This window comes from Mauremys reevesii, linkage group 10, assembly GCF_016161935.1.
Source record: "Mauremys reevesii isolate NIE-2019 linkage group 10, ASM1616193v1, whole genome shotgun sequence".
Lineage (NCBI taxonomy): Eukaryota > Metazoa > Chordata > Testudines > Geoemydidae > Mauremys > Mauremys reevesii.
In genome coordinates this window covers 72,023,935-72,168,113 of record NC_052632.1, presented here as the reverse complement: position 1 = coordinate 72,168,113, position 144,179 = coordinate 72,023,935, and the positions used below count along the sequence as shown (strand labels likewise).

General features: G+C 42.2%; 1 long non-coding RNA gene across 1 annotated transcript; it reads left to right on the top strand.

Moving 5' to 3' along the window:
* Window positions 1–27,182: 27,182 nt before the first annotated feature.
* Window positions 27,183–143,063, top strand: LOC120373839. The gene is made up of 3 exons (XR_005585751.1): window positions 27,183–27,471; window positions 29,139–29,295; window positions 140,580–143,063. It is a non-coding gene; the product is annotated as an uncharacterized LOC120373839 (long non-coding RNA).
* Window positions 143,064–144,179: the final 1,116 nt, after the last annotated feature.

The following is a 144,179-nucleotide window of genomic DNA, read 5'->3' as shown; positions in this document are numbered from 1 at the left end:
GCAATCTGTTTATTAAGCTATCAGAGGTAAGGCTAAAACGCACAAAATAACTTCTGCAAAAGCCAGGTAATACTCAAATATAGAAACAACATCCTAATGCTCCTGGTTTCAAAAGAGCAATTCATTTAATTTAAAGATATGCCTTTCTTTGTAGGATATATGCATGACTTGCATAACACTGTTAAAACTAACCGATTCAAGTGCTGTAGGGCTGGTTTTTGCACTTGAAGGCAGTGCATGTTTATTTAATTTTTGTCCTCTTGCTATTCATCATTGACTTAAATTAATGCTCTGCTCATGGATAAAACTACAATCCGATTCATTAATCATATTTCGTATTTAACCTGCAATAGTCTGTTAAGACTTGTTCTTGATAGGATTGGAAAATATTCCTTTCATCCAAATGGCTTTCTGCCTATAAACACGTCGTAATTATATTTGCTTGGAATTAATCAAGTTCATTACATTACGTTCAGGATCTGAATCTGAAATGTGTCTGAATTGTGAAGTATAACTCTCCTGTCACACTCCCTTCAGACACAAGTGATAAAAGACATACACAGGGTGGGGTTTTCAAAAACTCTCATTTTTTTTAGTTAAATCTACTAAATTTCAAAATGAAACATCCTTAGAAAATGAGCTCATCATTAGCCTAACTCTGTTCCCACTGAAGTCAATGAGAATTTTATCATGGATTTCCATAGGAGTGGAGTTAGGCCAGGTCTGGGGGGTTACGAAAAATCTCATAGTTCTGGGAAGCTTTTATTCAGCATAAAAGAAAAAGTCTACCAATCCCGTGGTGTGATTTCAATTTAACCTAAGCAGTAGCCATCCCTCTCTTGTGAAGGACAGGCTTAAAGGGCATTTGGGATGAGAAGTGATTGAACTTCAATGTAGCATGTTATTGGAGATTTGTTCTTTTGCATATGAAAATCCTTCCAACAGCTCTAGAAGCCCAGAAAGACAATGAAATTATATGAAAAAGCGAATTTATATAGAAATGAAGACAATCCTCTTCTTTGAAAAACATTTGAGAGTTTGAGCCCTATCTCATTTGTTCATCTGCTGTTGTTTTCATTTCAATTTATTCCCAAAGGCCCAGGTCTTAAGGTCCTTAATTTAGATTTTGATCAGGCCAAGAGGAGTTTTTCCTGAATAAATGCCTCAGGATTTGACTCATAACAGGTTCCTATTCCCCCTCTTTAATCTGAGTGAAAGAACACAGGAAATGCCAAAGTTCACACTTCCTGGTTTTTATAGTGAGATTTTCCAAAGGAGTCTAAGGGAGTTAGGCACTCTAATCCAGTTAAAATTCTAGGAGAGCTGGGCACTAAGGCCCAGATTTGTAAAGGTATTTATGTGCTGCTGCTCTGAGCATCACTATGCCTAACTGATTTAGGAGCTTAAATCTCATTTTTAAAAAGCATTTAGGTACTTAGAAGTCCAAATCACAGCGATGGTCTGGGTCTTACTCTCTTAGCCCTTTTGAATATCCCAACCTTATAGTCCTTGAAAAAAAGGCTAGAAGAGAATAATTAATTCCAAGTATCAAAGTATAATTTTAAAATCATTTTAGTCATTTCACAGGCAAATGCATGGATTTGTCCAAATATCCATTGTTTAGAGACCATTTCTAATAGCCCTTAAGCCCAGACCCAGGGCGTCATTTCTATGCCTGCAAACAGTGCCTTTTTGTTCCACAGAGTGATTTGGAATGCTGCAAGTCACTAATTACAGGGAGCCGAGTCTTTCCTCTTTTATTCTGGGAGCTGAATTGCTGCTGGAAAAATAAAACAGAAACATACTGTACTGAAGTGTTCAGATTGCTTAGTGATGTGGGTTGGCATAAAGAGATGGGTCTTTCTGACACGTTAAATGCGCATTTTTATTGACGGTAACAGCAAAATACAAAATTAGTCTCTGCTCTTTACTTGTATGAGCAATTAGAAAGAAAGGCCTCCAGGTATAGCTGTTACAACGTGATAAAATTGGCTGAACAACAAGCTGTTGAACTAGAGCAAAACCTTTGATTCGGAGAAGCCCATGTGGATCACTTGTTTCGAAGGGTTGGGGAGAATAAATCAGGTTGTTTCCTTTCTTTGTGGGTAATTGCAACAGTAATTATTGTAGTAATTGCAGTGTGATACTGCAATAATCCTGGAGCTGTGATCCAAGATCTTAGTTAGTCAATGGAGAAATCTTCCCAAGCGAGACATTGAAAGGAACACTGGCAAGTCATGTTGATACATTTCACGATAACTGTTTGCCAAACGTTCCCTTTGTTCTCAGCCCAGGTTTCTGCAAAGTAAGTCGGATCCAAAGTCCATTGAAGTCAACGGGAAGACTACTATTTAAAGTCAATTGGATTTAAGTGGGTTCTTAAGTGCTTTCCTGAATTCAGTGGCATGGTGACCTGGAGTTAAGTGGTTTGCTCAACATCTAACAGGGATTCAGTGGAGGAACAGAGAATGGCATGCAGGAGTCTTGATCCCAAATCAACCTCTCTGACTACTAAACAGTATCACTTTCTAAGTTGATTTTTATTGTGTATTTACAGTATTTCAAACCCCAAGAATTCAAATATCATGGGTCAAGCCTCAAAAATCATGACAGGAGCTTAAAAATACTGGGATTTAAACAAACATCTTAACTTTTAGGCTCATGTGATTGGCTTTCTTGTTTCTGAGCCTTTATGAGACACTTGGGTCACCTTTTTAAGCTTTTTCCACAACCATGAGGGCTAGAAACTTACTATTTTTGAAACAAAATCTGAGATTCACACCTAATCAGAAGGCTCCAGGAGCTGGGGCTTTAAGAAAAACATCCATTGTCGTGAGACTTCCCATAAAATCTCAAGAGCAGGCAACACTATTTATGTATTGCACATGTTGTTATTTTTGGAATTTAATTTTAATTTTAATTCACTCTAAGGGCCTTGGGTAGAGAATGGTACTATATGAATAATTTTACTTTTTAAGCACTACCACCTTGCTGTATGCACCAGAAGAATTCAGGGTGCTGTACAACAATTAAAATGTAATATTTATATATGTTTAAGTACAATGTAAAACATCCTTTCTAAAGTAAAAAGAGAGCCTATAGTGCAAAAAGAAAAAACGTGTTAATATTATGAAGGTGATTCCATATCAGACTTGGTAAAGGTGACTTGGAATTTCTTCCTGTGCAGGGTTGTGAATGTCCTTTTAAATATGCTGTTTGAGTTTTCTTCACAAATAAATCATCTCTGTTTCCCTGTCTGCACTCTCTCTTGGACCAAGACAGCTAAAATCTCCAGACACTGGTGGCTTTTAGGCTTTCTTCCCATTTGGAGTCTCCTGGGCAAACCGCACTAACACTCAGAGCTTTTCTGAGAGAAAGTTGAAGGGTTTATTCCTCAGAGTTTAGATTTCTGCAGCTCTAGTACTGTTCAAGCAGCTCATGCATCTGAGAGTTGGGATTTGACACGTGGCAGTCCCTTTTCCACACCTCGTCTGTTGCGGTTTTTAGTTGTCATGGTCTCTCATACGCTGATACCTGCCAGACATTCAGATCACACTATATCAGAAGAGCGTGGTTATAAAACAAGACTCCAGTTTAAATGAATCATATGCCCACTGTTCTATTGGGGTTGTAATCCCTTTGTTGGGAGGCGTGATTTATAAGTATCACACTGTTTCCACTGTAGAGTCTATGCTCAGATTTGAGTTTCTCTCAGCTGTCTGCATCCACAAATGTGTCCTCTCAGCTAAGGAATCCTTCTCAGAGGAGTCGCTTTCTAGCCATCTTTTGGCTCCTTCAAATCCCACTTATTTCAGTTGGCCTATATTTGTCTCCCTTCACTGAATTTCTCATCTGCCCCTTTTCTTTCTCCAACTAACTACCTAGGACTGTTCTCTCAGTCCCAGCTCCGGCTGTACATGCTTAGGAAAGGGTGATGAAAAGTGTGAAGGGACTTTAAAGAGACAGTCCTCACAGAAAGACACAGATTCATCATACTGGAGTGTGTGTTCTGGGGTGGTAGGGCTGTGTATTGTATTTGGCCCATTGGTCTTACTTGAGAAAATTAGGCCAAACTCTTCAAACTTGGGTTTCTAAAGTTAGACACCTAACTCCTTATTTAGGCACCAGACTAAGAGACTTGACTTTTAGCAGTGTTGAGTCCCACAGAGCTCTCATTAGTTTCATTGGGATCTCAAGGTGCTCAGCACCTTTGAAATTCAAATGCTTTTTAGGTGCCTAAATATGGTTCTAGGTCTCAATATTTAGATCCCCCAAACTTGAAAGATTTATCACAGGAACATAGGAATAGCTAGACCGGATCAGACCCAACGTCCATCTAGTCCAGGATCTGTCTCCCTCATTAGATCTCATCCTGATCTCTGGTAGTTAGAAATTGGCTTAAGACCTGAAGCATGAGATTTAATATCTTCTCCACAATATTTTGTTGTCATTACTTATGATACCTGTGGATATTCCTGTAAGCCATATAAATAGCTAATCCCTTTCTGAATCCTGTTAAATTCTTGGCATAATGACTTCCTGTGGCAATGAGGTCCTCAGGTTAATTACATGTTGTGTGAAAAAGTATTTCCTATTCATGGTTTAGAATTTGCCACCTTTAAATGTCACCGAATGTCCTCTTGTTCTTGTGTTACAAGACAGGGAGAATAGACATGTCTGATATTCCTTCTCTAGGTGATTCATTATTTCACAGACTTTTTATGATGTCCCCTCTTATTTGTCCCCTTTCTAAGGTTAACAATCCCAATCTTTTCAATTTCTCTTCATACGAGGGTTTTTCCATGCCCGTGATCATTCTTGTCACCTTCTCTGAACCTCTTCACATTATATTCTCAGTGCTTGTGTATTTGGTTTCCATTCTGCAGTGCTTAGATGCCTTGTTACTGGCACACTTATTCCTTAGACCTTGATGCAGCAAATCACTTAAGCACATGTTGAACTGTAAACTCAGCACATGCTTAAGGACTCTGCTTAGCAGAGATAGGATTATTGATATACTTAACGTCATTTATTTAAGTACTCTGCTGGATTAGGGCCTAAATAAATAAATTAAATTTAACCAGCTGGGACCCTCATTGAATTGTGCTATGGGAGAAACAGATTCTTCTTTAGTGTTTGGATTATGCTTTGAAATAATACTCTAGAATTTTTAATGATACATCAGAAGAGATGACAATTTTTAAGTATAGCATTTAATGCTAACTGCATTCTCTAGGGATAGGAAAACTTTTAGCACTGTATAGCTGTTAAAAAGAATGAAGGCCGATCTATAAATGTGACTTTAATGTGATCTAAACCTTTCGCTTCAGCTCTGATCTTTAAACTCAGGGCTGTTGCATAGTCAGGAATGGGATTAGATTTCTGCCGCTTCTCCTAATGGTGCAAACATAACAGCTGTCACATAGGTAGTAGCTTCTAAATGTTGTAAATATTGATCCACCAATGTGTCTAACTCAGCTGAATGGGCCGTGGCATCATTTTTATAACCTAAAAACATAAGTGATGTCGTAACCCATTTGGGGCAAATGTTATGTCTTTGTATGTCTTCTTGTGAAGTAGGTAGCATACTCTGAGTGCTGCAAAGCAACACCAGGTCAAATAATTTGGTTTTAGTTAAATGCCAAGATTTCAAGTAGCAACATCTTGGGTCTAAAATTCATATGCAAAATTGTTTTTCCACAGTCTTTGGCCATGTAGTTTTGGATGATCAAGATCAGTGTGCCCCGAAGGTCAGATCTACATGTATGAAATGTGTCTACACACACAAAACAGGAAGTCTAAATGCACAAAACTGAATATTTTGGGCATGCCAAAATTTGCTCCCCCCTAAATTTAGTGTGATTCATTGTAATCACGTAAAGTTAGAGGTTTATCCATTGTTCTAGGTCAGTGGTTTTCAAACTTTTCCCATTTACGGATCACTTTGGAAATCTTTCATATAGTCTGCAGATCCCTAGGGGTCCATGGACCACAGGTTGAAAACCACTGCTTTAGGTGCATGCATACTAAAAAACAACGATCAAACATATTCACACATAACAAGCTCCTCCTTCTTTGATCAGTCATTTAAAAATTGAATAGAATGAAACTTGCCCTTAACACTCTACTTAACCTGGGTGACTAGACAGGCCTTGAAGCAGGCCCTGAAAGCCAACCAACTTGGGCTCTCTCAGACCAAGGCAAAGGGTCGCATACTGGAAATACTCTGCCAGCAACTTCCTATCATTTTATCCAGGAGACTGCTTGAGAGCTTTAACTGATCTCAACTGTTCTGGTGGGAAAAAGGTTTCCCAGATTGCTAGATCCCCATTCTTTTTGACCCTAACTGATCTAATGTCGCTGTCACCCAGCACATTTCCCAATGAAAGAAAGAGACTAATGTTAAAGTATGAAAAATATCCCAATGAAATTTGCTCTGTCCTGCAATCCTGATCGCTTTTCTTCAGGGGTTATCTGTCTCCCCATCCCTACAGGGATACACCATAGGGCTCAATTAAATTTTCTGCTTGTGCATTCCTTGAGATATGGATTCTCACCAATTTAAATCCACAGATGTATGTGTGATCCTTTGGATGAGCAAATTGAGGCTATAGAACCAAGCAGCACTCTGGCCCTCTAAAATCACATCTTTGCAGCTGGTGAGATTGCAGTGGCTTGCTGGCACTGCAAGTTTGGTCAGCTGTGAAAAGCAGTTATTGGTAAAAGGTATTTTCTGCTGAAGGTTAACAGATGGGAAATGGCACCGATCAAGGGTGAATTCTTGGATCCATTCATAAAAACAACAAAAAAGGCAAAAGCTGCCTGAGGGATGCCCAAGATTATGATCCAGGAGAATATAAGCAATGGGAAATTTAAGCTGAATGCCAGAAGAAAATTTTCTAACAACGAGTTGAATAGTCTGCATGACTTTTAATGGAGTTATGCTGATTTGCACAAGCTAAGGATCTGGCCCTCTGTAGTGTATCTTGTATAGATTGTTAATACGGTGAGACCAACAAGAAGAGGGTGACCCTGCAATCTCATTCCACTGGGCTCAGCATTACCTTATACAGAGAAATTCCTGTGGGCTGCACTAGCAGGATTCCAGGGCACACGGCCATTAGGCTACTTCCTCCTGACTTGCAGAGAGCCAGCCCATAGTGTACCTATGGAAGGAAGAGCATGGCCCAGGCTTCTTCTCCCAGTCCAGCCACATGGACCCGGTCTACTGAGCCTGGAGTACACACATCTATCTTGTTTGCTCTTTCATTGGTCTTTTTCCACATTTTCCACCTTCCTTTTTACTTTCTGCCTTTCTCTCCCTCTCTCTTTAAGTCTCCCATGAAGTCTTCTCTTTCTCTTCATTCACCCTCCATTCTTCTCCTCTTTGTTTCCTTATTTCTCCCCAAACAATCTCCATTACCTGATCAGAAATGTTTCTGACTGCCCTGGAGCCAGCTGTGATGTGAAGCAGCACTAGAGGCATTGCTAGTCAGCCCAGATCCTACCTAATAGAAGATCCTCTCTGCTTCTTCTTCAGCTGGCCACCCAGAAACAATAGCACTTCCATCCTCTAAGACTTGAGATGGGGTTTGAATTTTTCTTAGGGAAGGGCTTAAACTAGTTCAAACGTAATTATTTGGGGGGAAGTCCTATGGCCTGTGTTATACAGGAAGTCAGACAAAATGATCACAGTGGTTTCTTCTGGCCCTGGAATCTATGTCTACGAAAAGCTCCTGTGCCACAGACAAATACTGTCCCTATTTCATAATGCCTAGCATTCCCTGGCTATAATAGTGAGCACCTGAGTGGAAATACTTTGTGTATAATAGTTCCTTTAAAAATAAAGCCAAAAACTCGTGTTTCTCAGAGCCCACACATTATGCTGTTGGATCCTCACACATTGAGCCGTGAAAAGGGAGTTAAGTGAGGTCTCTTTTGGGCTGCGGATGCTTAGTGGAAGTTTTTCAGGATTCTTCTAGACAGAATGGGCTGTTTTTTACAATACCCAATCACACCACTCAGTTTCTACCCCCTGAAAACAGAGCTAGCTGTGCATTTGAGTATCAAAGTCAGACTGGGCAGCTGAGAATACATGTTGGTGATAAATTGTGCAAAGATCCACCAGACACTGAGAATTGGGTGTGAGGATGACTCAGATGGAAAAAAAAATCAGCAGGGGAAAAAAACTTTAAAAAAAGCACCAACAAAAACCCAAACTGAAAACACTTTTTATCTGTGCCTCTGTAGTGCTACTTTGCTTTTGGCACTTCCCCCCTTTATCTAAACCTCTCAAGCAAGCCATAATGACAAGTTGCATGTTATTTCATGTCCTGCATTGCAAGGCACTGGAATTCCTCAGGTGTCTAAAATTATGGGGTTTCTCAACTGAGATCCCTTATATTCTGCCTAATATTTACTAATATACAATGGACAAACTCATATCATGGACTGTGGCCATTTTATTACTGCATAGATTGCATATATACAGATTCTTTATATATATATATATATATATAAACATTTAACAGTCCAATGAATATTCAGACTAGATACATTAAAGACACTTTGTAGTTACTGATCTATATGTAAGAGAAAATAGACAAAATAGCTTAGATAAAATAAGAAGGAACTCAAATCTTATCCATTACTAAAATCCAAACCTGATGTTTAGTTTTTTTTTTTAATTTGCTTTCATTGTTGTGTTTGGATCTCTGCTTCTTGCTTTGCTGGAAAAGTACAAGAAAACCTTTTTTGCTGGGGTATTTTTGACTAGATTAGAACCAGGATATACCAGAAACCCTTCTATAAAAGCATTTTTAGTCAAATTTCTTGATCACAAAGGGTTTGGTGAGTTTTTTGTTAAACATCTGCCTTTATGCCTGATTCTCTCCTAGACTGTAATTTTTGTTGTCATTTTCACCTATGCCTAGTGGGTATACAAGACCACTATCCTTATCTGGTAGAATTTTGCACCTATTTTGCACAAGTGTAAATGACCACACAAGCTGCAAAGCAATGAAGACTTCTGCGGATGGACCCTTAGCAGAACTGAACCTCTACCCTTTTTGTGGTCTCTCCCTAGTTATTGTTAGACTGAGGAATGGATACTCTTGATAGATTTTGTTCCTTGTTAGTACAGAAATCCTTAGCATAAATCCAATACTTTTATTATGGACATTTGTTAATAATACAATTTTTGGTGCCCTTCCCATGAGTTTAACCAAATCATTTTCTTTATGACCACAACACTTCCAGGATCAATTGCATTACTAATATGCTTAAAACAGTAAAATAGTATATAGGGTCAATATTAAAATTCTGTAGTTGTTGTAGACACATACACCACCTAGTACAATGGGATTCTGGTCCATGGGTAGGGCTCTTAGGAGCTATGGATGGTAATACAAATAAATAATTTGGAGAGAGAGAGAGAGAAAGATCACACATTTAACATTTTCACAGATACGAAGCCAAATTCTTCTCTCATTCACACAGTGCAAACTGGAGTAACTCCATTGACATGAGTGGAACTATTCCAGATTTACATGGTGTAAATGAAAAAATAATTTGGTCCACCTAAATTGAAATATCTATAAGAAGTAGGCAATGTTTGCAAGTCTGAGTGTTTGCACCTCTCTTCTCAAGTATGGTCCTGATTCAGCAAGGTACCTGAGCATGATCTTAACTTCAAGCATATATGAGAGGTGTTTAAGTACCTTGAAGATCTGGAGTCATGAATAGTCCTATTTTCTATAATGGGACTACATACGTTCTCAAAGTAAGGTACACGCTAAACTCCGTGAAGAACTAGGGCCTATGGAAGTCAATGAGACTTAAGCACATACTTAAACAAAGCAAGTGATTAAGTGGTATGCTGAGGCAGGGACTCAATGAAAAGAATAGGAAATCGGCATTATTGTATATCAACATTTCTATGGTATGTGTAAACCAGCTGTTATTAACAAGCCTGTCCTTCAGTAGCAGTTCATAAATCACAGTTGAAGTTACAGGCACTTTCAGAATAGATAGAAAGGCAATTGGGCACTAAAAGATTATTTGGCTATTTGTTTAGCCACTGGCTCTTTGCTTGTAACTGATAGGTTTAAGAGCTGGGAATTTAGGAATTCCCGGGATGCTTTAGTTAACTTGTTAGGGATAGTTGTTTGTGTTTGATAAATGAGAAGATGATGTTGGGCAATTAGAATAGCAAGTTGAAGGGAGGGGGGGGGCTTTATCTGTAAATAATAGAGAGAGAACTTGGAATTCCTCAAGCAGGTAAAGCCACTAGCTTATGGCAATGAGTAACTGTTTTGTCTGTGATGCAACCTGAGATCATTAGTGCTCTCTCTTCCCCTCTCATGTACACACACCCACTTAGGATGAGTTACATCTCAAAATTATGGCTTAGCCGAAGCCAAGCTGTCTCTTTTATTCACTCTGCTTGAAAGCTTCAAGGTACACAAAACTTGTGCAGATTTTGTGTGTGTGTATAAAACCCTAAAAAAAAGTTTTAGGACTTGCATTAAAATAGAAACTACACTGAAAGTCAGATGCAGTCTGATGAGCAATAACTTTTCAGTGGAGTTTAAATATAGGCTGGACAAAAGGGTTTAGTGTAAGGGTCAGAAACAAGGGCAAGATTTTCAAGCATGCATATGTGGAACTGCATGCACTTTGCTGCGGTTAATTGTGCATACAAATGTCCTAATTAGCCACGTACAGTTAGCCTCTGAGTGTGTGTGTGGAAGCAAAGAAATTGCATGGACAATTTATAGGAATGGATGCATCAATCTTGTTTAACAATCTATCCCCAAATGCAACCTACAGTGAATGTTATGAATTTCTCTATCCACCATAGTCTAAGTGCAGGAATTCTGTGAGATATCTCCACCTTCTGGACTTGCAGTTTTGTATCTATCTCCTTTCATGATGTGATCAGAAGAGATTAATTCACATTATGGAAAGGAAAACATGGAGGAATTATAATGTGAGAAAGTATCAGAGGGGTAGCCGTGTTAGTCCGGATCTGTAAAAGCAGCAAAGAGTCCTGTGGCACCTTATAGACTAACAGACGTATTGGAGCATGAGCTTTCGTGGGTGAATACCCACTTTTGCAGATGCATGAGTGTTGCATCTGTCAGTTCATGAACTTTTTACCTCCAAGCATCTTAAAGCTTGAATAAATCTGGGCAACACTGAGGAATTTTTGCTGCTAAATGTGTTTTTCCCCCTTGGCAATGGTTTATTTTTCAAAACAGTTCAAATGTGCGAGTTATTTTTCCTGTGGCTTTGTAGCATTCACAGAAATTATTTTTCACAGATGCAGACTTTAAAACATTCTAATGACTGGAAATGGACCAAAGAGTCCAGGAGTAACTTAGAGCCAGATTGGGAACACCCTGCTCATGTTGGTGAGCAGTAACCCACACAAACAATGCCAATGGAGTGAATGGGACTACGGGGCTGGCTAACAGCTCGCCAATGGCTCTCAGAAAGCAGTGAAAGTAAAGACCAGTCACTAAACTGATGGGAAGAAGGATAAGATGGAAATAGAGGTGGCCAGCAATCTAAAATCTCCTTCTATTATTATTAGTGGGACGGCTTGATTTGTGCTGATTACTTTAGACCAAATGGTGTGAAAAAATTAAAGACTATGGGTTTTTTTTTACCTTACGGTTAGAGAGAGAAAGAGAGAGTTCCCTGTGGAAAGCAGATGTTTAATTGTTCACAAACAGTAGTAAAAGATCATATGACTAGTACATCTATACAAATTACAGTTGTACGTACACAGTGTTGTTGTAGCTGTGTTGGTCCCAGGATGTAAAGGTGGGTTAGGTAACATATTTTATTGGACCAACTTCTATTGGTGAGAGAGACCATATGTTTAATCCCAGGGATGGTGGCTGTAAATCTAACTGCTCTGTCAGGTATTCAGAAGTATTTCCAACATACTCCATAGTACTTACGTGTGACCAGACAATGAAACTCACCTGCTGCCAGAACAAGTGGCAATCATATGTTCCACAGGCAAAGTATCCAGACAATTACTGCCAGGTTTCTCATTATGTTTTGTTAGGGTGACCAGACAGCAAATATGAAAAATCAGGACGGGACTAGGGGGTAATGGTAGCCTATAAAAGAAAAAGACCCAAAAATCGGGATTGTCCCTATACAATTGGGACATCTGGTCACCCTATGTTTTGTAGTTATCATGAAAGAAGACTTTACCCTGACCCTTCATATGCATGGGAACTAATGGAATGATGCTACAAAAAAAGCCCTGAAAGGAAAGATAGCTTCTTAGCCATGCCATGGATCCTTAGGGTGGGTCAAACAAATGGTTTTAGGTGTGCTGTGCACATGGAGGGGGCAGCACTGGCATACATAGTGTTGCCCCTCTTATAAGTGGTAAGAAATAGATATCTGGGGCCTTACAGATCAGCTTCCCAGTAGAGGAGAAATCACTGACATGGAGTCTGGGTATAGTCTAAGTGTATTTTTTTTATTTACCTAGATGTATCCACCAGTCCTAGAACAATGGTGGGCACAAACAGCATACAAGCAATCCCTTTTCAGGAATCTCATCCCAACACTGATGCCCAGTCTCCAGAGAGCAACTCTACCACAAGAATTGACTCCAATCCAAGATGATGACAGAGAACACACTCTCATGCTGCTCACACAGCTCCCTCTATCAAGACTTTACACTACAAAATTAGCAACACACTGCACGTCTTCTCAAAAAGGAACTTTTATTTTCATGCTAAGAAAAAGAACCTGGAAGACTATGTATACTAGCACCACCTGGTGATTCCGGCCACAGCAATACATATGTGGCATTGAGAAATTTGATTTTTACGTACAGAGTGTGAGCAGGCCATTGCCATTAATTCTTCTCCACAGTGGGCTCAGAACCATTAGTTACTTCCACAGTGATTAATAACTGGTAGTCTATAATATTCTTTGCTATTGAGTGTTATGGTCACAGCATACTAAATGAAAAGTTAGATACAAATATAAAATTCTCTTTCTAGAAGGTTGCAACATAATATGACTTTGTTTCTTAAAATCTGGAACCTTAACATACAAGAACCAAAAACAGAGAGAGAGAAAACAGGCTGCTCCCGAAGGCAGCGAGGCACAGCTCACTCCACCTCACTCTAGATTGGCTCTTTGCAGATTGACTATTGCTAGACCCAAATCACATGCTTCCCTACAGTGCTCCCTAGCCTGTTTGCAGGACCAGGAAAACCCTTGAGGATTTAAAGTGATAGCTTAAAATTTTTAACATAGTTTTCAGTGCACCACACTGTGTAACAAGTTTTTAGCTTGAATTAGACTGGTCATTTGAGGGTTGAATCTAGGGGTAATCCACTATGCTCAGACAATGCACACATACTGCTGCTGCTTTTCCTTTGGTTCTTATCTTCGTTGGAAGATTTAGCTGTGGAACAGTTATTGGTAGGTCATTTTTGTCTTTCAGTAGCATCACTGATTTTCTCATCTTGACAGGAAGCCTTTGTGGGCTTGGAGGGTAGTGCTCAACTCTCTCATAAGGCAATGGCGCTGGGACTTGTATGTTATCTGTTATAGCAGTGGACTAGAGAGAAGGAACTTCCCTGAGATATGCCACATATACAGATCTTATACATTTAAAAGAAAATTTAAGTGAAAAGCTTGTGTTAGTTTCTTGCTGTTGCGTTAGTTCTTATAGCTGGGATGTTGCAAATATATTGTGGTATGCAGTCAGATGGAACATGTGCAGTTTACCTAGAGAGAACTTTCAGAAACCACACCACATATATTTCTTCTTTGCTTCTTCTGTTTATTTCACAGTGAAGTAACTTCCCTCTCAGCACAGCTGGTGATGATATTACTGGAAGTGGAGGGACATCTGGGATGCTAGGCTCCCTTATGAGACTCCCATAGGGACCGAGCCAGATAAGGTCAACACACCTGCTTCCAACACCCATGTTCTGAAATAGGTCTGTGACTTTGCTGTCAGGGTAGCTTGTTATGTGGAAGTAAAGCACAACTGGTGTCCAATGTACCCGGATAACATGAAATATGTTTCCCCTTTAATCTGCCTTTAAGGAAAAAGGTCTGGAACACTTTGGTTGTCAGCACAGTACGTGGTTCAGTAATGAAATGGGATCTATGATTGTTGTGTCCAATGTACACAGAGCTTTCAAAACCCTTCAATTTAGAAAAATCTATTTGATGAATAAGCTGGCTATTTTTATTTTTAAATGTCTCCAGCTTGCTAGGGTCTGAAACCCTGGGAGAGCCTCAGGAAACATCAGCAGGGAGAGAAAAATGCGAGGACTGGTGGAAGCCACGAATGAGGCAAAATATGTAATATTCAATTATTTCTGGTTGCAGTGCTTATTTTTATTAATGCACAGTCCTGCAGCTGGTTGCCATGTTAGAGGTCACTTGTGAAGGGAGGAATGGAACTCAGAGGACCTTGCGGGAGAAACATGCTGTTACAGGTTCTAACCTCTAATTCTCTCTCCCCATCTTGCTCTCTCTGATGCACTTCTGGGAACTTTGGATGTGCCTCTTCTTCCATATTTATGTGCATCCCTTTGGAGAGGTTGCGAGATACCCCAGCTCCACCCCAGCTTTATAGTTCCATGGCAGCTGGCTTTATGGTTCCTTCCCACAGATGTGATCAATGTTGTCACACAGACAACATCATGCCTACAAGAGATTGACTCCTGGATAAAGAGCATCTGGCTGAGAAGGAACTCAGGCAAGATTGAAGTGATGCTGGTGGGAAGGCAGAAAGATTTCAAGCAGCTTGCCAGGACACTGCTCTCATTATCCATTGGTGGTGGCTGTATTGTTTGTGAAGGCAATATGAAGTCTTGGCATCCTACTGGACTCATCCCCTGATCTTTGAATCTCAGATAGCATTAATGGCAAGAAATGCATCCAATTCCTGCTTGCTAGAAAACTCCACCCTTTCCCCTTGCATGAGGAGCTGGCTGCAGTAATGGATAAACTCATCTCTCCTACAATGTACTATTGTAACTCATTGCCTCTGGAGCTGAAGGGGCAGGCAACATAGAAACTCCAGCATATACATAATGCAATACCTCACTTCCTTAGCAGGAAAATGCAGAAGACACACCACCCCAATGCTCCCTCCACTGGCATTTCTGGTGCCAATTCAAAGCCCTGGTCAGACTCGTTCAATGGGCTGGGGCCTGATGATATCAGAGATGGTTGCTGTATTCACGACCCACCAAGCCAGCTCTGTTTTTGTGGTGCAGGGCAGTTAGTGATGACCAAGAGGAAGCTCTCAAGAGCCACAAGCCATACTGTGCTGTGCTGAGAACCCAAGTCTATGGAATGACTCAGCCTGGCCCCAGCCATTTTCAGAGCAAGTTGCAGAAAACCCTTCCCACAGTAGGTGAAGATGGAGTTACAACAACAAAAATCGCACAGCACAGTAAGCAAAGGTGCAACATTGGAATTAACTATGGATGAGTCTGTGAATCTTTATTAAGCTATTTGACCACACAATACTGTAATGATGGGTGCCCAGAAAAACCTAAGAAAGATGATTAGATCCAAGCTTCTATTCAGAGTCCTCTTCCTAGTACCTAAAGCCCATTATCAGAGGGGTAGCTGTGTTAGTCTGGATCTGTAAAAGCAGCAAAGAATCTTGTGGCACCTTATAGACTAACAGATGTTTTGGAGCATGAGCTTTCGTGGGTGAATACCCACTACATGCATCCATAGTGATCTAGGTCTGAATGACTGAGGTAGGATGCTTTAGCTGAACCTCTTTTTTCCCCTGTTATTGGCCTTCCAAAGCAATTACAGTTGCCTCAGTTATCTGGGCTCGGTCTGTACCAGGCTAGAGATAGGACCTTGTTGGTTCAGGGATCCCATCTGTGGGCCCCCTTCCTGAGAATGTCAGTCAGGTACTTTGTTATCTGCCTGTAGGATTCAATTCATGCCACTCCCTGCTCCTATGTGATCCTTTTCCAACAGCTTTTTTTTCTTTGTTGGATTCTTTCTTTTCTTTGCCAACTCTGTATTGCCAGGCTGATGCTTGACGTATGAGGACCACTCTTTTAAATCATTGTTTTGAACTGCCCAGCAACACACGTGCATGTCAAGAATGCCAGAGATTTTCATAAAATACAATAATAAAATTAATGAAATACTCAGAACTGTGCTGGTCTATGGTGTCCCTCTCTGAGGCTCAAATCCTTTCCGTAGAAATCCTTCCCTTGCCCAGCTGGGAACTGTGATAGACAAAGGGGTTTGAAATTCTCTCCCACTAGCAACTAACTTGCTGGACTAGACTCCATGGTCATAGCATTGCCCTCTGGCAGGGAACAGAGGATCAGTCTAGTTGTTTTTCCAGTCTGCCCTGTTGTGTCTGAAAAGGGCTAGGACACTGCCGGGGTGTGTATTTCTGTGGGTTCCTGGAATCCCTTCTGAGTGTGTCCCTGGCAACCTATCACAGTTAACCCCTTCCAGTCAGAAGCCCTCTGCACCTCGGTAGAAGGGCCCTCACTTGGGGCTTAGATCTCGCAGATATTTTAAAGGAATGTAAAAGTGCTATTTATGGTCTCAATCCCATGTTTCCTCTCCTGTCTTCCTTCTTCTATCCTTTGAACACTTTGGAGGGATCCTTTAAAGGAAGTTTTGGGGTACCCAGCCCTGCTCGCTCTTCTCTAGCTTTCAGTTTTTCTGAGGCACTTAACAAGCTCCTCTGCCCCCACCAATGCAATCAGCTTCTCCGTGAAGCCATGACACAGCGATCCTAGGCGGTGAAGCCATGACACAGCTATCCTAGGCTGAACGTGATGTTTTCCCCTTTCAGTTGCTCCCTTCAGTTGGCTACCACACCTGCAAGAGTTTCAGTGACCTGCTGGCTCAGTGTAGAATTTTGAATGTGGGGTTTTTATGTAGGTTTGTGAGTCGAGTGGGTGTGTACTGGCTCATGAGGATCAACAGGACCTACCAGGCTGAAGTTCACACATTAGATGGGTTTGGTCATCTGGAACTGGTGGCAAGCAAAACAGAGCTGCAAACAAGAGGCATTTCTCCTCCTCTTCCCTCATCCCTTGATATTCAGAAGATGATCTAGGCTCTTTTGCCTATCTGCTGGTGTGGCCCATTAGGTTAAGCCCTAAGCAGTACAATTGAACAAACAGCAAAAATTAATTATTCCTTTATTTTGTGGTATGATTGTATGACTTCTTTGACATCATCTATGGAGGGGATAGTATAATAAAATCTTTGCTTAATGAACTTAATTAAGGAACCAGCTCCCCCCCGGCCCAACAGCATTTGAATGTGTTTAAATGAATTAGGTAGGGATACCAATGCTTCCATAAACTGAAGCTATGTCCATACATATACATGCACGCACACGTATATGCAAGAGCCATTGTTTTTATCATGCACTTTGTCTATTTCTAATTGAATTACAATTATCCGTTCATACAGGTTGCTTTAAAACTGAGTTCTTACAAAATAGACCTAATTCCCTGTCATATTTCTAAACGAATCATGAAATCAGACATCTTATCACATATTTTAAAACACAGCAGCTTCATTACTGTTTGATAATTATTCATTAGCAGATAAATGTTTCATACACCCACATCTTTTATTCTCCAGAAAGAGCAAAACAAACAGATTCGTAGAGGAAATCTGAGTATTGAGATGTCTGTTCTATGATAAGATCCTTTAATAACTTAAAGCCTGCATTTACTTGGCTCCCAGAGATGGTGTTTTTATGAGGCTGGAGAAATGTGAAATAGAGTTGCTGAGGAATAGGTTGATCCTATGGTTGGAATGGGGGACTGGGAATCAGAGCTCTTGGATTTCATTTGTGGGACTGCCACTGATTTGCTGATTGTCCTTAGATAAGTCATTTAACACCAATGAACCTCTGTTTACCCATCTGTAAAATGGATATATTATGTATCTACCTCACAGACTTGTCTGGGAGATCTTTGGATGAAGGCTGATATAGAAGTGCAAGTCATCATCATTATCAGGCTAAAATAGGGACTGTTAATGATACTTTACACTTACAAGGGGTATCACATAATTGTCCTTAGGTGACTAGCAATACAGGGAATCTGAGAAGTGCCTCTATCCAAAAAGGCTGGGGGAGGGGAAGAGGGACCTCTCTGGCTGTTGTTTAAACGTGATCCTGAGTCATGAACTCAGTGTGATGCACTGGAGTGTGTTAGAGATTGAAGCACATAGGTATTTAATTCTATATGGCTAGAAAACAGTCTGCTATCTGATAGAAGTCGTATTCTAGGCTTTCAGCTAGCATATATCTTGATTTTTGTATTTGTATGGAGGACATGTATTTGCTTAGCACGACTTCCTCTCCAAAGCGTCGCTATTTAAACTCTGCTGCTTACAGCAGTGCAAATTCTATTTTGGCATGATAAATCTCCTGGTATCCACATACCTCTCTTGTTCCTTCCTTCCTGTAATTAAGGCTAAATCTGCTCCAGGAGCTGTTCTTTTGTAGAAGGCATCATTTTTAGAGCAATACATCACCAACAAGTCATGACACTAACAGAACCCTCACAGCGAGCTGGTGCTCCAAGGAGGTACAGTATCACCTTGATCACTGAAAAAGCATTGCTCAAAAGAGTACTCCATCAACGGGTGAATGAGGATGCCGGAGAAGATTTATTCTAGTTACAGAGAGATAGGAGGAATCTTAGTGTTAAATCCTAGTATTAGATCAGTGGCATTAACCAAGCATTCATATTTTTAACTTTGTTCATTTCATTCCAACATTCCCAGTAGTTGTTGGAGGAGTTTACTTATTCAATTAGGTCTGGATGAATAATTAATCTTTATCCCCAGGAATAGTTTTTTGGATTTTAAATGAATTGGCTCAGCCATTTTCATATTCCCTTTGCATTTGCTTTCCATGAACATTTGTGTGATAGTGTTTTACTGGCATGAATGTTCACAGAAAGCAAACATCCAAATGAGCCACGTTTGTAAGTAGTCATGGAAACCAAGCTTTTGATTGACAAACCCAGTTTGTGGCAGGAAGTGCTTGTGTAACCCATGCTAACACAGTATCTCTTTGTCCTCCTCTAGTGGCTGGCTCACATAAAGAGTTTTAAAGAATCCTGTGGCACCTTATAGACTAACAGACGTTTTGGAGCATGAGCTTTCGTGGGTGAATACCCACTTCTTCGGATACCCGACGAAGTGGGTATTCACCCACGAAAGCTCATGCTCCAAAACATCTGTTAGTCTATAACGTGCCACAGGATTCTTTGCTGCTTTTACAGATCCAGACTAACACGGCTACCCCTCTGATACATAAAGAGTTTTATGCACTGACTGCTGCCTCCCAGCTAATAATGGACTTGGTGTTTCTAGCTCATGCAGTAGAGCCTCATGCTGTTATAGCCAGAAGTCCCACATCACTTTCCCATTACACTTGCCAAATCAGCTAATCGGAGAACAGAAACAATATAATGTGACTTATCTGACCAATCACAGCTAAATAACACAGCTCAAATTTAGAATATTCACAATCAGCCTATAGACTAAAAAATTCAAAAGCGAGTCAAATAAATATTTATTTAATATATGTGAAGAAACCAAGATCTGCTCATAATTTGACTAAACTGATTTGGAGTTTGCCCTTGACACTCTGTTGGCAAAGTTTACTCATCTTTAATTACCTGGCATTCATTTGTAGAAATGGATACTGTACAATGAAAATGGTAACCCCATTAAGATGGTATTTTTCCCCTTAAGAATAAATTGAACAAAGCCATGATGGATCTGTACAGCAGCGATAGCGACAGGATGATTTACAGCCTTTTGCATTTGTGGGCCTTCAAATGTTTACATGTAACTAGAGCTCAGGTTTCAAGACTTTAATGCTAGCCTTTCTGCAGCAAAAAATTAGGTTCAGAATCAAACAAAGCAGGTTTAGTCCAGAACTGGTATGGGACTCCTATATTTCCCTAGACAGACACTGTTTTTCCTGGGTTTGTCTCTAAGCTGATTTTTAAGGTATTTGTACAATATTTTCTGCTGTGAACTTTGCTATAGGCTCATGCTAGCAATAAAAAGCTCACCAAAGAGAACCACAAAATGCCCCCTGCTCTACAACTGGATGGGTTTGTTTCAGATGTGCATGCCCATTTTGTGGCTGTGCATGAAAAAAATCTCTTCTGATGGACGAAAGTCTGCCCTTTGCCATAGAGGAGAGGTCAAAAGAAATGCACTATTCATTATAAGTCCCCTTTCTCCTTTGTACTAAAAATGAGGATGTTTTCTGTATGGGGCTGCACACGTGTCCCTTGACCCGAGTCCTGAACAGATATATACATAAAGCTCTTTTTAATCTCCAAAAGTGCCACTGAAATAATTTACTCCATCTAATCCAGGGGTTCTCAAACTTCATTGCACCATGACCTCCTTCTGACAACAAAGTTACCACATGACCCTGGAGGGGGGCGGAGCCTGAGCCCCATCGCCCTGGGTAGGGGTGGAGCTTGGGCTTCAGCTTCAGCCCTGGGTCCCAGCAAGTATAATGCTGGGACGATGGAGTCCCGACCCACAGTTTGAGAACTGCTGACATCTAATCTCATTCCTCAAGGCAGGGGCCAGTCCTACCATCACCCAGTATAGGGGAGAACAGGCGCTCAGCTGAGCCAGAGTAAATGAGCTGTGCACTGGAGAGGAGCACAAGGGTCGGGTGAGGATAGAATTTCACACCCCAGCCCACAGAGGAGCTACACTATACTATTCCAGTCTTGCACTTCAACCCACCTTGCATCCTGTGGGTCTGCTAATCCATAGGCTACAATTCTGTGCCCCAACCAGCCAGGGGAGCAGTCCAAGCTGCACGTCCGGCACTCAAAGCATCACATTTGTTTTGTTCCCAGCTCAGCACAGACATGAGTTCCAAAGCAGGTATATCCATCATGGCAGCACATTGAGGGGCTATCCACTGAGTCACTGGGCCAGCGCCAGAAACAGAAGTTCAAGAATAGAAGCCCTCATTCCCTTTCTGGCCTAGAGAATAACGTTTCTTTTTTTAAAAAAGGCAAGTACTTCTTGTTTCTTTCACTCTGTCAGGATTAAGCTAGAGGGGCTCAGTTCAATGTTCAAACCTGACTGCATGTTCAAAAAGAAAAGAGTTACTCTCTAAGACTGTCATTTGTCCCATTCTCAGCTTGAGATGTCTGTTCTTTGGCAGGATAGGAGCACAGGTCAGAAATAAGCCCGTCTGAAAATTGTGCCCTTTGACATCACTTAGTTGGGCAAAGACATAAAGCGTTGCCAGGACTGTCACTGAGTCGGAGTGGAAGGCCCTAGAAGATGGCTGGTGTTCCAGCATCCCAGGCCAAACTAATGGGCTTGTGGTTTATTATTTTTAGTCAACACACAAAAGCGAGCCAGGCACTTACGAGAAAAATAGAAGGTTGCGGTCTCTTCACTCAGAAGCTCACAATCTACACAGATACACGGCGTGACAAAGGAAAACAAAATTGAGGGCGACTCGACAAGGTTTACCTGTGCAAGATGGTGGTTCTGAAAATCACGGAAATGGCCTGGAGGAAGAAGTGGGCAGGAAGCAGGCGTGTGTGTGGGGATCTGACTTTAACAGCACTCCGGTGTGGGGCTGTGTGTGTGTGTGTATGGGAGGGAGGTGACAGATATCATAGGCCCCTGAACCAGCAGGATGCACTGTGGATTGCGCTATAGCACCAAAATTGGCAGCAATGCAGCTCTTTTGTGGTCAGGGGCTTTCAGCCCAACAACCCTTGCGCTCCACAGGATTTGTGCCTTATTGAGTAGGGCCTTATCAGACTCCCACCGACTTCAGCTGAAGATACACTGGGCTCTTTGGTGGGATTTCCAAAGGCGCCTATGGGAGTTAGATACCCCAACTCCCATTAGATCTCAAAGGGATTTGGGCACCTAGCTCAGTTAGGTTCCTCTGAAAACCCCAGCCTCAGTGACCTAGGTGCCTGAGGACAAACACCAGGGCACAAGTGCTTTGCTCCTGTGAGATGCTAAGCAGTCTCTACCCCCCTGGCTTCCAAAGAGCTGAGAACCAAAAGCAGTTAGGAATATCGATGCAACATGCCTTAATAAACACCACCTCTAAGATTCCAAAAGGCAAGATTCAAATTAGTCTTTGTTTGGCTTCATTTTTTTCTTTCAAAAAAAGAAACTCAAGCATCTTTTCTAAAATATTTGTTGGGATTAAAAAAAGCTCACCCCCAACCCCCCCACTCCCTTCCATATAATAAGCACAATTGTTAGACAAGGCAGGTCTTTGTGCTCCGCATTTAATACATAGTTTTTGACCCACAGAGTGATAAGCTGGAAAATAAATGGCTGGATTTTCCCCAGCATTGAAGAACGCCTTTCAGATTTACTTGGGAACTTGCCCGCTCTCGTCTCCCCACCTGGCTTTCACTTTGATATCCCTAACATTATCATCACTTTTATTGTCTTTTCATGTCAGTCAAACCCACTTCACTAAATTACTTTCATTTATACATCCTCTCCTGCTATTTGGGCTGATCATCATCTAAGATTTAAGGTGAAAACGTTTCTTCTGTTTGACAGGGTGGGAGGTGGAAATGACTATGTGAACAGAAAACTACAGGTTACATAAATACTGTGTCATTGTCTATCACCCAGTGGAGCCTTAAATCAATTCATTAGTTTGCACAAAGCTTTTGTGTGCTTTTTAACTATATCATATCAAAGTTGATTGCACATTCACTTTAAGTTCCTTTTTTTTTTGTCATCAGCTTTCCAGACCCTTATATTGTTAAGATGAGTGTCTTTCTAAAGATTGTTTTTCTTTCTTTAGGTGCTTGGTTTACATTTTCCCTTCACTTCTGAACACATACGTAGCCTAAGGCCAAATTATTCATTTTGTTCGCAAAAGGTAGACATAGGGATATTCTTCACTTTTCAAGGAATGAAAGGCAAGCTGAGATATGCTGGATTAATGAAAGAGGTACTGAAAAGCAGCTGGTTGATTCAGCTCACTCACTTTCATGTTGCTTCCTAGCAAACATCTACAGACTGAACTATACTATACTGATAATTTATCCTTACGCCAAAAAGTCTGCTACCTTTTTCGTAGGCTGATTTTTTTTAAACAGGTGTGCTAGCTATGAATTTCATAGTTAGAAGGCCCGGGAGAACCCTGTTTCTCAAGGGAAGAAAGCTGGGGGGGGGGTAGTATCTTTCTGCAGTGTTTAATGAAAAGAAATCTAAGACGTTCCCCTTTTGGGGAGCTGGGGGAGAGGGAGATAATATTTTATTACATTGTCAGTAACTGAGCATATTAAAGTCCAAGTCTAGCAAGACTAAAAAGCAAATATAAAGGACAAACATACACTACTTTGATAGAATGATCTATTTTATTATTCCAGCAGAGATTTACTCCTTTACATTTTGAAGAGTTCTTTATCTCAGTAAATCAAGATTTGTACAAAGCTCTTTCACTTATGTAGTCCTTCTGTACCACAGCATTAGCCAGAACGATATCCAAATAGTCATGGATCAGCCAGGACTAATACGGCTCCATTCCTCCCTGTGCATAAGAAATTAAAACCTTTCAGATTGAGCCAGATTCTATCCAGAGGCCACTGTTGCAGTTAGAGTTACCAAAAGCCTTGACTTTGACTTGACTCTTATTTTAAGTACATGTAACATTAAATATTAATCTCGTCCAAATAACTGAAATCCCAAAGCAGATGAAATATGTACAATCAAAACAAACACATTAAATAATATAAGCCAACAATACCCAGAATGCTATTGGACAAATATGCAAATATAGATCCTGACTTGTCTGTTCACATTGAAATTCTGGGATAGTAACTATTAGAATATCACTAAATATTAATAAGGAACATGACCACTTTTAGGGACTATCTTCAGGATCTTAATTCTTAAAATGTCCCCAAACCATGGTGTGATAGGTCCCCTCCAAGGTGCCACCTGGAACTGGAGTACAGCCGAGCCCTCTGTTTTACCAATCTGGGTTGCCTCTCACACTGCAACATTGTGACAAGCTGCAAAGCCCTCCAAGCTTGCACTCACACCAACATCTACAGGCAGGGGTCATACCCAGCTGTGTTCATGAATGCTCTATGAGCCACTGCATGAACCAACAATAGAGAGGCTTCAGCCAAAATACCCCCAGCTTCCCAGCCTAGGACCCTGGAGCTATGCTTCTTTGCCCTGGTCAAAAACCTGACCAGTATATATTAGTTATTACCCAGTCCACCCCCTCCCTTGACGTGGAGAGGAATATGCACAAAGCCTTTGTTAACTGAGCTGAGATTTTTCCCCAAGCACTTCACTCAAACCATACTGTTTTAGGTAAAAAATATAAAACAGATTTATTAACTGCAGATAGATTTTAGGTGATTATAAGTGATAGCAAAAAGATCAAAGTAGCAGAGGGGTAGCCGTGTTAGTTTTGGATCTGTAAAAAGTGACAAAGAGTCCTGTGGCACCTTATAGACTAACAGAAGTACTGGAGCATAAGCTTTCGTGGGTGAATACCCGCTTTGTCAGATGCATGTAGATTACGTAGCAAATAAACAAAAACACTGTTTGAATCAAACAGTGTCTCATCCTTTTAGCTAGTACAGCAGTTTGTAGGTGATCTTCACTAGACCCACTAAATGCCCTGATGAAGCCTTCACTAGACCCACTAAATTGACCGCCGATGCATTGATCGCCGCAGCGTCGATCCTCCGGTAAGTGTAGAAAAGCCCTGAGTCTCAAGACTGAGGACCCAATTATGCTGGTATGCCCTGAATATATCATCTGGACATTGGACTATAACCTATGAACTATTTCTAAAAGAACTCTTTGCAACTACAAAGCTCACCTAAGTGAATTGAACTCGTCTGATCTTTTAATCATACTCTCTCTCTTTTATTTTTTAATACATTTTAGTTTAGTTAATAAGAATTGGCTGTAGTGCATATTTGGGTAAGATCTGGAATATTCAATAACCTGGGAGGTAATATGTCCGATCCTTTGGGATTGGTAGAACCTTTTCTTTTATATGACAAAATAAGATTTACAGAAATTTTCATGGAGGCCTGAGGCTGGATCACTTTAAGGGAACTGTGTTGTTTGGACTTCTGAGTAACCAGTAAGGTAATAAAGAAGCTGTTTCATGCTGGCTCGGTAAATCTAAGGCCTGGTCTACACTAGGGGGCGGGGTCGATGTAAGATATGCAACTTCAGCTACGTGAATAGCGTAGCAGAAGTATCTTATTTCGACTTAGCTCCCGTCCTCATGGCGCGGGATCGATGGCCGCGGCTCCCCCTGTCGACTCCACTACCGCCGCTCACTCTGGTGGAGTTCCGGAGTCGACGGGAGAGCGCGTTCAGGGATCGATATATCGCGTCTAGATGAGATGCGATATATCCCGATCCGATATCCCGATCGCCGCCCGATCCCCCCGGTAGTGTGTAGACGCCTCTCAGTATAGGAATATCCACCAGCTTTATGGGGATTGTCTGCCCCATTCTTTGCAGTTCACCCTAATTGAGTGACTACAGCTGGCTCCCCACTAGGACCCCGGTCACACTCTGAAACACAGCAAGTTTGCTATTGCAAGCTGCAGCATTTTTGCTTATTACTGTAGACACTACAAAAGAATACTGTTAGTAATAGGAAATGGCATTTGCGGTTATTGCAGAGCAGCTAATTAGATCTTAAGTGTTTGGTTTGTACATGAAAATGCAGGCTTTGCAGTTTGCAATTAATTGCACACGATTATTTACATGCACCATTTTGGGGGCTGCTTTTCAAAATTTGATCCAAACAGTCCAAAAACTACGCATTAGAGTGTCAGTGTGAAATGAGACAATCCCTTGCTGGCTTCAAACCAAGTACTCAGCTATTCCAAAGAACCTTCATTGGAGTCATAACCATCCTGCTAAATTGAAGCTGGTAATTAGAAATATGCAAAAAGGTTTGGAAAGGATGTGGATCTCTCTGAACATGGATTTGAATATGGGTGTATCTCACATGGATAAAGTGGATAATTGCCTGCCTATCCTGCCTCTATTCATTACAGATAATTGAGTTGTTGTCAAACACTTCTAACAAGGCCTATCACAATAAATATGCAAGACAGAGAGGCTCTTTGAATAATCTAATTTTCTTGCTTGAGAAGGCACTTTCCTTTGTATCCGTCATGGGGAATGGCATGGCAACAGGAAACAAGAAAGACATAAAAAGAATGGGGGAAAAAAACATGGGCTTGGCTTTATTTTTATATGACTCTCTTTCAATGCCCTATTTTATAGGGCCCTTCTTTTGGAGTAAAAACATTGGCTCACTTGGCATTTGAATGTGGAGCATTAGTCTGAGGGACTCGGGGACTGGGAGCAGGTCTGGGGGGCCAGCAATTCTCGCGTTCTCATCCAGGCTCTGCAAAGGACCTGGCGTGTGGGCTGCAAGTCACAGGCTAAGCTCTCTGTTTATCCACCTGTACATAACTAGGATATTTACCTTGCTGACAAAGAATTCAGAGCTGGCTAACGAACGAACGAATGAATGAATGCAAGCGCACCAGTTAAAGAATGCAAAGTGTTATTTATGAAACCTAAAATGAATGGTTGTATAAAGAAAAATTATTCGTTGGTGTTAATACTGGCTGGACTCCACTAAAATGAGTGAACAGGATCTCTCTAGACCAATTTCTTGTGTCCAGATGGCCATTGCCCTAGCACTAGTCACAGATCCTTTTGAACTGTGGTATGTGAAGATTCTTATGACATTTCTCACCACTGTGATTCCCAGACTTGGAGTTCCTTAATCTCTTACTATTCATCCAGTACATTCACCTATTCCTCACTCTTCTGCTCTATGGCCTCCCAGTCTCATAGCTACAGAGCGGCTTTCCTTCTATCCTGGCTCACTGTTTTTTGGTTTGATCTGAAATGTGGGAGTACCTCCAGCTGCTGTGCTATTTTCACCAGCATTTCCTAACCCCCCGTGCTTCCCAGGGCGGTCATATCTCTCGTCTTCTCATGCAGCTGCTTGTTGCATCACGTTCTTTTCTTCCTCCAGTAGGTGACTCCTCTTCACTTTTCACTCTTGTAGCCCCGGTCTTTCCTTTTTGGGCACACTCACAACAGGGAGTTACAATATGTTCCAGGGATCATAAGGACCGGATATCCTTTGCACCTCGGCCTGGATGCTGCATTGTACTACATGCAGTTGGACCTTTTGCAAAGTTGAACCGGCTACACACCAGCTTCTGGGAAATGCAGATGGGCTCCGGGTAGGGAAAGTGTTTAAAATGCAAAAGAGAAGTGACAAGAGGTTTTAAAAGGAATGTCTGTTTTTTAGCATCTGCTGGTTTGAGACTTTGTGGCAGGGAAAGTGGGTGGAAGGAGCCTTCTGTCTCAAAACCTCCACAGCAGGTAGAGTTTTCTTTTTCTTGTGTGTTCCCCTGAGGAGCACTTTATATTTCCCCCTCTTTCTGATCTTATGTTTGAATTTTAATTTTGCTCTGAATGCGTGTTCTCTGGGTTTTTTTCAATCTCTTTCATGCGGCTTTTGAAATTACAAAATGACCTTTGCTTGAGAACACAGACGGAGTTTAAAAACTCCTTTTTGCAGTTGTGTTTGTCTCATCAGATTTATATGCAGGGAAGGACTCTCTCTTTCACACATACTCAACCGTTTCTGCGCTTTTGCAATCAATATTTACTTTTTATGCTGCTGGGAATGGAGTCTTGCTATTTCTTCACCCCAGCTCCTGACCTTGAACACTGAGCAGATGTAACTTGTAGCTACTGTAACACAAAACTGTTGCGTATGCACAAACCAGAATGATTCGTTGACAATTTGGAGGGTTATCAGACTGTCATTTTCAAAGCCTCTTGTAGGAAGCTCTTCTTCAGCTGAACTGTTTGCTGCACTAATAGTGCAACATGTTGAGGGGCAAAATACAAAATTTTGTAGACGCAGCATCACCATTTTATAAAAGCACAAGGAAAAAAACCCAACTGCTTTTGTAATTGTGCATGTACATAATGATACTTATCAATTAGCTAGAGCTTTACATCTTCAGAACACCTTTGCAGACATTAGCTAATTAACCCCATATCTCTACAAGGTAAGTGTTGTTCCTCATTTTATACATGAAGAATCCGAGGCTCAGAGGTTAAGTGACTTTCAAAAGGCCACACAGCAAGCATATGGCAGTGTTAGGATTGGAATTCAAGTAATTCTGATTCAGACCATTAGATCACATTACCTGTTTACCTACATTAATTACTTTTAAATCCATGCAAGGAAATGGGCTACATAAAATACAAAAATCTCATAAACCAGAAAGCAGGTCAGCTTTTGCATTACTCTCATTTACGCTGGAGGAGTAGACAAGTTAAATATCTTTCTCCCCAAATTGCTTTCACTAAAACCACGTTGGAAAAAGTTCTATCAGGGATCAGTCAGTTTAATGGTGCTGTGCTTTTTCTGGATGACGAGGTGAATTAGAAACAGTTACCTTTAGTGTTACATTGAAATCCATTGTGCAGGTTTAAGAAAGAACCACGTCTACACTACAACTTGGCTCAAATGAACATATTTCACTTGCCTGAGGAAGGCACTGCAAACACAGCATTGCAAAAGTTACACTGTGCCAGGTAATTTCAAAGCATGCAGGGCTTGTACCCTGGACAGATACATCCGTTGGCTGAATTATGCCTCATTACTGGGTGGATGCATTAGGAGCAGGCTTAATCTGGCTCCATGTGCTAGACAGAGTGTGAGGGCTGAGGTGTTAACAACGCTAGCAGTTCATGATGGGACCTATCTGGGTGAGGCATGTATGTGACCATAGCCTGGTTTGCCTCCCATCTCCAGGCAGTGACGGTGCTGAGGAGTGCGTTATGCAGGTGTAGCAAGAGATGCTTCGCCTAGGGCCTGGGAGGTATATTGTATTTCAAAGGTGTAAGTTATCCTGCCTACTGGGGTGGTGCATCTCCCTCCTTCTTGCCAATTCCCCAGATGAGCTCAGTTTTGCAAGAGGCGCAATGTAGCCTGGGGATTTTAAATTTTGATTTGATTTGTTTCATTCCAGGTTTATCCAGTGGCAATAAAATACAATATTTAACAGAGTGAACATAATCAACCTCAGCTTAGACACTGAAGGGCTGACTTTGCTGCTTCAGAGAATTTGGCCCTGGATCTTAGAGAAAATTGAAGGGAAAGCAACAAGAAGAAGAAGCTTGCAGCAGGTAGGTAAACGTCCATTTTCCTTTCTCATTTCTGAACCCTAAAGATCCATGTTGCATTCAGTCACGTAACTACACAAATTAAAAACTTCACTTGGCAAAAATAGCCCCAGAGTCCTTTACTGGCGTCTTTCCTGGAATGCCAGCTGTTCAAGTGAAGCAGAGAGGCCAAGCTTTTGCTGATTTCTCTGCACTAGCAGATACCTGCTCCAGATTTGTTTTTAGAAGAAATAACTTAGTGTACAGGTGGTTTAAGGGTTGAAAGGCACTGGTTTTTTTTTTTGGGTAGATTATCAAGATTGATGCAATATCAGCGTTGGATCTAACTGCCAGCGCAAGAGAAGTGGAATTATATTTGAAGAAAGTATGAGGTTTGAAGTCCATCTTTGAATTCAGCTGCAGATCTTTTCAGGTGGTAATAAACCCAGTAAGGTTTTCCTCTGAACTGCATCTCAAATTAAATGAATCTCACAGCCTGAATAGCAATTAGCAGAACCGATTCTGGGAAGAAAAAAAAAGATAACAGACCTCAAAAGCATCAGTGTAAACAACAAAATCTGTGAATGCTTCCCAAGCTCTCTTCTTTGGAGGAATATTAATCAATGTTTTCTCATCCTTAATCGTTTAAAAGGTTTGCAGGTAGCTTAAGTACAGCATCCATTAAATCACTTTAAACCCACAAGGCCCCAATTCTCTGCAAATTCTGTGTAACCCCACTGACTTCGCAGCAGTTACTCCAGATTTATGCTGGCGTGACTGAGAGCTAAGGAGGCCCACTGTGAACTTTATAAATCTGTCTCCAAATGTGGTCAATTCTTACAATTTAGGGCACAAATCCTGGTATGGAGTAAGTGCATATATATACACATCCCAAATACTGATGCCAGGAGCAAATTGTGGCTCCAAGCTTAGTACCCTTACATGCCACAGAGTCCACTTTCTGTTTGTTCTCTGCTCCAGGAAGAGGCTTACAGTCATGCATTGTGTGTCTGCGGCCCATATGTTCCCTTGGGTAACCCGATTACTCATGCTGCTGGTGTGAGTTAGCTGTGCAGGTGGGCACACAGCCACTCCCAGGCTATCCTGACTAGAACCTTAGCGCAAATTCCCGCTGTCATTTTGAGGGGAAATGGAAAGATCCAGAATTTGGACCTGCTTGGGAGATGTGGTGACATCTGTTACAAAACCAAACCAATATGTGCTACTTTCCACGGAACGTGAGCTGCTGCAATTCACATAAATTTTATTCCCACTCCACAGACAGGCGTGGAGTTAACAAGAGGACAGTAAATGGCGATATAAAGACTTTGATCTAGAGCATTTTCCAGACAGTCCTGAGCATTCAGCATTGTCCAGGGGCACCTCCAACTTTTACTGTAGCCATTTCTGGGTTTTTTCCTCTTATACTAAATGTGATTCCTCTTCCAAAATATGCACCATGGAAATTAAACAGCATGTTTTGCACACTGTATGTTAAGTTTGGCATTTATAATACATCTTAAAAAGGAAAACCGGAAGATAGGCCTTGGTCTATTGGATCAGATCAGTGGTCCGTCTAGTCCAGTATCATGTTAATGACAGAGGCCAGTACCAGATGTTTCAGAGGAAGGTAAAATAAAAACTAGGCGGTTCTAGGATAAATTGCTCCCAGAGAACATTTCCTCCTAATCTACAAGAGTGAAAAGTTGGGTTATGCCTTGAATAAGGCCTTCTAAAACTCTGTTTTTTTTTTCACATTTGCCATTGTAATATAATATAATACCTTCTGGTATAACACTGGATATTCCTTTTATCCATATTAAGGTGTAGTCCCTTTTTGAATCCTGCAAAACTCTTGGTCTTGAGGATAACATTAGGAGAGAGAGTATTTCCTTATGTTGGTTTTGAATTAGTCTCCTTCAATGTCATGGACTGCTCCCTAGTTCTTGTATTATAGGAAAGGGAGAATAAGAGTTTCCAGGTTATTTCTTCTGTGTCTTATGTAAATGAACAAGAACTTCAGATCTAGAGCTTAGAAGGACCTCTCTTTCCTAAGCAGACATGTATACTAAGTTGAGCAGGCTGGAATTTTTTTCCCTCTGACTTTTCAGCAAAGTATCAGGAAACTGAAAAATTTCAGCTGACAACTTTCAGTTTAAAACAGCATATCTCTATTCAGAAATACCACCGGGGGGCCTCTTGAGAGTTGTAGTTCAGATACTTCACGATCCCATTCAGCTCTGTGAGCCTGTGTAGCAAAGGTACCGTACCCTCTCGTGGCCAGATGTACTGATGCAGCGCCTGCCTCAGTTTCCCTAATGTCTTCCTTGGCCTACTCTGGCAGCAGGAGTGACCTGGCCCTGCAGCAAAGCCTAGTACAGAGCCCAAGCCCTTATGAAACAACCAAATCTTCAGCCCAGCTGGGCTCAGCGGGCCTCACAGGTTTGCCTCAGCCTCTATCTTTCCCCATGCTAGTCCCAGGCCCTTGTGTCTCAAACAACTCCACTGTCCAGGGGCTGGCATGCTCTTCCCCTTGCTCAGGGGTGCAGGGAGGCTGAAGGTCCTCGGAATTCCTTCCTCCAGTCAGGCTCCTTGTCCACCACAGCACAGTCTGCTGGCTCTACCGTCCCACTCTCCTCCAATTGCTGCGATTGAGTGGGCTCCCGGAACCACCAGTGTTATGTAATATCACCAGTCTGCGTCTCGTGGGGAGTTAGAGTCTGTGTGGGTGCTGCACCATCTCCCCTCAGCACTCTGAGAAGCGTTGCTTTGTAGCAGTTCCAGCAGAAAGTGAAATACGCCCCCCCCCACCAATGTTCTGTTCTCCTCACTGTTTTTTCTGCCTGCCTTTTTCTTTCTAAGTGAAAAGTGCTGATGGACTGCAATTGGCAGAGAAATGGACAAGCAGGCACAGGTTATAATCAGAATATGTTTTTCTGATCACAATACCATAATTGTATTGTTCCTGTTGAATGAGGATCTGGGTAAATTCCAGCAGTGAATATCTAATCCAGCCTTGGGTTAGCCAGAGTTACTCATTTGGTTTCCAGGTGTCATCTCATCACCTAATGCTTTGTACTGTAGGTGCATGTTGATATAAGTTTTCAGTCTTTCCCTGTGAAGGAGTTGTGTAACATGCATGTAAGAGATCAGTCAACATGCACAGAGAGAAGAATACATTGAGCAGGGTGTGGCCAAGGTCTAGATTCTGGCTGCCACAGTATGGGGGAGGAGAGTGTGCAGGGGGCCTCTCTCTCTCCCTCTAATGCACTCGCACAGGATCCAACCAGAATCTAGATCATGAGGGCTAGAGTCAGCAAGCAGGTGGCCATGCTTAGCTCCAAGGGGCAGGCCACTGCCATGACCCAGCTCCTTTTAGGCAGCAGGCATTTGGGGCAGCATAGGCTGCATCTTTCTAAAGGAGAAGGTGTAATTGGCTGATTGTATTTGTTTGCTCCAGGCAGAATATCCTGGGGCCCCACTGCTTGGATACAACGGGTTCAGTTTCCTTCTCCCCACTAGGCAGCAGCCGGAATGTGACCTAAGTAATATGTACAGCACAGCAACAACGACCAAATCCCTTTTTAACCACAGTCAAAAGGTATGAAATCATACCTGCACTGCACCATTCAGTCATTCTTAAAGCAGCTGTAGACGTCTAGCTTTTCAGCATGTGGTGTTTTGAAGAGCACATTTAAGGACTAGATGTTATCCTGTGTCTTATAATGCAAAAATCCTCAGGTTGTTAAGAGACACAAAGCCTTTCTAACCTCAGCCCCATATACCTCAACTACTGGGCTCGGCCACAGCAGATGTATCAAGTCCCCTCCATTTCTTTATTTCAATTTTGATATACAAACGAAAAGAAGACCTATCCCAGGCACTCTCGATGCACCATTAAAAATATAATCCAGTAAAGACACAAACAGCAGTGACAAGCCGATAACCATTCTCCTCAGAAAGGAAGCCAGTCCCCACAGACCCCTAGTGTTCCCCCAAATAAATATCCACACCTGAGAAACCTCCAAGCCCTCAGCCCTTCCCAAGTGACTCCGCACAATTCCAGCCGGTGTCATTATCTCTGATCCCAGCTTTGCATCCCTCACTTGGCATCCAATAAGCCCTGAAAATAATTGCATTAATTGAAACCCTCTCATGCCAGCTTTGTGATCCTCTGACATGTTTGCTGCCAGCTTTCGGTGTCAGTGAGTTGGCCTATGTCGCAGAGCAGTTACATTTTTAATGCTGTGCAGTGCATGCCAAAATGGAATGACGGAGCCTCTTTTCCGTTGCCAAAATTCTTCTCTAAACTATTGATGGATTGTTGCAATCTTTCCTTTTACAGTGCCTATCGAAATGAAAAGGTGCCATTCTGTGCAATACCTCCCTTTACTAGTACCACCAACTGAGATCATCATCTTTCTCTACCACCTGCCACAATTTTAAGAAGTCATTGGAGAACTGAAGTGGCATATGGGGTGTTGCAGAACAGCAATGTGGACCCACTCTTTAAAAACAGAAAGGAGGTGATCTTGACCATTACCACACTAAAATAGAACTTCCATTCACAGTAAAATAATGGCTCAGGTATTAAGAGAAATAAGGCCCCCAATTCTCACTTCTGGTTGAGCTCTACTCTTGGTGCTGAGGGGATGTGTGGGCAACAGTGGCTTGATGCCAACCCTAGGGGTCTTTGGTGACTAGGGGTCACCAAATGAAATTAGTAGGCAGCAGGTTTAAAACAAACAAAAGAAGGATTTTTTCACACAATGCACAGTCAACCTGTGGAACCAGAGGATGTTGTGAAGGCCAAGACGATAACAGGGTTCTAAGAAGAACTAGAAAAATTCATGGAGGCTAGGTCTATCAATGGCTATTAGCCAGGATGGGCAGGGATGGTGTCCCTAGCCTATGTTTGCGAGAAGCTGGGAATGGGCGACAGGGGATGGATCACTTGGTGATTGCTTGTTCTGTTCATTCCCTCTGGGGCACCTGGCATTGGCCACTGTCGGAGGACGGGATGCTGGGCTGGATGGACCTTTGGTCTGACCCAGTTTGGCCACTTTTATGTTCTTATGCTCAACCCTGAACAGTAGTAGGTCAGCAGAGGGCAACGTGGTGAATCTGCTCTTGATGGTGACAGGGCAGCAAGCACCCATGCTGCCTGTGGTGCCCATGCTCTAGCAATATTCAGGACCCGGGGGCCAGGCTCCACCAATGTTCAGGGCTGCGCGCCTCCATCGGAAGTCCGTGCCTGTGCCCTGGGCAGCGGGCAGCTGCCCTGCCGCTCTGCGGTGTGCTCTCTCGCCGGCCGCTGCTGCTGCTGCCTACAAAAGGGAGCAGCGCCGGTGGCAGGCTGAGGTGGCAGCTGCACCACCGCTTGTGGAGGGAGGAGGCACACGTGATGGCAGCCCTCCTGGCACCCACCACAGGGGAGCACATGCAGTAACAGTGGTGCAGGGTGTGTGCAGCCGGGGCAGGGGGGAGAGAGCTGGGGGGAGTCCTTCTCTCTGGCCTCAGCCCCGGGGCAGCCTACACCACAAACTCCTCATCCCTGGCCCCACCCCAGAGCCCGCAACCCTAGCCAGAGCCCTCACCCCTTCAGACCCTAACCCTTTGCCCCAGCCCTGAGCCTGCTCCTGAACCCCTCATCCCTGGCCCCACCCCGCAGTCTCCACCCCTGCAGCCCAACCCTGTGCCCTAGACCTGAGCCCCTCCCAAAGCTCTCATCCCCAGCCCCAGCCTGACCCCTCCCCCCCAGCCAGAGCCAGCACCACCCCAACCCTCTGCCCTAGCCCCCTCCCACACCCCAAGACCCTCATCCCCAGCCCCCTCCCAGAGCCCTCATCCCCCCACACCACCCCACATTGTACAATATAGGGAAACTGCTAAATGCTTACTGTTTCCAGTCCATTTTTACATTATTTTAATAAATATATATTGGCTTACAAGGCGGGGAGTGAGGGAAGGGGAGTGTCGGGACTTGGACCCATTCTGGGCACCACCAAAAATTATACAAACCTGCTGCCCCTGGGTGAGGATTGACGAGGCAGGAGTCATGGCAACAAAAGTGACAAAAATGACAGCTGATCGTGTCTGAAAAGAACAGAACAGTATGAGGCCCTGATGGACTTCAGCGAGCAGGGAGCACTATCCAAACAAAAATCACTTTCATGCAACCGACAGGCACCTGCAGAGTAACAAAATCCATTCATCATCTGGAAAATGAAATAACATCTGTGTTTGCCTTTAGCTCAACCAGCTTCTCTGTATCTGAGTTGCCCATCACTGAATATTTTCCCAGCATGGATTTAATACTTCAGGTGGCATTTCACTGTTACAAGGGAAACAGTTAAAGGTGCACGGCTCTATTAAATTCTGGAAAATTCTTCTGACTCAGCACCTCGGATGTCCTTTGCAATGTTAACATTTTCCCACCTAGTAGCATTTCGTTTACGAATGAATGGATCAATTTTCATTTTGTCCACAGATGAAGTTTTGATATTCCCATTTTGTCCACATGTACAAAATAAAGCAAACTAATGTGTTTTTATGGACAAAATTAGTCTGGACTCTTTCTTTCTTTTGGCATTGCTTCCTGTTGACAGCATGATTTGACCAAAATTACATTCTGTTGATAAAAATGTGCTGAAATGTCTTTCAGTTTCATTGACTGAACAGTCTGAAGTGAGAGGTTTGACAAAATGCATTTTGTCAACAGAATGAACAAAGGCGGGGAGCTGAGAGAATGCACTTCAGGCATACAGGGTGGGGAATTAGAGACCAGTTTATTTTTTAAAGTTCAACTCAGAAAGAATTTTCGGAGATTCCGCGAAGAAGAGTTACTTTGGGAAGTCTCATTTTCACAGACACAGCTAATAGTGGAGAAAAGCATTAAGGAGGTTAATGGGCACAAAACTGGTCCCACCATTATTTGCAAACTCCATGTAATTTTTTAGAATTTCATTCAATAAGTTAACAGAGGTCTGCATTCAACTTTTAAGGGGGTCCTGATTGAAAACAAGCGTGACTAGAAATGGAAGTATATTAAAACTTACAAAAACATCTTTTTGAGATCTGCAAAGTTGCTTTTGTTGTAACAATTAACGTAAGATTGATAGATTTTAATCTAATTATCCTAAAGGCAAAGGATTTAAGCACATGCCTAATTTTAAGCACGTGAATAATAGTCTCGTTGACATCAATGGGCCTTCTCAAGTGCTTAAAATTAAGTTCTTAAATATCTTGCTGGATCATGATCAGACTGTAAGGGAGGGCAGTGTGTCCCAATGGCAGATGGCAGAACGTGCAATGTGGCGTTCCTTGTCATGGAGCACCTTCATAGGCTATATTGTATTAGCTATAAAAATGTGATTTGAATCTAAAATAGTAAGAACTGGAGTAGACTTTTCCAAAGAGGCTGAGATATGTATCTGCATGACTCAGAGTAAAAATGAGCTCTGAAAAACAAAGGGTAAAATTCCCTATTGGAGATGATCTGCTAATGCTAATGGGAGTCTGTATTGGGGGCAAAGTGGTTGGTTGTTAAAAATAGGCTGAAAAAGAGGAAACAATGGGTGGGACAGGTTCCTACAGACTTCTCGAGCTGGAAGGAAATGAACAGTAAGGTGGTTATAGTAGGTCTCATAAATAAAGTGGAATAATGCAGTCTGATTTGGAAGGATTTAGAACTTTTAGTTGATTAGGCTAATGCAAGGAAAATGCATTTGATGTAGTAAATGTAAAATACCTGAGTAATATAGTAAAATAAGTAGCATATACTAACTAGAATAAACATAGAGCTGGCATAGGATTTAGGGGTGATTATAGAAAACTGTATGAAGTCATAAACTCAGAGCGCGGCTATAGTATATAAAGAGAAATAGGTTAGTGTGCCAAGTCCACAGAGGCACCCAGCAATCAGATCTCAAGAAGGGACCAGACACACACAGTTAGATCTGATGAACAATCAATTTAATTCATAGGCATGATCACTATTGCACCCAAGAGGATAACATTTCAAATGACCACAGTAAGCAATAACTAAGAACACTAGGCTAGATACAAATTCTCATTTACACTGGTGTAAATACACAGTAAATCTGGCATCAATTAATTTTCAGTGTAAATAAGGCCTGCTGTATTTGTGAGAGGTTGGATCTTACTCTTGCTAAGTAAAGGATTTTGGTGTGGATCTATAAAGATATTTGTAATGTAAAACAAATCAAGGTAGATTTATTGCTGACTATTTGGATGGCATTAAATAGATTAGGACAAACACGGTGTCTGATGGGATCCATTGGGTGAATGATTCATCATGAGAGACGTTTATGAGACTGTGCACAATGTTAAGTCCTATGATAGCTTGGAGAGGATCAAAGAGCTGGAATAGCAAAAATCTGTTGTCCATCATGATACCACTTCATTTTGGCACTCTGAATTTGTCCATTATCTAGTGACTTTGTTATTTTAGTAAATCGGTTTTGTAACATGCCATTTCTAGTTGCTTTCCCACATAAAATATATTAAGTCCCATGTAGAATATCTACAATCCAACTGTTGGTCAGATAAGAGGAGATGGAACAAGAGTCAAGTTTGTGATCAGTTGCATTAGTGGTTCTGTATGTCATATGAAAAAAATCAATGAAAAAAAAATATCAATGTGCAAAAAATTTATTTTTTTTAAATTTGATTACTTTGGAATGGAATACTGTGCCCTAAGAAACCTACCTGACCAAAAGTGTTCAGATTATTATCTTATATCCTCAGGACATGGATGACATACATTTGATTCAATTTTCCATTTCCATTGTGAAGTGAAACTCAGTGAGAGACTCAGTAGAGAGAGTTCCCAGAGATTGCTTGCTGTGTGTGCTGTGTGTACAGATTATCTATTCATGTTATCTGTTGTTGCTTTTTTTTTTTTTTTTTTCAAAAAATGTGTCAAAATAATAATATAAATATGCTATTTTTTGCTTTTTTACACTATATATATATCCTTGAACTTGACCAAGTTCTGTACACCACTTTTGTACCCCTTGATCCTGAGATTGCCTTGATCCTGGTTCAGCCTCCATTTCAAACAGCCCTAAGGCTGCTCTAGTTTGTGTCTGGCTACAATGGACCCTAAAGGGCCTTTGCAGAAGTTGGGAATTTCTAGAACACAACAGTGCTCGAGTGATGCCTTCTTTCCCTTGGTCATACTCCTGACATACCTCCTACACTTCGGGTTGCTGGTGGGTTGAGGTGTACTGCTGTACATCTTCAACTGGCCTCCTAAACCAATCTTAAGTCTGCTTGGTGGGGCCAAGGTTCTGGAGCTTTTCAAATAGATGTTAGCTCCACAAGCTTATATGTTATCATGCAATAGGATTCTTGACTCATTCCTCACTGGAATGTGGTGGCTATTCACCTATCCATGATTCTAGGTGCTAAGAGTCACATGCTTTAAGTTTGGCATTATTCTCAGCCTCTTTCTTAGGGCCCAATTTGGTGAACTACTGACTAGCCTTCAACTTAAACTAATTCAGTGGACGTGAGGAATGTTTAGCACAAGCAAGATGAGGATTAGGATGTGCAGATGTTTTTCAGGTGTCATGCATACATTTCTGTTTAAATTGCATGTGATCCAGACTTGCATTAGACACTACGCAAAATGGGTTCCCATCTCAGAAGTGCAATACTTCAATAGGAACATTCTCCCTCATCACCAGTCAAACCAGATTTCCTTTTGTATGGTATTGCAGAGTGTCCATAGCTGATGTCAAACAGCCATTTCCACAAGCAAAAAATAAGTGAATTTGGGGATCGATGTACTACAGAGAATATGATCAAAACAGTTTTCTAAAAGGCAGCCTTTTAGTGGTAAGATTAATTAATTAATGTGATTTCCACAATTTTTGCAAAATGTTTTGCTAGATTCTAGGACACCACCACTGTTCAGATGCCATAAAGGGACGTTTCAGTTTAAATGGGGTTTGTACTATATTCAGCAAAGATGAGGTTTTCAAAAGCCTTGGGAATAATATAGAAGTAAGAAAGCTAAAAATAAAGAGTGAGCTGAGATCAAGTTACTCCATCAAAGCATTTAAATTGCCAATGGAAGTCCATCAAAGCCAACTGCACACTTGAGTTTAAAACACAGCTAGACATTTTTTATGGCGAGAGGGGGAATGTGAAGATACAATGACTAAGCATGGAGCGGGGATTTACATAACTTTAAAAGAGGTTAGGGTTTTCTTATTTCTGTTATCGGAGGCTAAAGTGTAGAACAAACCCGTTAGTTTGGAGTGTTGACACAATGCACTTTTATCATTTTTTGTTAACAGAATGTAATTATGCTCAGATTATTCTGTCACAGGAGAAAAGCCATAAAATCATGTTCCCCATAAAAATAAATTACATGTTCTATTTCTGGGCAGAGAAAACGGAAATAGGAAAACCTTTGTGAAGACAACCAAGTGAACAATTTTTATTCTTTGGACAGACTTCAGTTCTATGGAGCATGTCATAGAACATTATTGGCCAGGTTGGGAATGCCAAAATTTGACACCATCATCATGGTAAATCCCAAAAAGACATGTAGCCTCCTTGCATGTAGAGCCTCACCAGCCCCATTTACGTAGCTATTAGTTGCCAAGTCTTTGTATTTGTGATGTATTTGCCCCCAAACCCAAATGCTTTAATACTTCCTTCTTTCAACAATTCTCTAAACCAGATGCCAGCATCAAATAATTATCATCATGGGCAGCCTTTCAGCAACAAGCCCTTGCTTGAGCTGGATTCAGCCTCTGTAGTGACAGCACCCTGGCTTAGTCTCCACTGGCAGCAGGCCCAGAAGAGTGGGGTTGTAATCATACAAGCAGTTTGCAACCATCATTCCTCTGGGGCACTTGGAGCTGGTCAGGGCAGCTAACAAAGTAGGCAGGCTGGCATGGTGAAGGGAAAGGCCAGGAAGGCAGGAAGGTGGAGCTCTGATGCAACACTGGCTGAAATATAAAGGTATCCTCCAGAGGCGGAATCCCCAGCGGAGGGTAGCATTTAGATAGACCATCCCCTACCCTCTCCCAGGGTGAATTCCTTTGGCCAGTGCAGCTGTCCTGATGGATGCAGGGAACAATTTGCATCCTGCCCTGTGTCCGTGGCAGTGAATCTGCTGCATGCATGTAGTTGATAGAGGAAATACAATTTGAGCAGTGGAAACACATTTCAGTTCTAAGATTAAGCAAAGCGAGGGAGAGCATTTTAAAAACGATGAATGGCATTACTTAGATGGCATCCTTCTAATGTTGGAAATAACATTCTGTCCATCCACCAGCACTTCTTCTCACATTCTGTTTGAAGACAGAGGTGATGGACACCAAGAGGGCTGAGGGGTGAATAGATTTCAGGCACACAATTTCTGCAGTACCTGTGAAATCTAAAATGCTGTGGCTGCGTTGGTATACATGGTTGATGAAGGGGATTAATTAACACCGGGAGAAATCAACATCATTTCATGCTTCCTGGATGTTGGGGGAGGCTTTGTTACACAGTCCAATGCAGGTGCAACCCTTTTGATTTCCTATAGACATTAAACAATGAAACACGGAAATGCATCCAGTTTTAAAAATAGATTAAAAAACAAAAGCTGTTTTTTGGGAAAGAAACAGAAAATGTGTCCCTGCAAAAAGCTAAACCATTGCTATCTCCTCTGGCCCAAATGTTCTGCTCTCTTAAAGTCATGTCGTGTCACGTCTCACACCTTCCTGTCAGTCACTGACATGTTACTTTACCAACTAAGAGACCCGGGGGGATGAAGGGACCTTTGGAAAAACATAATTAATCTCCCATGAGGATAAAGGGCTGCTGCCTATCACTCTGCATTGTATCAAGACTCTGATGGAGTCAGGAGAGGTGGATGTGAAACAAGCTTGAGACAGAAACGGGGACTGGAATCAGATTTTTGACCTTGTAATGGTTAATAATGAAAATTAAGACGTAATTACTTGTTCCATGTTTGCTTCACTGTCTACTCAGATGTGTTAGAGGTGAGTACAGAATTCAGGAGAGACTAGCGCTTGCATCTTTTATGTTCATGAGATCACTTCCAAAGCAATTTAGGAAGTGATCCTTTAGATAATGGTGCATTGATTAGTGAAAGTGCAGCAGCCTTTATACGTTCAAGAATAATTGTACACAGCTGTGGACGCTTGAAGCTGTTTTACCGAGAAAGAAAATATATTGACTAGAAACACCTAATAATAAATAATAATAATAATAATAATAATTAATAATTGCTATTGTTATTTATGCAGTGCCACTGTGCACAGCTCCCTCCAATATGTAGCGAAAAATATAGACTTTGTCCCAAAGGGCAGTTACAATACAGATTAGACACAGAAGACCAAATCCAATCTCATTCATTTGGGATGGTGGGGGGGGGGATTATTTTTGAAAGGCTTTTGGGGGAAATGTGTTTCAAGGAGGGATTTGAATTGAGAGGATGTCATTGACTTCCATTGGCTTTGATCAGATCTCAGGTGCATAATAAGAAGGAGGTTATTCCAAGAATGCATCAGCACAGGGGCAATCCTTTCTTATTGTGTAACGTGTCATAAGATCTCTAATTCCATCTTGGAAAGCCGCCACAACCGGGCAGAAGAGAGTTTGGTTTTACTTTACGCCGGAGACATCAAGTTTGGATCCAGATAAAAATTTTCCACATTTTCTGGGCTGTTTGGATGTGGTGATTTGGTTCTGGCCCTCTCTCTAAATAGTGCACTTCACTATCAATGAGCCTAAATCCCAGTGATAAACCAAACTCAAGACCCTTTTACTCCAGAAGTAAACATGCTAATAATTAAGTCTCTTCAACACTAGTGTTATATGCAGCTGGGAATTTAATCTAGGACACAATTTTTCATTTCACCCAGATGGTTTGTTCCAATTGTACAATCAGTGAGTGCCTTCTGTCTGAAAGAAGCTCAAAGTGCTTACAAGCTGTGTGCCAAATGCTGGACCAGACAGCAAAGCCCTAGTGAAAGGAATTGGGCAAGGTAATAGAATCCACAGCCTCAACCCGTAATAGCCAGTTTATAGCCATTATGTAGTAGATTATGGGGAGGGGAGCAGACTGAAACCCTTTTCTTCTCTCTATGGGCATCATTTTGGTCCATTGGATCCTGTGTGCAGAGCCACTAGCACTGCCCAACATGCTAATTTCAGTCCAATGGTGAGAGCGACCTTAGAGCTCCACTCCCGTGTTTGCAGCCGGCTTCAGTTTGGATTTTCCACAGCATGGGTCGTCTGTGCGGCAAACATACAATTTTTTTGCTGATTTTGGATTCTGCTATATGTGCATAAATGGCTAGAAAAATTGGGCCTACACTTTCTGGTACACCCACACAGAAGATTCACTTTCCCCACACTGCCACTAGCAGTGAGAATTGGGTGACAGGAATTAAAGAGATGTTTGAAAGAGGGATTTATATGGTACCATCTTGTCACAGCTCTTAAGTAGCCCAGGAGAACAGAATCAGAGTTTTTTTCAGGTCGAGAGCAGCATGGAGGCAAAGTAATATGTTTTCATCTTTGCGGTAGGAGAGCCTTAATGAGTTTGCAGGGGAATAGCAGCAGCAGATGTTCATTCCAACCACTGTGTCAACATCTAAAAATCAGTATGACAGGTAAGTATCACACCCAGAAGTATCGTATTTGACAAAGTGACCCTGGAGCAGGTGGGTGACTTTAGTTATTTGTTTTTGCTGCATGATGGGTGAGAACTGTCACAGCTCTCTGGAGTTGCTTTTAAAGCCAGTCATCATTTGATCCTGATCAATTATGACATAGTCCTAAGACAAAGACCTTGAACTTACTCCTCTACATGAGACTGAAATGCCGTTATGTGTAAATGTACAGCAGCTCAGTGGAGACAGAGCAGATGATATTTTGATAATACGATAGCTCAAGTGATCTGAATAAAAAAAATACAAATCTTCCCTATTGGCATGCTTAGCATGAGACTGTGTCAACTCCTCCCTTTAATTCATGAATTTACAAAGGGAATAACGACATGCCTGACTTTATTTTAGGTTTAGCTGGTTAGAAATTATTAAATCAAATTTCAGTTCAGTGTAACCAACTTTTATAGATTTTTTGTTGAGTTGCCAAGTGTTAGAATCCTGAACCTTTTCACTGATATGAGACTTTTAAAAAGTAGTAATTACACTTCTCCTCCTTCCAATCTCTCTTTTGTTTTTGTGTCTCTTTTCCTCTTTCCATAATGATCCATCCTTTAAATGTGGTTTGGCTGCACCAGGCTTATTTCTACTTGGCCTGGGAGTGAAAAGAGGGCTAGCTGTCTTATCTTTGTATAGTACTTTTGAGAAATACTATGTTAGATAATAGGAAACAGACTGAAAGTAATAAATGATTCCATTTATACTATTGTCAATATGACAGGTGTCAAATGAGTCAGCTTAATTTTAAGCACATGCTTAAGTCCATCCTTATGTACATACTAAACTTTCAGTATATGTGTGACTTAAGCATATAGTTAAGTGTTTTGCCAATTTGGAGCAAAAAGCAATAAATACCATGTACTAGTTGCTCACTTAGCAATGGACAGCGGTTTCTCAAGTAAAGGTGCGTTAATTATTGAACTGTTATCAGAATTTGGTTACCAAGCTAATACCAATTTTTAAATGAAAATTTGTTCAGCTCATCAGATGCCACTGAAGGAAAAGAAGGAGCCTGTGATAAGCTACTACAGTGTTTACCTGAATGGATTTTGCTTTGCGCCCTAAACCCTCCTTAGCTTGTTTCATGGTACAAGGAAAGGAACTCCAAATCTGTTCTGTTAAAGTGTGTGAATAAGGAACATGAGTCAAGTGTCACAGACTGATGACCTCCTGAGCTGGTCAACCAAGCAGTAGTAATTATTATGGCACATAAAAGCTATAAGGAGTCAGACTGAAAGACAAATGCCTAAATATCATTCTATTGAAGCGTGGCCTTTTAGCGACATTGTTTTCAGTGAAGATGTCAAGGATCAGCATCATCCTGGCAGTGGCACCTGCATTGCCATCCTTACTGGGAACTGAGTGAAAGCACAACGTCTATCTTATACATAAGAGCTGTTGTTTCTTTTCTTCACTGGGGAATTTAAGAAGACTAGCAGATATTTTATGAAGCTGATTGGAATCCTCCAGTTTTGTTAATGACATTGTTTTGTCTGAGAAAGTCATTCCAGGCTCTGCTTTTTTCAAGTGTCTACATACCAGGCCTCAGCGTTAAGTATACAGAGGGCTTGCTGGGCAGCTGTAGGTGGTCCTCCTACTTGTTAAACATGACAGTTGAATGTATGAATGCATACTAATAGAGTTCAGTTAATCTCCATATCCTTTAGGAAGCTAATTGGTTGGTAAGCTTTTAAGGGTCAAATACATTACTGCAAACCTTAGCCTGCACTCTGAATCACAAATGGTTAGTAACAATTTGGATTAACATGCTTCATTCCTTTCCACTATTGATATATACTTACAAAGGACCCGTTGCTGCCGAGAATATCTGAGATTTGCAAAGAAAGGGACAAAGCCTGTAAATAGTTTGCAGACTGGGAGTTGGGGATTGTTGGTTAGGACAGAATGCAAAATGTCTTATTTTCAATAATAAGTGATACCCTAAAAGGCAGATCCCAAGGCTATGTCAATACTACCTGCAGGATCGGCAGGCAGCGATCAAGCCAGCAGGGGTCGATTTATCGTGTCTCGACCCCTGAGCGCTCTCCCATTGACTCCTGTACTCCACCGCCGCGAGAGGCACAGGCAGAGTCGATGGGAGAGTGGCAGCAGTTGACTCACCGCGGTGAAGACACCACGGTAAGTCGATCTAAGTACATCGACTTCAGCTACGTTATTCACGTAGCTGAAGTTGCATAACTTAGATCGATCCCCCCCAATGTAGACCAGGCTTTAGTTTGAATTGGAGCCGGATTAACTCTATATGGGGTGAAATTAGCCCCTACTTCTGTTCACATATTAACCATAAACAGACTTTAGTTTTAATATGTTCAATGTTTGGATACATGGTTTATTCAGACATAGCAAAAGGTATCTATCTATCTATCTATCTAAACAAGACACTTCACTGCATATGTTTCTCCCTCTGGAGAAAGGATGAGAGAACAAACTACACATGATATAAGGCATAGTCACATTGTTTAAAGCACCACTAGAAGGCATTCAGATACTATGGTGACGAGCAGAATAGAATAGAATAGACATATTTTTGCCTATGGGTGTCCCCAAAACTATTCACTGTGCCTATTGCTATAGCATTTGTTACTCACAATTTGCTATTCATACCGTGTGATTGGTTACCGACTATTCATATAATTTTGATGTCATCAGAAATATCTATGCCATGCGTTTTAAGATGTTCTGCTTATCAACCCATCTGTCTTAACAGGTTTTACACCGATGCCTACACCTCAGAGGCCTGCTGTTGTAGTGCCTCCTCACAAGAGGACTTGCTCGCTCAATTGCTCCTGTAGCATGGCTTCCCAAATGCTGGATTTTTCTGACAAGTTTCTTAGAGCTGTTGAAATCCCGGTGAAATACACCCACTGCCTTGAAGCCAAAGAACTTAGTCACATATATCTGGTTTTTGTAAACCTCATCCGGGGAAAGACTTAACATTCTCTAACAAAACCCCACCGGTTTATCTTGTATACATGAGTCTAAAATTGTCCCTGGAAATGAATCAGAATTAAAAATGTATAGATGCCTATTGCTTCTCTCATTTCTTTTTCTGAATAGTGGATGCAGCTTTGTCATTGTCTGTCTTCTTCCCTTTCTCCTATTGACATTCAAGTGTTAAGCAAAAATTCATGAAAACATGCCTTGGGCAATGCCAATTCCTTGCGTAACTCACATAGTAGCCTAGAATTACCCCCATCCTGTTATGGTGACTTATTCATGTTTGTTCTGTCTAGCGCATGCTGTACCATTTCCCCCCATGATCTGGAAGATGTCTTGCATGTCCTCTCTGTTTATGATCAGACTATCCTCAGATATTTCCTCTATCACATTATGATTCATCGTTTGGATTAGACATAAAACCGAGGTCCTGACCACTTGTGGTCATTAAAAATCCTCTGGCAATTTTCACAAGAGTAAGGGTGATTAAACCCCAGTGTCCTGGCCAAATTCCAACTTGAGTAATTACATTCTGCCTACCAGAAATCCCTCCTGCAGTTTCAATGGCCGTGTTGTTTTCTACTTCCTGTCCTAAACTTTTGAGCAATATTGTTGAGTGCTGTTGAATAAGTATTGCTTTTCACTCCAAGCTATGGGTAGCTACATTTCAGTGGTGGATAAAGTGATCTTTATACATACTTTGTACATTAATTTATTATGCGCTTTGGGATCTGTTGGGCTGAAAGGCAGTATATTTTGTAAAGATGCCCGCCAAATGCGTGTCCCATTCCTCTATCATCTCTTTATCCTGCCATAGAATGACACTGGATTTGTTCATAAGTGGCTCTGTTTTCTCCTTAACTTTCCCTTTGCCTAGGGTGAGCAGACAGAAAGTGTGAAAAATCGGGACGGGTGGTGGGGAGTAATAGGTGCCTATATAAGAGAAAGCCCCAAATATTGGGGCTGTTCCTATAAAATCAGGACATCTGGTCACCCTACCTTTGCCTCAGTGTAGTTACAGAATAGGTATTCTCATTTCTGGGTCTGTTTTCTTGCAAGATTCCACTATTTCCTCATAGCCGCCTCGACTCCTTCATCCTGCTCTGGTATATTTCTTGTACTACTTTTTTTACAGAAGCTATGGAATTATTGGGGTCAGACCCGCAGCTGCTGTAAGATGGCACCACTCTATTGACTGCAGCAGAGCTATGCCAATTTACACCATCTGACAATCTAGACCATGGACTTTTTACACATATGGAGGACTTTTAATTGAAATGCAGGTGTCTTGTTTTCCCATAATAATCTGAATGAAACTCTTTGTAATGATTTCTTTTCCATAGTCACTCTGGAAACATTCCATAATCCATAAATTACAGGATAATTCTTGCTTTTTTGTGGGCTCTATACTCTATTAGCACAATTTATCGTGTTTTAATTTTATTTGCATCACAGCATGACAAGGGTGTATTATGCATGAAGGATGGGTTCTTCAAAGGTGCCTAAATCCATTAGGTGCCTTTGAAAATCCCACCCTAAATTATTATAATCACAAGGAGCCTACTACTGTGAGTGTTATACAGAGGCGTTGTTATAACAGAGGTGTAAAAGAGGTTAATGTGCTCGAGTTGGGATCTAAGACAGGTAGCATTATTAGAGGAGAGAGCCAGAACTTTGGAATAGTTACCTCTCTGAATTACAGGATAGTGTGGATTTGAATTCCCACTTCTGAGCCATCCCCTACCACTATTTTGTTGACAGGCTTGGTCCACAAGTGGAAGGAATCAAGTGTTCCAGGTACCTAGCCTCCATGTTGTGAGCAAAGATCCCTGCCAGTCAAGACAGTGTAACTCTTGTAAGGTCAGCTGACTTCAGAAGACTTCCATCCTTTGGGCCCAAAAACTCATGAGAACTGCTCACAAGATTTCTGAGCCCTAATCCCAATAGGTTAGGGCTCAGAATCTTCAAACTGAACCAGATTCAAACCTTGCCCCCTAGGCTCATTTCCACTTATTGCTAGAACCTTGTTTCAAAATTGAAGTCGTGAGAAATTGTCTGGGTTTCATTTTTCCTTAAAAACTTGAAACTCAGCCCAAGATTACAGACAGGTTCTCTAAGGTTTAAAACCTTTCAAGTGCAGCTGGGCCTCTTTTGAGTCAAACTGAGCTAATTTACAGTTTTGCATTGAAAACATATGAAGTTTGTGGGTTTGCCATGGTTCCAGTGTGAAACCAGGTGAAACTCATTAGAGGGTTAAAGTATAGGACTGGGAAATGAACTTTGCCGATTCTATTCCTGGGTCTGCTTTGGAGGCTTCCTATGTGACCTGGGACAAGTCACTTCATCTCTCTTTGTGTCAGTTTCTCCATCAGTAAAATGGGTATAACATGATTTAGCTGCCTCATTGGAGAGATGTAAGCTTAACTTGGTTAGTTAAATGGTTTGTAAATGGTTTGAAACCCTCAGATGGAAGGCATTATAGGCCTTTTCCCACTGGGCTTCATTTTGAGATCCTACAGTGAAAGTTGGGGTAGGCAGAGAAAGATACAAACTGACACTGAGTGAAACCAAATCAAATATTTGTGGGCATCTCCAGGAAGCAAAACAACTGAATTTTATCCTGCTCTGTGAGTCAGACACAGACTACTTCTTGTAACAGAATGCTCTGTGGAGAACATAAAGGTTACAGTCAATTTTTATTGAAGTTGTCTTCTTCAGAGCCAGGCTTCAATTTCTGCCCTTGGACTGGTAGAGAATCTCTCCTTTTCGCGAGCTACAGTGACGAGACAGCAGCGGACTTATTCGTTAGCAGATTTCTCCAGAAAGCCATCTATTAATGCCTGGGATTGAGTTTTTCAAGATCACTAGCTCTTTAGTAACTACCATCGTCTTCTTTTAATTCGGTTTGTGAATCCTTGGCCTTCCTCCTCTCTTACATGCACTTTCCCCCTCTTTCTGTTCTGTTAAAGGCAGACATTGTAGCTTTAAGATGTTAAGACCTTTCCCAGATGGAAAAGGTCATTTGTCTTTCACTACTCAACACTTTCTTCATGAGTTCATTTAAACATTGCCAGACATCAGAGGAACAGAAATCAGCTGTACAGTTATCTTTTTCTTATTCCCTTTGTATGTAGGTGGCAAATGGGTCTGGAACAAAACTGTTTTGGTTCCCATAGCAATTCACAATGTGTGCTTACCATAATACTGTACTCTTCCCACTCCTTATCTACACCTGTTGTTTCTTTCTTTGCTTCCTATTAGTTAACAGCGGTAACACCAGCATTATTTTGGATGGCATTAGATAGACTATTCCCCAGGTTGTTTGCGGTTTCTGTCTGTTAGCCGTTAGGAAAGGATGTACCCTTAATCTAAATAGTAGAAAGCTGACACTTTATTAATCATCTACTTCCAATTGGAGCCTAATGAGAAGTTAATTAAAGGGATGATACTATACGGTATCTGCTAATCTTGGTGCATTATTTTATATGAAAGCAGTCATCAGAATTAGTCATGTGCATTATCTTGCTGTGTGTGGTCTGGACTGAAATGGTGTGTCTGATTCCATTCAGCTACAGTGGGTATACTTAAGATACATGTTTGATGAGTTACTCAGTTGGATCATATTTTGAAAGTTTGTCCTGCTCCCTATCTGTCTGTATCTCTAGGCTCAGTGTCAAGGGACCATTAAAAGCTTTCAGCTTCACTTTGTAGCATGTCTGAAATGAGTAAAGTGACAGAAGTCATCCTTTCCCATGAGTTAACAGGAGCAGCTGCTGAAATGTCCATTGGCTTAGTGTTAGCTGGCATTATGTAACCTTGTAGCATTTCATTCCATTTTGGTGTGGAGAGCGCTGGTTCTGCATCTGGCTGCTGGGGGTGTCTGCTTGAATCAGAGCTATGGCCATCAGAACATTCTGACAACGTGCAGCTCATCAAAGATAAAGAGAGCCATTGTCTTCCCATCCAGTGACAGGAGAGACACATTGCTTGCAAAAGGACTTGTGCCAAGCTAAAGAGCACTACTCAGTTAGTCAGGGAATCAGAGGATCCCCTGGCTCATGCACTGTGGCTGCTCTGATAGTCAGAAAGCTGTTGTTCACTGCAGGTATTGTATCTGGTAATGCTTCTTTAACTCTTTCCTTCTTTCTTCTGTTTCCTCTTACTCTTGTCCTAAGACATGTGCCAGGGATAGTTGAGTCTGAGAAAGTAACTTGTGGATACTTCCTTCATTCTGGGTGGCCAATAAACTCCTCCTTGTTTCATCCCCTCCTGCAGAGGAGGCAGATGCAGTCACTAATTTCAGGCAAGGAAGATGGCCTAATGATCCCTCTTTAAGGTCAATGTTGTTGCATAAATCCATCTAGTCGTGGTTGCTATGAGAGCAGTGCAGTTAACCAGAGACTGAGTGTAATGTTACAAAGCAGGGCATGCAAGTTGCCTGCTTAAATCACTGAAGCATTTTAATTGACATTCGGTGACTCTCCCTTCTTCGCCATGCTGTATGTAATTGAGTGAGTGCCGCTGGTGCTGGTCTTGGAGGTCGTTCTGTGAGCATTGCTATCACTTCTGCATTTGACTGTTGCAACATTACCGTCCTGTGGAATTTATCTGGAAACTTTATCTATTCGCTGCTAAGGGGCAAAGGGAGGAACACTGTCATTTGTTCATGCACCAGGGAGAACTGTGAGTTAGCCTCGCTCAAGCGAGAGCAGTCGGACTGTGAAATAACACTGGTGCTGCACTCACTCATGTTGGCAGTAAGACTTCTGGTGGCCCATCCCATGGTTCTTGGTGCTGCAGTAAGCTGAGCCACTGAATGAATTCTTTCCCAGTGAATTGTGGGGAAAGTTGTCTGTCCATTTTGGGCACACAGGGGGAATTGTGGGAAGGCTTCGGAGAATGTGGAGCCCTTAGATGGTGCTAGCCTGGATCCACAGTACAGAGTGGTATTGTTAGCAACTAATGGAGTTGTACTCCCTTGAATTTTAGACTATCCCTCCATTCAGGCCAGTCTAATCTAGTTAAAAGCATCACCACACATTGATTAAGGGTTGTTGTGTGTGGAAGAGGTTGAGTTAGGGACAACACTCGAGTGATAATATAAGTTAACTTTGCAGTGAAGACAAGCACATTGTGTTTATGGGATTCATGCTTCTAAACCCCTGAGGGGGTTTTGCAGATCTCTCCCTTTCCCCCAGACCCAAACATCCACCATATCTGGAAGCAAAAAAGGCATCTCTCTAAAGATGTTTCAGGCATCCCATGGTGGTTTAGTTAGCTTCAGCAATCCACTAAACTGCCAGTAGGTAAGTATTCTTTTGCTGCCCGTCACGCTATGCTGCTCGTCCCCATTCAGATAACTATTTCACAGAACTGCTTCCCTGTATGTAGTGTGCAGAGCGGTTGGAAAAAGTTGCTAAAGGAAGCCATTTGCAGTGCCCAAGACATTTTGTTGGTCCTTCAAAACAAAGGAACCATGCTGCCTGTTTTGAGCATCATCGATTGGCACCTTCTCTAGTAACTCTTTACGTGTATACAGATGTGAGCACTCCTGTAATGTGCAATATTGCTGAAGGAAACAGTGAGTCAGCGAATGAAAAGGTGCAAGACAGGAGAGCGTGAACCCAGAGCTGAAAGATAATTACTGGTGAATATCAACCCAAAGTGCACGTGTACACCTTGCATCTAGCCAGGCATTTTGTTACTAAAATTGCCAGTCATATTGAAACAAATAAACATTTATACTTGAAAGGTGCTACTCTCATGAGGGGGTGTGGTTTAAGAAGCATGGCAAAGCTTGCTTACTGTGCACTAGAGTCTGCCATGTTTGTTCATGTTAAATGGTACCTCACTCTATCAATAGGCCCATTGATTTCAGTAGTTTGCTACCTTGTCCTGAACGTTCAAATAGTGGGAACCGCCATCTTCTAGGTTGTGATTTCCATAAGCAGTGCACCTGGAAGTGAGGCCTCCAACAATGACACAATTGGATTGGAGGATACTAAATGTTCTAGAGCTCTGTTGCCATTTCTGGAAGGAAAGCGTGGTCTCTCTCTAGAACAATGTATAATCTGGATTATTTCCAGGGTTGTGGTTGCTGGTGAGGTTTTCTGGTTTTGTTTTTTGTTTAATTCCTCACTGTTCACCAGCTGTGTTGGATACGTGATGAGCTGTGGATACCAGCTGGCCTCAATTTGGTTCCCCCTAGGTACAATTTGTCCCACATTCTAGTTTGCACGTACAGAATAAGTGGACTTTCTTTTGTCCAGGTCAGGTCTGAACTGACTCTTTTCATCAGGTATTAGTGAGGCACGTAAAAAACAACCCCCATAATATATCTGATGACAGGTGTGGGAAAGGGAAGAAGTTCTCATAACCATTTAATTCCTCATGCAATAGCAACTTTTGCTAACTGATTGCAATCGAAACCATTCCGTGCCCCCTTCTTTTTTTTTGAGCTGAAGATGAATTTCAGGAGACACCAAAAGCAGTTTATGTGCTAGACTTTGCTTTCTTCACTCAGAGGAATTTCAAGGTAACCTCACAGGGTTTCATTTAAAAACAGGAGTTCAGAAAGAAAATACTGAGGTTTTAGACCACTGTCTCTGTTAGTTTATTAAAATATTAGTCTTATAGGTGTGTTGCGTTGATTTGCTTTCCATAGTGTTTAAAAATAGCTGCGAGAATAATGGGTTTCATCAAAAATCATTAGCTGGGATGTTACTTCCCTTTTTTTAAACCACAGAACAAAGTGTCACAGCCAGATTAAACAGGCCACAAAGCACTCACAGTACACACGTACAGTTAGCAATTTATATATATATATTTTAACCATGGAAAATGCTAAAAGATATCAACCATCTTTTAATGCAGATTGGTCAGAACCCTCAAGAAAGGTCAGCTTGTTCAAAGCGGCTGGAATTTGCATCAAGTGACATTAAAAGGCTCAGGTATTTATAGAGATTTGCCTGGGTCTCTACAGCGCTAGGCAATTGAATGAAATTGCACAGATGAAAGGGCATTTTAGTCTAACAGCTGCAAATAGCTGTAGTGTAGTGAAGTGCTAAATGATGTCATGTTAAGCAGGACGGTTGTCTAACTTAAGGATGGATTTTAATTGTGGAAGGGATAAGGAGATCACATGGGAAGTTTCTTCTTCTTCCTTTTTTTTTTTTTGGTTAATGATTGTAGAATGTTTTTCTCCTTATGGAGTGCAATCCAAACTGCACATCCTTCTTTTCAAAGTTTTATTTATGAGCTGTATTGTCTCCACTTGTATCAGCTGGCTACTGTGATACAGGATGGGGTTATTTTAGTTAATGAACTTGGACAGATGAATCAGAAAGCAGAAGTCATATGAGGAGACTGATGGGAATAAAAGTGATTGTGGCTAAGTCCGTGTGATTCTAATGCTGGTCCTTTTGCTGAATCTTTGGTGGGAGATCCAACCTTGATCTCAGAGGCTAGGAGGGAAAAATATGAGACTACTATGATGACAGAGAAAATGTTTATGAAATTCACAAAACAATAGTGGGGACTGTGGCCAAAAGGAGCAAAATCCTGTGTAAAATGCTACAAAATTCCAGGAAATTCTCTCTCTTCTTCCTTCAACCACATGAGCACCCTCACCTTCCAGTTTAACGTAAATAGCCAGACTGACATATGAAAGGTGCTTTCTGCTTATGGAAACTTCAGAAATCTGCACAGAGCAAAAGAAGTGGCGATGCTACTGAACGAAAACGGAGGAAAAGGGCCCTTTGCATCAGTTCTGTTTGTGTGAAAATTTTCACTTTTCAGCACTTCCCAGTGTAGTGCGACACAGAGCAGCTAAGTAGTTGTTCTTTACATCAGTTTTGCAGTTTGATACAGATGACCTGCAAATGGAGTGCCCTTAGGAGACTTGCTAACTAAGCCAAATTTGAATGGGATATTATCTTCTGAACGGCTCAGGTACTTTCCTGTGCCAATACCTTGAAAAGAAATGCAAGAAATGGACCAAATACTGAAACCCTTCCTTACTCAGATAAACTCCCTATAGCATGACTAGGCAGAGACCCAGGGGAGATTGCTGATAGTAATTTGTCTATATATATATTTAGAAAAAATATTAAATGCCTTGGAACTCTACTATTGTTCCCATAGGCCCTAAGCCTGCAAACACTTAAACACTTGCAAAAGTTTACTCATGTGAGTAGCTCCATAGAATTCAATGGTAATACTTATGTGAGTAACACTACATACCACAGATGATTGAAAATTTTCGAACAGAACAATTTGCAACAGAAAATGCTGATTCAACTGAATCAAAGCATTTCATGGGAACATACTGATTTTGTTGAAATGTTTAATGGGAAACTGTCAAAACTCTTGATTTCAATATGAGCAAACCATTTTGATAAGGTCAGCACATTTTGTTTCAACCGTATCATTTTGATTTTTCTATGATACGATATTAGTTAAAAAAAGGATGTTCCAACTATATTGAAATGAAATGTTTCACTAAGGTTGTTTTAATGTCTTTCCCATATGAAAAATTTCAGAATTGTTCTTTTTTATGGTAAATTTTGAAAATCTGGCTCTCTGTTCTGATCTGGAATGAAAACAAATTTTGGAATATTGGAATTTTCCACAGATCAGATATTCCCAGTGAATTAAGGCAATATTGTTTATTCCCAATAATAAAAAGGACTGAGTTACTGACTGCTATATCACCACCTGTGCCTTGGTTGGCATGGACAACCTTAATCCTGACATTTCCCAGCTTTTGGATGCTTGCTTTGCAACCTTAACATTCATTTAATGTAGGCTTGTGTTAATACCATATTGAAATAGGCTGAGGGCCTGTGATTTTGTTGTGTTTACACTCTACTCCGTCTACCTTGAATAGGCAGTTCTTCTTAAGTAACAACTCAAAAGCCAGCAAAGAGTCCTGTGGCACCGTATAGACTAACAGACGTATTGGAGCATGAGCTTTCATGGGTGAATACCCACTTCGTCCGGTACGTCCAGGGCCGGTGCAACCATTTAGGCGACCTAGGCGGTCGCCTAGGGCACTAGGATTTGGGGGGCGGCATTTTCTTCGGCAGCAGCCATGGCGGCCGGATCTTCGGCCACCCTGGTCGCCACCGGCATTTAGGTGGAGGGAGCTGGGGCAGGGGAGTGCAGGAAGGGCCACCTGCAGCAAGTAAGGGGGCGGCACGCAGGGGAACTCCCTGCCCCAGCTCACCCCTGCCCCGCCTCCTCCCCGAGCACACCGTCGCTGCTTCACTTCTCCTGCCTACCAGGCTTGCAGCACCTAAGCTGATTGGTACCACAAGCCTGGGAGGCGGGAGAAGTGAAGCAGCCACGGCATGCTCGGGGAGGAGACGGAGCACGGGTGAGCTGGGGTGGGGGTGTGTGTGCCTCAGGGCGGAGGGTGAAGGGTGGGGAGCTGCCGCAAGGGGGGTGCCTCATGGCGGAGGGGAGGAGCTTCCGCAGGGGGGGCACCTCAGGGCGGGGGCACGGGGAGGGCGCAAAGTGGAAGTTTCGCCTAGGGCGCAAAACATCCTTGCACCAGCCCTGGGTGGCACAAATCCAGGGGCGGCAGTCCGGCCATTCTTTCTTTTTTTTTTTTTGACTTGGGCAGTTGCGCTCTCGGAGCTTGGGGCTGCAAGAAACCTAGAGCCAGCCCTGCTTCCAAGTAGATTTCAGAGTTAACACCTCACAGACATGAAGTGGGCAGCTGACCCCTCTCAGAGTCTGTTGCTTCAGATTATTTGGTTGAAGACTCAGGCAGACAGCACGACATTGTTTTACATTAGTTTCCCATTCGCAAGCTTTTCTTCACAGCCTCAAGGTTGAAAAAAAACCCATTTTTTTTCAAACTTGAAGCTTAGATTCTAGACCTGGTCCAAGGATATCAAAACTATTGTCTAAAGCTCCAAGATGCTTAACAGCTCTGTTCCTCTGGCACAATGCAACTTTCTACCATAAAGATAAAGCTGGTCTGTGCAGGAGACAGAGCTTTCTTGGGGGCCAGCCTGAGCCTGTGGAATGAATGACCCCAGGCACTAAGGGCCATCGTATATCTCACCATCTTCCGCTCCAAGTGCAAGGCTACCTTCTTCATTCTGCCTTCTCAACTACAGCCAAATAGCAACACACACACACATAAATCCCACTCCCAACCCAACCAACGAACCCACTCCAAAACCAACCCCCCCTACCTAAACAAACACTCCTTGCACACTCTTCCCCCCTGAGGAGAGGATGAGAGAAAAAAACCACATGTGGCAGATGTTAGTCACAGTGCTTAGTGAACTATTGGAAGGTGCTCAGATATACTACTGCCTATATGGAGCATGATAGAAGATCCTATATAGAACAGAATAGACGACAATTCTACAACAGGCAGTGGATTCTGAAGCAAATTCCATAGTCATTGAATAATGAAATACAAGAGGCCCTATTTTAAAATAACACAAAGGTTTCCATTACAATTGTGTTTGCTTTTAGTTAGATGCTACTTCTAGTACATGGTCAGCTATTACTTAGGACAGTGATTACTGTATATGAATAATTGGATTGACTGTTTCATAGTAGGTCAAGTCATTTTACTGCCTTGTACCTCAGTTTTTCCATCTGTAAAATGGGGGTAATAATATTTACCCACACTGTAAAGAGATCTCTGGATAAAAAGTGAAAAGTATTTTAATAATAAAATGTATTATAATTATTGCTACTTTGATATTTAGTACAGGATAACAGCTGATTTTTAGTTTACCATAAGTCTGGTTTTCAGAGGAGCTGAGCACATCCCATTGACTTAGCAGGTGTTGCAGATTGAAAATCAAGCCCAATAGTTTACAATGCTCACTTTCAAGAAAGAACATACAGTTGCAAGAGTGTATAACCTGGATTTGACTAAAATTCTCCTAGGAAGTTCTCACAGGACAATTTATGATTGTTGGATTAAATTCCAGCTTCAATTTTAAGTTAACCAAAACTTCAGAGACATATATCAAGCTTCTTTACAAGTAGAAAAATATTTTTTCACAAGAACCTTTAAACTTATTTAAGAACCTTTAAGACTGTAAATTCCTTAGGCGCAAGGCCCTAGTTTTCTGTTATGCTGGTATAGCACCAAGCATGGTCAATACTCAGTATATTATGGCCCAGATCCTCAGCTGGTATAAATCAGCATAGTTCCATTAACTACACTGATTTACACCAACTAAGGGTATGGTCAGATATTTTGCATTTCTGCAGATCCTCAGCTATTACCTGGTCTCATCATAATTTTTGATGGAGAGAAGACATTCTAGTGGGTAATTATTTCTCTTTTGTTCTCACATCAGTGTTATCTGCTGTTTGTCCTTTTGCACCATTTTTAAAACCATATTTAAACATATTTCTGTCATTTGGGCACAGAGGATGCTAAACATACCTTCACCTACCACAAAATCCACCTTTTTTTTGGAAGACCACCTAGAGAGAAGCCTTTTACTTGCTTCCAGAGGATAGCTGTCACCACAACACAAACCCTACCACAAGTCCAGCACGGTTTGGTGTGATTGGTATTCTCCACTCACATGATGGCCAGAATGGAGGATGAATAGGAGAGGGTAGTCTCTCCATGTCAAGGATGAAATAAACGTGTGGTAGCAATGGGTTAGGCTTACACTGCCAGTAAATACATTAAGAACTTTAATTATCCAGTGCTGCTGGGCTCTGAACCTTCAGAAGGATAAATATTTATTCTCCAAATTATATATATGAAACAGAAATATCTATTACAACATATGTTGGATAGGCTGGGGAGGGAGGAGAAAAATGAGTAACAATTACATAACTCATCAAGTGCTCCATAATCAGCCTAGAAGCTTTTCTTTCCCTTTTCCTGAACCCAAGGAACTGCTATCCTGAAGGTCCAGAACCTTGTCATTCTCTAGAGCAGAGCTCTTCTGATGCACACTCAAGCAATGACAAAGATCACAAATAAGGAAGCCCATGTTGACTGGCAGTGTAGTGTGGTAAAAAGGGTCTTAGCCTACCATTTAGGAGCTGTGGGCTCAAGTCTTGGCTCAGTCACTGACCTAGTGTGTGACCATTAGCAACTCATTTCTCCTCAGTGTGTCTGTTTTCCCTCTCCTTGTCTGTCTGCTCTATTTAGATTATAAACTATTCTGGGCAGGCACTGCCTCTTATTATGAGTTTGTACATTTCCTAGCACAACAGGTGCCTCCAGGTGCTACCAGAATATAAATAATAATATCACTAATCATTTTGTAACTTGAATTTAGTTAATTTAAAAAGACTGGATCAAACTTATCCTTTTTGTGGGGCAGACCCAACTCCCCAAAGCTGTTCTGTCTATGTCTGTGATCTGACTGGACCCAGACAGCCCCAGAAAGGGGGAGCACAGAGTTGGTTTAAAGTCACCTTTGCACTCCTACATCATGAGTGATGCTGAATGTTCCTCAGCTGCAGCCCACGTCTCTTAAACAGAGCTGGTCCATTCATAATATATCAAATGGGTTGCAGAAAACACTTAGAATAGTCAATTTCAGTGCGTAGGGCACTAGTACAGATAAGACTTTATTTTTCTATGAGCATATATGAAAAATAAAATGAAAATATCCAGTTTTGACAGCAATTTTATCTTAAATAGATGGTACATTAAATGCTGTCTAACAGGGCAGAAAGTTAATTAGGCAGCCTCTTTCCATTGCATCTTGTTTATAGGAACAGCTTGAATCATAGCAGCTTGCTGTGTTTCACATCTGTTAGGACTGGCTTTTGCTTAGCCAAAACAGTTACCTCTTGCAATATTTTGATATGTATCATGTTGTTTTAGTTTGTGGAGAGATGTTATCAGAAAAACATTCTTAGGCAATCTTTGGGCCATGTGGGTTTTGGACGTTCGGTAACACACAGACATCTTTCTATTTACCATCTTCCTAAGAATAAAAGTTGTCTTAGTGGATATAAACATAAGAACATAAGAACGACCGTACCGGGTCAGACCAAAGGTCCATCTAGCCCAGTATCCTGTCTACCGACAGTGGCCAATGCCAGGTGCCCCAGAGGGAGTGGACCAGGGCCGGCTCCAGGCACCAGTGTTCCAAGCGGCAATTCGGGCGGCAATCTTCAAGGGGCGGCAGTCCCTGTTGTTTTGCCCCCAGCAGTGCGCCAAATTGCCGTCGGGGACGGCGGGGGCAGTCCGTGTGCCCTTAGGGCGGCACGTGCGTTTCCGCGGTGGCAGCAATTCGGCAGCAACTTCTATATTTAGCTGTCCGCGGTGGCTTCAGCTAAACATAGAAGCTGCCGCCAAATTGCCGCCGCCGCGGAAATGCGCCTGCCGCCCTAAGGGCACACGGACTGCCCCTGCCGTCCGCGCAGGGGCGGCTCCAGGCCCCAGCACACCAAGCACGTGCTTGGGGCGGCAAACTGCGGGGGGCGCTCTGCTGGTCTCCGTGAGGGCGGCAGGCAGGGTGCCTTCGGCGGCTTGCCTGCGGAGGGTCCGCTGGTCCCGCAGCTTTGGTGGACCTCCCGCAGGCGTGCCTGTGGAGGGTCCGCTGGTCCTGCGGCTTTGGACCTCCCACAGGCACGCCAAAGCCATGGGACCAGTGGACCCTCCGCAGGCAAGCCACCGAAGGCAGCCTGCCGTGCTTGGGGTGGCAAAATCCCTAGAGCCACCCCTGTGTCCGCGGCGGCAATTCGGTGCGCTGCTTGGGGCGGTGAAAACTGTAGAGCCAGTCCTGGAGTGGACTTAACAGGCAATGATCAAGTGATCTCTCTCCTGCCATCCATCTCCACCCTCTGACAAACAGAGGCTAGGGACACCATTCCTTACCCATCCTGGCTAACAGCCATTAATGGACTTAACCACCATGAATTTATCCAGTTCTCTTTTAAACGCTGTTCTAGTCCTAACCTTCACAACCTCCTCATCATAATTAATCATACTCAAGAAACTGCAATTTTAGCTTCACAGCCACTTCCTTAACCCCTTCACTGCTTTGGGAACCTGGGTAATCCACAAATTGCCACAATCTCATAAACAGAGAGTTATTTCAACATTCCATAATAATCCTATGGAGAACTTTTTAGAGATAGGCAAACTATATGCTGATTTTCTTGGCATAGCAAATATTATACTGTTCATTGGCATCAAAGTTTTGTTGATAAATCTGGTCATAGGATTCTAAAACTCTCTCCCACAATGTAAACAAAATGCAGTTTTTAAAAATAACGTTAAAGAAACAGAAGCCAGTACAAATATATGAAAAACATACATGTATATGCTGTTGCATTAAAACATATATATTCCTAAAATGATCACCTGAAGAATTTTCCTCAAGGAATACCAGGAATAGTAACAGAGTATGTGTATATGCACAGTGTCACACACATACTTATAGAGACCAAGATTTTGAAAAGTGCCTATTGATGCTCTACTTTTTGGTGGCCAACTTGAAACACCTTGAAGTGGCCGGATTTTCAGCAGAGGAGTGTTCAGCGTATTTACCCAAGCTTTGTACATGGATCAGAATTTGGTCCTGAATAAGTTTTTTCAATTATGCATAATAGTCTCTCACCTCAAAGATTTCCTTGCCATAATCCTGTTTGACTCAGGGGTAGAGCTGTTCTGGGGGTACAGCTGGATGGAAGAACTTTGATGGAATAATTTTCCATCAGAAAACGCAGTTCTATTGAAATAAAAAAGCTGCATGAAATTGTGTTGATATTGCCAAAATATCATTTTGGAAAAAAAAAAAATCTTCTGAGAATGTCAAAATGTCCTAATTTGTCCCCATTTTTGGAATGAAACATTTGGTTTTTCCTTTCAAAATAACCTTTCATTTCAGTTTTTAAAAAATGTTACATTATATATTACAATACAAGAGTTTAAAAAGTCAAAATTGAAACAAAACATTTTAGATTTTTTTGAAATGGTGTTTTTCCTCAGAATTTTCATGCATGGACAATTTGGAGATTTTGGGGTTTCATTTCAAATTGGAACAAAACCAAATTTCAAAATCCTCCATGAAACAGAATTTCCATTCTCTATCAAGCTCTAATCAGGAGTAAAATAATCAAAGATACTTTATCAAAAATACCGAGTAATCCACCACAAAACTTCTTCTAAGTAGTGTAATGCCGTGGGTCCCAAAACAAACCAAGCCTCATCTGCTTTATTTAATCTGAATTTTGCAACCCAGGCTGTATGGTAGCCCTTCCTCTTCCATTGGCTTGAAGACACAGTGGCTGAACTTTCAGATACCCTGATAATAGATGGGTCCATTTCCTTTTTGTCATTTGAACTTAGCTTTTGTTAATGTTTGCTCTGTGGAAGCATTCAATATCTAATCTATCAGCAGGGAACAGATGTGTTGATAGACAGACTTGTGCTGCTTTCCAGATTTTACAAAAGTAAAAGGTGTGTTGAAGATGTGACACTCCCTCCCAGGGTTAAACAGTTGTTGATAATCACAGTCAAGCCTGATTTTGTTCACATTTCCCTGCAGGAACTTGTTCTGTGATTTATATCTAATGGGAGAGGAATGGTGGGTCATAGAATATCAGGGTTGGAAGGTCATCTAGTCCAACCCCCTACTCAAAGCAGGACCAATCCCCAGACAGATTTTTGCCCCAGATCCCTAAGTGGCCCCCTCAAAGATTGAGCTCACAACCCTGAGTTTAGTAGGCCAATGCTCAAGCCACTGAGCTATCCCTCCCCCCTCATAGCTTATATTCTACAATGAACTCTGGCAATGTCAGCATTAGGATATAAAACTCCAGAACAGATTAAAATCCTAACAGGAGGCAACCAGATAACACCCCACATCTACAGATTGATCACTATCTCCCTGAAGTCTTCCCCCTAATAGTCTCCTGCCAAGTCTGGATGAATGTGCTCAGCTGATATGCCCTTTGAGATGGCACTCAGTTGGCAGCCTTCACCTGCCTGCAGTTAGTAAACTTGACAAAGATATTATGGAACCCAGTCACTAGCATGAAGTAACAGACGTGGGTCCATAATTCAGAGAGGTCCATGTTTATTTCTTCCTCACAGGAATATATTCAGGCTTCTGAGCGTCGGTTGGATAAATGAAATGTGTAACACGAAATGTGTGCAAGTTAGAGAAGGAAGGCAATGGATGTAGATGAGATAAGTTAATATGGCTGTAGTAGACTGTCACTATATCAAAAAAGGTAGAAAGGGTCCAAGTCGACAGTGTTGCCCTACAATTTACTTTTAAAGAGCTGCTCATCCCCTGACTCGTGTGGAGTAAAAAATTTCAGCTCCTTGACAACTTCCACCCTTTCCCATGTATAGTTTCAGAGCGCTCCACTTTACTGAACAGCATTCCATTTTCTTTAAGTATAACAAAAATGGCATCCTTCTGGAATAAATGAAAGAGCACAGCACACCGGTACTCCGCCCTCCACTCTGTTTGATTCCAGCTCCCTCTAATGATCCACTGCCTACTGTCAGAAGACAGGATACTGACCTAGGTGCACCATTGGTCTGACCCAGTATGGCCGTTCTTATGTTCTTATGATCCTGATCCTAACTTTCAAGTCCCTCATTGGTTTGGGACCAGACACCTCACAGACCACCTTCCCCATCCAGGATTCAACAAAGGAGCATAGGAATTGCCATAATGGGTAAGACCTACACTCCATCTAGTCTAGTATCTTGTGACAGTGGCTTCGGAGGAAGGTTTAAGACCTCTGTAGCAGGCAGATGTCGAATAATTCCCCCCCACCCAGCCATTACATCTCATCCTCATCTCTAATAGAGATTTGCTTAAGCCCTGAAGCATGAAGTTTAATATCCTGTCTAAATGTTTTGTTAATGTTAACTATTATAATTCTGGATATTCTTGTCATCGATATAAATGTCCCTTTTAGAGGCTTGCTAAGTTCTTGGCCTCAACAACTTCCTATGTCAATGAATTCCACAGTCTAATAATAGGCTGTGTGAAAAAAGCATTTCCTTTTGGTTTTGAATTTGCCACCTTTAAGTTCATTGATTGTCCCCTTGTTTTTGTATTATGAGCCAGCAAGACCAGAAGCTTCCAATCTAAGTTCTGTAGATCATTCTTAATTTTATATATTTATCACGTACTCTCAATCAAACCATTACTATTGACTAATGCAGGGGAATGGACTTGAGGTCCCTTCCAGCCCTACATTACTAAGATTTCTAAGAAATAAAACTCTTCAAGCAAAATGTTGGGGAGCCAGAGGCTGGCATTTCCAGTGCTGGGCTCTACTGCATAGAACATACCGGTGGAACTGCTTGTCTTGGTTTCTGGGTCTCTGCAAGTGTTACCAAAGCACCTTTACCACCCTGCTGCACTTGCCTTGGATACCTTGGGACTACTTTTCAAAACTTCCAGCAGAAACCTTTCTTCCAGGAGAGGAATAATAATGTTGACCTCCATTTTGACAAAAGCTGTTGGAAATGGTACTGATTCCCTGGGTCTTGTAGGAATTCGATCTCTTCTCCCATAATTTCTTTCACCTCCCAAAAGGCCTTTCAATATCTAGCACAAGCCACTGCTTCAGAGAAGCTGTGTGGGGAACTCTGGAGTACGTATTCAGAGCGAAGTGCAAGGACAATTGTGTTACAGTGCAGTACAAATGTAGATGTGATATAAAATGCCACCAAGAACAGCATGGCTAGTGTGAACATATTACACCCTGCGTACTTACACTGGTGATTCATTTATTAATGGCTCAGTTCCCAAGTGGAGATGCAGCCAGAAAGCTGGATATCATTGGCTTACTGATGACACCGCAGCATATGTCTCCTTATTAACCCCCTTAGTGGCCTCCTGTTGTACAGCAGGTAGGATACAACTCTGTCCCTGCGCACTAAGCGATGTTCCATGCAGTGTACTGCAGGCACCCAATATCAAATGTAGAATAGACATTTTTTCCCAGTCCTTCCTGTTCTGGAGTCCTACCATTGTGAACATCAATTCTTTTTATACATCCTCGGCCCTCACCCAGAATTGTGAGAGAAGGAAAATGAGGGGGGTTTAGATAAGTGAATTGAATTTTCTACTGTAGCTGAGATACCGATTTCCTCTGCCTGAAATCTTATAACAATATAAATGGGGAAAGAAAAGTAAAATTTAAACTAAAGTACGCTCCAGTGGTGTGAGAGTTGTCTCTGTATATAGCTTGCATGTATATCCCTTCCTTCCACCCTTTCCAAAATGACACAAGATGAGAATTTCAGGGGCACACAATCTGATTTCCAAATCCTAAAGGCTTGTTAGCCATAACCCTGCTGGAGTGCTCTCACTGAGCATATTAAAACATGTTCTCTTTTTTTTCCCTGTGTTTTCCCATTCAGCTTTGGCAACAGGCTTGTTTAAAAATCCAGAAATGATACTTCCAGTTGTTGTTTTTGGGCATACAATACAGGCATTGTGCATCGCTAAATGGAGCAGATCACAGTTGTTTATACTGTACCAAGCTACACTTTTCCATGCGGCATTGTTAGCCTGAAGCAATTTGTCTGCCTGGTAAGCCATATATTGAGATCTCATTTTCAGTACCTTCCATCAAACATTTGAGATCTGTACATGAAAGATATGATCCAAAACAGCTCTGTGATAAGCCACAGATCACTGGCAGCTATTTAGAGTGACAGATGGCCTTATAGAGAGTCTAGAGGGCATGATGAGCATGAGACGTTCTGTTAATCGTTGCTGTACCCTTGTGTATGAATGAATGATAAATACTAGCACAAAAGTGTGGCCATTGGCATCCAAAGAAGATCACTGAGAAGAAAGAGGTGAGAAAGACCAGCCTCTGGAATTTCTTTTTCACACCTATAAGTGCATTAGCTGAAACAGGTTTGACTGTATACCTTTAAAAAAATTAAGCCATTTCAGGAGTGTTGATGTTTGTAGCCTATATCTGACTTTGAACTCCTAATTTTGCCTCGCTTGCTGGCGGAGGACATGCTGTGAACAAGGGCAATTTGATACAGCTTTCCTTTTGGAATTGGAATTTTCCAGTTTCATCTGGGTTGGGCGTGAAGCTGTGCATATGGTCAAATTAAAAGCTCATGTGGTTGAGGTAGATACATAGCAGGAGGTTTTATCTGAAAAGGACACGTGCTGTGTTTTAACAGGATTTTTTGTTGATTAAAGAGATTTTGATTCCTCACATCCTACAAATGTTTGCACCATAGTGTTGACCTATGTGATGGCTACAACATACTTAGAAATAGATTCCTACCCTCCAACCCATCTGACTTGGGCTAGTTCTTCGTTTTTCCTGTTTATTTTTCATGAATTTGTTACTGAAATCAAAAGAAGCTGGATTCTCTAAATTCAGGTGATGCTGCAATTGCTCTTTCACGGGAAACTTTTGTCAGCATCTCCCTGATTTTCAACTGGTTGTGTAATGGCCCAGCCCTTCCCCCAGTGAGGTTAATAGGAGTTTAGTGAGATCAGGCTTTGTCCTCAAATGTGAAAGGAACTTTTCTTTTACAACCTGTGAGCGGCTGGTCTGTTTTGCCATTTTAGGAATGACAAAGAATTCTAACTTTCAGACGCTTGTCTTGCTGTTTGCACTTCAGTTTGTTTTTTATGGAAATTCTGTAGGCCATAATGGGGACTGCTACCCCTGCTGATGGTATGTGAGCTTGATGTTCCAGGCATTTACTTCACAACCATTTTTAAGAAGGTGGTACATGAATCAATGACATTTGGGAACCATTGGAGTATGTGATCTTGTGGTTAAGGCAGCAGAATGCTGCCCTAGGGAACTGGATAATCTCTGTCTCTGCCACAGAATTCCTGACTGATGCTAGGCAAGTCACTTAAACCAACTATTTGACAGATAATCACTAATGGGGTGTTCCTTGTTTTCTGGGTGCCCAATTTGAAACACTTAGATCCTGATTTGCAGATGTGCTGAGCATTCCCAGCTGCAATGAACATCAATGGGAGCTATGCTTTGAACATATGAAGTGCTATAATATTGCTGGACACTCTGTCCATCAGGCTCTGGGCATCTCATATTGGGCACTCAGAATTAGTGGACAATTTTGGTCATAATCTGTCTGTGACTCATTTCCCTATATAGGAATAATATCACCTTATCTCACAGGGGTGTTGTGAAGATCAATTCATTAATGTTTGTGAGGTACTCAGACACTGTAGTGAGAGCACCATAGAAAAGCCTATGAGGAAATTAATAATTCTGTATTCAGTTCACAGTAAAAAAGACCTGGGTCCACACTCTGGATTAAATACATACATATAGTATGTTAAAATAATATATGTGTGAAGTTTTACAGATCTATGTCATGCCATGCACTTCTGTGCCCTCTGCCAGTTGGCACCAAGTGGTGTCATGTAAGGTTTCTACTGAAAGCCTATGTCACATTGATCATCATCATAATCCCACAATGTATATATGGATAATATGTGAGGAGCTATGTATATATATTGAAAATTAGGCTCTTAAGGTCTATGAACTGGGGTTAGTTATCTACATGTCTATCTATATGTAAAATAAGTATTGTATAATATCAGAGGAGTAGCCGTGTTAGTCTGGATCTGTAAAAGTGGCAAAGAGTTCTGTGGCACCTTATAGACTAACAAACCTATTGGAGCATGAGCTTTCATGGGTGAATACCCACTTCATCGGCATCACCATAAACATATCCAAGTGCTGCAAGCTGAGTGGAGAGGCGATCCTGAGGTGCAACTGGTAAGCTGACTTGGTACGGTTCCTTTGGGAATAGTAGATCTGTGAATTCTGTGAGTGGCCAAGGAAACGGGCTGGTCACCCCAGTCGGACATTCAGAGGGCTTGAGGTTTGGATCGTGCCTATTGCTAACCTGTAGAGAGAGAGCCCAATTAGGCCTGGAGGAGAGTGCTTGTGTTGCTTGTGGCTCGGAAACTGACCCTGGCAGGCACAGACAAGTCATGCAAAGGGCCAGTGGTAGTAAGACGCCCCAGAAATCTAGGGTACACTTGAGAACCATCACAATAGCATCCAGGGTCTGATTAAGGCAAGCTGGGGCCCTCAGTAATCCCAAATGGGGTCCTTTTGATTCTCTTCCTGTGTTGTGTCATCATGTGACTCCAGGATCCAGGACTTTCATCACTGAAATGCAGCTGCTTCTGGAGTCCAACATGGCAATTCATTAACAGCACAAAGGAACAATACAAAGGCGTTTAGGACTAGGGCAAGAAAGTTATAATGGAAAATGGCACATAGGAAGAACTGGTATGATTTGAACAGGCTTTAGGAACCCAGTTTTGCAGAAAAGAGATGGAATTTAGTTTTTGTTGATAGACTGCCTCATCCTACATTTTTCATTCACCGTGAGCCAAAATAGACCAGAATACTAACCCTCAAATTATTGCCAATTTGTTCAGCTCTATAGAAAAATGCCGTCAATAAACATAAAACCAGCTAGTCAGTGGAGTATTAAATCAAACCCTAAAAGATGGAAAATGCTTCTTTTGCTGTTTTATCTGAAGCCAAAAGGGATATTGCTTTACATTTTTTAGAAATAAAAGTGCATAGCACACTGCTGCCTTCCAGCACTGAGATATGTTCTCCCCTTAAGCGCTTGTTAATTTCAGACGAGACTTGATTAGACGAGAACTGAACAAGACTGAAACCTTTCATTTCATTCTTTCAAACAAAAATAAGAAACACAAACAAAAATAAGAAACCTCCCTCAAACCCCATGTGGACCGTAGCCTGAAGTGCTCTTTTGTCATTGACATAAAATACATTACCTGGGTGAATAAAATAGCTGTTGGGTAACTCAGGTCTATGGGATACTGGTAATCCCATATAATTGCCAACTTGTGGGGTGATTGGTGAAAGAAAGCTTAAAGCCTTTTTATTTCATCTTGGTAATGATGAGGGAGTTACCTAAAACATATGAATGCACTTCTCCTCATTTAGACCATCAAAGGTTCACCAATGAATTCCTTTCTTTTAGAAAGCTGGGCTTTAGTCTGCCATGAAATTCAATCCATGGCCCTCTAATTAATTTTGCTAAATAGATTAGCCAATTGGAGATGCATCTTCAGAGAGAAGTAGCCTCTGAAACAAGTTTTTCCCCATTCTCAAGGTGAGATGTTTTGCTTCCAGGACATCCTTTCAAGTGCACTGGACTACTTTTAGACTGGATTAGTCGAGGCAAATGGATTAGCCTTTGTAGGTATTAGAACCAAGGGCCTTTAGAAAGGAAAACAAGGTGCCTAGTTTCACCAGTATGCCTCTAAAAGCTACTTAGTGCAAACATCCGTAAAACTGTCAAGAGAGAGAACTTGTAAAAGCAACTGTAAGCACATCCTCAGACTAATTGTAAGACACACATTTACACAGAAATATGAACAATGCAAACAGTGAAAACTGCTCCATAGGACTGACACACACATAGCTAATCTTAGTGAGTATAAAGCTTATTTACATATGTCTTCAAGGATGCTTGAAATTCTACGTCATCTGCCAATTTTTCCTCTGTGCTGGTTGTTTGTTTACAGCATTAATCCTCTTGCCAAAGTAACACTGAATAATACTCCCCTACCCCGGATCTCCAGATCCAGGAAGGGACCAACCATCTGAACATCTGAACAACCATCTGGAGTTGAGGTTGCTTAGCACCTTTGCAAGAGGCATTCAGCAGCTCTCAGGATCAGGTCCTAAGTCATGCGTTTTGTGTTGCTAATTAGGTCCAGTACAAACCGACCAAACAGCATAACGAGGAATGTCGGTTTGACACTCACAAAATGTCTGAAGAAGAGAGGAGTTGCCTTGGCACTTGGATTTACATTTTTAAAATACTTGCTTTTCCGAAACTTTACCGCTCCTCCCCACAAATGTGAGGGATACTGATCAGTTTTGGCTTGATGTTGTGATTTTAATAAAATCATGCTTTTATTTTCACAGGAAGTAACCCAAATTCTATAGAGATAACGAATGCAGGTGAAAATTAGATCTATCTATCTATCTAAAACATACCATAGGTGTTTGCTCTGAAGACATTTATTTTTGTGGGCAACTGACCTGCTGGGCATCAAAAGATAGATGACATTGTATTTGCCCATTATATGCCAATGGATTATTGAGATGCCAGTATCTTATACTATGAGCTAGGGGTGTCATTCCTAGCTTGCATAGACATACTTGCACTAGCTCTCTTCTGAGCAGCCAAAAATAGTAGTGTAGCTGTGGCAGCGTGGGCAGTGGCCGCGTGGGCTAGTCTCCTCAAGTACGTACCCAAGGGGTTCAGGTGGGTTTGTACTTGGGGTGGGTGCCCTGAGCCAGTGCTGCCACTGCCGGTGCTACCGTGGCAACACTACTATTTTTAGCATGCTAGCTCAGATGAGAACTAGCAGGAATATGTTTGTAGGAGGTGAGAATTACTCCCCCAGCTCATAGTGTAGATGTAGCCTGAGTGTGAACACTGAGCACTCTCCTGTAATCTGTTCTTCAGACGGACTCCTTGGACCTTATTCTGACCCTTTAGATCATTGTTCCCCTATGGTATGTAGTGAGTGACCTGTGTTTGTTCCTGGAGGGCAGGATACAGCTTCCTTTGAGGATGCTATAATTGCCACTTTGATACTTGACATGTAGTGTTCAAAGAATGGGAGATTTTACAACCTGACCCTTCTCCAGAAGCCACAGGCACTACTCTTTGCTAAATATCTAGGGTGAAATCTGCCCCCTTTAAGCCAATGGGAGTTTTGCCATTAACTTCAATAGGGAGCAGGATTTCTCCCCTCTTTTCTGCAGGAATTGGATGCAAAGGAGAGGTGTTACTCTGTCTTCTTATCTATTTTTGCAAGAGCTACTTTCCGGTCTGGTTTTCTGATGGAAATTTTTATTCTAAGAGGTGACGGCAGCCATCGACTGCACTATGGCCTAGGAACAGTAATGTATAGAAAACACTCACAACCACATCTCTACCTAATGCCATTGGCGATACCTTTTCTTCTGATATTAAAAGTTGACATCCAAGATTCAGAGCCACTTAAGGATGCCAATGGAAGAAAAAGTGGTAGCAATAGTCTTCCGAAGTGTTTAGGGTGGGTATAATTTGGACATTTATCAAATGACTGCAAGAAAAGGATTTGAAGGCTGTATTAAATATCGGAAACCTATGGAGTTACGCCCTGTCAATAGATACTACACATAACCTAACGGTGGTGTGAGGAGTTCTTAAGTGAATAACAGGTAAATAATTATCCTTTTAAAAACATCCTATCCTCTTGCCAAAGAATATAGTCGTTGTGATACAATTATGACAAATACATTGGAAAAGTGTGCTAAAAATGTCATCTTTCCCTATATAAAAGCCTGTAAATACATTAATCAAGTTAGGGATAATGAACTCCTGTTATTCTATTTTGCAGTTCTACAGTACCTGCCATTCAAGGTCTCAGTGCATTTTTCAATCCTTGGTTAAGCTTCGTAAACACCACCCCTGGGAAGTAGGTAGATATTATTTAACCAGAGTCATCCCAGGTATAACTACATGGAAGCCAATGGAGTTGCACCTGGGATGATTTAGGCCCATTATAAATGTTTGGGCTTGGGCAGGAGGCTGGGCTCTGGGACCCTGCTATGGGGGAGGGTAGCTAGCAAGCAGGGGCAAGAGGTGGCAGAGTAACTGGAGTGAAGGTAATGAAAACAGACTAGAAGCAGATTTAGAACTAACGTAATTAGAGTTAATGTTAGCATTGAAAGTAGAGATTTGGGGGCTGGCGATGCCGGAGGCTGCTGCAGGTTTATCACCCTTGCTTAACTGTCTCTCTAAGTGGGGTTTTGTATCTGGGAAGGGATTCTCATATTGTGCTCACAACTGGACCACCTGCTCACATGTCTCATCAGCTAAAAACAGCTTAGAGGCTTCTTATCACGGAGTAAGATAGGGATCAGGCATGTAAAAATATTGAGCTCTCTGAAACTTCATCTCTGGATGTACTCCTAGCCAGGGCTTTAGAAAGTGTGCTCTTATTTAGGCCTGATTCAGCATGATATTAAGCACGTGCCTAACTTGAAGCATGTGACTAGTTCCTTTGTCTTCATGTGCTTAAAATTGGGCACATGCTTAAGATGTTTGGTGAATCAGGGTCTTGCTTCCTTCTTTATCCTCTCACTGACCTTCCTACCCTTTTACTTTCCCTGTTTTTTTCCCTTAGTGAAATGCTAGCAATGGACCTAAATCAGACATTCCCAAGCTCAGCACTCCTGGACTTGGGCATTGATCAGACTTGAATCTTGAGCCTGTATTTTGCAACTGGCCCTTATTTCTGTCCTGGGTTGAACCAAAACCTTCAACCGAAACCCCCACACTTTGACAAAGTTCAGATCAAGTAGATGAAATATGTATATTTTCGACTGGTAAATGCCTGGCAGGCCTAGAAACAATCTACAAGCCAGGTGTGTGGCTCAGGCAGCTTCCAACTCCCTGTGCTCCATTGATACCGCTTTTATAAGAGAGCAGCTTCAATCCTCTCCTGGAAGAAACATTCCTGCCCCAAGGGGACAAGTGATTCATTCTTTTTATGAGGTCAGTCCTGCTGCAGATCTGCTTAACAGAAACTGCCAACGGTATTGAATTTAACTAATAGTCACAAATGATTTTGGAATGTGAGATCAAGTTTTGTGAGATGATAAAGTCATGGCCTGGGACTGAATTCGGACCTAAAAGTCGCTATCAGGACAATTAAGTACCGTTTTTAAATCACCTTGCCATCTACCCACATATTTTAAACTTGCGTAGAAAATCACTCTGCCTGTGTGAATATCTCCCAGCCTGCTGAAAACAGCAGTGGATGAATCCCCAAAGAACTAGATGTTAAGAAAAGCGTGAAGCACTCTGAAAAGGTTCTGATTGCTATCTAACCTTATGTTGACCCCAGAAGCAAAAATCAACCACTGACCCTAAATTCTTCGGGGACTCTTCTTAGCCTGGACCATTACTTTCCAAATGTATCTTCTCCTCTGTATTCAAAATAAACGCATCATTTGGCTTCTCTCACTTTACAAAAGATCTGCCCCTGGCTCAAGGGGCTGCTTCGGAGTGTGGAAAGTGAGAAGGAGCAACCACAGAAGAAAGAAGACCCGAAAGTGAGAGCAGCAGGCAGAGCTTCTCAGGAGGGCCGTGATGAAAACTGACCCCAGGGGGGAAGCACACAAGTTTCTAGAGCATGATGCATGTCACTGAAGCAAGTGTGTCAGAAGGGAAGCATGTTTAAGAGAGTCGTTATAAACCTCTGGGTCATGGACCTCAAGGGGGTAGCAGCAGTTGTCTGGAGCTATCATATGCCTTCTTACATTCCCTGTCTTCAGACTTCCAATGAAGCCTGTTTGCTTAGTTACTTGCAATTTGTCCACCTCAGTCACTCAAAGTGCTCCATAAATTCATTGAGCTGCTCCTGCACTCCTTTGAAGTGGCTGAAGATCCGGAGCTGGCTGAATGATTGATAGAAAGCATGACTGGCCTAGACTATTTGTAATGAGGGGTTCTGGTGGTGGGTGGGAAGAGAAGAGGGATTGGCTTTATGCTGCTTTTTTTCTGTTTTGTCCAAACCAGTCAATAACTTTATAGAAGTTTGGGTTGGACACTTTCAGAAGCTGTGGTTTGGGCTAGCTGCTAGAGATGACTCAAACCAGAATGCAGTTCTGCAGTGTTCCTTGGGCAGACAGACTGCAGTCATTTCCACGTAGCTTCGTGAAAAGGGAATTTCATTTTCAACAGACAGAAGAGGGAGCCCAGTCAAACTTTCCTGTCTTATGTTTTATTTAAGAAACCAGAAGCCACACTGAGAGGTGCATTGAGTGAAATTCTCAAAGCAGTGGAAGTATTGGGAAAGGCTTCAGCTAACATAAATAATAAATATTAGAAACCCTCCGAAGCACTGAGTTTCTAGAGGCAAATCTGCGCAGAACTGACAGCTCCCCTTACGAATACTGCACATTCACTAGTAACTGAGATGCCTTCATGGCAGAGAGAAAGCTGAGGATCCAAGCATCATTTCTCCATGCATTACTGCCTTAATTCATCTTCTAGCAACACTTTTGTAACTGCACCTCTTTAGAAGAATATTAAGAAATTCTACTCTTAGCATTGCTTAAGGAGCAGTAAGCTCTCATAATAAAATGGTCTAGTAAGTTTGAGCACAGGGCTGGGAATTAAGGACCCTTAAATTCTAATCCTGGCTCTGACACTGACTTCCCTTGCGACCTTGGGCTAGCACTGACACAGGGACTCAGGGGAGGTTACTTGTGTCTCCTCTGTTAAGGGCTATGAGGGCCACTTCATCCCAGGACATGAGCTAAGGTGGCCCTAAATTCCATTCCCTGATCCCATAGTCTCTATGGGGCTGGCAGTAAAGGGGAATGGGTAGGACTCAAGACCACTGTGAGACCCAAAGGATTAAATTAATGAGACTATTAGGTAAACCAGACACTTTACTTAGGTTCTCAGTGATTCTGATCCAAGTTTCTTATTGAAAGAAAAATGAGTCAATATTCTTTTAAAAAGTATATTAAAATCAATAAAACTGCACAAACAAAATCAAGAAAGCATATCAGTAGGGCTAAACAATTACCAGACTAACAAATGATTCATACAAGTCAGCTGTTGGCTAAAATCCAATTAATGAACCAGTGGATTAACAAAGGTATTGAATTAGTATCAAATCATCCATTTAGTTAGATCATTGAATTAATACGGAGAATATTCAATCCTTACAAATCCTAAGCAAAAATCCAGGGAGGTGGCTGTCTTTTCAGTTATATCTAGCCACAGAAATTTTACCCAAACCAGCATAACCAGATTTAGCTGATTAAATAATCTATTGGCCAGACAGAATAATTGATTACATCTAATTTATAATCTCAGAGCCAATCAAAACCTTCTCCTTGGGTTTTGCCTATAGAGTGGTGACTAATAGTATTCCCCATGCCCTAACAAAGATCTCAGCGAAGACTCACTGAAAAGTGAAAGCTCAGCACTCTTGCTCAATAATTTGCATATACAAATTCTCAGGGTTTCTAACACAGAATTTAAAACTCTTTTCTAGTATCTTTTAAAGAGACAGCACTAAAGGTGATTTAAACTTGGGAATATTTCTTTCTGGCGCCTTCCCTTGAGATTTTACAGGTTGCAACATACTACTACTTTATTTTATAAACTCTCGAACCCTAACACACAAACCATAAACAGAGAGAGATGTAGCAGGCTGCTCTGTAAGGTAGAGAGGCACAATTCAACCCACCTTGCTTCAGGCTGGCTCTTTGCAGACTGCCCAAAGAGGAACCCCATCACATAGCTTCCCTCAGAGCCACTTAGCTTGCAGGTAGGACCAGGAAACCCTTTACAATTTAAAGTGGTAACTTGTAATGCTAACACAGTATTCAATGTACCTTTCCCCCAAACTTCGCAGGCACGCTTTGATATCTCTGTAAATATCTGTGACAAACTGCCATATCCTTCTTCTTTTCACCCAGGAAACACTTCCGATGTGTTCCCTGATCGGTTCTGCAGAGGTGCTGTAGCTGGTTCTGTGCCCAGGGGGAATTCACTAGACTGGCTTGCAGATGCTCTGAGGCCATTTTATGCCAGTGGAGCCATAATAAAGTGTCTGCAGTGCCATGATTAGTGCCCTCTCCAGGTTTTAGAAGCAGTTTTAGAACCTAAGGCGCAGCTGCTGTATATTAAATTCTGAACAGTTGCATGTTTTTGGTGGGATAGTGAAAGTTTCTATGGACTTGACTCATTTTCCTTCCTGTGCTCACAGCAGTTACACTGGGCATGGGGAAGCAGAGCCTTGCAGGCCCTGTAGGGGTTTGCATAGGACAGGATGGTTCGGTGTGCGCAAGAAGCCACATATAGTGAGCTGCACGTTACTGTTGTCTCTGGCTAATGCATGTTGCACACTGCAGCACAATGGCTGGGGAGCTTGGGACCCAGCCATGACCTCCAGTCTGTGGATCATACCCTCTTGGGTGCTGGCAGGACATCGACTCCTTCTACCCCGCAGATGTGCTGGGTTCAGGCAGATAGTGAAAGGAGACTCCCCACAGACTTCCCCTAGAACATCAGCACAACACAGGGCTGGATTCAACCCACTGATTTGAACCCGAAAGTTCAAGGCACACAAAGAAGTCACAAAGCTGAAAAATCGCCATCTTCTTGTCAAGTTCATTGCCTCACTTGAGGTCACATAGCCATTTCATTAGACACATGCACAGCAGTGGTCCATCTCACCCTGAAAATAAATTACATTGTCTGTCCCTGACATCCCCCAATATACTTCTCGTAGTGCTTTCACTCTTCATCCAGTAATCCTGTCAGCCCAGCCATTGGAGAGAATTCACATTGATGAATAAATGTTGAAAATATTGATTTGGTGTGTTGGATCCAGAATGAAATTAGACACGTGGGTTGAGGGATTTTGTACCGTCAGCAAGAACAAAACCCAGGCAGTGACATGCACAGAGTAATAAAATGGGTCTGGGAAACAAGTTCCAGCCTTCTGCTTTAAGCTTAGCATTGTTGGCATTCATGTTCCCAACCCAGATCAAGGCAGTTTCTTTCTTTCTTTCTTTCTTTCTTTCTTTCTTTCTTTCTTTCTTTCTTTCTTTCTTTCTTTCTTTCTTTCAGCACTGCAGAGCTACATGACATTTTTCGAAACATGTAGGCATAAGAGATCTTCACTCTGAAGAGCTCCTATTCTGACTCATACAAATATAAAGTAACAGATCACTTCTCAGATGCAAGAAGGTATGAAGATATTGTCAGAGAGCTGATCAACTTGCAAGTAGCAAGGCTTCGGCTGTCCTGAGAGCCATTGAACCAAACTGTAAACCCTGTATATGATGGAAACCCACTTCAAGCCAGGGGGTGCTGCAGCACCCCTAGTTCCAGCACCTATAGACTTCCCTAAAAAGGAAACTCCTAGAGATATGAAAATTCATAGAATCATAGGTTTTAAGGCCAGAAGAGGCTGCTGTGATCATCTAGTCTGACCTCCTGTGTAACACAGGCCCTAGAACCTCCGCAAGATAATTCCTAGAGCAGATCCTTTAGAAAAAAATCCCATCTTGATTTAAAAAGTAGCTGTCATGGACAATCCACCAGGACCCTCAGTAAATTGTTCCAGTGGTTAATTACTTTCACTGTTAACAATTTATGCCTTATTTACAGGATGCAGAGGCAGATTAGGGGTTTGTGGGGCCCCTGGGCCAGTGCAAGTGGGGGCCCCTCCCCACATGTTCCACCTGCAGTGCCCTCTGGTCCCCCCCCCAGTGCTCCTGCTGAGGAGCTGGGTCGGGGTGTGGGGATTTGACCCGCCCCACCCCCCCGCCTGGCACTCCTGCCAGGGAGCTGGGTCGGGGCGCTGGGGGCTTGCAGGGGAGCAGGAGAAGCCCCTGCATCCCAATCCAGCTCCCTGACAGCAGTGATGGGTGGGCGGGGGAAGCCTCACGCCCTGACCCAGCTCCCTGGCAGGAGCACCGGGCTGTGTACCAGGTTGGGGACACCTCTTTTTTCCAGGAGGTCGCCAATTGGCTGGGGCCCCTGGGCATGGGCCCTGTTGGCCCAGTGGCTAATCCGCCACTGACAGGATGAATTTGTCTAGCTTCAAATTCTACCCATTGGATCTTGTTATATCTTTCTCTGCTAGATTAAAGAGCCTGTTATTCAATACTTGTTTCCCATGTAGCCAGGGGTGAAAGTGAGCCGGTACAGGCTGTGTGTGTGTGTGGGGGGAGATGGGCAGCAAAGTTAAAGCACTGCCGCGGCAAAGGACCGTCTTTAAAGCGCTGCCGTGGCAGCACTTTAATGTCGCTGCCTCTTCCCCCGGCAGTGGCCTTGCTGGTAGGGTCTGTCCCGGCAGGGCCACCCACAGGGGAGGCAAAAGGGGCAGCAACATTAAAGCACTGCCGTGGCAAAGGGCCCTGCAGCGCTTTAATGTCCCTTCCCCATTACCCCCCCCCTCTGCTGCAGCCTCCAACGGGTGTGGGGGGAAAGGGAGCAGTTGCCACTAGTGCAGCAGCAGCGTTTGGAGCCCTGGGCCCTTTAAATCAACGCGGGAGCCCTGGGCTGATTGGGGGATGCTGACCCCCAGCCCCGTCCCTTCCGCCCGAGGCCCCGCCCCTTCCAGGGTCCAGAGGGCCCCTCCCCCCCTTGGCCTGTAGCGGTAAGTGGCCTAACTTACTTTCACCCCTGCATGTAGATGCTGATGGAATGTAATCAAGTCACCCCTTAATCTTCCTTTGTTAAACTAAATACATTGAGTCTGTCACTCTAAGGCATGCTTTCTAATCCTCATGGCTCTTCTCTGAACATCCCCCAAAAGATAGTTCAATTTAATTACCTCATGGTAGCTACTAAGGAGTGGTTCAGCTATATTAATCTCTTGGACCAGATCCTGTGCCCACTTACAAATAAATCAAGACTTGCCTCTCCCCTTGTGGGTTCCAGGACTAGCAGCTCCAAGAACCAGTCATTAAAGGTTTCTGGAAATGTTATCTCTGCACTGCATCCCATTCTGAGGTGGCATGTTCCCAGTCTGTATGGAGATAGTTGATATCCCCCCATTATTATTAGGTTTTCTGTTTTTGTAGCCTCTCTAATCTCCGTGAGCATTTCACAATCACAATCACCATCCTGATCAGGTGGTCAGTAGTATCTTCCTATTTCTATACTCTTATTATTCATGGAATTTCTAACCATAGAGATTCTATAGTACTGTTTGATTCATGTAAGATTTTTACCATATTTGACTCTATCCTTTCTTTCCCATATAGTAACATGGCCCCACCAGAATGACCTATTCTGTCATTCCTATATATTGTTTACACTCTCATTACCATGTCCCATCATCATCATCCCACCAAATGCCTATTATATCCTTAGCCTCATTTAATACCAGACACTCAAGTTCACCCATCTTAGTATTTAGTCTTCTTGCATTTGTATACAAGCACTTATAAAATTTGTCAATATTTAGTTGTCTGCCTTCATGTGAAGTGATTGCATGGGACTCCCTTTTGTTTTCCTATTTCTCTTCAGTTCCTACCTGTACTTTATCAATTTCTATCCTTATTAGGATATAGAGAATCCCTTTTAATAAATTCTCCCTTATGGGATGTGTCTGTCCTAACCCAGTGTTCCTGTGCATCTGTCAGCTTCCCCCAGCCCTTAGTTTAAAAACTCCTCTGTGACTTTTTAAATTTTACATGCTAGCAACCTGGTTCCATTTTGGTTTAGGTGGAGCCCATCATTCTTGCATAGGCTCCTCTCTGTCCTCCTCTGTATAAGTTATCTCAGCCTGCTAATTTAAAAATGTTTGACTTTAGTAGTTTCTGTTTAACATCCTCCAGAGATACGAGTGCAATGAAAAGCATGTTATTATTGCCATATGATGAGACTATATCATCTGTTTTTCTCCAAATACAGAACAGAAACATTTATTGAAGAACAGAAATATTTATTGAGTGAGCATGCTTGGCACATGGGAAGGGAAAACCTGTTCAAACTGTAGACAGTCAAAAATGGAAAATACGTTAGTGATTTTTTTTTTCATAAAAAGTGTATACAGGTTCAGGATTTTTTTTGCTCCATCAAAATTTCAATATTTTTGTCAAAATTCCAAACCGTTTGAAAAGCTCTACAGCATTTGAAAAAATGGGATGCATTTTTGTTTTGTTTTGTTTTGCAAAAAAATGCATCCCTTTTTTGTTGATATTTTAAATTTGGATGACGAATTTCATCAAAAGATTGAGATTTGATTTGAATTTGGAAAAAAATTATCATTCCTATTAGGGATGACATGGAAGAAGGTGCAAAGCATTATTGGATTTTGGTTCCAGCATACTGAGTACATACTGCACTTCTGAATAACTTGAATGGAATAATAATGGAGCTTTGCCAAGGTCACACAGGCTGAGCCAGGACTAGAATCCTTGGACTCTAGGTCTGTGCCCTTATCACAAGTCTTGCCTTCTTCCTTCCCTAGGAACCTTCTCCCAGAAGACACAGTCAATATATAAATTAAATGCGGAACTCAAAGCAAATAGTAATAGCACAAACTATTACAGTGAGAAGTTCCAATACAATATCATTCTTTATTACAGACTAGATGACCTGAGCTGTACATTTCTATTCCTTCAAAGTCTAGAGATTTTCAGGTCCAGGACTTTGGGTCAAAGCATGGCAATAGAAGCAGGTTTTACACAAGCACCAGGAAACTAAACCACTCAGTGACAGACTGCGTCTGTTTTAATCTATCTGTCTGTCTGTCTTCCATGCTCAAGTTATGATCTTCATAGTATCATAGCTTGGGGAAAACTCATACAGGGCTTGCCCATGGAAAATAAACTCTTTATATTTTCAATATTGCATTTATACTTTATTTTAATATATGGAGTTTATGGAATGAAAAGGTGCACACCTAGCATACACCAATGCCGGATGTTATGCGAAGTGAATCCTCAGTGACTTGCATAATAGGGTAGCCATGTGTCCTTTTTTTGGACTGGGTTAGATCGAATTTCTTTTTTAGTTTGTGTCTGTGTTGTTTTTTTTTTGCCACCAGCAATTCTGTTTAGTTTCTGGGTGTTCTCTCTATTTGTGGCTTGATCAGCCAGGAAGTTGGGGGAAAATCGGATCCTTTAAAGACTATCTGATCTATGCAGAAGGGATTGTCATTTGCTACTTGCAGATGCTTATGTTTGTTCAATGCCTTGGTTCACTGACTTGGTTGATGTTGCTAGACCCTAGTGCAGTATAAACTGGAAATAATAATAATAAAGAAGGAGAAAGGAGATTCAACAGGGTGAAAGCTGGAAAAGATTAGCTATGAGTGTTAACATTTGTTTTTCAAACACTTCAGTGAACACATTTCATTTGCCCGAATGATCACAGAAAGCTATTTTTAAGCCCACTTGATTGAGTATTTTCACCAGAAATGATATACTCTACAGGGATGGAACATGCTTTCCATTGCCGTTGCTGGAGACTTGGCTTGGAGACGGTTAAATGAGACGAATGCACCCTCCACAGCTAAGACTGTGCATATACATGCGATGCCTTTGCGTGTAGAGTGCATTCTGCAACCAGCCAATAAAACTTACAGTTGTCTAATTTTTCAAGGAATGATGCCTTGAGCAAGGTATTGTGGCCCCAAAAGGAAAAAGTTTAACATTTGTTGAAGTTCCCTAATCTCAATGATCTGTTACCTCTTCATAATCGGCTCCCCTGCCTCTTTGTGACAGCTGCAAAATCCCATAACCTTGTCCTGAGTACAGGCAAAACTGTCTGACACTTATCCATAGAGAAGAAAAATTCTTGCCAAAGAATTCATTGTAAGAACTGCAATAGAAAATAAATCTGAGGAAACCATGGAGTTACTGCAAGTGGGAAAAGAGGCTCGGTCCATGTAGCAAGCTAGTCGCTTTGATTTATTCACCCAACCCAAGAGATTGAATGGAGGGTACCCCGTCTATTTGTGAGGGTAAAGACAGAGGGTGAGCTACAGTGGCGTCTCTTGGGCCTGCCAGATAAAACAGAAAGTGGTGTCTCCATTGCAGAGGAGACAACAGAGAGGCTGCTTTTCACTCCCCGGCATCAACTGCTAGTTTTTCCGGATGCTGCTGGAGCACTGGCTTGGGCCTTGGCATGCAATCAAATGCTGTGGTCATCGAGACGGAGCCTGGCCTTCTTTGGCAGTTCTCATTTGTTCAACCCCCGGAGCAAAATGCATTGACAAGTGCACAAAAGCAGCTTTCCCTCTGGTGAGGCCTTGGCCCCAGCCTTTCAGGACAGCTGGAAGCACCTCAGTGATTGAATACTGGTGATGGATGATTCTTGTTAAAAAGACTCAGTTAAAAATCCTGCCAGTGGGCAGCTGCATGTTACCAGAAACTGTGCATCAAATGCTGGCCACACCAAAGTCAACGGGCGTCATGTCACTGCCTTTCATTGGGCCAAGGTTGTGCGCTGTCAATGACCTGAGGTCTCTGCATTGCTACATCTATGAACTGGGGATGCCACAGCCTCTACTATGCCATGCTGGGTGCTCAGGTTGCAGGGCAGGGTCTCTGGAATCAAGCTGTTACAGGGCAGTTCATCCTTGAAGGGGGACTTACTGGGTTCCTACCAAAGTGAACTGCTAATGCCAACCTTCCCCTTTGTAAAGAAACCTGTAGCAGCATCACTGAGGGTGTTCTCTGAAACCCCAGAGCTTTCCTAGTCCCTGTGCCTTAGTCACAGAGTAGTGCAAAGCCTCCAGGATCCAATGTCTCTCTTTAACAGGGGCTAATTCTCCTCTTTCTTAAACCAGTGTAAATCAGGAACAACTCAGTTGAAGTCTATAGTGTTACTCTGGTGAGAGGAGAATGAGCCCTACTCTTCTGCTCTTTATCTCTGCATCCACCATCCAGTCCTGCTACCTCTCTACTCTCCCACAGTGCTCCTGGGGCTCCCTTTTCAGCTTCAGACCTGAGTCATCCAAACACCCTTTTCCATGCCAGCTACTCTTAAAGGGGACAGCACAATAAACACAATCCTGTTGGGAAATTTATGCATATGCAACGTTTGAGTGGGTTTCAAATTCTCCCCACCCCTAAAACAACCTCTCCCCCCGACCCCCACCCTGCATGCCACTGCTGCCATCTCTAGCCTGTGTGGTGTGAGAGAGAACTGGTGACTTGTAAAAAGATTGAGTCATGAGGTCATACCATTATCATGTTTCTATTCCAGTATTTTCTCTCCCTGCCTACAATTATCACTCTTTTATTCTTGTACTTGGCTTCTTAGACTTTGATGTAGTCCATTGCTTCATATCCTTTGATCCATTTTGGCTTACATTGTCTGTAACCTGACCCCTGGCCATCTAATTCCCCCAACTTCTCACAAACCATATCAACCACTCTCTCCTCCTTTCATCTCTCTTTTGTATAAATGTATACAGAGCCGTAACAAAGAAACTACAGTGTAGCTGTAGCACTTCCAAGATCCTGAGATATGTTGGGAAAATCTCTGTGCATTTTCTTAGCTTCTTGTGCAGTCATTTTAAAATTCTATTGATTTTTTATTTTTTTCTAGACGAAAAAAAATGCTGATGAACACAAAGATTAAATATCTTTTCAAAAAGTTTATATACAATATATACTCTCATGGGCTTATATACAATCAAGTTTATTTTATTTTCTCTTTTGCAGTAAAGTAGCCTTCTATTTCATTCTGATTATATTCATTTGTGTACACACTCAACACATTGTCATCAGTAAGTGCTGCTGACCTTTGGTATTTTTTACTTTTATTGACAAAGAAAAGAACATTGGCTACATTATAAACAGCAGTTAGTGCAATATTATAAATCCATATTTTTCTAAAGAAATCAAAATAATTTGATTTCCGTAAAGTAGGAAATATGGACAAAGAAATTCAGGCAAAATTTTCAAAAATAGCTAAGTGACTAAGAGTGCTTAAATCAAATTGAAATTAATGGGAGTTAGGCGCCTAATCTTCTTAGACACTTCTGAAAATCCTACTAGGTGCCTATCTGCATCTTTAGGCACCTAAATACCTTGAAAAACTATCCCTAAGTCACTTTAAGAGTGAACTTAGGCTCCTAAGTCACTTCTTAGTTTTACTCCATGCCCCTTGGAATGTATACAGATATAAATCGACATCTAAGGGTGTGTCTTCACTGGAAACTCTGCAGCTGTGCCACTGTAGCACTTTGGTGTAGACACTAGAGTGTTAACCTACCTCCCCAAGAGGTGGTATGTAGGTTGATGGAAGAACTCTTCTGTTAACCTAACGCTGTCTACACTTGGGGGTTAGGCTGGCTTAACTACTTTGCTCAGGGGTGTGAATCTTTCATACCACTGTGCGATGTAGCTGGCTCAACCTAACCTTTTAGTGTAGACTTGGCCTAAGAGAGCAGAACAGTGAAGGCAGTTCCCAACAGATTCCCAATAGTATATTTGGAAAGGAATTTACTATAATACTCCTCTCTCCATATATCATAAATCCAGCACCTGTCAAAAGCAGCAAAAGGAGGCTGTGAGAAGTTTTGCATCATGACTGTGGCTTCTGGATCAGGGATGCTGTTAGAATTATTTTTAGTGACATGTTTGGCGCCCTGGGGGCTAGATTCATCCCTGCTGTAAATCCACAGAAGATCAATTTGATCAAGCGTGTTTATTTAACAGCTAGCCCTGCTGCTTGGTGCTCACATAGTCAGAACCTCTGAACTCTCACTCCTGGCGTGTGAGTCTGGTCTCACGCCAGGTTTGTACTGCTGGTCCTCCACTGACTTCACTAAAATAACTCATGTTTTGTTACACCAGAGTAAGAAGGACCAGAATGAGGCAGCTAATAGGCAGTGTGATGGTGCAGGAAGGGCATAAAAAAGGATGCTGCGGAATACAATGCTAAAAACAATCACAACTGTAACAGAGCAGTATTGGACGAGCAGCCTTGAGGCTCTAGCCAGGACTCCAGCCTGTCCTTTAAGTACCCCGGGCCTTCGGGGACCTTGCCTATAAATCCTGTTTTTCACTGTCTCTTTGCACACTTCTGCAGCCTTTCCGTCTCATAACAGCATGTACAGACAGAACAAATAAATAAAAACAAACCAGAAGAAAACACTCCACATAAGAACATAAGAACGGCCCTACTGGGTCAGACCACAGGTCCATCTAGCCCAGTATCCTGTCTGCCGACAGTGGCCAGTGCCAGGTGCCCCAGATGGAATGAACAGAACAGGTCATCATCAAGTGATCCATCCCCTGTCATCCATTCCCAGCTTCTGGCAAACAGAGGCTAGGGACACCATCTCTGCCCATCCTGGCTAATAGCCATTGATGGACCGATCCTCCATGAACTTATCTAGTGAACGTATCTAGGCACACACAATTCTCTCTCTGGGGAGAGAATGAGAGAAAAAACAAATTACAGGTGACAGATGTTAGTCTCCTCATCTAATGCATTACTGGAAGATGGTCAGATCCTATGATGATGAGGGCAGTATAAGAACTAGAATAGAACAGAATAGAATCCAGAGCCTATTGGATTCAATGGGAGCCTTCTCTTTGCCTTCACTGATGTTAGATCAGGGCCTTAGGAATTGGTTATAAGTGGATTCCTTGGTGTTCTCTCTCAGTTAGTGGGAACAAATAAAACCAATCAGCATGGATGTTTGGTGGAAACAATGTATTGCTCTAAGTGACAGCTGAGACCCAACAATTTGAACTACAATCTTCAAGACAGCTTTAGGAAGGCAGCCCAATAGCCAAGCCATTATCGTATCCCCTCCTCTCTCTAGTGAACTTTGGGTTACCTCCAGTCGTTGTGCCATTCACTGAGGGGTTACTTTGCAAAGCAGCACACAGGAAATACACATGCCTATATAGTCCGATAACAAAGTACATGTACAACCTATTTGGAACACCAGACTGGTCTCAGAGTCTGAGTTTCAGTCACCCCTCCAATCCAGTCTGTTTTTGTGAGTGAAATTGTTACCTGCAAATAACAACTCATATTGGTAACTGGAGGACTTCCTCACCAAACATGGATGCACTGCAAAACCAACAGAGAGATGTTGTACAAAAAGTATTGCGGGTGCGAAATGTTTATCTTGAAGGCGCCCCTGAACTGTTGCCTTGTCTTTCAGCAGTAGTTCCATCAAACATCTTCCCTATCTGTTGTTTTTAATCTTTAATAATGTTTTCCACAAAGATAAGCCAAATGATTCATGGGTAGTTTGAACACCTGCAAACCTGACATACTAAGCCTGTAAATAATGCAGACACTGTAGTTTGCGCTGTGCCTTTCTGGTTCATGTCCTTTTCCAACAGGCAAAAACCTCTATCTGAACTGATAGAAATGTTTTTTTTTCTAACTGAAAAATAGGTCACCTTATATATATGCATTCAAGGAAAGAAGGGCAGCCTTTAACAAAGTTGTTTAAAAAGGATGCATAACTAGGGAGAATTGGCTACACCATGAGGTTTATCAAATAAATGGAACTATGACATACACAGGAGAACCACATTTTGTCCCCGTAATAGTGAGGGAGCTGGACTTTATTTGGATAAAAAGGATTTCAGATAAGGCAGGAGACTCTAGGGGACTCAGATAAAGTGCTTTTTTTTATAAGGGTATTCCAGATAAATGGAATTCTATTGTACAGATTATACACATTTTTTAGGGAAAAATAATGTCCTTTAGATCAGTGGTTCCCAAACTTGGGATGCCGCTTGTGTAGGGAAAGCCCCTGGCGGGTCGGGCTGGTTTGCTTACCTGCTACGTCCACAGGTCCGGCCAATCGCGGCTCCCACTGGCAGCGGGTTTGCTGCTCCAGGCCAATGGGAGCTGCGGGAAGCGGCACAGGTCAAGGGACATACTGGCCGCCACTTCCAGCAGCACCCATTGGCCTGGAGCGGCGGACCGCGGCCAGTGGGAGCCGCGATCGGCCAAACCTGTGGACGCAGCAGGTAAGCAAACTGGCTCGGCCCGCCAGGGGCTTTCCATACACAAGCAGTGTCCCAAGTTTAGGAAACACTGCTTTAGATGAAATGCAAGGATTCTACATTCTGAGTAATCAACGATTTTATTTAGAGGTTTATTTTTACACTGCTGAGCCAGAGAATTTATTTATATCTAAAAGGTTTCACATCCATAATTGATGTATAATTTAGCCCTGGTCTGTCCATGGACTGTGCCTCTTCAAATGTGGTGGCATGTACGAGACAGCTTTGATTTAAACATGAATGATTTGCTTACAATTAATTATGGATGTGGTGGACACAAGGACACCATTTAGTGAGCAGGGGTAAGTTTCCGCTCCTTCCAGCCCCAAGGTTTCAGCCATAAACGTTTTTATTATGGGTCTCCATCCTACTTATGCTGCCCCCCCCCCGCCCCGGTATGCCAATCTGCCCATCCATCCATCATGCTGCTGAGTCAGCATCTGCATTTGTTGGCCATTCAGGAGCTGCTACTAATTCAGTGGCTACAAAGTGCAGGAAAACCATCAGGCAATGGCTTCAGAGTTAGAAGGGATATATTAATAGACCCAGTGTGTAATGGACTTTTTCTTTTTAGGCACTGAGCTGCTCTATACCTGCGCAAGCATTGCCTACTTGTTCTCTCTATTTCACAGCATCTCTGGCTTTCAAAGGGGATGCCAGCCAGAAATTGTTTCCGAGCCAAATTCTGATTGTACTCCACATATGATATAACCAACCCATTGTTCATTTCTTGAAGATATATGGGTTTTATACCATGCGGCGGCCTGACATTTATCTGTGCTCATAGAGATTTCCTATAATAGAATGATCCCCTTACCTATGAGTGTTTTGAACCATTGGGATTTACCATATTTGTATAACATTTCTAGACCTAGGAGGAAATCCTGGTGCATTGACTTCAAGGGGGCCAGGATTTCACCCCTAGTACTTCAGTGGGTGATTGGTGTTCTCTGGTTTATATACATTCTTTGTACAGTAATACGTTTTAATCTAGTTAATAAAGGGCTCATTATTTTCTAAATCTGTAAATATCTAAGGACCAGATCTTCAGCTGGTGTAAATGGGCAAACAGTAGCTCCGATCAAGTCCATGCGCTACACTGATTTACATAAGACGAGGATCTGGCTCTTTGTCTTCTTGTGGCTAATTTGTGAACATCAATAAAGGAGCTATATTCATCCGCTGTATCACTGATCACTGAATTATAGAATGTGGCCCATTTTAAATTCACTTTGATTTGCGAGTGTATCAATCCTATCATCTAGAATAGGACACATGCTTTTTTTTCCTTTTGCTTCCCAGCAGAAATTGCCACTCTAGCTGATGCTCATGCACATTAGCAATACGGAAGTGGCTGCCCTGCATCCATGTTAGAAGTGGTTTCATTGAGGCTTCCAGAAGTGCATGGACAGACAACACTGGTTGAATCCAGCAAGGAAAGGGGCTCATGTCATTCAGATGCCACCCCCAATTTTATAAATCTCAAAGCACAGGCAGGCTCTCTTCTGCTGTCTCACAGAGGGGAGCTGTTGGTGAACTCCAGAAGACCATTCCCACTAGGTGACTGTCAGCCAGTCTATTGTTCTTTCTGCTTGCGCTGAGCTGCGCTGCTCCACATAAATGCAGCTGAAAGGACATCAATACAGCAATAAAACCCCCAGCCACCTGACCATTAAATCAAGAAGTATCAGATGTTTTGAGGGAAATATGAGTGTCTCCACACTGAGGGTAGAGGGCTAAATCTGACACCCGTGGCACTGACATGCCATAAAATGTTGTGTACACTTGACCTGAAACTTTCTAGACACAGCTGGTTCTCCACGGTGGGATTTTTTAGAGGTGGTTGGTTGGGGCAAGGGGGAGGGGGTGGTAAATACATCTTAAGAACTTGTTAAGCAGTCCATACTGCTCAGAAAAAGCAATTATTCATTGGACGAGTCACTGTAATACTTAGTGACACTTCGTTTTCCGTGGCAGCCTCTCCACAAATCTGTGCCCTGTGAAACCTGACTTGGATGCTTTATGGGACATTGAGCTAATGAAAACATATTTGTAAGTGTGGGGGGTGAGGCTCTTTTTGCAATTAAAGCTAGTGCTGAAACATTAAAAAGAGATTTTCAACACAGAGTGACACACAGACATGTAGGCTGGGAGTTTAAAAGCCCGTTTAATACCAAATTTCCATTCAAGCTGTGGGGAACTGGGTATCTGATCACTCTGGCGGCTTTGAAAGTCTCAGACATGCAAACTTGATGCATATCATGTATTAATTGCAAACGCCATGGAATCAAGGGCACGTTAGATGCAATCTTTCTGTCTGCATTCAGTCCTTACCCAGTCAGCTACACCACTGAGTAGGGACTGAGTAAGGAATGCAGGATCTGCCCCATAGCTTTCTAAAGGTGTGCAATTTTTGTTTGCTTTCAAAGGCATCTTAAGGAGCCTTTCCCTTGCTAAGGCTCACATTTTCTCACCAGCACTCAGTCTGAGTAATTTGGATAGGCACTAAATAGTTCCACTGGGGTGTAGAATGTTCCCCACTGCAAAGTCAGAAGGAATGTAACAGCCAAAGAATGGAGTAACTCCCACTCTTCCATGGGCAGAAGGATTGGAAGATCCGCACAGGAGCAGAAACTATGATTCTGTCCCACATCCTGCTTCCAAGGAGTTGCTGTATGTGACTGCACTAGGAGTCTCACCGTTCTGTCAAGAGTTAGAGCGCCAAAGTGTGTCTATGTGTGTGTCTCCTACCAATTCTGTTTTGAATTAGTGCAGGGTTACCAGGATCTGCTTTGTTCTTCATAAAAAGCAACTCACGATTGCTTTGAAAATGCTCTAGTCTTGGGTTGAGGCTGGTAGCAAATGTGTCCATCCTGAGCACCTCTGTCTTCTCATAAAATGCAGTCAATACATTACCAGCATGAGCAGCTCCACAGATCTCTATTTTTAACTTCAAAAAAAGTAAATCCCCCTCTATTTTTAGATATACTTCAGCTCTGTAGGTTGGCTGGTTCTAATAAAAAAAAACCCCTCATCCACTAAAGGAAACCCAGTATTTAAATCACAGAACCAGGGAAACATCCTGCACTATTAACAGACTGACTGAGAAGAAAACCTCAGTTTGTTAACCAGCCCCCACAAACAGAAACACTAATTCAGGCAAGAGGGGAAACGCAGTCAGAGAACAGGCAATAACATTAATGCGTGAGTTTCCTAGCATGCCTGTGCCTGCCGTGAAAAACAGAAACTCATCTCTGTCAGTTAAGGAAGGAGATCGGGACGTTTTTGGGAGCTCTTTTTGTCTGGCCCACTTGGTGTAACTTAGCTGAGTTCCAGGCAGCTGTTTCTTTTTCAGAGATGATGCCATGCTGTTCTGTGCTGCTGCCTTTAGGTTCCCTACAGGCTCTGAGATAGATGTATGTCACTCACTACCTTACCTGGGACTCGAGAGTAGGCTTCCCTGCCTGATATCTGGGGGTCTGGGTGCTGCTTCTGGACCTACACCAAGAAGGACCTGGTTGCCAGGGCCGGCTCCAGCTTTTTTGCCGCCCCAAGTGGCTAAGTGGAAAAAAAAAAAAAGAAAAAGATAAAGCCGCAATCGGCTGCACTTAGGCGGCAGCTCTACCGCACCACTTCATTCTTCGGCAGCAATTCGGCGGTGGGTTCTTCGCTCAGAGAGGGACTGAGGGACCCATCACTGAATTGCTGCCAAAGACCCGGACGTGCCGCTCCAAGCACCTGCTTCCTTTACTGGTGCCTGGAGCTGCCCCTGCTGGTTGCCATTTTATTTAAGGTCTTCCTTTCTTCAGGAGCTACTTCTGCCCTGCTCCACTCTTAAGAGCACACCTACCATGCAAGCTAATGTGCACCGGAGCTGAGGAATAACTACAGACCCTGAACCAAATTCACCATGGGCATAGCCAGCTTACACCAGTGGTGAATTTGGACCTGTGTGTCTACACTGCCATATCTATTTCCTTGACCAATCCTAACGCAGCAGGACCCTTTGACAAGCTGATGTTTTAAGGACAGTCTGTGGGAGAGTCCACATATTGCACTTGGGTGTTTGCTGTTGCCAAGATTCCCTAAGTCATTCTTAGGGGCTTGGCACTCTACATAGCAAAGCCCACGTGCACCAGTCACAATATTTTTTACACCTGGAAACCAGATGTAAGGGGACTGTTGCCCCCTTACTAACATTCAGTGGGGGTGTTTTGGCTGCTAGCTCCCAGCACTAAAAGGGGAGGGATCAATGGCAAATCAGGACCCTGAGACTGACAGTCCCCAGGAACAATGGCAAGAGGCCAATGCTCCAGGTCAGCCTGATTGACAGGGCAGGCCAGCTAATCAGGAAGACAGAAGGCCAGTGTGGGTCCCGTCCTCTGTGTGTGAGCAGGAATGTGCCGGAGTCAGACGGAGTGGGGCCGAGCTAAGGAGGAAGCAGGGGCCCAAGCTGAGCTGGAGAGCAGAGCCGGGCCAGATCCAGAGGGGCCAGAGCTGCAGCCAGAGAGCCAGAGGCACAGCCCAGAGAGAGCAGATCCTGTGCTGGGAGCAGAGCTGCAGCCAGAGAGCCAGAGGCACAGCCCAGAGAGAGCAGATCCTGTGCTGGGAGCGGAGCTGCAGCCAGAGAGCCAGAGGCACAGCCCAGAGAGAGCAGATCCTGTGCTGGGAGCGGAGCTGCAGCCAGAGAGCCAGAGGCACAGCGCAGAGAGAGCAGATCCTGTGCTGGGAGCGGAGCTGCAGCCAGAGAGCCAGAGGCACAGCCCAGAGAGAGCAGATCCTGTGCTGGGAGCGGAGCTGCAGCCAGAGAGCCAGAGGCACAGCCCAGAGAGAGCAGATCCTGTGCTGGGAGTGGAGCTGCAGCCAGAGAGCCAGAGGCACAGCCCAGAGAGAGCAGATCCTGTGCTGGGAGCGGAGCTGCAGCCAGAGAGCCAGAGGCACAGCCCAGGGAGAGCAGATCCTGTGCTGGGAGCAGAGCTGCAGCCAGAGAGCCAGAGTGTGGTGAGCAACTGGGGCCAGCCAAGGGGGGAACCTTGGTAAAAGGGCCCAGCGCAGGAAGACACCCCAGCCAAGGTTCCATGCAGGCCAGGCTGGGAGGGGGATCTTAACCTGACTGGGGGGCTGGCACTGGGAAGAAGGATCCCACCACCCAAAGCCCAGAGGTGTGTGGTCACCACCATTTCAAGTGTCCCACCCACAGCATCCCTGCAGCACAGCCAGGGCCTGAGAAGGAGGCCTGGGGCCTACAAGGAACAGACTGCAAAGTGCCTTGATGTCCAGAGACATTGTTTGTAATGTTCCCTGCCGCAGAGCAGGGTGATGTGTTTCCCTGTAACCGTTCCCATTTATTCTTATTCTTTTCTTTAAATTGATTGTTAAGTAAACAACTTGTATTTGCTTTAAATTGTCTGGAATAATCAGTGGGTCAGGGAGGTGCCCAGTGCAGAGAGGGTACCCCGGAGTGGGGAGACCTTAGCCCCTGTCCTAGGTGGCCATAGCAGGGTTGGGGGTTGAGCCCCCCAGGAATCCTGGGCCCAGTCTTGTTGGGGCTACGAGAACTCTGCCAGACAGGAGAGTCCTCAAGGGCAGGGAGGCCTCTGGGTAAAGGAAGTGGGAGCGAGGACTCAGATCCTTTCGCTAGCCCACTTCATCGGGGCAGCACAGAAGCCAGGAAAGTTCCCCACAATAGCGGGACCATTCCCCCGCTTACACAGAGTTGGCATTTCCCCCTCATGCTACGTGATTGTTCTGACGTATTTGCATGGTGGTAGTGACTGGAGGCCCCACTCAGAGATCAGGGCTCTCTTGTGGTTGGCACTTCACACACACATTGTGGAAAGACAAAGTCCCGCCTGCCCCAAAGAGTTTGCAATCTAGGTGCAATCTAACCGTTCTTTAATCCATCACAATCCAATTATCCTTTTCAGAATAAAAAATTAGATTCAGGAAAGCAGCGTTATAGTGTTAAAGCGCCCAAGGTGTAGAATACTCCCCCCATCTTTCACACCACACTTCTGAGAAGAGAGGAAGTGGTCAGGGACTCAGGACACCTAGGCTGAACTCCATGCTCTGCCATACTCTTCCTGTGTGACCTTGAGCAAGTCACTTAGGCCCAGATTTTTAAAGATACTTAATGTTGCTGCATTCAGTGTTGCAACATGTAACTGATTTAGGTGCCTAAAATCCTGTGGACAACCAATGGCATTTGGATTCTTAAGCATCTAAACCCCTTTTAGAAATGAGATTTAGGCTCCCAAATCAGTTAGGCATTGCAATGCTGAGTGCAGCAATGCCTAAATACCTTTACAAATCTAGGCCTTAGTCTCTGTTTCTCAGGTCCCCATCTGTGAACTGCAGATGATAGTAATGACATAACTCACAGGCGTGTTGTGGGAATAAATACATTAAAGATTGTGAAGCACTTAGAAACTTTGGTAAGGGAGGCATATAGGTGCCAGATAGATAGATGCATTCTCCCCTGGCTGTATATGCTGCCCCACCCTGCATGGGGATGAAGGAAAGTACAATATGTGTCGCTGTATGAAAAATGAACATCAGGCACATGAAGGGACTTGTGACTAACAACTGGCTGCCGTGCAAAACTCATGGCAGAAAGAATGGAGAAGTTCCTTCCTCCTTGCATGCATGCACACACACAAACCCACACAGACCCCTTTCATCTGTAAATCGAATGCTGGGACTATCAATCCCTCTGAGATGAGTACAAAAAAGAGGAGTTGGGAGGAAATCAGCAACCCCAAATGTCTGGCCCCACAGTTGAGGAAGAGTTGAAAGAGAGAGGGAGAGGGGTCAAACTGTGTTATCATTTCTAGAAACTATAGTGATCGACATGATATAAATACCTAACAGACACACAACCTGTCAATGTATCACCCATATACATTCTGATATAAGTGTCATTTTCAAACAACTAAAGTTTTCAGAGGGAAAACTAGCTGGTCAATAGCACCTTACAAGAAAGGTGACGTGTTGAACATAATTATAGCCATGTTCTTGTTATCTTGGTGTAGATAATATTTAGTCCTGCCTTGAGTGCAGGGGACTGGACTAGCAGACAGCTCAAGGTCCCTTCCAGTCCTAAAATTCTATGATTTTATGATCTCTAAGGATGATCAGGTCAATTAGTAATACATCTATGCTACCTGCCAGTTTCTTTTTCCTCTTGGGAGGACAAATTGGAAAGAATTTTGTTCCTTTTGACCAAAGCATTAACTTTTGCAGCCATTGCAACATGAAGTGTTGTAGGGGGTCAGGAAAACGATGTGGTCTTTTTTGTGTGTGCAGTAGATGCTCCTGGATATATATGTCAAAGATATTCCATCCAAAGTAGGATTCGGCCCACTCATGTTTTTCATATGTTGAAGTTTAGTCAATGGTGCCCTTTGTTTCCCAAACTGACAGATTATTCCGATTGTGTGCAGAACTTGTTTTTGTGGGTTACTGTCTACTGGGGACTGAGAAAACATCAGAGATGTTATACAACATGATAACTAACAGAATGGCATGAAGACTAATTCAAAACCTGTGAACAAAAGTTTTTTGGTCAGTCCCCATGGACTGCACTGGCTTATGTCTCCATTTTTATCTAAAGAAAGAAACTTTTTCTGTTACCATCTTACTTGCTCATTTCTAAGGTGTTATAGACACAATTCACCAGCTTTCTATTACAGGGAGGTCTAGACTATTATTTGTAACACTGTTTAATAGGTCACAGTCAACTAGCACAAGACAGCGGTCTTTGAATGTATGTGGCACCAAATGTTAATCATTCTGGTTATACAAAGATCCCTTCTTATGTAACATTTTATTTTACTTAGTGGTCAAACCCTGTCCTGAAACTATACGTCTTGTATATTAATTGTTTTGAGACAAACATATAATTTTGCATTCTTTCTCTAGTCATAATTCAGTCTTTCACTGCACAATGACAAAGAAAATAGGTTAGGTACATAGAGGAGTGATGCTCCTTAAGATATTGACCTGCTAGCTTCCCCCAAGTCTGCAGATTTCCTGATTGATCTTTAAAACAGGGACTTCATCCTTTTGATTAAAACAGAAGGGGCCGGGAAAGAGCACAAGCTATTTAGCTGAAGACAGGATGTCAGTAGCAATGACCAAGTTTTTTCCAGCGCTAATTTCTCCTGAAGATAGGAGAGATTAAAGGAGTACATTAACAGGGCATAATGACCTATCTGAATGATGGAAGGCTTTATAAGCTACTCAAAGCTTTATAAAAAGCTGACTAATTCATATGTCAGAATGGTAGTTGAAATGAGAAGCTGGGGTTTGCAACTGAAAACCTTTATCTAGTCTGACTGTTGCTAGTGTCTGCACATGAAACCACTGTCCCTGTCTAATGATGCACCTTTACAAAGGTTTGTATGAGGTGAATTCATATCCTTTTCATTTCATGCAGGGTGAGCAGTCATGCTTAAATGGACTGAAATGAAGTGTTCAGGGTTATGGACAAGACTGGCTAATGGCTTGATGTTTGCTCAAAGGATAGTAATGTAAAAATAACCTTTATTCTATGTGCATTAAAATAAAATCTAAATGTTACATGCTCCATGGATGAACAGGCAGCTATAGATATTATTTATTATTGGTGAATTCACCTGACAGTACAGTGGGACCTTGAGATTGGAACAAAAGCCCTTATGTTTAAGAATAGACATGGAATCCAGCTCTTAATCACACTGTATTGAAGTCAGTGATATTGTACTTGGCCTGTTGTTTAGTTTGTGGGAGAGGGTACTAGCTTTCTCTGCTCCAGGATTGGCTGGCTAAGCATCACAGTAGTATTGGCATCTGTTCTGCAACATTGTTACACCCTCAGCATCATGACATGCTGAAATTACAAAGGACAGTGGATAAACATTTGGAAGTACACATTACCTCAAGTTAGAGTTTAGTGTAGGTGTTAAGCTTGGCATGGGATCCAACATCCATAATACAGTATGTCCTAGTTCCTGGCACCTGCATTTTTCCATTGAGTAGAACATTCTTTATTGTATCTATACCATAAGCTTACATACTATGAGTGAATCACATGTAATTGTTGCTAGTTACATGACAATTCATGTATTAACCAGGTACCTTATTTGTGCTGTACTCTGAGTACTCATAACAAAGAATGAATGGATGTTCACTATCAGAATCTTACTCATTATATGGAATTGAAACAGCATTTTACAGTTTAAAAATTCAATTTGAACATAAGCTGGAGGTTCAGTTTGCTTGTAAGCAGTGAGATACTGCTTTTATTTATGCACCCACAAACTCAGATCTCTAGGGAAAATGAAATTAGAAAGATGCATCCACTGTGCTGGCTGTAGGCATTTTCCTTAGATCGTCCAGTGCTCCTTTTGGATGAAGACAGGAGACTCTTGTAAGAGGACATTCCTCAGAACTTGCGGAATCCAGGCAAGAGAACTGGTGAGTGGTGTTGTCCAGAGGAGGATCAACAGTAGTTGGCACTATACAGAGTCCTCTGGTTTCTCACTTGTGCTAATGATATCTCAGCCTTAGCAATGCAGAACTATGCCTGGGTGCAAGAATGTCTGGCATTTTCTGAGTCAGCATCGTGTGCCTTATAGAGTATCCTGACCATATGATTCCTGGGGTTATATTCCTGGGGTTTAAGGTTATATTCCTGGTGAGTTCCATTCTAATCCCAGGATGTAGTGTGGAGCTCATTCCATGGGAAATCCTATATAAGGGCTGACTTGTAACACATTCCAGATGGTTTTGTCCTCAGGATTCTTCATTGTTAGTGTTTTGTTAGAGCCAAACAATATGAATGGGCTGCCAGGAGAAACCAAGTTGCCAGACTTGAAACCCCGGAGCTCATGTGCAAACAGTGCTCTACACTGACCTTTCAGGGTTTTGATCTGGTCACAGTGGGAATGGCAGAACAGTCATTGTGAGGCCTCCCTCTGATGAGGTATGTAGAGGGAAGGCAGCTCAGAGGCTGAAGAGAACGCATGCCAGGTAGGTGGACCTGATGGAGGCAAAGGGAGCTCTGGAAAGACATGGTTACTGCACAGTAGGAGTGGAGACGCCTTCCAACATTAGTTACAAGCGTGGAATGATTTCAGTCACAATACATAGCATGCTGGAGAATGTGACCCTGGGGGTGTCGTGAGTGGCTTTTATGGGTCTCCAACAGGTTGATAATTTTAATGGTTGAAACACATTTTTTGGCAGCTGCTACAGGTGGAATGTTATGCATTTGGCTGATTGTCGCTGCTTGTCTGCATTACTCAGTTGCTGATGAACATTTGTTTCCTCTGCATCTGTGATGACCTGTTTACAGTGCAATTGAGTCTTATTTTGGTCACACTTTATAAATGGTTTATACAGGATTCATACATGATTAATAGATGTTATTAGCATGTTACAGACATGAATAGCATGAATTATAGATGTTTATAAGCACATCAGTAGAAGGATTTATAGATGAGCATTAGCCATTGTTATAAGTAACCTACTGATCCATTGGATTCTGTAACAATCTATAATTGATTATCCATGTATTAAAACTTCTATTAATCATTTATTAACCCTTTCTAAACGATTTGTAAATGGAACCTTAATATGGCTCATGACTTATTTCCACTATCATTTTGGCATTCTCTTTTGATTTACTGTTACTTTGCATGTTTGTCTTGCTTTTCTCATGTACCAGGTGGTTTTGGTGGATTTCTGCTGCCAGGGTTGATGTTGAGGTTCTCCATAAATAAACCCCATATTCAAAGGGCCTGGTATCATATTTCAGTCCTTAGCAGGTGATACTCCCACTAAAGTCAATGGGAGTCTTGTCTGTTGACATAAAGGCTGTAAGATCTGGCCTTAATAAATATCACCCTCTTTTCCTTGATGCTTAGTCTGAATTTTCTCTTTCTTAATTCGATCCCATTAGTCCACAGCACTATGAAAAATAAATCCTCTTCTTCCACTGGGCCAGATTCTGATAGCCTTATGCTGAGAAGCACCTCACTCCCAGAGCGGTCCCCTTTTCTTCAACATGACCATTCCAGGAGCAAAAGTTCTATTCAACATGAGTAAGGATATCGGGAAGTTGACCACTGGTGTTTTCCCTTCATGATATGCAAAATTATTGGACCAGATCCTCATCTGGTATAAATCAGTTTAGCCCCATCAACTCCATCAATTTACAGGAGCTGACTATTTAGCTCTCTGTGCAATATTTAGCTCTTTAAATCTTCCCTTGTAATTCAGTTCTTCTAATCCTGTAACAGGTTTGTTGCTCTCCTTTGAACCTTCTCCAGTTTGTCAATATTTTTCTGCTTAGCCGCCCAGAAATAAACACAGTGGGCCAGATCTTGAAGCTATGCCGTTTACACCAGTTGCTGATCTGGCTCAGTGTTCTAGGTGCAGTAGAACCACAGCGGTACAGAAATGTTACTTCTCTGCTCTGTGACTGTCATGCCGATACCTAGAGCAGCGGTTCTCAAACTTATTTGATCGGGCCTCCACTTCTTTGTGTCTCCCCTATCCCCCATCTGCCACACAAGTACATATACCATTTTAAAAAAATCAACATGCAACTCTCACTAAGTAGTAAAAACAGGAAGGAATTGATTCAAGCAGAGCTAACAATCCATTGTAATACGAGAAAAAGCAAAACTGCGCTTGTGGTAGATGCTTGCAGTTAAATGTGCACACTGCATCGTAGCAAACGGATTATCCTACAGATGGCAACGACTTTGTATAATGCTATTACAAGCTTAACAGCAATCTGTCAAAATGCACAGTGCCATCTAGAGTTAAATGCACAGTGCCCTCTAAGTCTCTTCCTACTTTCAAGGTTTCTCTCTCCAGTTGAAGATCTGTGCTTTGGGTGATAAATATGTGGCTAAGTAAATTATATATTTATTCCATTTGGTGAATATCAGAATACAGAACATATTTACTTGCAAGATGAGTATTAGTATTAGTTTGCCATTTCAGCATAGGGTAATTAACATCTTTTCTGCTATATATGTATCGTTCTAAAAGGCAGATTTGCATCTATAGGGAGTTTTATGAAAAAAATTATGTTGACTTTCTGATATTATAAATACACAAGAAAAGCATTTTGGAAAGATTTTTATTTTCTTGCTATTTTAACATGCAAGGACATTTTAAAAACTACTGTGACAAGGCTCTGACCTTGCAGTGAGATAAGGGCCTGCAGAGTGATCTTCCCTCTCTGCTCTTATGCATGACTGTGTGCCACCGATTTTATAATTAATCATAAACTCTCGCCTTAAGTTAATTGATGTCCTCATTGTGTCACACTTACTGTAGCTTAGTATAGTCTTTTGCCATTACATTCTTTCCACACCAGTTAGCCTTACCATATCAAGCAGCAGAAATATCCCCACAGAAGCATTTCAGAACCAAGCTGGCTGCCACTGCCCCGGCCACCTCAGTATTTAAATTTGCAAATGTCAGGACAAAATTCCCCTCCCCATCAGGTACTTCTCACTCTCCAAATGTCATGGAAGCCAAAGTTGTAGTGACTTTCCTGATGCCTCTTGATAGCAATTATCAGCATACTAGTGACTATTTGCTGATGGCTATCTGAGCACTGTGGCTATGCATGTCATAGTCTGTGGTTTAGTTTCTTACAGTAGGTGCCAAAAGACTGAGGTTTCCACAGTAAAGGTGATTTTCAAATGCTGCCTATGGGATTTAGACACCCTTGGAATCTGGCATTTCATAACTTAATCCCAATACTTTAGAAGTAAACCCATCCAGCTGAACATCGGAATATGGTTCTAAGTGTGGTGAGGTGAAATGGACATCAGAGGTCATTTTCTGTGCTGACTAACACTCCATGTGTACTCAATGAAGTCAACAGAGATTTTGACTCAAAGCTCTTCCTCAAGATTGCCACAAGATTATCTTGGAGTGAGGCCAAGCCCTGACATACTGTTTCTAAATGCAATTTTTACAACCATCATTACTATGATCTTTCAAAAATTCCCCGGGTTGCACGTCATCACTATGATATTTCATGTCTGGTAAAAATCAGTACTTGAGATGACTGATGTTCTGTAACTGGGATGAACATGTCACACTGATGATGCTTCTGCCTCAGAAAGAATCTCTGGACGATGTGGTTTAGAAAGCAAATACCTAGTACACACCGAAAACACGGGCAGTTTTCAATTTCTGAAGCCAGTGGAGATACTCATAAAAGTTAGGGCCACAGGATCAGGCCCTAAATCTTTTGTGAGGCAAAGAAAGTGTTTGGGAAATACACACTATAATGGTATGTGAAACTGACATCATTATGGTTTGAGGGTGACAAGGTGGGTGAGGTAATATCTTTCATTGGACCAACTTCTGAGCTTTTGAGTTCCACTGAGCTTTTCTTCAGGTCAGCACTGTGGAGCTTAAAAGCTTGTCTCTCTCACCAACAGAAGTTGGTTCAATAAAAGATTTTACCTCACCCACCTTTTCTTTCTCATATCCTGGGACTAACATGGCTACAACAACACTGCAAACAATCATTGCTATTTGTAACTTCCTCAGAAGGGTTAATCAGCTGTCAAGTAGTAGGATATGGCCTCAGGGTATGTTCAACCACTAAGAAATAATGCTGATGATGTAATGGTTCTATCTTATGTTTCATTGGCAGAGTATATTGCCACAAGAACTAGATAAAACAGTTGTGAACTCATATTCAGCCCTGGTTCGAGTACAGGGCTCGAACTAATATGCTTTTGAGTTTGTGTCCAGGAATTTACATTGAATTCCATGGAAAAGTCCACTCCTACCTGCCCAGACAGCTATCCATTCCTTGTCTGGATATCTGTGAATATTCAAAGACTGCTGGTTCATTTCAAGTTCAAGCTCTGAAAAAGGTGAAGTGGACCAAGTCACATGGCATTTCCTGTATTTCTTGTATTTCTTTGGTTGGCCAAATACAACCAGGAGATCTGGAAACAATTTTTTACCTGGCTTTTCAGAGAGAGGGTCTGTGTTTCAGCTGAGCTCTTGGATCCAGTTAAAAAACCCAAACAAAGGGCACTCTCCATTTCATCTTATTTTATACCTTCACACATGCAGGGCTCAGACTGAGGAGCTGCACAGCTAGTTTTCAATATTTTTTGAATGTTCACAACATTTTTTAAATAAAAAAAATAATAAAAAATAACATTAGCACTGAGAGGTATGACCTGCCTCCGTGGTTGGAAGGAAATGTTAACTTTGAACTGAATGGGAGCAATGTACATTTTGACAATGTTATGGGTTTCACTGCTGCATATTTTATAAGAAGCAGCTGGGATTTGGGATAGAGCTTAAGCCAGTGGGGGGCAGCCTGTGGCTAGCTGGCCGCATGCAGCCCATCAGGGTAATCCACTAGGGGGCTGCGGGACAGTTGTTTACATTGACCGTCCACAGGCATGGCTGAGCGCAGCTTCCAGTGGCCACGGTTCACCATTCCCAGCCAGTGGGAGCTGCAGAAAGCAGCAGCCAGCACATCCCTGCGGCCCGTGCCACTCCCACAGCTCCCATTGCCCTGGAACAGCGAAACACGGCCACTGGGAGCTGCGGGCAGCTGTGTCTGCGGATGGTCAATGTGCCAGTAGATTACCCTGATGGGCCGCATGTGGGTTGCATATTGCCCACCACTGGCTTAAGCAGAGTTTCACACTGGATCTGCTTATTGTGGGGTATTTTAAGGCATTGTGAAAGGAGCACAGAGCATTTGATAGACAGTCTTTTATTATTGTTTGTATACAACTAAATAATTAAATAAATTAAATTGATCTGCTTTTTTATTTTCATTCATAGATTTTTAAGGCCTAAAGGGACCATTAGATCATCTAGTCTGGCTTCCTGTATAACACCCAGCTACTTCTGTATTAAGCCTCCAGTTTTGTTGAATGGCATCCGCTCTTGATTTGAAGATAGCAAGAGACAGAGAATCCACCATTTCCCTAGTACTTTGCTTCAATGGTTAATCATACATGTATAGGGCAGGAAGGGAAATCAAGAGGTGATCTAGTCCATCCCCCTCGCATTGGGATTAAGCATATCTAGATCCTCACCTTCACTGTTAAAAATGTGTGCCTTATTTCTCATTTAAATTTGTCTGGCTTTTCCTTCCAGACAGCAATTTTTAATTGGTTACACTCACACAGAAAGAGTGAATCATCCTTTTTTGTGGAATGAGGAAAAGGAAGAACAAAGGGAGGAGGATTTGTCTGATGTTTTCAACTTGGGCAAAAATTCTGCAACCATATCACTGAGTGGCAAAGATTTATGTTAATGTTTAGAGCAGTAGGCTACTCTGAATGCACCACTCACAAATTCTGGAGCAACTGCAGGCTTATCTGGCTTTTCTGAATGGAGGCCCAATAGCTTCTTTGTCAATCTGGCAAGCTGCAGCCTAGTAGTACATTATTAATCCAGTTCCTGAAAAGGAAGATGTTTCCTGACTCCTAGTGGGTGCCACAGTTTCACATACTTAGCTCTTGCAGCATAATGCAGGCTTAGCCTCTCTTTCTGACAGTACATTAATATTAATCCTATTGGATAGTGGAAGCAGCTTCATCAGTCAGTCCTGTGCATGCTGAGGGCAAACGTTGAGCTGGTGCGTGCAGCAAGCCCACACAAACACTTCACCAGAGAGGACAAGTCTGGGTGTCTAAGATGCAGGCGGTGGCCTAGGAGATTCGTTGCACAGGCAAACCCTTACAGACATGCACACACCCATAGACAAGGCCAAACTTAACAAACAGTTCGGCCAGTTTTCACAAGGAGATTAAAAAAAAGTGTAAAAACCAGGCTTGTTTCAACCTAAATCTTTTCAAACATCAACCACTTGCAAACCTATGAAAAATGATTTGGACAAAGCTGTCTGCTGAACCTGTTTAGTTTGTATAGATCCAGTCCTAAACTGTGGATGCTATCTGGGAATCAGTCAAGAGAATCCAGTTTTCCTACTCATCATTGAATTTAGCTCTTGCTATAAACCACTTGTTGCTTTTTTAATTCACCTCTGTGGCCTCAGCTGAATTTTGCTTTGACTTTTTGCATTTATCCGGGCAATAGTTTCAGGAAGATTCATTCCTTTAATGGCTATTACTTTCTCCAGACCTAAGTTAATGTCAGGTTCATTTAGGTCCCAATCCAAAGTCCATTCTAGTCAGTGGAAAGATTCCCATCGTCTTCGCTGGCTATGGGTCATGTCCTTAAATCTTGATCCAAGTAATTGGGAAAAAACTCCCATTGACATTGATTTAGTTGGGGATTGGTCCTGCTTTGAGCAGGGGGGTGGACTAAATGATCTCCTGAGGTCCCTTCCCACCCCGATATTCTATAATTCTATGACTTTAATGGTACTGGATAGATCACAGCCTTATACTGTGGCCCAGAGAGTCTACAGCTTGCTGAGTCAGCATTACCTTCTCTTTTCAGAACTTGTACTTTAGCTGTGCAGAGTTGGCTATTTCAAGACTGCTAGACAGTCTCATCCTTTCCCTCTTTTATGTGGCCATATGGTTGGATGTTGTTCACACAAGCAACCATCTTTGCAACAGCTCCATCATTTTTCTGTGAAAGATCTCAGGTGCACTAGGAATGCCAACCAGAAATATGTGGAAACCTCACTGTCCAAATGGAGTGATAAAAGTGGTTGAACTTGGCCCAAACTGGGTGTAGGGGAATCTGCCAAAAAACACTTTGCGGTGTCTAAAGAGGAAAAATGCTTGGAACCTTCTGATCTTGGAACGACATCCTTCGATGCAGCTAGGACGAATTTCTCTCCCTGAACTGCTTTGATTAGTTATTTCAGCTCAACGGTTATGTGAGCTGTTCCATTTTTCTTAGGTGCTGTATCCGTGGGTGAATTTCACTCTGAAGAAATTATATAATTTGTTCTATGACACCTTGGATAACTGTTCTAACTTCTCCCTTTACTTCGTTTTATGATGAGGATTCTGTAAGGAGTTGTTCCATCTTTTAAGTTAGTCCTAACTGGGACACTCTGTAGTAGTATTTCCCGAAAACCATCAATGTCGATTTTTTCCAGTTGGTGTACCAATGACATTGCCACAGATATGCACAATTTAACAAGTTTATTTGTGGAGTGATGATGAATTTGAACTGTTAACTTGTACCTTTGATTTTAATTTTGTACCTTATAGAAATTTCCCACCTGGACTGTCTGAGGCAGAATGTGTTAACTGTGGAGAATTATTCAGACGATGTTACACTATTCCAGATAGCATCTCTTCCACCTGATTTCACAGATCAGAAACTGCATGCATCAGAAATGGTTCCAACTTTAAATTGGATTTTGGTATACTGAAATTTAGACACACTTCTCAGTTATTCCCAGAATAATCTGGGGAGGTAACTGACCCAAGAAAGAATGATGCATTGTCAGATTGTAAATTGGGGTTCTTTGATATATTAGTGTGCAGTGCCTAGCACAGTGGGCCCCAATTTCTGATCTGAGCTTGCATACCCTACACAGTACAAATCATAGAATCATAAGGGACCTCAGAAGGTCATCTAGTCCAACCCCGTGCTCAAAGCAGGACCAATCCCCAGATTTTTACCCCAGTTCTCCAAATGGCCCCCTCAAGGATTGAACTCACAACCCTGGGTTTAGCAGGCCAATGCTCAAACCACAAGTAATAAAATAAATAAATAAATTTTCTTGTGCTCTTGTTCTCTCCTCCTTTGTTAGACATAAAGCAGCAAAATGGCTGGTCAACCAGGCCAGGCAGCCAGCACCTTGTGAATTTCTCTTGCCACATTGAGTATGTTTAGGATATTGCTACTGAATATGGGGTAGGATACTTCACTGTGATCCATTCCTTTTATCCTCAGAGAACAGATTCCTATACCTCCCTCAGTCCTTTCAGGGCTCCTTGATAGTTCACTTGACTTTTTATCCATTGAGAATAATATGCAGTCTTTCCAGCTTTCTCCAAAGTCAGGACAGATTTTAATTGGACTTTCTGGGAATGTTCTTTATCTAAGGAGACATATGACTAGTGCTGGTTGGGTACTGGGATCAAAAATGTGGAATGTTTCACATATGGTAGGTCTATGGTTTGATTTGCATTCAAGCCATTTTTGGAATTCATGAAGACCTGAAACTTGTCTTGAAGGGTGTGAATACATAAGCACCGTCACATTAGTGTATTCAAGCCATTAGTGATGCAAAGGGTCAATTGTGAAGTTTGATATCTGGATGCCATTGTTAGATACTTTGCAAATGATCCATGGATTGCCATGTGACATTCATAAAGTATTTTCAAATACTAAAAATATTCACAAATAATGGGAGTGATTTATGAATTCTTCAAAGACAAACTAACCAAATCCAAACCAAAGCCAAAATTCATTAAATTTTGCATTTGTCAAATACCATAATCTGCCCATGACAAGTTTTGTCCCTATTCATTCTTTCCAGACTCACAATTACTTGCTAATTCATGCAACATCCTTGTGAGTGCTTCATCCCTCAGGATTTTGGTTCTTCTATTAGATGCATACTCTCTCATGATTTATCTCCTCCTTCAGATTTGGTATGATCTCGCAATTAGTCAAGTATTGCTTCCACTCAGATCAATGCTCTAGATGTCTAAAATCAAAAGCCTCCACTGGATTAACTTTTTGCAGTCAAGTATTTATCCCTCCGCCATTATCTCTTATTTCATATGATTGTGCAGTCTTTACTTCTGCCACCATGTAGAAGAAAGCCAGGCTATCAGGTGATGCTAAGTCTGCTTTATTTAATAGATAGTAACAAATTGTTTTCAAGGGAGCACTGGCTGCTAGCACTTTTCTCTGGGTGTGTGGAACTTCACTGCAGACATTTCACTGTGCGGCTCACATGGGGACTTTAGAGTCACCTTATATTTCCTGTAGTTTATTGAAGGTCCTGCATCTGGTCAACCCATCCTTCCTGTAGAGCCTCTCAGCACATTCCTGTGTTGGCTAGAGGAGAACCACTTGAAAATGAATTCATGTAGGCAATTCCCTCCTAGGAATGTGCTAAACAAGCTGCCTCTGCTGCACTCCTGATGCTCCCAGTCTGTGGAGCTTGGCCATCTGCTGTAGCAGTGCATTGAGCTGTCTTTCCTCTATCTAAAGCCAAATTTACAAAGGCCTATGCAGTAGATGAGCCATGAAAAACTCTTGTGCACCTGCTGCTCCCATAACATCCCAGACTGACATGCAGCAATCAGGTCTTCATATACACAGCCACCAGTATTTGCATTTTGCACGGCTCATCCACTGTGTGGGCCTTTAGCTTATGTCTTTTCATGATCACCGTATACTCTCCAACACATTTCTCTCTGATGCAGTTTTGAAGCCTTTTGACTAAGAACTGCTGAAAGCACATTCCCGCTGGTTACATACTCCATGCACCTGTCACTTTCTTCCAGGTCACTTCAGTCAGAGCTCTCACTCTCTCATGCACTTGGACTCTTTCTTTAAAGTCGTATTTTTTTATATCAGTGGCTCCCCTCTTTTGGGGCAACAGAGCCAGTTTTCTAGACAAATCCCCTGAACTCTGCCAGACAGTGCCCAATGCTCCCCATTTGGGTGTACCCTAGCCCACTGTGGATGCTCTGACAATCACAAGAGTAGAATGTGGAGCAGAACAATCTCCATTGTAGACTGGTGGGCATCAGGGAACGGGAAGTAGGCAGCAGCAGCAGCACTCTGAGGGCACGTCATAGAAAGCTGTATAGTGCCTTTATTACACTGGCTCATATTAGGGGCACTCTGGGGCTGCACCACTCCAGTTGATGATCAGGGAGGTATTGTTGATGCAGGAGAAGTGTCACCGATGCTACAACCTGGCAAGGAAGTGCATAGCATCTGTTCTGCTCTGCAGCCAAGTAGCTCTACTGGCCACCACAGAGATTACGGTGGGGTCATGGCTACATCTGCTCCTTGCTCCTTTTGGGGTGTTTTGAATTAATTTAGATGGATTATATGGGCCCAAAGAGTCAAAAGGTGTTAATGTGACCCTGTAACTACCCAACATTAAGCAGTTTTAAACAAGGTTTGGGGTTTGGTATACAGACACTCTCACTTGCAACCTCACTGCTGGAGCAACCTCACTACTGGACAATGCGACACATGGTCTTATCAACCACTCTTGAGACCTGGTGAACCTTTACCAGCATAATGCTGTTTAGGGCGAAGTCTGTTGCAAAACATGCGGTTTTGGCAGGCTACACCAGACTCTTATTAGACAGAAGGAGAAACAAGAGGGATAGGAAAGAGAAGAAATAAGGTGAGGAAAGAAAAGAGTGTATGTAGGACAAAGTCTCGCATCCCAAAGGGTGGTTGGGGTTTAGCCAAAGCTGGTGGAGGCAGTGATGTCATCTGGATCCCACTTCCTGGCCCAATCTGGTCAGGATATCTCTCAGGATCATGACAATGAAGGCCCAAAGATGTTATCCTAGAGTTCCACGTAATGGTGGGGGTGGCAGTCATGATGGTAAAGCTTGTTGCAATAGCTGTTGTCAAACAGTGTCTTCTCTTATCAATTTTTTTACCCCCCCAAACTCTTTTCTTCTAAGGACCCCAAAAAGGGAGTGGTGGGTGGAATAACCCATCCTCTTGTTATTTTTTTCCACCAATTAGGCCTTAATTCCAACACATCGATTTTGGTTCTCTGATTTCTGGACCCACACTTTTCTTATTTACCAGGCATGATCATAACATGGTTCTTGAATTATATTAGTAGGCCTATTTGTTTGTACTGATTCAGTTTTTCTGTCTCCTATTTGCACCTTTTCCCATCAACATTTATGGTTATAATTCATTGTTACATTTGATGAACTTTCACTCCCTTTTCACAGTTGAGCTCCTGATTAGGGGAAATTTGCAGGCCCAGTTCTCACAACAGCTGGCTACTGTCATTAGCCACATTCAGGTGAATGTGACCGATTCCTGGACATTGGACCTACGTGAGAAGGTTCCTTTCAGTCTTCCCCATTGTTTCAATCTGGCCCCAAGGTAGGAAGTTGCAGCCTAGAGCAGTAATAAAAGAAGATATACCAGTCTCCTAGAACTGGAAGGGACCTTGAAAGGTCATTGAGTCTAGCCTGCTGCCTTCACTAGCAGGACCAATTTTTGCCCCAGATCCCTAAGTGGCCTCTTCAAGGATTGAACTCACAACTCTGGGTTTAGCAGGCCAATGCTCAAACCACTGAGCTATCCCTCCCCCAGAATTGCTATGGGTAAACCGCTCTTATAAAGGACCATAAAGCTGTTTTTCTCCAAAAGTTATTTTTAGACAGGTGATCATGGGCCCAAGCTATATTATTCACCCCTTTTAAAATTGGATCTCTTTATTGTTTTCTGTTTTAATTATGCTCATATTTTTGAAGGGAGGTAGCATTTTATTATGTATTATTAAATTGTATTTATTTTTATTCTGTTGCACAGTGCCCCAGGCACTTCAGGGAGTGCCACCTATTTAAAACGTTTTATTACTTAATGAATAAAGAATACCTTTTTGAGAACTAAACCAAACTGGCGTAACACTTGACTTCTGTTAGTAGGCCTTTCCCATCAGTAGAATTTTAATCAGAGGCTTTTAGCACAAGGATTCTTAGCAACAAGTTTACTCAAATTCTCAGCATCCTACAGACAAAGCTTCGGTCATTTGAATTTGGCACTAACCTTTTGATAGGAACTGAAAGTGTTATTTGGCTTATCAAGTCTATTACCTGTCACACTCATTTATAGAAGTGGAGGGAGGAATTTCAGGGAAATATTTTTAATAGTTTCAGGTGGTATTTTTGCATGTTAAAAAGCTAGACCACTTGGTTCCCACCTTTCCCTTGACAATGGGCAGCTTGTCAAACAGAGCTATCAGATTCTGAATGTTAATTACAACTGTTTATTTGGACATAAAATGATGAATGCCTGGTTTTCTAACCCTATTGTGCTCGAGAACAGCATCTAGGTTGTTAATAAGGGTCTGTGGTGGCACACAAACCTAGGAATGTAGAAGCCTCATCACTGCCTTTCAGTGATAACTTTACTCCATGTTTCAGAATAGCACCCGTGTTAGTCTGTATCCGCAAAAAGAACAGGAGTATTTGTGGCACCTTGTTAGTCTCTAAGGTGCCACAAGTACTCCTGTCCTTTTTACCCCATGTGTGTGTGACTTTAATTATATGTTTTAAACATGGACCTCTGAAACATGTTATTGGCCAAGACAAACGGTGTCTGCGCACAGTCATGTTTTTACAGTATTTTAAATCTGGTGAATCAGTACAGTAAATATTGATACACTATTTTGCCTTCAGTATTTTTGGACTTCACTCAAATTAATTAAGCAGTAAATAGCAGAGTGGATATCCCAGCACACTGTCCTATTAAATGCTAAGCAAATGAAGGCAACTGATAAAAAAGTCTTTATACATTTACAAATAAAGGAAGGACACCATGTTATACCCACAGTGTTGGTATTTTTCATACCATTTTATGCAGTGAGCATTTATTTTGTATTATTGAACATACAAGAATGCTTCCCTGCTTTGTGTCTGAGTATTAAATATACTTTCTAATGATCTTTTCATACTCAGGATTTTTTCTCTCTCTAATTGCCAGATCCTTCAGTTTTCCGCCTCCCTCCCCTCCCCCGAGCTGAGAGAGACATCCACTGCTTGGTTAGTTATATGATGCCTCTGCATAGCCCTCATCTGCATGGAATTGCTACAGGTTTACACTCAGAGCTTTGCAGAGACATTACTGGATCATATCTATAGGGAGATATTCTGACTTCAATGAGTGGTGGACATAGAGGAGCAGCTACTCCTCTTGATATTGCAACCTATGCTTACTGTTCTGGCTTTCTGTCCCCTCCTGGTGGCTAACCCCCATGTGCAGGTATATGAATTGGCCACAGCCTCTGAGATAAGTTATGTGAGTTCTCTAGTTCATGCAGTATAAGTTTATTCTTTTAGATTCCAGAGATCCTAGTTTCAATCTCTGCTGCTGACAACACATCCTGGGGCATCATGTTACAATATGATTCTGCTGTTCTAGAGTCATTTTTCCATGGGTTTTATGCTTGTGCGGTCTCCTATGGGACCATAGGGATGACAAACTTGACTGGATAGTACACATCTGTGCAACATAATCACTAAGGGGGGGTGGGGGGAAGAGGATAGACATATGGAACATGTCTGCAAAGCCTCTATTGCTTCTTAGTGCAGGTGATGTGCTTGGTGCTGTATGAAAGTGAACACAGCTCTTGCCCAGCAGAGCCTGCTATCTAAAAGATGAAACCAAGAGGACAGAGAAGCTTAGAGAGGAGAATAATTTGGAGCCTGCTTTAGCTTTATTTATTTATTGTTGGCTCAGTTCTCGTGAGCCTCTGCTTTAACAAAGAAGTATGTCCAAGCTAATAATCAAAACATGTCACGTCCTATGGCTTCATTTTTAAAGGTCCAGAGCTCCAGTAGGCGGGTCATGAAATTAAACAGAAGTCAAATCCTCACTCATTCTCTTATATGTGGCCTACACCGATTCACACCGTGCACTCTTGATTATCTGAATGTAACCTGTTAGAGAAACATGGATTCAGAGAGGGTAGATAAAAGGGGATCGCTGGTGCTGGGAGTCTGCAGAGTTTCTCATCTAAACTGTGCTCACACACAAGCGTAGGTATAGAACAGGGGCTCATTTCAGGCTAACCTGAAAATTTAGCACATGAAGACTTCATGACAAAGTTTGCCCCATGTGCTTAAAACGAACCTAAGGGAACTTATCTGACCTTCAGATAGCTGTGTGAGTATTGACTAATAGAGGTTTCATAACTGTTGTCCTCTTGTACTCTGCACTATCACCTGGAAATTTCCATGTAGCATAAGACACCTGGAAGGGACAGTCTGCTCAACAAAAAGGTTACAATAACTGGAATACGTATGTATGTAACTGGGCAAAAATTCTAGAGGACCCTGAAGGACCCATGCACCTTGTAGTACTTTAGTTTGTGTGTGAGTGATACCTATACTCCTACAGGCCAAATCCTGCAGCCCTTAATCAGGAAAAATTCCCTTGACTTTGAAAAGGTGCCTCCCTTACAAATCCAAGTGCTATTTTCCCATGCACATAGCACCTTTGCTCCATTGTTCTGCATAAGCGAGGAGTGAGGCACATTCTTTTGCAGTGCCTGTTTGAACATGCGTATTTTTTTTTCAGAAGGAAACATACAGCTATCTGACCTGGTCTCATTATTTGATTGTTAGAACATGGAAGCATTTTGTGATTTTTTTTCTCTCTAGTTACTAAAGCGGGGGTGGACAAGTACTTTCCTTATACTTCAAGAGGGTAAGACATAATAGTGTGTGCTGGAGTGACCTCAGGATTTTGCTTCTGTCACTACCCTCACCAGTTTTTGATAAACAGCAAGCAAAATGGATTTACAAGCTTGCAGGGATCATTGCATTTCTCTCAGTTTGTCAGCACAGATGGAAAGCAGAGCTCTATCTAATCTCATCCCAGAATCAGCTGGAGCTGGACTGATGCTGTATAAAGGCAGCAAAAGGAGCAGGTCCATAAATTTACTGAGCTGAAGCTTGTGCTATGTAAGCTAACAGGCAAGAAGTTTCCAGTAGTTTATGCTTAAGGACAGTGCTAGTGCACAGACACTTAGTTTTACATTCCAGGTATTTACAATACTCCCTAGTAATGGACCAGATGTAAAATTTTGTTCAGACCAACTTTCTAGCCTAACGTTCATTCTGAATCTTGCCTGGTGATCGAGACTAATATGGCCGAATCCCGACATTCTTACTCCCTACTCGTTTATGTGAGCAAGGAATGAGTAAGAACCTCGAAGCTGAACCTGATCAGAGTTTTCTGAACTGTTGTTAAAGTGGTACATTACCCAGCACAGCTGCCTGTTTTCTTTTTTTCTTTTTTCTTTTTTTTTAACCTCCTATGGTCTGGATCTGAATGGGGTAAAGCACTCAGAAATGAGCGAAGATCAGTGATCCCAGCTTAGTGCCTGGTAGGGAGCTGATCGCATTTCAAAACCACCGCACAGGCATGCAGCTGACCACATTTGGCAGCGTTTGCTCAAAGGAGCTATTAAGACTGGGTGAGGACTGATACTGAATTACCCTCTTCCCTGGGAACACTGTGGTTCCTGCGAGTGAGGGTTAAGTGCGGGGGGGGAATGTTACATGTACTTTTTAAGAGCAAATTGTTAAGAGTTACATGTCTCACCTTTGAAAATGGTAATGAGCTATTGCTGTACCTTCCAGTGAAAATAACAAGGACACTGACTGTACCCTGTTGCTTCTGCAGGTGTTTATTCATGCACAGCAGAAACTCAATTAGTTCAATACATGTGCAGTGTCTGACATCTCCCAACAGTAAGGACTTGTCTTACATATTTTTATATGGATCAGGAATCAACAACCATACATAATAAAGAGACACGTGTAAAAGTAGCAAGAAAGGTCATTACTTGGAGGAAGACAAAAGTTATATTGGATTAAGTAGCAAACTATGACAGCATTAACCAAGGAATGTTAAGTTTGCACTGACTAATTTCTTGTACATAGCTAAAGGACTGGACTCAATGATTTAATAAGTCATTTCCATCTCTAGTTTCCATCATCCTATATAGTAAGGCAGTTCAAGCAGTGGCTAGGTAGCCCTGTGGAGTAGCACACTTATCTTTTCTGTCTTAAATTCTGGGTTTAAACCTGACAATCTGCATGTTAAATGAATACTCTGACATTAGTGAACTCCCTATAGGACAACCCTACCTTAAAAACAAATAAACAAAACACCACCACCCATACTACCATTAGGGTGACCAGATGTCCTGATTTTATAGGGACAGTCCCAAGGGGATTTTTCTTATATAGGTTCCTCTTACCCCTCATACTCTGTCCCAATTTTTCATACTTGCTATCTGGTCACCCTAACTAGCACGACTGGTAGGCTCGATCTATCATGTCTACTTGAAGGGTGCCTTTCACTGATACTTCTGGAGAGACATGATACTAAAACAGCAAGGAGTTTGCCAGTCAGGAATAGGATGGTGTATGAGAAATTGTGTATGGTGTAACCCCCATTTGGATTTTATCAGCTCCTGGAGCTCTGGACTAAGCTCTAGGGGGTCTTACCCTGTGGACTACAATAATAATGGCTATCAGAGCCCTCTGTCACAATTTCCCACCATGCTTGGAGCCAGAGGACAGAATGGACTATAAACTTCTGTTGAGGCCAGTAAGGAGGCTTCTGCATGGGGTGTTCTGGACAATGGAGATACTACTACTACTTTTGTCTGTCTTGCTTATTTAGATTGTAAACTCTTCTGGTGCAGCTCTGCCTCTCCTCAGGTACATGTACAGCACCTAGCAAAACACGGCCCCACATTTAGTACTATTTTAATACAAATAATTAATAATGTTATTATTCATAATAATAGCTGTAATTGAAAATCAAATTCACTTTCCAAATGGTGAGGTAAACTCAGATTCTTTTCACAAGCATGATAGCTGCATCACATTTTTAAACAAACAAATCAATGAGCTATGAACTTTAGTGTTTTGGTGAAATCTCTTTTTCTTTCTTTCTTTCTTTCTTTCTTTCAACTTAAAAGTTCTTTGAAGAAAAAATATTTCCTTGGAAGATGATGAACTAACAGCACAGAGATATAAGAGAAAGCTTAGTAGGGCTCAGAAAGCGAATCAGGTTCCAAATGACAGAATCCAAGTTTAGGAAGTGCATATATAAACACGTTTATTTTTCCCAAACAATATATTTGATGACAGAAAATCCGTCTTGTTTCTAATGATAGATCTAATTGCTTTTTTTTCATGTGTGCAGAAGTATCTGTTTATCAAATAGATGCTTATTACTACAGTATTTTTAAATCTTTCCATAACTATACTGACTACTAGTGTGGCTGTAGTTAAAGATATGTGAGAGTTTTCTTTATAAAGAACTCTGAGTCAGATTCTATTGTCTGCTCTCCTGGCACAAAGAAGCCAGAAAGCCACTGGATGTCCCTAGCTGGGATATGCTTGGGGTGTTGTAAATGGAAGAGAATATAGTCAGGGCCACACTGTAGTCTGACAAACCCTGATTGGCAGACAGTCCACTGGTGACCAATACCAGTACACACTGAGACTTTACACAGTTCTAGTCTATTAGTCTCTAAATCCAGTGTACTTTAGAGCAGCTCCTAGGTTGCTATAAAATGCAGAGGGGCTGGGGCCAACATGGAATTAGCCCCAGAATCAGGGAGTCATAACTGGCTCCCCTGCAGTCCCTGGCCCTCGCTAGGGTGCAGATAATGGGTGCAGAGGAGATCTAATTCTCTAGCTTGAGAAATGTATAATGTGGCTGTAAAATCTGCATTAGAGTGAATTTGAGGAGTCGTCCCTTTTACAATTTTCCCACAGCTTTGCAATTCCATTCCTGATACGTGTTCTGCTACTGAATCTGGCGTCAGCTATCTTTGTCAGGTAGGTATTATAGGTAACAGAGATATGTGTGAAATCCTGATCCCAGTGAAGTCTATTGGAGTTTTACCATTAACTTTAATGGGGCCAAGATTTCTCCCCTAGTGTGAATTTTGGCACATATTCACGTCTGAGGTACTCTAACCAGAACCGGAATTTTTCCAGTTATGTGTCAGCAGAACCACATAGCTCCTGTTTCTGATCTAAATTTCAGACGTCTCGCCTTAAGATTTAAGGATTACATCAGCAATTAGAGCTTTAGAGGCCTTTTGTCTTAAGCGATTATTACTGCACAGTTTATTCTAAAACTTTATCTAGCCTTGCCCAGCTCACATACATCTGGACTGCATTCCAAGAATGCCATTCCATTCTCCATTGTTTCTCTTGGTTTTTTTATGTAGCTATTCCAGTGCAGAGACGCATTCAGTTTTACATCATAGACATGCTTGTGGCTGGCACAACAAACGTATTCCATGCTTATCTTAAAAAATATATGTAGTGAGATAATCTAATCTTAATTTAAAGTTTAACACACATACAGGATGTCACGGAGTGTGGGGGAGACAAGGCCCTGCACCCCTGGCTTTCTGCAATTCACCATGATGCTCAGCCAGCCAGTAAAACAGAAGGTTTATTTAGACGACAGGAACACAGTCCAAAACAGGTCTTGCTGATACAGACAACAGGACCTCCTTTAGTTAGGTCCATCTGGGGGCCCCAGGGAGGCCACAGCCTTGTTGGTTGCGGTGGCCATCTCCATTTTCCAGCCAGCTCCAAACTGAAACTTCCTCCAGCCTCTCACTCAGCCTCCCCCCGCTCCTCCCCCAGCCTTTGTAGCCTTTGTCCAGTTTCCCGGGCAGAGGTGTTACCTGACCTCCAACCCCCCTCCTGGGTTCTCAGGTTACATGCTCAGGGATCCTCCCTTCCCCAGTGCAGCCAGTCCCAGCAAAACTCCCCTGCAACCTTCCCGGGTCAATACTCCCCACTCAGTATTCAATTAACACATCAAGAACATTCCCACTTCGTCACACAGGAATACAGAGACATAGTTGCACAAGATGTCATCTAAGACAGGCTTACCTTGGTAATAGCACAGTGCACAATTCATTTTACATCTGAGCAAAGAAGAACTGATAATTTAGCCTTATTTAGAAACTGCTGAATTACTGTTGAAAATAGCACTGTGTTCAGAGGTGATCAAATCATGTCGATTGAATAATTCATTCAATACATTATACAAAATTGTTCAGATAATTTGTGTCATTAGTCATCCAATCCTATTTGGGTAATACTTGGAGGAATTAACCTTCCCTGAAATAATATAGTTCAAAGGTTTTATTGGGTTTCCGAACAGAACCTCTTTGCTGTAATAGTAGGAGTTTGGTGCTGTTTTACCTGTACTTTTGTACTGTACTTTGTACTGAAATCAAACACATGAGATATAGCCATTTATCAGATTCCTAGATATACAGTTGGCCTGTTGGTCTAGGAATATGGATTCTTTAGGTGCAACAGAAGTTGGCATCAAATCCACAACAAAGCAACCAAGAGATGACACATTTCTAGTTTTGTCTGTTGCTCTAAAGATATGATCTTCAGTTTGTTGAGTTCACAGCATCCAACAGAGACAACATTCTTGGCAGCTGTGTGGTCTAGTGGATTGTGCACAGGATTAGGAGCCTAACTTCCATTCCCAACTTTCCACTCTTTTGTTAGGAGATCTTGGGGAAGAAGTCACTTAGGGCTACATTTTCAAAGCGTGCATGAATTTTGAGTTCCTTAAATTCTGAGTGCTCCTTGGGGGTCTGGTTTCCAGAAGTGCTGAGTGGCAACCGCTCTAACTAAAGCCAACAGGAGCTGAGAGTACACGGCACCTCTGAAAATCAGGCCTGAAGTATCTCCAGCTGGACACTCACAATTGGGGTCTGTGAAACCAGGATAATAATGATGCTCACCCCACCTTTGTAAAGTGCTTTCAGATCTCTGGGTAAAACAAGCTTGCAGAGCATCTCTGACCATAGTTTATGTGCCACAGATTGGGCAGGAAGTTATAAGTGATCATGGAAAGGGGGATGCTATCGCCAGTGTGCAAACGGACTGAAGCAGCATGCTCCTGCTAACAGCATGCCCCATTAAACTGGAAGCACAGCACATCTGCAAGAGTCCTGATATGGAGGCATGCCAAGGACCAAGGTGAGGTGGAGTCATAACCCCACAGATCTGTGTACCATATGCTCCTCCCAAAGCTGAATGTGAGATACAATGGGAAATTCATGATAAATTAATACTGCTATAGGCATATGTGGCCTGTGCAACACATTGGATGAGCTGAATTGCACATCCATCAGCAATGAACCATTGGATTGAAAGCAAGGAAGCTGAGCAACTATGTTAATGGTACTGGTGGGAATGTGGCCCCAATAGGAGGCACAGAGGATGCATTAGATAACTGTTCTGCAGGTTTTCAGATTTTTCTTTAGGGTTTTCCAGGCGTCAGGTTATTTTCTAGCAATGGCTATTTTTGCATTCCAAAAACTGGCCTTACACATGGAACGAACAGCACTGTATGGCACATTTTCTGAACCACTGATACATCAGAACTTTTAATGCACATTTTTATATGGCTGGAGAGAATATGGCCCATAGTAGGACATGAAACATTAACTATAGGTCCGCAGTTAAAAGGACACCCAACACACACACCTGATTTTCATGAGCTGACTTAAGAACTTATTTAAATTGCAGCTCGGAACTGATTTGTGGTTTTGTATTCAAGTTTCATACATCAGATTGCCAGCAGAATGCTGCATGTACTTTAATTCCCGAATATCCTTTGAATGCTTTCTGGTGTGGATCAAATTCACTTTTGCTCATTCAGAAATTTTCATTTTGTCTGTCATTGTCTAATATAGCTTCCAGAAAACCAAGTCAAAGTGATTGCATTCCTAGATATTCGTTAGCTTTGATACCACCAATAGAAAACAGGTTTATTTAAATTCCACCAGAAGTACTTGCAAGTTTTTCACTGACAATGGTGAAAGACAGGGCTATAAATACTTATTACCAAAGAAACCAGAATCAAAGTTAAACATTGTAAACCCAGCCAGATATTCTTTTATAAAATGAACATGATTTTGAAGGGTGTTTTTGTGAAGTGGGTAATTCTGACAAGTGAAATCACCTTTTCCTCCATCTCACATTTTAAAATTTCAGGATATCCCTGTGACTTGTATTGTGTTAACTTTCCTTCCTCCTTGGGTTATACTTTCCTCTATGGTTATTTTGATTCAATTCCCTTTTTAAAAAAACTAAGTGTCTTGTTGAGGCAAGATAGCCCTCTAAACTACATAGTGTCCAAGAATGAGAGCGTTACAGATATTTACTCAGGTGGTGGGGAAGGGGACAGATGACATGATGTAGAATGATTCCTTCTATAGTGTTACCTTTTATAAACAGAGACTAACTCAATTTCCCCTTGTGAGTTGATATTTTTAATGTTCTTTATGTTAAGCTGATTAGAATGAACTCCGCTCCACCCAGCAAAGGTTACAGGCGTGTCCTTCCTCAAAGTAAAGAAGATCATAAAAACATACAGCCAAATCCTGAATGCCTTACTTTGGTTATAGTCAGACCTTACTCAGCTCAATGGACCTGGGCCCACAGGGAAAAGAATGATTTGCAGAAAAGGCTGAATGTTCAGAACTAAAGTCCCTGCACCAGTTCTCTGGACTCAGCAATTTTTGACAAGAGCCAGTCAATTTTTCATTTTCGGATCAATTAATTCACTTGCAGGTCCAGCTTTTCTTGCTTCTCTTTTCAAATATCAGCAAGATGAATTCTTATTTGATATATGCTGTTGCACTCCCTGGTGACAACAAAGCCCCTTGGCTGCTGTACTGGTCAGACATGGACTCAGGGGCAACAGACTAATGTGTAGGGTCATACATCTTTCTCATTAGGGGCTAGATTCTGAGTTCACAGTCTGCCCCGAGTAAGAGGCTGCACTGCTCCCAGCAGCAGACAAGGGAAGGATTTGTACTCAGAGTCACAATTCTCTCCCTGTTCTTCCTTGCTCCACCAGGGAAATGAACTAGTCTGTACTAGCAGCAGATCATTTCCCCCGCTGTGCAGCAGTGTGGGAATGGGACCAATGCATCACCTATTCCCTATCCACCTGTTTGAGAGTGGGGAGCTCTGGCACAGTGGCAGGTGCTTTCCCCAAACATGCTGGGACCTTCTGGGCCCATGCAGGGGAATATGCAAGTACCTTATACCCACTCACTCCCCTGTGCAGGTGCAGAGGGTAAGGGGCAAATGTTTAAATGGAGAACAATTATCCTCTATAATGTGGCACTCCAACATTCCCCGGCCATCTCCATATGACAATGACAATGTATCTGTATATCCTACTGTTCTCCTAACTAAACCAAGGGCTGGTCCACATTAAGAAGCGGGGTCGAACTAGGGTACGTGAATAGCGTAGCTGAATTCGAAGTACCCTAGTTCGAACTACTCACCCGTCCAGACGCCGCGGAATCGAAGTCCGCGGCTCCAAGGTCGACTCCGCCACCGCCGTTTGCAGTGGTGGAGTACCAGAGTCGACTGCGGCGCTTCCGGAGTTCGAACTATCGCGTCCAGATTAGACGCGATAGGTCGAACTCTGAGAAGTCGAACTCACTGCGTCGACCCGGCTGGTAAGTGTAGACTAGCCCCAACAGACTCATAGACTATTTTGTTGCTACTATTTTTCTACTATGCATCTGCTCTGCACCATTTGGAAAGCAAGAGGGAGGTGTTTCTGGAGCCAGGACACTTTTTTAGCCAGCAATCCACAGAGATGCATTAATTCACACCTTTCACTTTGAGGAAAGGCAAATGAAGAGAAGAGGGAAAAAGACTGCCCCTGTCTGTAATTCTTTGCTACAGGACACTTTTCCCATGCTCCTTTGCTTCTCACACTCTCACAGGTATAAAACAGAAGTAACTGTGATGAAGGAGTATGAAACCCATATAAATGAGGGTGAAGTCAAGCTGTCTCAGGGTAGGCTAGTGTAATTTATGTGCTGGGGATTGGAATAGGTAAACATAATTTATACTCTGTCTAAATCTGACTCTGAATTTGGCACATTGTGTCCTCACCGGTTAAGCAATACTTCAACTCACTTTTCTTTAGACGTTGATTCAATAAAGTGTGCTCTTTTCCATGAGTAGGGCTGAAATATTGGATTTTCACAATGTCTGGAGCAGCACAGCTAAGAAAATACCTGCAAGTGCAGGTTTTGACATCAGCCCAGAAGATCTTAACCTCCTTCTGGTAACATTTCTGTAGAAGAGTAAGAGACATGACAACCTTTTGGCTCTAGAACTGCTCTTGTGCCAAAGACCTTGTCATTTTCCAAAGATACCTTTACATGGGCACTTTGTAAAGTGACACGAAAGGGCATAGTGTTATTATTACTGTCAAAACAATAGGGGGAAAGGAATAGAGGGACATGGCATTAACTGCTGAGCTGCTGGTCTAAGCAATGAGGGGCATGATAGGATAGTGGGGCAATCCCAACATATTGCTCAGAAGTCTAGAGTTAGGCTTGGCACCCAAAAGGGCCAAGACTGAGAGCAGCTGGGACCTGGTCCAAAGCTCACTGAAGTCAATAGAAAGATTGGCTCCTAAATCTTTTACAAAATCTCTTTTTTGATGAGGAAAGTGCCATCTTCTCTTCTAAAGCAATCAGTTCCTTGGATGAAATGTATAAGGTACAATTGGTATTGGGAGTCCTAAGGAAATAGCATTAGTGCCTCCTCGTGGTCAGCTGCACAGTGAACTATCAGTCACATGGGTTGACAGCTCTGAAACGTAACGAGGTAAGGTTCACTCCTCTTGAACAACAATTTGGCAACAGGCTTACCCATTCATCCAGATTCATACGCCTTCTTACTAACATCGAGATCACTTGCACTTGGTCGTGCCTCCATTTGTCACTTCAGTGTAAAGTTCTCACGCTCTACGGTGAATGCGTGTGCGTCTTCTACTGGGAAGCTGTACCTCCAGTTTATCAGAGTGGCATGCCAGGTAGTAGCCCGGAGCATACTGTGGGCAAGAAAGAGATTAAACTTTTCTTCATTTGAGGAAAGCTCAGAAGGGCTCCCATCCTGCACCATTAAAATGAACGTGAGTTTTGCCATTGACTACAATGAGTGTCAGAACATGCCAGTGGAGAGTTAGGAACCAGTATCAAGTAGTTTAAGGATAAGAGAAAATTGACAGGCAACTAATCCATACCCTTCCAAAATTATTCTCTCTTTCTTTTGAAGGGGAGGGAGGGGACAGGATGTGGAAGAAAAATATTTACAGGAGTTTGGCATGTAAAAACCTGAATGATGGATTAACAGCTTATGCCAGGTTTTACCTGCCTTTTATCAGGTAACATTTCTTAAAGCTCAACAAGCTGCTGCTTGCCTAGAGCTATACTTTTCTTCTCTAGTTGAACGAAACCCGGAGAACTTTGTGTTGTTTTAGTTAGCTCCAAGTTTTCCTGGGATATTGCCTCTTGCCAGTTTTATTTCACTTTAAGGGATGACATTAAGGAAAAACCAAACAACACCAAAAAACTCATTTTGTAATATTGAGATCATATTTTTCCTGTTGATTTTTTAGAGGCGAGAGTTCCACAGAAACTCTGGACAATTGAAAGTGGCATGGACGTAATCACAAGTCTAGGGGGGCAGAAACTGGAATGCAGAGGATAAAGCAGAATGTAAATCTATGCAGGGCAGTAATTTAAGGTGTGGGAGGTCTCTTCTCATCTATAAAAAGGGTCCTGTCAGTAAACCAAGCAGGAATCTTTAGCCTGCAAAACAGAGCTGCCTTTTGAATCTCTGGTTTCGCCGTTGTATCATGTTCTTGGAAAAGAAACATAAAGCGGCTCTTTTTTCTAAATGTCCACAGACCAGATTCTGATTGCAAACTGCTACTGTGTGTATTGGTAAAAGCCTGGTCCTTCCCACTGTAGCTGAAGTAAGTGCTCCCTTTTCTGCCTTTTTTGGCATGTCCCGCGGTATCTCTCACACGAATGGAAGTTTATCCTCAGTGTATTGCCTAATTTTCCCCTACATGATCTTCGTTTTCCCACGGTAAGATTAAGCTATCCTATATGCTACCAGTCTCATAATAGTCACTGAACTTTAAGTGAACTCCAACATCTAGACTCCAGTCATTACATGATGCTAATAAGAGCATTGGGTAGCTGAGTATTTTAATATTAATCTCTTAAGTGAGATATACTACTGGTATATACATGCATGTGCTGAATAGGCTTCCATAGAAATGCCCCCTTCCTTTGAGGACGTGCCAGGGCATACAAAAGGCTCCCTGATTATAAATGTGGTGCAGTCCTATTGGTTAATATTACCCCTAAAATAAGCATTAGTGATGCACCTAAACCAAAACTCAAGATCCAGGTAACCCCCAACTTTGCAATATTTGAAATCTGGATCTGATTGGAAATTTGCAGCTTCCCTGCTCTTATAAAAAGATGAATGAGTGAATAAACTGAATGAAAACCTCTTGGCTATACATATACACAGCAGGATTACAGCGAAGATTTTGTGGAAAGATCTGCCCATTCCTTATTTTACATGCTATTTCTCTGGCCCTTTTCATTTTTTTTTGTACCTACCAAGCAGGTGCCAGTAACCTCTTTTCGCAAGGTGCACTATGCTATGCCACCCGCATTTTAAAAAATAGGTTTTGCTCATTTAAAAAAGAAAAGCCTTCATAACGTTTTGATTTAGTTGGGAATTGGTCCTGCTTTGAGCAGGGGGTTGGACTAGATGACCTCCTGAGGTCCCTTCCAACCCTGATATTCTATGATTCTATGAAAAGAGAGCCACTCTGATTTTCACCTGCTGACCTGGCCATGGATCAGTGACAACGGCAGTACAGTAGCCTTCTCCCCTAATTCAGTCATGTCCCATCTTCTGGGAGCTAGCTATTGGAGGCCTGCCACCAAAGACAAGGCATGGACTGGCTTGGCCTGTAAAAGAGATCTGATTGCTAGCTTTTGTGCATGCCTGTGTGTATGTGAGAAAGAGAAGTGGGTAGTAGGTCCCTAGGTTGCCCGTAAAGGCTAAAAACATTCACCAGAGCGTGCCCCCCTGTCCCAGATTAAAGTAATAGTTAAGCAGTGTTACTGATGAGGAGTAATGGGACCTATACAACCCATATTTGTATCTTCCTTTTCTCCTTGAAGGCAGTTTTCAGAGATGACACAAACCCATTACATCAGGTGGCTCCAAAGAAGCTGTTTCGAAAGAAGGACATGATTGGTTACGAAACATGTAAGAAAAAAAAAAAAGAGTCGACTTCAAGACAGACTTCAAAAGTGGGTAGCTCTTGGCAGAGACAGCACCTTTTCTGTATTATACAGAAACTCGGAATTTCTTTACCCTGTTGATAGCAGATGATTATAAGACTTGAAATTAGGACTCTTTATTCTACCTCTAAGAAACAAAGGTATTAGCTTTCATATTTCTTTTCCTACTGTGCACAGACATTCTCCTTACATGCGAAAGGTTACATTTCAAACAGCCAGGAAACTCTCTTACTTTGTAAAATATTTTGGAAAAGGCCAAAGTTTAAATAAAGCGACAGAAAGCTACTTGGGCCTGATCCAAAATCCACTAAAGTCAGTGGGATTCTTTCCATTGACTCCTGTGGGCGTTGACACAGACCTTCTGTGAACAGCTCTACCTCTATCCATCTTGTGAATGAAACTTGGGTTAAGAATTTCCTGTTCCGTTTTCGTGCACTGGCATGGGGGCATTTTGTTTGAACAGATAACTACATTTCAATCCAACTGGCTTCAGATGAAAGAAAGAACTAGGTTCTAGTGTTAAGTACCAGCAAGACTTTGCTATTGCATTGAAGCACTGACAACAGATTAACTTGTACGAAGTAACAAAAGCGTTCTTACCATTATGTGCATTTTAAAAAGATATGGACTGGAGAATTATAAAAGCTTGCAAAGTACAATTCTGGAAAACAAAGGAATTTGATCCTTGAAACTGAGGAGTAAAATCCCTGAACAATTTATTTTATTTATCATAAAGTGGGTGAGATAATACCTTTATTGGACCAACTTCTGTTGGTAAGAGAGACAAGCTTTCAAGCTTACACAGAGCTCTCCTTCAGATCTGGGATATCTTAATGTTCTTATTCTTAATAGTCTTAATATCATGGGACCAACATGGCTACAACAATACTGCATACATTTATTCTCATGACAGGAGTAAGTAATGACATTTTAATCCCCTCAGTTCCACTGGCAGCATAAAATTTATGATGTAAATATGAAGTAACACCATATGGCAAGTAGAACACATGTATTTTTTGCTCCACTTAAACCATGGTACCCCTCTGCAGTGTCTTGACCTATGCTCAAGGTATCATAAAATATACCCTCTAGTTTTACAAAGGAGAAAAGTGAGCCATGGGGGGTACTGCTGCCCATTGGATGGCCCATGTCCGGCCTCAGGCTGAGGGGAAAATTCTACTTCCCCCAGTACCCATGCAAGTACCCTGCACAAAATCCCTTTCATTTTGCATGAGCAGGATGGGAATAAAATTTCATGAGGTGGGGCTGTTTTCTGGAGAGCAAAACACTGCTGTATATTCCAGCGATGTCTATGCTTCCTGCACAGAAAAATCAATATCTGAACTTGTCTCTTCAGGGAACATGGACTGTCAGATCTGATGTTGGTAATACTGTGAAAAACTTTTGTTAAGAACAGCAAACCTGTGTGAAAATGTTCCAGAGGTTGGATTTCATAAAGTCTATAAGTAAAGGCCAGAAGGAACCATCATGATCATCTAGTCCAGTGTTTCTCAAACTGGGGTCGCCGTTTGTGTAGGGAAAGCCCCTAGTGGGCCGGCCGGTTTGTTTACCTGCCACGTCTGCAAGTCCGGCTGATCGCGGCTCCCACTGGCTGCAGTTCGCCGCCGCAGGCCAATGGGGGCTGCTGGAAGCAGTGGCCAGTAAGTCCCTCAGCCTGTGCTGCTTCCAGCAGCTCCCATTGGCCTGGAGCAGCGAACCGCGGCCAGTGGGAGCTGCAATCGGCCGAACCTGTGGACAGGGCCAGTAAACAAACCAGCCCGGCCTGCCAGGGGCTTTCCCTACACAAGTGGCAACCTCATTTTGAGAAACACTGATCTAGTCTGAACTCCTGCACATTGCAAGCCACAGAATCTCACCCACCTTCTCCTATAATAGACTCATAACCTCTGGCTGACTTACTGAAGTCCTCAAATCATGATTTAAAGACTCCAAGTTACAGAGAACCTACCAGTTACTACTGTTTAAACCTACAAGTGACCAATGCCCCATGCTGCAGAAGGGTCTCTGCCAATCCGACCCATGAGAAAATTCCTTCCCAATCCAATTATGGTGATCAATTGGACCTTGAGCAAGACCCACCAGCCAGACACCTGGGAAAGAATTCTCTGTAGTAACTCAGAGCCCTCCTCATCTAGTGTCCTATCTCCAGTCATTGGAGATATTTTCTACTAGTAATCGCAGATGGGCCACATGCCATGAAACGCAGTCCAGGGTCAATGAAAACTCACCAAGACTGATAAATGTTTCAGTTGATCCTTGGTCCTGATTGGAGTAAACTTGGGACAATTTATAAATTTGCACTGAAACGAATTTTTGCATCAGTGGCTCGTGCCTCATCCAGTTTGCCTTTACTGGGTCAGAAAATGCTACTGAAATGTCCACCAGCATCTCATGGAAGTTCTACCTGTTTTCTGATGCAGGAGTGAAAGCTCAAGCAAGAGAAGTTCTTCAAAAGGTGCCTTCTCCATGTTGCTGGTTCCAGTAGCTGGGAGCGCACAGACAAAAATAATTGCTTAGCAGGATGTGTTGATGGGCTGTTCAAACTTCCTGTAATGTGCAGGGTGGACAATCAAGTTTTCCCACAGTGGTCCCTTCCATGGTCAAAGGGCCACATTTTGGGATGGCACTTGGGAATCTGAGATACAGTTGAGTCTGCATGCTACAGTGCCAATGTCAGAGCCCCAGGCTCAAGCCTGGGTTAGAAAATTCTTAACATAGTGTTGACAATCAGGGTAGATCAGTGGTGGGCAACCTGCAGCCCGCCAGGGTAATCCGCTGCTGGGCCACGAGACAGTTTGCTTACATTGACCCTCTGCAGGCATGGCCGCCTGCAGCTCCCAGTGGCTGCAGTTTGCTGTTCCCGGCCAATGGGAGCTACAGGAAGAGGTGGCCAGCCACCAAAGAACACAAATGTGTTGTGGATTAATTGCTCTGTGTACACCCAGCTGTAGTGTTGTTTGAAACAATACTGTGTTAAAGTGCACTAGGGAACCTTTAGTGCACATCAGCAGGGTCTATAAGGACCTATCATACCCCATAGAGTGCATTATGCCACTGTGTAGACAAGCTCTGAATTAAGTTAAGGAGATCCAAATTACATCATTTTAAGCATTCCCTTGAATCTGGCTCTGAGATTACAAAGTTCTTTTTGCTGGTATTCCCAGGTAAGTATGTTCAGGCAACTCATTTGAATAAGAGGTTAGATAAAATACAATATAAATATAGGACTGAGTCACCTAGTGGCTGATAACTTACTTGCGCATTGTGACATTGTTACTTACTTCCTGTTATGTGGCTGGGAAAGAAAGACAGGAAATGACTAATAGAGTTAGTTCACACTACAGAAAACTTTGAGTTTTGGACAGTAAGGGCCTGATTCATTTCTACGTTACTCCAGTTCTACAACAGTGTAACTCTGCTAAAATCAGCGAGTAAAACTGGAGTGGTTCAGTGATGAATCAGGCTCAAAGATGAAAGCCAACAGATTTCCTAGTCTTTACAAAACACCTGTCCAACATGCCATTTTTAAAGTGGTGGCAAAGTATGTCATATATCATGTTACTGGACATTTTCTGTCTATCTTGTAGCAACCATCAGAAATGTAATTAGCTAAATGGCCTTGTTTCTCTCACGTCCTCGTTTATCAAGGAAATGATACTATTTAGAAAGAGCTATTTTGTGTTTGGTTACTTAAAGACAATGATCAGCCTGGGTTGACCCCAAGAGGACTCGTTGGGAGTAGGTGGCATGAGTTCCCCCTGCTCAAGGATTTTCATTCTATAATTGGAATGCAGCATATTTCAACCTTCTACAGAGCAACTCTGATCTTCTGCTCTTATTATGCCACCTGTGGAACTTGAAAGCCTGCCATGGCAATCCCGGGAGGATGGAGGTGGGGCAGGTTGTCAGCACCAGGAGGAAGGGATGAGCCATGAGATGCCAAGGAGACAATATCCGGAACAAGTTGTTTTTAATGTAGATTTAACCTAGGTTTCCTCCATTCTGGGACTATCCCTGTTTTTTTTTAAACAAATGTACCATTCCTAGTGCCAGTATGTCTCCCAAATTTTACAGTTTAGATTAGATATCTAATCTAAGTAGTAGCATTAAGAATGTTCCTTATTATAATTCATCAGGGAGGATTCTGTGTGGTAGGTATCAAAAAAAACATTCAAAGGCAACAACACGAAGATAGCTGATCTCTGGTCCAATTTACAGCTTGTAAAACTTTACTGGAGATAGAAAGAGCAAGAATATATATTGTTTTCACAGTGAAATCACACAGCATTATCTTAGTGTCAAAATAAAAATGAGTTCCCATCTACAAAGACTATCACTTGGTACCAGTTGGTGCAGTGTGAGCTGGGTGGGACTTTTGGTTAAAGAATTTCTTTTCTAAATAATGTATGTTGAAACATACAGACCACCTGTGACTGGAATGCTTGTGCAAAAGTTATAAATAAAGTTATTTGCTAAAAATGTTTCCTGGTGCAAACATACCAGGTTTTACAAATGTAAATATACGTTGTGTGATCCCATGAACTATTTTGTTGCTGGTCACTCTGTGGTTCTCTTAACATTCGCTTAAGATAACAAGGTGTCAGGACACGATTTCTTGCTAACTTTGACTCACAGTGTGTTTGTACAGTGCCTACCACAATGGGCCCCCACACTTAGTTGGCTCTTAGGCACTAGCGTAATAAACATGATTAATACTACTACTAGGGGAACAATATTAGAAGCAAAGACATCCTTGAAACCATTGCTAATAGCCCGTTTCCTTGTTCATTTATCTATCTTAGTTGTACCTAAGCACCTCACAATCATGAATGGACTTTAGCCTCACAATACCCCTGTGAGGTAGGGAAGTATTTTACAGATGGAGAACTGAAGCACAGGACAGATTAAGTGACTTGCCCAAGGTTGCAGAGGATGTCTGTGTAGCATGGCCACTCATGCATATTCAGAATACTGGATGTTCCAGTACTTCTGGGAACAGCATGGACCTACCCTGTCAATGTGTCCTCACATGCATGGTGCATATGAGGTCACGCTGAACAGAGGATGCTATTTTAAAGAGTGCATGACGCTGGTGGGGGTGGACTAGTTCACTCTTGAAAACGGTGTCCCCTGTCTGATACTGGACAAAACCAAGTCTGGTTTTGTTTCAGTACTGGATGGGGGATAAACCACCCAAAAAGAGGACTGGCTGGTTTAAAACTGGATGAATGGCCTGCCTATGTGGGTGACTGAAGTGGGAAGTGACCACAGATTTACAGCGTGTCAGCCCTATTCCCTACTAGACTATCATATTAGTTCCCTCTCTAGGGAAGTCTATTGCTTTCATAAGAGGTACTGCTATTGGGTACTGGTGTCGGTGAGAGGCAAGTCAGGCCAAAGGTCTCTGCTCTGAGGAGTATACAGTCTTGATCAGATAAGAACAAGACAATGATAACATGAGATTGAAGGCACAGAGTAGGAAATGGAGACCTGGAGGAAGAACTGTTTGGGGAATACTGTAAGAGTGTTTTTCACAAGGAAAGACCATAGGGTGACCAGATAGCAAGTGTGAAAAATCAGGACATGGGGTGGGGGGTAATAGGAGCCTATATAAGAAAAAGCCCCAAATATCGGGACTGTCCCTATAAAATCGGGACATCTGGTCACCCTAGAAGACCATGTAAGCTGTTTTGTTTCACTTGCAGGAATGTATCTAGGCTGCTTATACTTCAGACCAAATGAATGCTTGCTAACTATTTGTAAAGAATTATCACCTTCTCTTTTCAATAGCTAGATGTTTTCCCTAAGTAAATTAGGTTCTCCTTGTGACCCGTCAATGGTGCTATATTTAGATGAGAGTATAACAACATGTAATCATCTCACAAGTCAAGGTACATGTAACTATCATAAAAGGATGACAAGAGGGTTTCGATTGTGTCCTGCAGAGCTGCAAACCTCTGGCTTCACTGTGTGGGCATATTCTTCATCCACAAGAGGCCTCCATCGTCTTTGAAGGGTCTCTGTCTTGGCAGAGTCAATTGCAAAAGTAGGGCTTATAAAAGTATTGGAAGCACAAACCATTGCAATAAGCCTCCTAATATCGTCTTGCTTTGGATAGATTCCGCAATCCAGAAGGTGCGTAAGGGCAATCTTGCATTCATTACAGTTTTCTTTCCTTCCTCCTAGAATCTCAGCATAAACCTTTGGCTCAACCACCGAAAGTTGTACAGTCAGATTGAAGGAGTAGCTCTCTGAAATGCACTGCGTTTTCAGCCAGGGAGGATTTCATATTTTTTTCCCAAGTACCAACGATTTTTAAAATATCTTTAGTTTTATTTATTTTCTTGCACCTTCAATAAAACAATCAGAAAGAAGTAGACCATTCTTTACAGCAATAGTTATTGGACCATGATAGCTATGCAAATTTACACCAGCTGAAGATCTGACCCATGCATTCAGTGCTAAAATTCTTGTTGGCGTATACAACAAGATAAGGAACCAATTGTTCTGTTCCAGTCCCTAAATTAATCAATTATTTAATTAATTAAATCTGGAGGAATTTTGTTTTTGGTGATTTGTAACTATTACTTTCATGTAATTACTGTAACAAGGAAAAATACCCCACCCTGGAACTTTTCCTCTAATTTTATTTGACTGTCAATCCTTGCCATTGTGGCAAAGAATGGAGAATCAGAGGAAAGTTATTGCAACAAAGCTATAGTCAAAGTTAGCAAAAGAATCTGAAGATGATTATGGAGAAAATACGTCAGAATTTTCCCCAAAATCTCAATAAAAAGTTGCAAGATAATGTAGAATTTCAGTTTAATTTTAAGCTTCCTTATGGACAACTTTTGCCAGAGATATTGAAAACAGAGTCAGAATAAACATTCTGAGTCAGTAGATTCAGTTTCCTTTGCCATAACTGAAAAAAAAAAACCCTAACAGTTCAGATTACACAATTAGTCTAACTGCAAAGGTAAGTGAATGTTAATATGTGACATTTTAGTTGTAGTTTGTACAGGGCCAAATGAATTGGTGACAAAGCATAAATCCTGTAGTAAAAGCTTTTATACACACACATTACACTATAATACTATATAAGCCTTCAGCATTTGACCCTGTCTCTGTAGAAACAAGGAAACTACAAAATCACTCTATTTAGAGAATAATATAGGTCTCAGAGAACATAAGCAGTGAAAAAAACCCAGTACAATCCAAATAGCATGTATGTAGCATGTGTTTGGGGGTGGAAGAGAGGATGTATGTACAGATATCTATGCTCCAGTTCAGGAAGGTATGTGAACATGCCTTCCATACTTGACTTCACTTCAATGGAATTGCACATGTGTTGAAATACCTTGCTGAATCCATGGTGGAGCATGGAAGAGAACCCACATGGGGCATAATTTGGCTCTATATGTTTAAACAGGAAAGAAGCAGCTCTGAAATAAAATACTGCAACAATTTAACTTAGCCAAATTTTCACTCAGCGTCAAGCTGCAAATGTACAACTACCTGTGCTCCTGCATAGATGGACACACAAATATATTTTAATAAGAACTAGGTGCTATTAATTATTATTATTTTGCATATGCAGGATGAGTAGTTGGCTGTCAAACTGACCGGTTATAGGTACCAAAATGGGTGTGCAAAAATGAAAACTTGATCTGAAAGTTGGCTTGACCAAGCTGAATTTGGTACCAATTTGTATCACATGGGACAGATCCTGGGCTGTGGAAATCACTGATGCAAATAGAGTTATGTCAGTCTCCATGAGCTGAAGATCTAGCCCCAATTTTCTCTCAGTATTCTCCTGATATGCATCTGATCAAAGGGATTTATTTTGATTTTATTGACTAAATTTGAAAAAGTTTGGACCAATTTTGAGTTATAAGCATCCAAAGATAGTAAAAGGTTATTGGATTTTGTGGGGAATTACGCCTCCTGAGCCATTACAACCCATTAGGTCAGGAACTCCAGAACTAAAGACTATGAGTAATTAAGAACTGAGCAAAACAAACCCCATTTCTGCTGTATCTATTGTCTCAGTGGCACTCACATTAATGCTGAAGGAGCTGTTACAGCTGATATGGTCAATAAGTCATGAACTAATGTACTTTCCTCTTCTGAATTGCTCCTTCAGGTCAGGAATTTGCATTGTAATAACCCCCTAATTATTTATTTACTCAGTCTGGGCCACAGTATGCAATTTAAGGTGTTTCAACTGTGTGTTTAACTGACTGTGCATAATGGCTAGTGGGGAAATGAGTGTAATTAGGGAGACTATAAAATGATCTGTAAGTAACAGTGACTGTACTATTTTGGTTTGGGGGTTAGGATTTATATAAAGATAAACCAAAGCTAAGCTAATCACAGGAACCCCTAAATTTTAAGAAGCTTTATGTGTAAGATTTAAACACAGAAAGACCAGATCCTTCACAGTTAAATCACTTTGGCCTCAGTTTCTCCCATGGTGCATTTTTTCATTGCCTATCAGCATGATTGAAGGTTGGGGTGTCAACACAGATTTTTCAGCCTTAACTGATTCGAATTGCTATTGTGGGTTTAAGTCAAGCCCTTAATATGACCTTAAATGCACTTTTTGTGGTTGAATGAATGATAATTGTGAACTCCTTGGCACCCGATCCATTTGACATTAGTGCTTCTTAGTGTCTGGAAATTCCAACGCCTGGCGTCAAGGGGCTAGAAATCACTTCCACGGTTTCTGGAAATAGCTGTGACCTGCCTTTCGTACCCTTTCTGTCCTTTCAGGCTAACCTGAGCTGTCTGAAACAGACCACTATTGAAGTAGGCGCCTTTCTAGTATTTACTGCTTGGCAACTTACTTTTTCCTATTTAATTGTAGGTTTCGTGTTTATAGTACACCGTGTAAATGCACCTTACTGTATACAGACAGCCCATAGAAGTGGAATGGTTGTGGTTTCCTTTCCACAGTGGGTGACCATCTGACATTCAGAAATGCCTTGCTGCGCAGTTATCAAGTGGAGCTGTTGAAAACACACAAGTGACCAACTCCTACTTGGTTTCCTTCAAGCCAGACACCATTGGGTGTGGGACCAAATGTCAAGCTGGACAAAGAAGGCAAATATACAGTGAGATGGGCTATTGTGGAGAGGAAGCAAGAATAAATACAATGCAGACAATAGTGGCATTTCTGACAGTCCACTGGGTGCAAAATACACTGCCTTGCTTATTCGTCCTGAAATCTAGTAGTGTCCTGGTTCTAATAGCTAGAGTGGCTGTTACTATTATCTGCTACAGTACATTTAATCTACTGGTTTCTGTACTGTAAGAACTGTAACCCTATAATCCTAATAATCTCGACTGAAAGATTTTAATGGGCGATTGCCTTAATTAGTAGCATTAGTATGTGATAGAAATGGTTGGTGAACAATGTTAGTGTTCCTCTGGCAGAGAATAGAGCACAAATATTTATTTTTTATTTTGCTGTCCCTTCCTATTAAAAATATTTCCACATGTCTAGCTCAGTAAAGCAACGACTGACTGATTTATATTTGGGAACATGAGAAGGTTATTTCAGATTGAATAAAATCCACAGCACAATGATGCAAACTACTCCGAGTGAGATTCAATAGTCTGTAAATCAGTTGGTTTACTCTAGTTCAGGACTTGCTTTTAGCACAGGATCGCAAAAATTTATTTCACGTTGGGTAGACAACATTCATTGTAAGTCATTTGAAGTGCTGGGGGTGGGGCCTGAAAGCTGATAAACACACATGTCTTTTAGATAAATTCAGGACAATACATCTCTCAGCAATATGGGATAGAATTTTCGGAAGTGTCCGAGGCCTGGTCTACACCTAAAACTTAGGTCAACCTGGCTGTGACACTCAGGGATAAGCAGACCTAAGCCCCCGTGAAGACACCTCTAGGTCAACGGAAGAATTGTTCTGTCAATCTAACTCTTGCCTCTCGGAGGGATGGATTAACTACAGCGATGGAAAACCCCTTCCGCCAGTGAGGCAAATGTCTACACAGCTGCAGTGCCATAGCACCGCTACTGCTATAGCATCTGTAGTGTAAGTGGTCTAAGTGACTTACAAACACACGCAGCATTGAAAGCCAATGGAACATGCTCAAAAGTCACTCAGATGCTTTTAAAATCCCATCTCATGGACACTGTGGTCTAGCCTTGTCGTGTGTTGCTTGGCACTGGCCTCTTCCTGTATATATTACAATCTCACGATGCGAATCACACAAAGTAGATAATTTCCCTACCACTCTTTTAGGGGAGCATTACTCTTCATCTCCTGTCCGCCTGATTGGCCGATGGAGTCAGCAACCCTGCTCTTAAACCCAACAGCAACAACTGATCTCTGGCTGCTCAATGTGCATGCCCTCCGCTGTGATCCCTCCTGTGCCAGTCCTGCTTCTGCCCTTGCTCCAGCCCAGCTAATGCCTTGTTCCCAGCCTTGCTCCTGTCCTGCCCGGTCCACTCCAGCCCTGCTTCCCTACTGGCTTCATGACTCCTGCTTTGACTCCTGGCTTTGATTTCTGACTCTGGCTCCGAACACTTGGCTCGCTACTGGCTTTCTGACTCAGGCTCTCACCCCCGGCTTTAGCTCCTGAATCCTGCTCCAACTACTAGACTTCCCACGTCCCAATTCGCGACCCTTAGGAGACTTTGGGAATATAGCTGTTCTAGCCAGCTCACAGTAGATTCAGGTCCCTGTAATTTACTTAATTAGATCCCCACCTCTTTGGTCAAAGCCACTGTGGAGGCATTAAACCATTAAGGGGTACTTAAGTCAATGGCTCATGCCAGCCATGCTGTCCCTTTCCAAGTAAGGGCTCATCTACACTACAAACACAATGAATCAAGGGATCCAGTTCCAGTACAGTTGTTACTTATCCTAGTTACAAAACAGGTAAAGCATGTAGTGTGAACGGGATGGACTCGGATCCCTCTCATCTGTAAAAACTATTATTTGTGTTTGTTCCTTCTGAAAGCTCTTTAAAAGAAGGTTTCAGAATGTTAAAAAAAGGAACCTTATCCCATTTGGAAAACTATAACCCACCTCCGAGAGTGCTGCTGCTCACTTTGCTGAATGACATCCAAACCTACCTAATGTACTGTACCCAACAGAAAGCATGCCAGTTCCATTGCGGGAGACCTTTTAATTTCTGATGCAAATCAGTGGAGATAATATAGCTCCCTGTGCTTTCATGTATGTGACCACAGGGTGTTATACCCAAAGGTCAGTTAGTTTGATGTGTGTAGATACATCTTTGCATGATTTTCCTTTAAAAAATGTAGCAATTTATTTTATATTTTAAAAAAATATGTTTTCTTAGGCCCTCTTTAAATGGTCTAGTGTAAATATGCTAACTTGGGAATAAAAAGGTAATTTTTTTTTGTTTAACATAATTTCTTTTCTCCGTACTGTACCATGCCATGTTTTATAAGCTAATGGAAAGCATACAAGAATGACACTGATGTTACATTTGTTGTCATTCAGAGAGATCCCAAAGCTTTACAAGTGACAACCCAAACTCTGAAGTATGTGAGTAACTTTGCACACCTGAGGGGGAATCAGTGGGAATTGCTTAAATGTCTCCAAGATGGAGGCCTCTATGTGGGGGTTTACTTGGCTCACCATTATTGTGCAGTTACATTTGGAAATGTAGCCCATGTTTAAAAGTGCCCAGGAAGACTCTGCAATACACTAACTCCTCATTTAACGTTGTCCCACTTAACATTTACGTCCCTGCTCAATTAGGGAACATGCTCGTTTAAAGTTGTGCAATGCTCCCTTATAACGTCGTTTGGCTGCCTGCTTGTAAGATTCTATGGAAGAGCAGTGACTTTACAAGGGAGCATTGCACAAGTTCTGCTTCTCCGCCTCCTCCCCATCCCTCCCAGCACTTCCCCCATCGCCAAACAGGTTTGGCGGCACTTAGGACTTTCTGGGAGGGAGGGGAAAGAGCAGGGAAGTGCCGTGTCTCTGCTCCTCCCCCTCCCTCCTAGAAAGTCCTAAGCACCACCAAACAGCTGTTTGTCGGCGCTTAGGACTTTGGGGGAGGAGGGATGTGGCATGGTCCAGACAGGAGGTGGAGTGGGGGTGGGAAGAGGTGGGCCTGGAGTGAAGCGGGGACAGGAAGAGATGGTCCTGGAGTATTACCGGCAAAATGCGAGCCTGTTCTCCGGGGAAGCTGCCGCTGCTGCTGCACAGGTGCTTCCTAGTGTGCTTGCCTGCAGCGGGCTGTGCCTGTGTGGGGTAAGCCAGGGGCACTTCCCAACCACAGTACAGTACAGTACAGCGTACAGTATAATGCCTTTTGTCTGCCCCCAAAACATTTCCTTGGAACCTAACCCCCCACATTTGCAGTAAATCTTATGGGACAATTGAATTCGTTTAACATCGTTTCACTTAAAGTTGCATTTTTCAGGAACAGAAGTGAGGCATTACCGTAGTTTAAAACAGAACGTGAAGATTATTGTCAATTATAACCAGCTGGGGGATTGCAGGAAAATAGTAGGTAGTTAACCAAGTTTGAATTTGGCCATTTTGCTGCACTTAACACTGCTACCCTTCCAAAAAGCTGCATGTGATCTCAAACACACATGTTCTCACTTTTACACCTTGTCAGAAAGACTATATTTCTATGGGCAACTTGCCTCCTCTAGTCCCATACTGGGGCATTGGTTCCAGAGGGGAGATTCACTAACACCATTCCCAATGCCACTCCAGATTTTATATGAGTCCTCACATCCAAAGACTTGAACCAACACTAGCTGAAGGTGGTAGGCCAGGCTGCAGTTCCTGATTACTACTACTTTTATTACTATAGTGCCTGGAGTCCCTAGTGAAGATTGGGACCCCACTGTGCTAGTCACTATCAAACACAAGATCTGTCCCTCAGATAGGCTATGTCCCAAACAGCTTTCACTCTAACTATACAAGGCGCACAAAGGAACAGAGGCACAAGGGACTTACCCGGCTTCACACAAGAAATCGGTGTTGATCCGGATATTGAACTCAGATCTTCTTAGACAGGGGTTCTCAAACTTAATTGCACTGAAACTCCCTTCTGACAACAAAAATTACTGCATGACCCCGGGGAAGGAGGGGGACCAAAGCCTGAGACTGCCCTAGTCCTGCCGTCCCAGCCCAAAGCCCGAGCCCCACCACCCTGGATTGGGGGGTCAAAGCCGAAGTCCAAGGGCTTCAGCCTGAGGCAGGGGGCCTGTAACCTGAACCCCACCATCCAGGGCTGAAGCCCTCGGACTTTGGCCCCAGGCGGTGAGGCTCGGGTTTTTGCCCCAGACCCCAGCAAGTCTAAGCCAATCCTGGTGACCCCATTAAAACGGGATCACGACCCACTTTGGAGTCCTGACCCACAGTTTGTTCTTAGGCATAGTTCAATGCTTTAATCACAAAATCACACTTCGTCCTTCTCACATACGTGCCATGATTTTTATTACTACACAACTAGGATTTTGAGAGCATGTTTCTGATTTGTATGGAGCATATTAATTCAAACTGGATCAAGCAGTTAGAGGACAGATGGGGATGTCTTTGCAGGTTGACAGAGAATGAACAGTAGATTATTAGCAAGCTAGATTTCAGGACTGTAAAAAAAATCAACTATTTAGAATACGCAGTTTCCATTTGATGCATAAATACTCCCATTAGCATTAATATAAGTCCATCTAGAAGAGTATGTGTGTATATATGTAAGTATGCATGTATGTACGGAGATAAGTTTATGTCCTCTGGTTTATAAAGAATTTGTATTAAATAGGAATTTTAAAATTACAAACAAATGAAAACAACCCAATCCTCCTTGAAGTATATTTCACTGGGGCCTTTCAGCAGATGTTTAATCTTTTTTAAAATGTGTAAAATGTACTGTGAATAATGTGACAAGAGGGAAAAAATAGCCAGAGGCAGTTGCAGAATTTAGGATGGCTGCTTCAGAAACCATGTTATGCCTCCTGTAGTTGCTACAGGACGTGATATTGATGACTTAGGCCCCAGTTCAGCAAAATATTTAAGCACGTGCTTAAGTGCTTTGTGGCCTGGGGGTGAACTTAAGTCCAGGCTTCAATGATTTCCTGAGTGAGGTTCTTAGTTGGCATTACTCTCCCTTCTTTGCATTGAATCAATGTACTAAACTAATTACTGGCTCAGGTTAGGTTGCTAGAGTTGCTGTACCTTAGATGAAATTCTGCCCATGGGCTCAATAAATAAAACACTATCCTGATGAACACAATTCTGACTGGGGGCTAGTAGGAAGGAGTTCTTTGAAGGTCCATTACCAAGGTAGTTTTGTGGCTCTTCTATTAGCATATGGACTCCATTTTGAAGTTGAGGGAATTACAACGAAATTTCAAGATCCATTAAGATGGTTTAGCTCTTATTCATCAACCTCTTGGCATCAGCACTGGAGACTCTCAATGCTACTAGCACTGGGGAAAATGCTTGTCATCCTCCTTAGCTTCATTCATTTGGTCGAGTGAGTAACTCAATGATCCAAAGGGGAAGCTTCGCTAAAAAGCTCCGCTATTTATAGTTGTGATGAACCAGCAGTGCTCTTTGCTCAGATAATGATTTCATGGACCATGAATGTCATCCCCTGCCATGGCAAACAGAGCCAAAACAATGACAAAGGATAACACAATAAAGACCCTGAAAAGACAGAACACAGCAGTAGTAACTATTGTGGAAGGAGAGACATCTCTTGTAACAGTGATGTGTGGTAGAAGTCAGGATCAAGGCCTATTAACATTTTAAAATTAAAATTCGGAGTGATTCCCTTTTTTCAGTCCAGTTGCTGGCATTTGATACGCTATTAAGTAAAGGCATAACATTGCTGTACAAAGGATTCATTCTTCTACCAGATTTCTTCCTTTAACCCTCACTTCCCTTCCGTGCGTGAGCACTGCGGAATTGCCAACCAGGGCTTTGCAAACTTGGTGGGAAAACATCTGAACGGGACAAATCATGGCATTTAACCCCCAGCATCTTCACAGACTTAATTTGTGGGCTTCATTGTTTTCAGTCTAAAGCTTCTCTTCCCCTTCACACAAATCCCACCACATTTTCATTCGTATTGTGAAATGCTTAGAAATGTCCCCAAGAAATAGCCTTAGGATGGAGGGTGTGGAATTAAGGCAGCAGAAAACTGGTCAGGACACTCCGTGAGGAGGTGGGCAATAGGTGGCACAGTAGTAGTAGAAGAGGAAAGGAGAGAAGCAAAGTAGCTGGACAAAGACATGTTTCAATACTATCAGAGGACTGCAGGGGGTACTCCTCCTCATCATAGTGTAAACAGCAACAGGCATGAAGACCACATAACTGATGATCACATAGGGACATATACGTAAACTCTTCCTACCAACCCCATATGTAAATAAACATGAAATGTTGCAGCAGATAGGGTGGGTGTCATTTTGATACTAGCTCTGTATCCCCCTACAAAAGTGTTATTTCTTTCTCCCCTGTCTGGTTTTGGGTAGAATGCATTCTAGTTCCCAGGCTCCAGACAAGGCACTCTGGCCCACTTTAAGGGCTAGAGACCCTCAGTCTATGGAGCTAGGCTGATGTATGCCATCTGTGGGTCTGATCCAGTTGGCTTAAATGGGGCATAAGCATTGCAGAGGGCCTTGTATAGACACAAATTAGAGTGAATTTCACCTATTGTGATTTGGTACCAATATTTACAGGTAAATATCCATAGACACAAGTATTAGGCGTGGTGTCTTTATACACAGGTAAGAATACTGTATTTGGTGCTGCATTTTTACACACAAGCACATGCAGAGATATTTGCTGCAGCATTATTATTATATTCCAATAGGCCCACAAATAGCTGGTGCAATGTTCAAAATAATTTTTTTTAGCGCCAGTGCCTGTGATAATACTAACTGGATTTCCGAACAATGCCACCTGTCACCCATCTAGGTGAAGCAACGTGAAACATGCAGTGAGATGGGTTTTCAATACTACTGCAGCATTAATACAGAAACTAGTAGGTTACAGGGCAGGCCCTGAGTAGTACTCGTTCAAATACAGACCCAGATCCATAGGTACTGGAACTAGAGGTGCTGGGGGGTGCTGCTGCATCTCCTGCTTGAAGTGGTTTCCGTTATACGCAGGGTTTATAGTTTGGTTCAATGGCTCTCAGCACCTCCACTATACACATTGTTCCAGCACCCCTGCTCAGGTCCAGGGTTTTGGTTTGGGCTGTTATGCAGGTGGGGGCCAGACACATGGTATGGATCTGAGTTCAGCTTTTCCCCAAAGTTCAGGAGGTATTTAGATCTGGGTTTGGGTTGTGACTATCTCTAGTATATTCCATCTAAAACCTCAGCGATAGCCAAATCAGAATAAGCCATCAAAGGTAACCTGAGAGAGACCACTGAACAAACATGCTCTCTGCATACTCTTGTCTCTGTCAGTGTGACTAATGCTCTGGGAGAACCCTTCTGATTTATTATCTTTACTATCTACAGCCTGTGCATATCCCAGAACCCATGTCTTTTCTTCCTTTCTTCATCAAAGTAGGCCTCCTGCAAGGTACTCAGGAGCTAGGGTATTCACTTGCTCCCGTTGGCGCCAACAGCACTAAGCACACCCATTCAGGGATGAGTTGAGTACCTATAGATGATCTTTTGCAACCTATTAGGTGCAGACTTGAGCCTTGGCTACTGTTAACTGCTCAGTAGCCTGCCCTACCCTCTCTGCTAAAGTGTTTGTCCTCAGTCTGACTGCATGTCAGCTATATAACTCAATTAAGGAACGGTAATGGCTAAATTAGTAACAAACAGAGCCTAGCAGGGCTTGTAAACAAACAGCTCAACAGCTCATTAACACAAGCAAGCTGCTTGGCTTGGTGCTCAATGGCCAAGACTCCCTCCTTTCCCCTGCAAAGGCTCAGCCCAGCCCCCCTCCACCCAACAAATTTCTTCCTGTTTTGCTTTGGTGAAGATGAAGAAGAATGGCAGGAGCATCAGCATGAAGTTCTCAGTTCCACACAGAAAAGCAAAGTGCATAATACATGATAGCGTTGCCAAACAGGACCTGGGCACTTGGACACTGGGAAGCCTACAAACTCAGGGCCAGATCTGGAGCTCATCGGTGAAGGTCCACTGATGTCAATGAAGCTACACCAGTTTATATCTCCAAACCTTTCGCAGGTCCTGCTGATATCACTGAACTCTGAAGTCTTCCAGCAGAAGAAGTGGAGTTTGATGGCTTCAGGACTCTGTACGTTTTCCCTATCCCCAAACAAGGCTTAGTATAATTGGAGCTTATACGGCAAATTTAAGGCAGAGAGACCAGACTATACCTTGTGGCCCAAAACAAGAGAAATTCTATCACAGGACCCAGTACGATGTGAAAAGGAGTTGGTAATGACAACACTCAACAGAATGGGAACAGCTGGCTGAGTGAAGTCATGAACGTGCCCAGTCATACGTGCTCAAAATCTTGTTTTGCAGGAGAGAGACAGAGGATGAAGTGAACACTTTGCCAATTTGCTGCCCTTTCTTCTTCAGATAAGGTGAAGTTAAGCTCAGTATCTCCCATTCATTATGAAGAGGGAGGAAATGTATTTGGCCAGCCTTAACAATGACCTAAAAGGAAGTACTTGGCCCTGAATAATTTAGCAGTTTGGCACCTGCATTTATGCAAAATATGATATCTTGCTACCAGAAGAAAGATGATCTAATTCTAAACACAAACATAACCTGTCTCTTCTTAATCTATAGGACACTGCATTTCAGAACCCTTTCTTTAGATATATTATAAATAAGCAGAAGCCACAATCTGATAATTGTTATGTTTCTAATAGTTATTTTTACAGCTAATTAAAAATCCCCTTAATCAGAGAAAGATAAAAATATGTATGTGGGAACACTGGTGTAAAGGGTAACACGTACAATACTTGCTCTAACTACTTGATATTGGAAATCGCACATTCAATGCTTACTGAATACTTTTCCAGCAGCGACAAGGTGGGTAAGGTCAGATCTTTTATAGGGCCAACTTCTGCTGGTGAGAGAGACCAGCTTTCAAGCTTACAAAGAGCTCTAAATATGCTTCTTTAATTAACACCAAATCCTATTCTGAGCCTAAGATGGCTTTTAGGATACTTCGTCATTCCTCTACACCCATGCCTCTTAAGTTTCCTTCAACTGCATACTCTCATAAGGGCCTGGTCCAGACCCCACTGAAGTCAAAGAGAGTCTTTCCATTGACTTAAATGGGCTTTCAATCAGGTGCTAGATTTCTTCACTCTCCCACGATTTGTTCTCTTAAAAAGCAATGCCGATTTCATTGCTTCCTTCTGTATACCAATTCAAGCCTATGCTGAATTCAATTAGTTCAGGTTCCACTGCTTGGATTCTCTACTTTCTGGCTCATAAAGATGTCCCGTAGGTAACTTATAAAATTAGTTGCTGATGCATGTTTGGATACTTTTGTTTCCCAACAGATGACTGCATAGTTAAAGTCCCTCATGAGTATCTCGTGGCAGTGAATAGTAGTTTAAGATATATTTTATCACAGTTCTCCAGTCATGTTGGTCTATAGCTTATGTCCACTAGGGTTTCCCCTTTGCTTTCCATTCCTTGCATCATATTCACAATATTTCACTACCGCCCTCTATTTCAAATAAATTGCACTCGTTGACATTCACATTAGTTCTGAGAATTATCCCATCAGGTTTGAATTGTTCCGACTACTGGAGTGCATACATAATTGTCTCCTTCAGTAAGTCTTCTAGCTGATTGCTTGTAAACACCTTCATATAAACAAAGCAACGATACTTGAAGTTCTCCACACACTTTTATTCACATGTGATTTTTTTTCTTACGTGATGAGACAGGAGTAATAATTATACACCCCCTTGGGTTAGTGTATGTTAATATTAAAGTGAATTATGACATGATCAGACTGCAAATGAAAATTAATGGTTGTTTTATAGAAATGGGGCCAAATTCAGCTCTGGTGTAACTGGTTGCAACGCCACTGAAGTCAACTGAGTTGCCCCAATACTAAATTTGGTCCTTACTATCTAATGTAAACTTGAGAAGTAAGCATTGCCACACTTCTGCGTTACATTGTTAAGATAATAAAGTTTAACCGACATAATAATTGTTTGGTTTTACATTTTAGGTGTGCCTCCAACACTTCTTGGAATAGTGAGAAGAAAATGACAAAGACGACTGGAATAAACAGACTTCAGATATGTGCAGTTTCCTCGTGCAGACAATACAGGGGGAAAGAAAAATTATTTGAAAGCTGCAAGAGTCTTACCAGAGATGTCAAGGGGAGCCTTTGCATTTGTTTCAATGAGATTGGATCAGGCCCCTTGTGGGAGCCATAACGAAGTTTATTTCCAGTTGATTTACTATTCTGTGACTCTATATGTAAAATTATGCTACCACCATGAGCAAAGGGAAGATTATACAGTCAGAGCCCATCTGAATTTAACATGAAAGAAAAATCATGCTTAGCCAAACTCTAAAAGGAAATATGTTTGTAACCTTTCTGTGTATCTTCCTCTCAACCCCAGGCTGTCTCCCCTGTAAAAAAAAGTGTGTGAATAGTTAATCTGAGATAGTTAGTCCAAGGTAAAAACTACAGTGCCTTGTCTTCGCTAAAGTCTTTCACTGAGATGGCTAAGAGGTAAACACCTGGTAGTGGAGAGAATACGATAGACTTTGATTAGCTATATCAGGGTAAAAACTACCCATGCCTTATCTCCATGAGGATTTTACATCGAGATGATCATCTTTATGCAGAAATACCCATTTTTGCAGTGAAGGTAAAGCAGGAGTGACACAGGTCATTCCTTGTGAGCAGACATAAGCCAGGCAAGGAGTCTATCTTCTGAGTATTATTCATGAATAATTGTTACCTTATTGTTACCTAAACCTTAGCCTACCATAGGCCTGTTGTGTGTAAGTAGGGAAACAAGATGGGGCATGTTCATGATACAGAAATAGCAGGCGTAAAGAAAGGTAGACGGAAAAGGTCCCTTGAGTTTACAGATTAGTAGAGGTGGTTGAAAGTTTTTGATTGAGAGTAGAATGAAAATTTTCACTGAAAACTCAATTTTCAAAACACCCAAAAACTTCAGATGAAAATTTGTGTCAATTTTGGGGGGTTCCCTGACCAGCTCTTGTTTGCCTAATGTTTGATCGTTGAAAAAAGTAGTAAAATTTTTAGAATTTTTCCAAATTAACCCCCCGCCAGTAATAATAAAATAAAATTGAAAGATTCATATGAAATTTGATTACTGTGTTTTTCAAAAAGTGCTATAAATTAGAAAGAACTTAAATAAACAACATAAAAGCATAGGAACATAGCTTTCAAATCTTCCTGATTTGGAGGGACATCACTCATTGCAGTTCCATATTCCATACCAGGGGTGGCGAATCTGAGCCTGAGAAGGAGCCAGAATTTACCAATGTACGTTGCCAAAGAGCCACAGTAATACGTCAGCAGCCCCCCATCAGCTCCCCCCCCCACCGCTCCCAGCACTTCCCACCCACCCCGCTGATCAGCGCCTCCCCCTCCCTCATTCCCTCCCCGCATCTCCCGATCAGCTGTTTTGTGGCATACAGGAGGCTCTAGTGGGGGTAGGGCCTGTGGCAGAGCCAGGGGTTGAGCAGTGAGCACTCCTTGGCACATTGGAAAGTTGGCACCTGTAGCTCCAGCCCCGGAGTCGGTGCCTATACAAGGAGCCGCGTATTAACTTCTGAAGAGCCTCATGTCCGGAGCCACAGGTTGGCCACCCCTGTTCTATACAAACGATGTTCCCTCACTTTTAGTGCGGAAAATATTTACATCTAAAATAAAGAATCACAAAATAAAGCCTATTTATTCTGAAAGAAAGAATTCCCACTTGCCCACATCACTCAGCTAGAACACCACCATATTCTGAATATGTGCAGTACGACAGCTTATATACGCTACAACCCTTACAACAGTCCGGGAAGTATATATTTTTAATGACAGGAAACAGTAGGAACTGGGGTCTTCCTGAGCATTTTATTATCATTAAATAGGCTTCCACCAGGAGCTGGCGATGATGTCAGAGGTTACATTTTCAGAGGAGTTTTAATGCAGTTGCAATACCATATTTCTTAGCCCCAATACTCAATAGAGAAGAAGGGCAGCAGGAAGTCATGGCTGAATAAGGAGGAGGAAGACAATGACTAGCTGTCTGGTTTTTCTCCCATTATCAGATTGTAACTTCACAGTAGCAGCTTCTATTGCAAATTCCTTGTAACTCTCCAGATTAGCTTTCAAGTGTGCCTCCCTAATGATGGCAAACTGCCGACTGAGTAAGGGAGATAAATATGTAACAGGAAGGCTCTTTCAGGTTGGAAAAACTTGTGTCCTTATTAAATCACTTACCTGTATTGCCCATCTATTCTACTAGCACCATCTGTTTTATAACTATGTCTTCAGGTTATCTTGTTCCCTGATAAAGAGAATGTTTATTGATTTATATTACAGCAGCACATAGAATTCGCAACAAAAATTAGAGTCCCATTGTGAATGTTTGATTGATACCTGTCTGACTGTTACTGACATGTGTGACTTTTAATGGTTCTATTTCAAACAAATATATCATCAACCCCCACCGCTTCACAGTCTACTGAACTATGTATGTGTCCTGGTGTGCATCCCAAATAGCGTTGCTGAGTTCAGGGGAATACTTCTTGATGTACAGCAGCAGGACTGAGATAAGAATTTCTCCATCGAAACTAATGACGTTATTCCGGATATACACCAATTTAAGAAAAATGAGAATCAGTCCCACTGCTGGGATTTGGTTTTTGGCAAGCCAGCCAGCTAGCCTGGCACTTTAACAGTCAAATTGATATTTCCTGGTTTAATCCCTCCGTGGGACAATTGATTTTTTCCCCCTGCCGTTCTCAGAGAACTCGACGGGCCTGTGCAGAGTGAATAAAATGGTTGCCAATTTGGATTGCCGCTGCCAGAAAAATGTGTAATAAGAAAACCCTGCACCAGCAGGTTCAGACACTGTACAAAGTAGAGCGCATGCCTAGATTTGTCATGTTGCCCTGTTCTTAAACAACATTAGCTCCTTTGTGTATTGTGAGGAAACAAGGGGGAAAGCCCCTTGGAGCTGAACCAGGCATTTATTTGTTCTTGAGCATGCTGGCTGCTGCACACTTTCTTGTAGAAAACAAGAGACGAGTACTGGTGCCGCTTGTTCTGAGAAGTCAGTGCAAGTGTTTGGCAAATGGTCTTCTGACACTCAGGAAGCCGATCCCTTGCCTGACAGATGTTACAGGAGAAGTTGTTTACACTTTCCCTCCCCATGCTCAGTGTGTTAAAGGGCTGCAGAGGTGAAACATTGCATAGGTTATTAAGTAGGGTCAAGGGAGCGGTACTGTAGGTAAAATCATGGCATCATGATCACCTTGAGATCATTTTAAATTCCTGTCTTGAACCATAGATTATGGGTATTCATCTTACTGTTGACTATTGTGATCATGCTTTGGGGAAGGGGATGATTGCAGTGATACTTTGCTTTACATGGTACCTTGTCTCTGTTTTAAAGGGAATTGTTTTTAGCTTGATGGGGCAGTCAGTGTGAATATTCTGCTTCTGCTGGTAGAATTTCTGTGACTTGGGGAGACAGCCCTCTCTCTGCAATCCACCTCCTTCTCTTTGCTACATGCACAGGGGTGCTGGAACAATTTTTTTTATTGGGGGTGCTGAGAGCCATTGAAA